We start from the raw sequence: 144,179 nt of genomic DNA on the forward strand, positions 1-144,179 counted from the left end.
GTGTATAATGTTGTGAATTTCTTGTCATCTCAGTAATTTGCTCTCAATTCCAAAGGAAAGAATTTGAGTTTAAATAATACAACATTTTATATGTAGGAGCACTGTGTTAACATTATGCTTATCACTGCAACTTGAAGTAGAAAAGGGAAGTTTGAGATTTCTTGGCTCTCAGGGAAGCTGTTTTTCCCTTTGCAAGACCCTAATCAATAATTCTGTAACTCAAGTAAGTTCATATTTAAACGTGCACTGGCCTCGATGTAGTTTAGGCACAGGGCTGGAACACTTCAGTACCTGAAAACAGTTTCTATTACACTCTAGTAATATTGGATCATACAGATTTGTCTGTTGGAATCTGGAGCATTGCAAGCTTTGAGTGCAGTAAATTTCTTCAGTACAATGGGTACAATTACAATTTGGTATCAACCTTTTGATAATTGTGCAAACTGTACTATTCAGTATGGAGAGCAAATGAGGCACCTTTATAAAACAAAGATGCTAAGTCTTAAGTACTTTCTCAGCTACCATTTAAAAAATGCCTTTGCTTTTGCCTTTTTTTTTTTTTTTTTTTTTGCAATTCAGCTTAAACAGTGAAACTAAATCAGCCAGTATCTCTTGGATATTTATGATTGAGACATTGAGGTCACAACACAGGACTCACTCCAAATGAAGTAAAAAAACCTCCTTAAGCAAAAGCAAATATGTAAGGAAGAGTATAAACACAGAGTTGTCAGAAATCAGCATTGTTGAAAGCAATTACAAAGTGCTAATTGCGGCTTGGGACCTGTGTTTTCAGATTGCATTGTTGTGTAGTTTCTATAAACAATGTTGTTTCACTAAGTTGCATGACGTGAAGGACTGCAGTAAAACAACATGGTATTTTTAAATGAATAAGATGCTCCCGAGTCGTTTCAGCAGCTGGACAAAGGAATCCAAATCCTAACTGATAGTGGTGGTTTTCTATGTAAGCTTTATTGTTGTACTAAGAGGTAAGAGTAGGATGGCAGTTGTGGTGTGAAAAGGAGACTTAACTGTTTGACTATTAATACAGTTTAAATGTTAAGGAATAATTATACTTTGTGTGAAATTGCTTGGGCGGTGAAACCTCTCAGTGCTATGACAAATTCTCAGCTGTAGCTGTATGGCACAAGCGCTTCTATTTCAGTTCAAAATCAAAGGTTATGGTAAACTGTCCATAGCAGAGCTTTCAGCTGACCAGTTGGGTTTTAGCAGAGGAGTAGAAGAATTGACAGGGTTAGGCAGAATCTCCTTCCTTCTCAGCAAATTGGCTTGCTTCTGATCTTGTGATGTATTTCTTCATTATTGATGAAATTCATATAATGTCTGAAATCCTCAGTTGTTTGAGTGGGTTCATGTAGTAGTTCAACAACTTTATTACTTTGTATTACAGCATGTATAGAACATTTATTGCCAGTAGATCATGAGATATGGGTAGAACACACAATGAATGAGTAATACTGGTTTCATATCTGGCTGAGGGCTCAGGATCACTGTGGCCAGTCTTCCACCCTGTCAAGATGATTAATGTATAAATTGATTCTTGAGTGCAAGCAGCACTTGTTTTGCCTGTTTGGCAGGAAGGATGAGATCTGGCTTTTGGCCTGAAGAATACAAAAATGCTTACTGGATCTCATTTAAAGGTAATACTGAGCCTGAAACAGGACAACTTCTAAAGGGAAAACCTCTGTCATTTCTATGTTCATCTGAAAGGAAACAAGTCACTCAAGTTCATTCTTCAGGCTTGACCAGGCTTATTTTCAAAGCCAATGCACCAAATTCTTACTTTCATTGCTAATTACTTCTGTGTTTAGACCTTGAGCAGTATCATCTTCAGGTTACTGAGCAACTGGTGCTCAGCTTCTCTGACTGCAAGTCCCTAGAGTGTCTTAGGATGCAGTTAGCAAACATTATTTGCAAGCAGTTACTGTTTTCCTGTAGATATTTCTGCCTGAGTTCTGCAAAATACCCTAGCCTCTTCTGAAGTAGTAGCTTTTATGTTTAACTATTTCTAAAAATACAATTTTTATTTTCTTAGTTTAAGAAAGGTAGCAATGGCTGAAAATACCCCACAGCAGGATGCCCCCTGTTTTTGTCCCTGAATTAGCTTTATGGTGGTGCTTGAATTACTGCCTTGCTTTTCTTTGATTTTGATTATGGGAAATCTGTATTTGGAGAAGTTTATCTTCCACTGCTTGTAAAAATAAGCTAAGGTTAGAATCAAGCTTAGTAGCTGGGTAGAGTAGAAATTTTTGTATTCCTGAAGTATTTCAAAGGCCATTCAATTCAAAACACAAGTTGTATAAAAGCATTAGGAGTAGATGTTTTCCTTAACCTTAGTTTTCTTTGTTGTAGATCCTTGCTGGATTTAGCTGTAGTTATCATGCTACCGGCTGCTGCATACAGGATCTTTGGTTTGATACTTTTGGGCCATTTTGATGTTATTACATAATTTAAAAGGAATAAATATTTTGAGAAGGGAGAAATGGTAACAAGATGATCAAAAGTAAGTTGTATTCCATGTATTCTTTATTCAGCACTTCAGTCTTACAGTTTACTACCCTCGATGCTTAATCAAATGTAATTCAGTAAGTGGTGCTGTCAGAACCTGTAACTAATTTTTTTAACTGATGAGGTCTTGGCTATTTGCTTGAATAGTTGCAGGTTTGTTTAATCCATTAGGTTTTTGCCTGAAATAAAAAGGGATTGTAAAGATGCCTTTGAATTAGGAGCCTGTGACATGTATTGCCTTCCTTCGAACCCTCGATGTGCAACTGAATTGGTAATTAAATTTAGAAAGAAACTTGTCAGCACTGATGTTTTGTGAGATTGTCCTTACACATAAGGAAGTAGCAAAGCAATAAAGTTCCAACTAAAATAAATTGAAAAGCATAAATATATGCAATGTCAAGGTGCAGTAGGACTGCCAAAAGGAAATATGGTTTCAATAAAGTCAGACTGTATTTGGAATATGTTTTTCTGGGTTTTTTTCTGTTCTGTTTAATCTTACTCTATTTCACTTTGATGCTGGGAAATTGGATAAAACCAAACAGAAAACTGGCAAAATTGCACAGCTGAAACTGAGAAGGTGTTGTGTCTCCCAAATGTGACCTGCTTTTTTTAAAACCTTGTCAGAATGCTTGGCTTATGCCAATGAACTAGGTGGTGGAAGTTGTTCTTGTTAGGTGGTGTTCCTGCACCAGGGTAGTCTGTTGTCATTCTCCATTGTTCTGCAAAAGCCTGGGCTTTTTACAGGGTTAAACCTGGAGTACACATCGTCATCAGGACCTCACAGAAAGGGTAGCAAGCACAGCCGGAGAAGAAAACCCCCATGTGTCATTGTCATTTCTCTTTGTTTATATGGTCTGAAAATAATTTTGTTGGCTACAAATTCCATATGTAGCAGATCTCAGCTCATTTCTGTGACACAGGTGCTCACCACTGTAAGCTACCAAGAGCATGCTATGCTGTGCTGTAATGGTGGGAACTGAAGTGGCTGTATTGCAGCTATGATCAGACCATGCTGTTTTCTCTGTGGTCTTGAACTAGTGATCTGGTAGGAGCTGGATTTATTTTTAGTGAGAACTAAGCATGTTGCTACTAATCAGCAAATCCAGAAGTGTGCTTTACTGAAGAATTAATTCAATCTACTATCAATCAGAATGACGCCTGTGTTAGGTCATAGTGGTCATTTGACTAAGTTTCCCATACTTTGACTGCAACTTAAGAGTGCTTTGGACAAATGTCATATATCGTATCATGGTGTAATCCTTCAAAAGGAATGCAATCTGATCTGTCTAATGTATGTAACAAAGTAGAAGAGCACAGAGGAGGCACTCTGGACATAAAAGAACTTCCTGCCATGGCTGCTGCTTTCAAAATACTCTTATTTATTACCAATTTTATAGAACACTATTTAGAATTAGGATGCTTCTCAAGGTTGCAGCAGAAAAATGAAGGATTATAGTGATTGTTGATCACTAGGATCATAATGAACAAACTTTAGCACAACAGAGGTGAAGGAATGGCTTTTCAAAAGTCGTGAATGATTTTATGTGCCTTTGTTCTAGGGTGTGCAGTCCTGGCCCAACTTCCAGAAAGAAATACTGATTGAGTCAGTAACTCAGAATTGGCTACTTCAAGCAAAACTTTAACCCCCCCATATCTTGTTTGAAAGAAAGGGAGAGAAACTGATATCCTCCTAGTAGCTTACTCCAGGCTCTCTGTATGACAGTAGTTACAGTAAATCTTGGAAGTGTTTCAAGAAAGAAATTCTTAGTTCAATAAAGATCATCTGATCCTCAGTGAGCACTTTTTCAAGTTGCTCTTCCACTTTGAATGTAGGACTAGAGCTTGCTAATTGTAAAGAATTACACAATCCTTTTGCTCTGAGGCTACTTTTTTTTTGTTTTCCTTTGTAAGGCTGATGTTAAAGCATATTGAGACAAGTCACTGAAGAAGAAACAGGAGGACATTTGGCTATGCTAAGTAGTTCAGCTGGAAAGCTTTTGTGAAGAGCTGTGTTTAATGAACATGTAACCTGTGCAAGCACCCCTCCTGCTCTCAGTTTTTGAAACCAGATGACCTGTCTAGGTTATTTGAAACCACAAAATTTGAGTTATTTGTGGTTGGTGATATTCCGTGGCATTGTTGTTTGCCAGCTTAACTGTTTCATTTATCTTTGCACTGGTGTGCTTTCTGAATAGTTTCAAATCATTTAGACCCTCCTAGGCAACACACGGGTGCTGTCATCTTTGCTGTCAGTCTGGTGAAGCATGAGACCTTAGTGTTCTCTATTACCTTACACTGTTTTCCCCCCCTTTTTCTCATTCCGTTATTACCATTGTGCTTCATCCAATGCTTTTATATTATAGGTAATACTTCACTCTATGTGACTAAAGAGGGATTTAAGTGCCCTCTGTACATAGCAACACACTGCCTCCACTCTGTAAATGTCTAGATTTCCTTCTGGAACTTGCTCCTGCAAATTTGTGACCAGAAAATATACATACATGTTTTACTGAAAACTTCACAAATCAAGGCAATTTCCTCTGATAAAGTGACCAAAAAGCCAGAAGATGTTTTCTGACAGTGTTGCAGAATCACGCTGATCTGTTTTTGATGGGTCAGATTGCACTCTGTGAGAACCAAGGATGAGGGAAGCACACAACTTGGAAATGCCACTGTGTGTGAATGCTATAGATACTCTTCATCAGTTTCTGGTGTCCTGACACCCTTTCATCTGTTCTTCCTTATGGCCCAGCACGACTGCAGGCTGCCCTTTGCTATTGCCATCTGAGCTGGTAGCAGAGAACAAGTGAGCAGAGAGACCATCTTAAGGTAAAAGGTGAAGGAGCCAAACTCTCTTATTGGCTCAGCTTATTGGGTTCTCTGTATCTATTATTTCTGCACAGTCAGTGGCAGATGACCGTTGCAGCAAATCTTTCTGAACATTACTTGTATTCTTGGAAGTAGACCCTGTAAATGAACTTCATTGGTTCCTGTGTGACTACCTGATTCACAACCGTGAGAAAAAGATGGTTGGAGCGAGTGACCAGTGAGATCCATTTGAAAGACACACTCAGAGCTGGGAAGGTCACATACTATGCTGTGGGCTGTCACCACGGAGCATGCTGACCTGCATAGCTGACATGCCGGTGTTCAACTGAACTTCATCTATAGCAGGTATTACTTCCAGGTAAGATGCCATTCAAGTGCCACTCCAGTGCTTTTAGTCCACTTTTCTGGCACCCAGGAGCCCATTTTCCTCAGGCTTTGTTTCATGAGCAGTTGGATTCAGTCTCATCACTTGGATGAACCTTCGTTGTCTGTTTACTAGCACATGTGTTTGATTTTGGAAGAATTTAGAGGAGCACAAACTAAACTTGCCATGAGGCAGAGATTTTCTACTTCCTCAGGATTACCAAAGCCTAAAACCCACAATTTGTACAAGCTGTAATACCACCACCTAGAACTATTCTCTGACTGAGAAAGATTGAAAGACTATGGGGAAACACAGCAATCACATTCACTTAGAGAGAAACATTAATAAATTATTCTTTCTCATTGACTGTGGAAAAAAAAAAAATTAAATGGTGAACATTTGAAGGGAAAAAAAAGTTAATTTAACTCTATGAGAATGGCTAATGCAAAATACAGGTATGAGAATGTTAAATACAATCTTCTTCTAAAGGCTTTCCCAGCTCAGTGATTTTAAAATGGTGGAAAGATTTAGTCTGGCTAAAGCTGTAATTCCATGCATGTGGCAGACCAGTGTCAGCTAGAGTGCCACTGAGGTAGTCGTTATCCCCTGGCCAGCTTGCATGCTAACATGAACTTTCATGCTGTCAGTGCAGTAAACCAGGCCAGGAATTGGTTCAGATGAAACTCACCTGGCAAAATAAATTGTTTTTTCACATCAGCTGAGTACGTACAGATACAGGAAACCTTGGAGCAACCAAGAAGAAAAAATATTGTGGAGGAAGACACACAGAGTCAACACTACTTTTTTTTCAGTGGCTGGGTCACCCTAGACTGGTTAAAAATGTCTGTGCTTCTGGACCTTCAGCAGGACTCCTCTCTGTCAGTCCCTTCCAAAAAAACTTTAAGCTCCTGCTTAAGTTCAATGAAAATTGATGGGGAGGCAGAGCTCTCACAGATAGGTTTTTACAGGCTGCGAAGAAACTGGCAGACAGGAAGAGGAAAGCAAGAGATATCAGTGTTACCTCCCCCAATGCAAAGCTGGTAGAACCTAGCTGCCTGAGTACCTCTGCCCCAGCCACAAAGCTATTGTTTCTCACCTGTGCAGATGTATTGAGGATATAGGGAAAAGGGGGTTATCGTGGCAAAGGGAAGAGGAACAGGCTTCACTGTTCATAGGACTACCAGTTTTTTCCTTTGGCAAGTGTTTTTATTTCAGAGCTTTTTCCCACAGCTCTGCACATAGGAGGAAGAGGGAGAGCTCTCATTACCTTGTAGGCATCAAGATACCTTCTAGCCATAAGGCATAATGGTTGCACCAGCCTAGATTTGAGATATTATTCCCCTCTGCCCCTCCAGAAAAAAAGCCCTTCTCCTGCCTTATTTCTGTGGGCTGTGCTGAAGGAGTAGATCACAGATTACAGAATGTTAGGGGTTGGAAGGGACAGCTAAAGATCATCTAGTCCAATCCCCCTGCCAAAGCAGGACCACCTAGAACAGGTTGCACAGACACGTGTCCAGGTGGGTTTTGAATGTCTCCAGAGAAGGAGACTCCACAACATCTCTGGGCAGCCTGTTCCAGTGCTCTATCACCCTCACAGTGAAAAAGTTGTTCCTTACATTAATGTGGAACCTCCTATGCTCCAGCTTGCACCCATTGCCCCTTCTCCTGTCATTGGACATCACCAAGAAGAGCCTGGCTCCATCCTCCTGACACTTGCCCTTCATGTGTTTATAAACAGTAATGAGGCCACCCCTCAGATGCATCTCTCCACCCCTTTCATGGCACCCACCTGCCTCAAGGGCTCGGAGGTGATTGCTGCAGCTGCAGTCCTTGCAGAGCACACCCATCCCTGGCTGAGCAGTGCTGAATCAGCACAGGTGGGATGAGCACCTGCTGCAGGGAGGTGTGAGACAGAGATATTTGAATGTTATTTGAAGAGCTGCGGAAGCTCTGGCAAGTCATTATCTGGCTTCTGGGGACTGCAGTCCTCCCTCCAAGGGCACAACAGAAAGCCAGAGGGGGTTCAGGTAGGTCCAGCCCCAGGTCCTGCTGTTGGTGGCTCTTTGTTGGGCTGGCTGAGGGGCGAGGCTGGGCAAGGGTGCAGGAGGCACTGAGAGGGCGCTGCCAGGGGGCTCTGGGGTTTGCAGCCATGTCAAGCCATAGACATTAGTGCAGGATTGAAAGGCAAGCTATGGAGTCAAAGGATTTCTGCAGGTCTTGTGTGGTGCACAGGTTCAAGGGGACTGGGTTGGGGACAGCGAGGATGTGGGGCTGTGTCTACATTTGTGTCTCTGTTTGACCTGGAGAGATCCACCATTCTGCGGGAGACAGTGATGTGTGCTTCTGTAATATAACAGATTATTTCCTGAGGCGTGGTCGAGCCATATCTTACACCCTTTATTATCTGCTGATTAACTAAATCAACTAAACTAAGGGGTGAACAAGGCTTCTCCAGCCTTGAGCCCCTTCACCAGTGCAAGCAGGCTCTGCTGTAGAGAGCTGAGCACATACAGCTGCTCACAAAGCCATTAAGAGGTTTGATTTGAAAATATAAATTTAGATGGGATGATGCAAAACTCCTCTTCTGTGTCTGTAGGGATGGAAGGATGGGCTTCCTCAGAAGGGCACCAGGGAGATAGTTTCATTGATGCATCTAATGCAAACTCATGGTGCAACAATGGATGTGAAATAAGGCAACGCTTCTGAAAAGTGTGGAACAAAGGTCTGTGGCCATACACAGACTGCTTGGGATAAGGTAAACTAATGGAAAAGAATTAATCAGGGTAGTCTATTCTGTGTACTATACAAAACAAATATATTTTGTGGTAGTAATTCTGTTCTATATCGTGTTATGTCCACATGCAGGAAGAAAAGAGTAAATTAACTGTCATATACAACTTTCATTTTGGCTTGTGCTAGGTTTTGAGGGATTACCTTTGACATATGTGTGTGTTTTCTGGTGTTTGGACATGCATACAACTGCATTCATGTGCTGTGCAGTCAGAGGGGGGGTGTGTATCCAAAAAGCAGGTCACTGCCAGTTGTAATGCTGACTCAGATTTTTCATCCACGGTACCCTCACATGGTTTGTCCTCAGAGTACATTTTATCAGGCAACTATTTCAGAAAGCTCTGAGAACTTGAAAGGCTGCCTGCTTTCTGGGTACAAATCCGGTGTCAGGGGTCCACAAGTAGCTCCACAAACTGCTGTTCTGTCAGAAAGCGTGGTCCGCTGGCTCTCACCCTCCACCATCTTCTCCTTTGATTAGCTGAGGTGTTCGTGCAGCCACATGGGGAACTGGATATAGGAACTGGTCAAGGCAATACTTACTGGTTTGCCGAAACTAAAGCTAACTTCATGTTCTTGTGCAACATGAGCGTAGGAGAGGACGTGTGCAGCCAGCAACCGAGAGCTGAAGGTGAGGGAAACGTGCACATTGGAAACCCTTCGCAAGCCTTCTAATAAACTTCCTGCACATTACAAAGTCACAGCCTAAAGCCTGAAGTGATAGATTTGTTTGTTGTGAAAAGTGAGGTCTGGCTTTGATGTCAAAGTTGAGCACCTGTGAGACTAAGCAGTGCGCAGTTCTGAATGTGTCCTGGGTAGACAACTGACCACAGCTGAATACCTCCCTGATGCCAGCACTTGAGGTCCCCTGTTGCAGAGAGAGAAATTCCAAAATAAAGCTGAGGAGTTTTTTTTCCACCATTTAAAAAATGATGAACATTTCATGACAACTGTTCAAGCTTATATTCAGAATTTTTTTTATTGAGAAGGGAAGTGAATGATAAATATGATAAATAAGGTACATGATAAATAAGTTACATGATAAATATAGGTCATCACCTGAGCAGCCACCAGCTTTGCAGGCACAGGGGGAGAAAAGTGTATGGTGTGAGCTTATATTGTAGGGTGAAGCTGTATCTGCGTCTCAGATACCCTACACAGGCTAAAGGTTTTGTTACTTTTATTTAGCCTCCCACACACACTCTTCCTCAGATAAGAAGAAAAAAAAATTATGTGATACGTGAAGGAAAACCTCAGACTGCAGAAATGGCTCAAAAGAGAGAAAGCAAAGCTATCCCGTCTCATGTGTGGCCAACAGTTAACACTGACATAGCTCTGAAAATCCAGGAACAAAATCAAAGTGGTTGAACTGTGCCAAATACAAGAGGAGCAAAGTTCTCTTCTTGAGCTTGCTTCAACTCAAGCAGTCAGAGATTTGGAGAGAGTTCAGGATAAAATTACCTCCACTTGTGCAGAGCTGCAGGCTTTTAGCAGTAGTTGTCCTAGGCATTGAAATGCTGAAAAAATAATGACTAACGCTTTGAACATGACACAGTACCCAGTAGCAGCCCGTATTGTGTGGGCCAGATCCAGTACCCTCCTGTTTCACTGGAGGGACACACAAGGCCCTGAAGGAGTTGCTGGAGTCTTGCACACTCAGCACACTTGGCACCTAGAAATCCTGAATTACAGTGATCTGGCTGAAAGAGCATCTAGATGTTAGCCAAGACCAGTTTGCTATCTGGCAGCAGCACAGTGTAGTACCTGCTAATTGATCAGGAGTGAAGCTCAGCGCAATGAGGAATTTGGAAACACTGAATTGACTGAATGCACATTGTCAGCTTCAATCAAATGGTAGTCATGGTCCAAAATGGCTGGGGTTTGCTTTCAATTCAATGTTTTATGTGCTGTTATATCTATAAATTGTGCGTGTTGGAGTTCTAGAAAATTAAGGTCAACTTTTCTTGCCTTTTCATATGATCTATGTGTTTTTTCCTCAGGTAACTACAGAAACTTAGTTCATTTCAGTGAAAATGTTCCTATGTCAAAATACTGTCCTTTGTGTGCTGTGTAACTAGATGAGGTGCTAATACATAAATCAGAAAAGAATTCTTACTTCAAATGGAAATGCAAAAGTAATGGAATTTTACTATTCTAGAAATAATCTCCTTTGTTTTACTTTGGGTTAGGCTGATTTTAAACCCCTCTTTTTTTCAAGTGCTGGCTTACAGCTAGGGCCAAGGGGGTGTTTCATGGGTGAGCCTGAAACCTGCAGCACTGTGATGGTCCTTGGCATGATGTTGCTGCTTGTGTACAAATGAGGATGGGGCAGTTAAAGGGTTGAGAGCATATCGACTCTGCAGTCAGGGATTTAAAGATTGTATCTGGCAAAAAAGCAGAGGCACAAAGCTTTTGTCTCAGTAGCTCACATGACAAAAGTGAAGTAGCTGCAGCAGTGCTAGTCCTGAATGTCTAGGCAGATATGCCTCTGAGTTGGGGAGGTCTTGGGGTCCTGCCTGGTCAGATGAAAAGCCACCTTTTGTGCAACTGCACAGCCATATTTGCATCCATACTATTGCACTCTCAGTGCACTGGAGAGCAGACGGATGCTCAGGCATGGCTAAGCTGTGCCGTGATCTCCTGCAGCCGAGAGAGTGGCTGGGGACACTGCTGGACCATGGGGATCTTTTTTGAACTGCGAGGGGGCTGGGAAGCACAGCCCTGACTCCTGCCTCCAGGCAAGTATATTTCAAAGAAGTTAAAGAAACAGTCTCAGAGCCACATAGCAAGCTCAATGTGGCGTGAAGTCTTGAAGTGATGCAATTAAAGAGGAATTCAAAAAGTAGTCAAAGGTTATGCCCTTCACTTTCGGTACTACAGTAAAACAGAATTTAAAAAGCCGTATAAATAAAAAATTTTCATGTGTGGATGAATATAATGGCATTTTGAAAAGGACAAAAGATTCAGCTAAATAATATTTAAAATTTAGTATTGTAAATTGCTTGAATGAATAAAATTACATTTTTAGAAGGTGCTTCAGAAATTTATCTAGTATTTAAAGTTGAGTAAAGGAATCCACTTCTTACAGCCACACTTCCATTCATGTTGCCTGGGACTCGCTTCCAGCTGAGGTTGGAGTGGTGGGACTGACCTGCTCGCTCTGCAGGTTAAGGTGCACCAACTGGGTGATGGCCCTTTCTGTATGCTTTTCATTAAGGCGAGTCACTGTGTGAGTTAGTCAGTGAGCTCAGCAAACCTCTGGGAAAATCCACCAATGCCCCAAGAAAAGGTGAGGGGGGAAATCTGAGCATCCTGTGTAAACTGCAGTCTACAGAGCAAAGCGAAAAAACCTGCTGTGGCTGGCAGAGATGTTTGACAGAATTTTCTGTAGGCTTCTGGTTGGCATCCTTTTCCTTCAGCCCAGAATGGAGCCTTTTAGTGAAGTGCCTGGAGTCTCCCTGTCCTTGGTTTTATGCTTGTGGTCTCAGATTAGGGTTTCCCTTGCTTTCTGGGTCTGTTTTGCCATGGGCGCAGGGCGTGCTGTGGCTGGGGGCTGGCAGGGTGCAGGAAAAGCAGAGGCTCCCCCGGCACAGGTGGCTCAGTGTCTTGTACCTGGAACTGATGGACTGAACTGGCATCTTGGTGCTCAGCCTGTCTCCGTTCAAACACTCACACACTTAAACATGGTTTTGGTACTGATGGTGTTAGAGACAGCTCAGTTAATCACATGCCACCATGTTAAGGTAGCTTCCCTGCATGCCTGCTCTTAAACCCTATCCTCCTGAAGGAAATGTCCCAGGGAATGCAGGAGGATAAGGTCTGAGAGATGGTAGCACAACCTTTTGCGGAAAGGGCAATTGGTGAGATAAAATTGTATTTTGAAGTACCCCTCTGAATTAGAGCTCTGCTGGTGGTGGAGATTGACCTGATGTATGGAGAGGCAATGTCTGGCTCGCTTTGAAAACTGCAGCCACTGAGAAGCAATGTTGTCCTCTTGGAAATTCATTTGTACTTCTTCCTTCTCTGCCTCCTTGCCTGGCAGCTGAGAGGAGTAGCTGAGCAGGGGTTAAACCACGTTGCCATCATTTGTACGGGGTTAAACAAGGGCCATGGGAGTTTTGAGTTGCCAAACTCAAACTCAGAGTGCCCCACCCGGGAGGGGAGTGGCTGAGCGTCTGCGGCACAGACCCACATCCTTTGGGGTCCAGCCTCCCCATGGCAAATTCTGTTTCTTTGTTGGCCCCTATTATTAGTCTTTTGCGCGGTAAGGGACTGTGACGTGAGGAAATTGCACATGTTGGCAATGACTCTTTATTTGGTGTTTTCATCAGTTTCGTGAAATTCTAAGACACGGTTACGGTGAGAGCCGAGTAATTACGTTGCTGCTTTAAATGCCTATTAAGTAATTATAGTTACAGAGACAGTATCAGACACTTTTCCTCTAAAGCTGTTATCCTGGTACGGCTGTTTTATCGCTATCATATTTTTGTTAATCTATTTGTTCTTCCTAGATTAGTGCCGACTTTAAAAAAAGGATTTTTCTGTGCTACCGCAAAAGCAGAGCAGGCATCATCTGAACACTTGTCCTTGGGTGCAGTCCCTGGGGAACACAGGCGGATGGCACAAGCTGCAGTGGTACGTGTGCTTAGCACTAGACCACGGAACTGAGAAAACAGGTTGGCTTTGTCTGAGCTCATCAGCAAATTAGATAAAATAGGCTTGCAGGCTGATTGAAACACCAGTTGTCACCATGTCAATGAACCCTCGTTCGTGAGCTGATTAGGAAATTGCGGTTTTCCTTCTAGTAAGTTTGAATGCCTTCCTTCGCTTCTTCCACCTCCTGCTATTGTTTCACTCCAATATTTCAGAGCTTGATCATTGTGGCTGATATTTCCAAATAAAACAAGGTCACGTTCGGCAACAAAAGAAATATTGTTTGGAAATTTGCTGTGGGAAGTGTTGTCAGAATCTAGTTTTTCCGGCAAATGTGTAAATAACAGAAGTTTGGAATTTGACTGGCTGTCCTCATCTGTTTTGAGCAAGCTGACTTGGGTACACCTTTGGATGGATGCCGAAAACGTGTTGGGAAGATGACTCCATTTCACTCTTCTCCCCACTCTGTGCTGACTCAGGAAGAAGCCAGCTCAAGGTCACTGTATAACCTGGTAAGGCTAACTTTTTTTCTTGTAATGGTGATGAGCTGCTGTTGTTCGACTACTGAAAGGTGTATAATGGCAAGTATGGTAACAGCTGAATTGTGAGGCACAGATTTCACGAATCTCTGGACCAAAGCTCTCCATGCTCAGTGAGGGTTCATCAGCAGTGAATTAATTCCTCAGGCTTTGCTGTGGCAAGTTCTAGTTAGGTCAGTGCAGTACACCCATCAGCTGATCTGATGTCTTGTGTCCTGGCCTGGTAACAGATGTATGCTGTGCAAAGTAAGGTGGCACACTTTGGGGAAATGTGCAGTGGCACTGAGGCCTGACTTTGTTTCCCTCTTGCAGGTTAGCCAGAGACAGGTCTTACCATGTCTCGGTTCATTTTGTTGGGTCTACAGGATTAAGACCTTGGCAGGATATCCCCTCTGTGTGAGGGAGGCAGGAATTTGGATAGCGTGAAGAGTTTGCTTCTGGTGCCTCCAGATTTGTGCAAGGCAGAGGTGTCTCATCAGGCTTGCCAGGGTGCAGGCAATTTTGCACATGGATATGTACACCTTTGCAGTGATCCTGGTACAGATTTGATCTGTCAGGGCTGGTGCAGTTTGGCCTCCAAACATCTTCCACAGCATGTCCCCACTACCTCCCTGCATGCTAATGCTAGTGGTTCTCAGAAATGATCTGGCTAGAAACAGCCATAACTAAAATAAATAGTTATCTTTCTGCCAGCCTGGTGGACATAGCACCTCAGATTCAACCAGCTTCAGTAGCTGTGAGAAAATCTATTGGCTTCAAACCCCGTGGAGAGTTGCCACCCAAAGGACCTAACAAGCTGTCAGCCTAAAAGCTATGTTACAGGATGCCCACCTCTTCTTTCTCAGCATCCTTGCCTGGTTAGTGCATGGAGGTGTAGGTGGAATTTGCTGCCCTGTTGTTATCTTCTGTGGAAATAATGAAGCTAAAGAAACCAAAGAAACCCAAGGAAGTGGATTTTATTCTAAAAGCTCCGCTATTGCTTTCAGATGCCTTACGTTTGTAGACATTATGGCCCAAAGAATTGTTAAGGAAGTACATTGCTAACAGTTGTGATGGAGGATGAGAAAGAAATTGGATAAACTTTATCGTTCAGAGTTTGGGTGACATTTGAGAAATGCTAAATTAACCTTCAAAATGTCTCCAAATGTCTTGTTTAGGAAAAAAAAGGGGAAGTCAGAGACATTCAGTCTGGTTAATGCTGACAGTGAATGAGTGCATGTAAACAAATTCCCTCAAGCATTCATGAATGCATTTTCTCAGCTGCCAGTATTTCATCAGGTAATGAATAATTTCCACATCTGTCTTATTGAACAAAAAATACCATCGTCTGAGCTTGAAGGTGAAGAGGGATCAGTATATTTAAATTAAACCTGGATGCAGTTGAACACAGAGAGGTTATTTAAAAAACCCCTGAACTCTCACAATATTACCTTCCTGTTCAGATTAGAAGAAATGAAAACAGGCTTAGTTCTGTATTTTTATCGATAGTACAGTTTTGCGTTAGTTTTTGGGATTCCAATTGCAGGCCTTAAAAAACTAAAATGAGAATTGAATGAAATATTAGTGTAGGTTAACTGTTGCGAAGACCCTTACCAGCCTGTCTTGTGCTTGTAGGTCCTGTGCTTGCACTCCCATGCACGAGATGCTGATGCACATATTTATCCTTTCAAAGAGAGGCTGCTTCTTGAGGATGGCTCAAGCATGTTGAAATCCCAGCATTGTTGGTGGTGCCATGGATGGAACAGGCTTTTCCTTGCTGCCCTGGATGCTGGGGTCCTACATGCTGAGGTTCTCCCAAGGGGCAGCCTGGCCCATTGCTGCTTGACTACGGGCATCCTGGCACATAGACAAGGGCAGCTGTCAAGTTTTTCTGAAGCAGAACATCTCAATAGTCACAGTGGACCATGCTCCCCATGGGAATCTGATGAATATACTGCCTTCAGGAAGGATTAATGCCCATTAATCCTCCATTCAGGAGAAAAAGACTCAGGTGTTTGCCAAGCACCAATAAGCCAGTTTAGTACTTCCAGCCTGCCACCCCCCCATCCCTCCCCCCTCCCGCTTCTTTTTTTCATAATAAATCCTTCACAAAATTACAAAAGCAGATCCAAGCAATCACAGTGACTCAGCTGTAGAGCTACAAGCAGTCCACATTGCAGATTAAATTTGCAATTGGTAATATTGTTGTGCTGTACTGTGAAAATGAAAAATTACTTTTTTCCTACTTGTAAAGTACCACGTGCAAAGATATTCATCAAGCCAGAACAGTTGCTAGAAGAGGAAAGGGGGTAACAAACATCCTCAAATGGGCTAGAGACCATCCCACAATGTCCTGTTTTACCAGTAGAGTGATCTTGGCTGGGTTTATCAGTAGAGTAAAAAGGAGACAGACCCAAAAGCAATAGCAACATATGATGGGGCATTCATTCATAGCTGTACGTTGCAAGGAATGGAATTTGTTTCTGATCCCACCTGTCATATCTTTTTTAACTGCAAATATAGCAATCATGATATTTTAAATCTGAAACACACCTAGGGGTACAGTAACTGCAAATGTGGCTCATTTCAGTCAAGCACTGAAGAGTTTACAAAGATTTAAACTGATTAAGTGTTAGCATGGAGTAATGAATTCCAAAAACTGGTATGCTAATTATAATACTGCATTTACAGTGACTGCTTACAAGTGTGATTGCCTCTCTAATTGAATCCAATGTGCTCTCTGGTTATAGGACAAAATAGGTAAAGTGTCCAGTCTATTCTATATCTCTGGGTTTTGTATCTTATTCCTGTCCTCATAAGGCAACTGTCCCTGCAGTGCATAAATGATATCACGATGTTGTCCAGATTCTGAATTTTTCCCAAGTAAACTGAGCAATGTTTGTGTGTTCCTTTTGAACTCAAAAGCAGAATTTAATTGACGGCAGTAGGACCAGGAGATCTCCCTCGTAGTCCTGTAAGTTTCTTCCTGCTTTCCAGCCATGGTCTTGCTCACACCTTCCTTTAACGCATTCTGTTTTACCTGTGTCCTGCTGGGATGAAGTTAGGAGTATGCCTTACCCAGACTGGATGTCTCGTCTGCTGGTTTCCCTCTGCTGCTTCAATGTGTCCTAGAAGATACCTGGGCATTTTACTCCTTTTGATTTGATTTAAACAATCAATGTTTTGAGTTTGTTTCCATCCAAAGCCAAGGATGCAAATATTAAGTTGGAACGTGGCCAGCCATTTTACTTTTGGTTCTTACATTACATTACCCAATACAGCTAACTATTCTTAGAAGAGATGATGCGAAGCCATGCAGAATATAACTTTGCTTTTCAAAGATATTAAACTGAGGAAGGACTGTTGAATTGTGTTTATAAAATAGAAACTCCTCAACTGTAATTAGATGATGTCAAAGATGAAGAATCCAGTATTTCTCATGGTAATTCCCTCCACTAGTTAAAAATTTTCACTGTTAAATTCTGATCCTAATATCTGACTTGATTTGTTTGCTTCAGCTTTATACCACTGATGTGTAATGCCTTGCTCCACTAAACTTAATTTTCTGGCACTGTGCTTTTTCTCCCTGTGAAAACTCTTAGGTGCTGTTATTGGCAATCTTGTTCTAAGCAAAAGTGATTGATCTTGATGTTTCTTATTCTAGATTTCCTTCCATCCTCAGATTCATTTATGGCTCTTTTCTGGCAGCCTAGCTAAGTTTTGTAAAGATGTAATTTTTGAAAAGATGTGATTTCCACGTCTGTCCTTCCCATTGTGTGTGGAAGTGTATTAAACCACCCATTGTTCTTTTCCCTGATCTCCTTTGATCCCATGATCACACTGGGAGCAGTGTTGTTTGTTCATTATTATTCTCTCTCTAGTTCCTTTCCAGTCTTGGGCTTCCTAGATACAGCACCACTTTCTGTAAATAGAGGGGACATTTTTTTTCCCTTGATGCATAACTTGGTGTTAGACTCTACTCATATACCTTTTGTATAAGACTGATTTACTGAATGTCCTTGTCCTGCTTTTGTGAACACTCAACCCTCATCTGTGTTTATCTGTTTGCCATCTGCATAGTTTAGCAGAAGTGATTTCCTTTGTTTCCAAAACAGTGATAAGCATACTGAATCAGATCAATACGACGTTTCTCCACATTCTTTTTGGTCTGCCTACAGGCTTCACACTGCATAATGCTTGGTAGCAAAGTGATTGCAAGAGCCCTGGTGAAAGGACCTTCAGTGGAAGGTGCTTACTCAAAGGCCTCTTTGCCTTCACTGTCCTGGCAGAGAGTGCCTGCTGTCAGCCCTACCAGTCCCCTGCTAATCACCACATGTCCTCCTGCCCCTTGTCTGCATAGCAAGTGGAGCTGGCGGATTAGATGGAAAGGGGTTCCCCGCCATCAGTAGGACATGGTGTGCTCTGGGTTTCCAACACACTGCAACATTGTGACGGGAGGGTTTTGTGCTGCTGCAGTGGGGTGGCAGGAGAAAGCTCTAAATGTGGGGGTATGATATGACAAAATGTCGTGCTGGGTTGCAGTAAATAAACTTTCTGAGAGTCGCTCTCTACTAGAAAAGTCTTTTATTTTTTTCCCTCTCTCCTTTTCATCAGTGATTTAAAGGACTTAAAAGCAACTTTAGAGCAGAAGTGCCACTTCTGTCTCTGCTTGCAGGTATGCCACCTGAAATAGTATGAACCATAAATCACTTTAATAGATAGCAGCAGAAGCTGCACAAATCCTTGCGATTCAAACTTCAGAGGAGGTTAATGTAGCAATTCAAAAGAGGAGGACTGGGAAACTGCAGTCAGGTGTTTTGTGCTGTTGACTGATTAAAAAGATCATGAACTGAATTCAGCTAATCATATAAAGATTGTCAGTCAACAGAGCAATGGTCATATGTTTAAAGGGTTTAATGACTCTACTGGTGAACATCCTGTAGCTTGATAATAATTTGTCCTTGAGCTAATTACCTGAGTCATATTAGCTTTGTGAAGCGGAGATGGAGTTGTGGGTGGCTTTGATACACCATAGAAATATTAAAATCAGATTGCTATATCATGCATCTTAAAAAAAAGGAGTGTCTTCGCAGGGGAAACACTTTTATTCTGCAACTCACCTTTTGCTTGTGTCTCTTGGACAAACAGCAAAGCAATTAGGCATGTTGAGTCTTTTATCCAAAAGACTTTACTTCATCAAAAGGATGGATGTCAGACTTGGTGTGACTGTGGCCTAGACCTAAGGGTGGCGCATACGCAGAGTCAGTGTCTAAGGATGCAGCTGGGTGCTGCAGCATGCAGAGGTATCCAAACCGCCTCTGAATACAAAGTACAATGGTCAAAGTGCTGTGACCTGTGGCTTCTTGTCTGTAATCCCACACATGCACAAGAGTGCCATATGGAGGGCTACTCAAATGACGGGCTTGGACAATACTTTTGACTTCAAACAAAATTTTCCTGGACTTTTCCCAGCCTGATTCCTTCTCTCTCAAGAGGGGTTCAGGCTGCAGCCACCAGCACCTGTTACCAGTTGCCTCACAGTAACCAGGGTTTCCCCTGGTGCAAAGAGAAGATGACAGTGACTCCCCAAACTCTTCATGAAGACCCTGACACCTGTGAAATATCCCAGACCCACTTGTCCTAGGTTACAGTGTAAAATGTGCCGAAAGGAAAAAAAAAAAAAAAAAGTATTCTATTACCATCTTCAGGAGCTGATGAGACCAGGTGGGGCGGTGCTCCCTGCCTCCCCCCTCTGGACTATCTCCTGTTAATGGGCACAACAATGCCTTATCGCCTGACCCATCGATAACTCGCTCCTGGGCTATCTCCTGTTAATGGCCCATCAAGGAACTGCCTCACGACTCCCCATCCCATTGTGAGACGCTCCGCCCGGGGAGGGGGGGGAAGGAGCCAAGCAGTCCATGCCAAATAAAAACGGAGATTTCAAACACCCTAGCAGCCTTCTTCCACTGGATTCCCAGAGGAGCTTTCCCCCCCACTGGAGTTCCAGAGGACAAGAGCTACCTACCTACCACTGGACCTTCGGAGGAAGACCAGACCCCTTTACAAGATCGCTGCTTCCACAGCACTACACCCATCACTTCAGGAGGACTGCAGCCAGCATCTTATCGGACTGCTACTGCCACCCTAACAGGGTGTCAGGTTGTATTTCTGACTCTGTCAGTGTAAACCAGTGGGTTGTTTGTTTTTCCCTGCCTTGTGTTATATATATATATATATTAGTAAAGAATTGTTATTCCTATTCCCCATATCTTTGCCTGAAGGCCCGTTAATTTCAAAATTATAATAATTTGGAGGGAAGGGGGTTGCACTTTCCATTTCAAGGGAGGCTTCTGCCTTCCTCCGCAGATACCTGTCTTTCAAACCAAGACACCACTTTTGGAAGTCTATGACTTTTGGTCACACTCTGAGGGCAGGATAGCAAATTTTATTTAATTTAAGACTTTTTGTCTATTAGGACCTTTGAAACAGGTCCAATGGATTTTGTGCTGCTTAATACCAGTTTGGGGCGGGAAGGAGTGAAATTCATCAGAGTTCTGATCTTGAGTAAGGAGAGGCTTATGTTACCCCTTAGAGCTGCTTTAGTTCCTATAGGTGTGACTCTAAGCACACTCAGTGATCCAGGCATTTTATTATACCACTGCTGAGCCCATAAACACACCAAGAAGATGTCTGAGGTTCGTGCAATGTCCTTGGAGAGATTTGTGCCCTATAGTGTCATCAAATACATGCTGTTTGAAGACTGTTGGGATTCTGTGATTTTTCTGTCTGTAGTGTAATTTGAATCCACTAAACTTCAGTTTGGTATCAGGACAGTCTTTCAAGAAATGAGGAGTGGGGATAGGGGATGAAGGAATTGAGAGCAGCCCTGCTGAGAAGGACTTGGGGGTACTGGTGGATGAGAAGCTGAACATAAGCTGGTAATGTGTGCTCACAGCCCAGAGAGCCAACTGTACCCTGGGCTGCATCAAAAGCAGCGTGGCCAGCATGTTGAGGGAGAGGATTCTGCCCCTCTACTCTGCCCTGGTGAGACCCCACCTGCAGTGCTGCATCCAGCCATGGGGCACCCAGCACAAGAAAGACGAGAAAGACGTGGACCTACTCGAGTGAGTCCAGAGAAGGTCACAAAGATGACCAGGGGGCTGGAGCACCTCCCCTGTAAGGACAAGCTGAGAGAGTTGGGATTGTTCAGCCTGGAGAAGAGAAGGCCCTGGGAAGACCTTATAGCCCCCTAAAGGGGGCCTACAGGAAAAGTGGGGAGGGACACTTCATCACAGAGTGTAGTGAACAGGACAAGCGGTAATGGTTTCAAACTGCAAGAGGGGAATTTAGACTAGATATAAGAAGAAATTTTTTACAAGGAGGGTGGTGAAACACTGGTGCAGGCTGCCCAGAGGGGTGGTAGAAACACACACCCCCCCCCCCCATCCCTGGAAACATCCAAGGTCAGGTTGGACAGGGCTCTGAGCAACCTGATGTAGCTAAAGATGTCCCTGCTCCCTGTAGGGGGGGTTGGACTAGATGACTTTGAAGGTCCCTTCCAGCCCAAACTATTCTATGATTCCATGAAATAAGAATGACCAGTGCTTCTAGGAAGCATGCATTATTTAGTTTTTCCCCTCTGTCACCATTTCGATTCCTCCCATCCTATTTCTCAGGTTTTTCTTAGCGCACATCGACATAGAATTATCTATTTTCTCTTAGCAGTTCGCTTGGCCAATCTGAAAAAGTCTCTGCAACCTGGTTTTTAAGTGTCAGTTCGGTTTGAGATGGCAGTTAAATTGTCTCAGTCCTGCCCGAAATAGTAAATGTAAACATGGTAAACAGGTCTTGTGTTCTTGAACGGAGTATGATCAACTCCTACTGAAAACAGCAAGAAGATTTTTCCTGACTTGTGAGAGGGCTGGGTTGATCTATCAGTAACATTCATCACCCAATAGGCCTCCTCTGACAATATGAACTGAAGTTCATGCTGCTTTATCTATGAAAAAAAACTAAATTGATTTGATACTTCCAAAATACCGCAGCTTAATTGCCTTCAGGCTTTTGCTAAGTCTCCAGCTGGGTAGACTACTAATCTTTTGCAATTATTGTCATAATCATAAAATTATAATTACCCCTGTTTTCTGATGATTGATCATAATTCAAAATGGCTCACATGTATTCCTTGATACGTGGATGTAGGCCTGATCTAATAAAAAACACCATTATCTTCAACAGAAGGTGATAAAGACATGCCAAAATACGTGAACAGAGAATCTGGCTAAGAATATTAAACGAGTTCAAATGTATAATGCTGGGTTCCCAGCAGGCCCCTTCCGATATCTTACCAAGTCCCTGTGTGAACCCTATCAACAGCGTGCCTCCATACGTTGTTAATCAGTTATCTCACTCACATCTTTGGGATTTGGAAGGAGTGTTTACTGTAGTCAGGTAGCATGAAATGTTGCAATGGTTCTTGCCTACCAAGTAATGTCCTTTAAGAAAACTGAGGCAGACACACATTACCCCTTTTGACTCAGGTTAAACTAATCTGAATGAAATTTCTTTCTTCACACCGCCCCCTCCCTGCCCCCCGCGCCTTTTCTTAAGAACTCAGACATTTTTCCAGACTCAATAGGAAGTCCCAAACCACATGAAAATCCTGGTGTGGGAGGGAAGATAAACTGAGAAAGAAGGGAGCAACTGCAGAGGGGCATGAAAGCAAAGGCAGCTCCAGGATGCTCCTCTGTGAGGGTCTTCCCCCTTGAATGGGGAGTTGTAAGATGAGCCCAAGGAGGCAGATGCTGTGCACCATGTGGGAGAAGTTGCCAGGAAGCATCTCCTAACCTGTCCTGTTGGAGCTGTTCTCATCTGAATGAGTGAATATTTGTTTAGTACCTGTCTGTACTTGGGGATTTTCAGATCTGGAAAGTTACATCAAGACCTTGCTTAAGCATGTTCCCGAACCCCATGGCCACGGCTGTGCTGAGGTGCCTCCTTCTTCTGTTTGACCCAGAAGATGGTCTCTGCATGCAAAAAAATTAAAAATAAAAGTTTCCTCAAAAATAATAATTTTTTGCAGGAGTTTGTTTAACAATAAGTTATTTCCAGATGACACTACACCCTGTCCCATGGAAATAACCACATTAACAGTACTTTCTTTGGGGGGTGTTCAGGGAATTGTCAAGTATTTCTGAAAGAGTGGCAGCATTTGACTTTCCGCTATGAATCATCCTACATCCATGGCATTTTATAAACACTACAATGCTAAGTCACTTTTAAATTGCTATTTTGGCGCCATATCAAAACTGGCATACTTCTTCCACCTTATGTCTATACAAATCAGTAAGTCCTTTGTCTAGATTTTTAAAAACTCTCTTGGAGTAATCCTTCTCTCCCAAATGAGGAGATTAAGCCATGGACTCCAAATGGGACTTAGTGATATTTTCCTACTTTAAAGTCTTTTCTTACTCTGTGATAGCTTCATAAAGTACCTTTTAGCTTTTAGCATGATCAAGGGAATCTGGCTTCTCTTTAATTTTCTGTATAATGCATTTAAGGGACCCAAATCCTTTAAGTCAAGGACATTTTATTAATGTACGGCTACAAGAATTTTTCCCTTTGGCATTAGTCTGTACCACCCAGGAGGTGCAGTTTTCCAGTCACGCCATACATAAATGTGTGCCTGATTACAGGCTCTTAGTCACTTCTTTGTAAAACCATGAGCACATGGCAACCCAGCTACTGGTGAGTGGGCCTAGGTTGTCTGCAAGCTGCCAGTGTGGCTGTAGGCTGCTGCTCCAACATGAAGTTGTCATGTGAGACCAAACACTGCAAGCCACGGTGTCTTCGGCAAAGAGGAGAGAGGATTATACTTCAGAGTAATGCTTGTGTAACTTTGCTGTCATCAATATTGGTCTCAACCTGAAAGCCTGAACACAAACAAAAAGGCCAGCTGCTACCCTGGAATTTTCTGAAACCTGTGATGTGAGTTGGTAGGGCAGGGATGGGGAGAGTGTGCTCATGCCTGAAAGTTAGTTCACTTTTCCAGCTCCGTCAGCTTGACTTAGAAAGTTATTATCTGTCCAAATGAATGTCCACCACTGACACTCCATATTAGATCTCCTTGCTGGACCATTGCAAAGGCATGGCCATTAGCATGACTCAAAATGAGAGGAACTGGCTCCTGGTCCCCTTGAGAAGCTTGCACAGAAAGTCTTGCCTAGCCTTGCATTTAGATCTTGATGAACTGCCATAGCACAAACTAGGAAGGCTCTCTTATAACCAAAAACCTTATTCCTAACCCATGCAATAGGGTCTGGGCAGGCTGATCATTGAGTCTGCTGAATTTACTCAAATTCATTCATGATGAGATTTTTCCAGGGGATGGGGTTTGTTGCAGATTTATCATGTATTTTAAGTAGTTGTCTCCTCTCCTTCCTTTGCCTATTGACATCTTTATATTAACAGGCAGCAGAAATACTCCTTTTCAGCTTTCCATTTTACTAATCCCAACAAGCTCAAATCTCATGTCTTTTCATTCTCTTGTTTTGCGTGGAGTGATGTCAACAGAAGGTGACGATGACACTAGCACAGCCCTAGGTCTTCTGACAAATGCTTCACCAGATACATGTTGGGACTATAGTTAGCCCACTGACCCCACCGTCTATGTTGCTGTCAGTAACCAGGCATTATCTGGCCTACAAATACACTTGAGGTTTTCTTCTCTTCAGATATTTCCAGCTGATGAGCTCCCAATTCATAACAGAATTTCTTGTAATTGATGTAATTGATTATTAGCACACAGCACAGTGCATTTCGCCACATTTCTGCTGCTCAGGTTCTGAAGATCATGCAGTTCTTTCTGTGTCATGCCTCCGACTTTGTTCCTCTTATTGAATTTATTAAAGCTTCTGAATTTTAGCCCATTTCATTTGCCTCGCTTGAGTCTAAATTAACAGTTAAGCTTCTAATTACGTACCACTATAACCAACTCAGTCTGAGGAATCAGCAATGTCTATTTGTAAATTCATGCCTAACCCTCTACCCCCATATTTTATGTGTATTCAGAATAAGATGCCATCAAACATAACAAAAGATTATCTAATGAACCATTCAGCTATAATGCTCATCTACATTGAACGCTGTGTAAAATAAATTACAGTTTGCTAAAGAAAACGAAACATATTTTACCTTACACTAAAAATTGCAATTATTCTCTAAATCAATCATGTTTCACAAGGTTGATGAATAAACTAAAATCTCTGCTCCTGTAAGCACCAGGCTCTGGGTTGGAAGGTAGAGATAGATAGCTTCTGACTCATTTATTTATCTGTGAAATGATTCCTCTTGAAAGAAGGCACTTGTGCCCGCAGTACATATATACTTTTTTGTTGTGCTTTCCACAATTTCTTTCTTTTGTAGTTGTTCTGTTTCCTTCAAGTATTTCTAAAGAGTACATGCAGTCCTTGTGAGGGGTAAGGAGAAGTGGCAGGTAGCATGGATGCCTTCTGGGCTCTTGTTTGAAACAAATCTGCACAAGCAGCGAGGTAGGGCTTTCTGAAGGGGTGTAGAACTTGAGTCATCTTGCCAGCAAGTGTATCCCTTGCAAAGAGAGGGCCAAGAGACTATTCTTAGTTATCTCAGATCAGAGTTACCCCAAAGTGCTCATATCTTGAGAAATCATCTGTCAAAGTCACTTTGAAAATGTTCTTTTGTAGTTGAGTTATTTGTTCGTATGTTTTGCACAAGGGCCTGTGGCTTGAGAGAGGCTTTTTCCCATTTCCTGCATCTTGTAGTATCAAGAAAATATGAAATCTGAATAGACATAAAGCTTTCTAGTACTCAAATGTTAGGACTTGAACTAAAATAAGTACTAGACTCGCTTTTACTTCTGCTGCTTGTGTGTCCTCCTTAGAGACTGCTATCAGTAGGGTTCTGATGCTTGCAATAGCCAGTACTCTAGAAACATATTGTGTAAGTCCACTTCTGTAATGACATTTATGTGCCTGATTCCCACTAAAACAATTCCTATTTAAATGTTTAGGTAACTTGTAGGACATGGATTGTCATTCATTGCAAGTCTTAGAGATGTGTAATATTTTTTTTGCTCTATGAAAGTCAAATCAATCTGTATCATATAATAAGGTCTAATTATTTTTCCATTAAAGGTATCTTTCAAAAAACACCCCAAACCCACAAACAACCAGATAGTGGCTGTCATTTTTTTTTTTTTTTTCTGATAATGTCTGCACCTCTAAGTGTTCTGTCATCAGTGTGCGGGAGGATGCAAAATGCTTCTAGGCAGGCTTTACCTTGCTATTCTTGCATGGTTCCAATGTGGAATACCAAACTCCGTTATTCGCGTATACCTACCCAGTAAGGTGGATGTTAAATTTTGTTCTCTTGCGTTAGTTTTTTCAAAGTAAAAATAAAAAAGGAGACAGAAATTCCAAAGACAAAACCAAGATGAAAAACAAAATACTGCTTTACACTCTTAGCAGCGTGGAAGCCTGGACTAAGAGAATTGAGCTATAAATTACATCAAAAATTGTCCAAAAGCAGGTTAAATAGCTTTCTTATTTGGACTTTATTTGAACCTGTCACAGAAATCACATATCTTCTATTCTCTTGAATTAATGTATTAATTTGAAAATTATCCAAGTCCTATGCTGCTTGATGTGACTTCTCTGAGGGATGAGCATCTGTAATCATACAAGAGTTTATCATGACGCAGGATTTTATGTCCTAATAGTCATGCATACAAATATTTCTGGTTACTGTGGGGATGTCAGAAGGATCTTGCAGATGCATCTTGAGGTGCTACAGCTGATGAAAAACACAGCTCCTCGTGGGCTGTCAGGGACAAACCGGCTGGGTGCCACTGTCTTATTGTATTCAGACTCTCTGGGCATTCGGACCTTGACAATGACTTTTGCTACCTCTCCTCATAGGTGTGGGGTCTTTCATAACAACTCTGTCACCATTAAGCAACTAGACACTCAGTGTTGTACAGCAAGTTGCAGACATGGAATAAGAGTAAGAAACCTCCTGGAGTCAGCTGAAATTCCTTACATTTCTCTCCCAAGAGACAAAGGAAGGCCATGCAAGTGTTTTCCAGACTAATGGAAAAATTCAGCTTTTTCTGTTTCTTTACATCAAAAGTTTTGGAGAATATAAAAAGGTAGTAAAATGCTGCTTCCTGCACAGTAAGAAAGCAGGATAGAAAATGAGGTAAATTATTTATTTCTGTATTTAAGTGCTTGGAAGGGATGCAGACAAAAGTAGTGTGAGGCCATCTAAACTGAAAGATCCTCACAAGAGGAAGGGCATCGCAATCACATCCAGAGGAACAAGGATATGAACAACATGTAAATGGTACATAATACAATAATGAATGAAACAAAAAGACTGTTTCTTTGAAAATAAATAGGTAATGGCTTAATTTAAAGCTGGAGTCTTACATTAACTCATGCATATGTTTAATTTAGATGAGATAGTTAATGCGGTGTCTCCAACGACTAAATTTTAGTGGGATTGAGTCATGTTAAATTCACAAATCAAAGAACTGCTCAGAAATTTTATCTGATTTCCAGGTGTTACATTTACAAACTCCATTAACTGCTCAAAAGTAAGGGGCCAGTGTATATGTATCACATGAAAAAGTAAAAAACCAAAATCTGTATCATTCTGAGGCTTAAAATGAGCAATCCACTTTTGGGAAAGCTGTAACATGCCCACAGGAAAAAATGTTGTCTAGTTATTATATTCAGTCTATCCAAGGTGGCTGCTGTAAAATTTGGTGTAGATTCATGGTTCTAATTAAGGTGTTGCCAAAATTTAGACATAACAGAACTTCATAATAAAAAGAGAAACCTTATGTATTTTCCTGAGGACATAAAGCCACACAATTTTATGTATCTTCTACTTAGGAAAAAAGATTCTTGTTTTGCAGGGAAAAAACTCATTGCAAAGGATCATCATAATAAAAAAAGCCCTGTTTAAACTGAATCCACCTAAGTAAGAATGCAATTTTTTTACTGAGAGGAAACAAACACACTTGCCGTACAGCTGGTTAGAGTGTATTATCATACAACCACTTTAAGCTGCCTTGAGGCAAAATTAACATTGAAGACAATGTCATCCACTCACCTGCTGAACCTGCTTGAGAACATTTCTCCTTAAACTTGAGAGCACTGTGGTGGAAGGATGCCCCGAGGGTTGGGAAAGGGGATGCCCAACTGCTTGGGGTGCTGTGCAGCAAAGCTCTGCCTCATGGCTGATGCTCTGTGGACCCCACAAGGCGTTTACAAGACTGGACCATCAACACATAATTTTTTTTCTAAATATTATTTCAGTTTTATGGTGTTACTTGGGTCTTTTTCCAGCTCTGAGGTTGTCTAAAGATGTGTATCATTCCCTGCATGACTTAAGCAACATGAGTGATTCACGTAGGGCACGAGCCAGGGAAATGCTGCTGTGTGGGCAGCAAGATTGATCTGAGCCAGTGAAGTGTCCCATATGGCAGCTCCCCATAGGGTCCCCAAAAGACTGCTCAGGGCCTTTGTCACAGAAGCACACGAGGATCTGTGCAGGTGATGCACTAGGGGGTCTGTGAGGGGCTGGCAAACGGTTAGTAAAGTAACCCAGAAACAAATGACTGTCTGGATGTGTTGTGTGGGAGCCCTGCAGGGACCCTAGGGTGCCACTGATATGCAAAAGTGGGACTGCAGGGAAATACCACATGTGAAGGGAAGGACAAGGTGCAGGGATGGTGCGGCTGGGAGGGCTGTCATGAGCTGGGAAGTGGGACCAGGAGAGGTGGGAGGCAGTAACCCAGCCCTTCAGTCCCCTCTTCTTTGACTATGACTTTGTAAGTGGTTGTGTATGAAACCCAGGTATAATTAGAGTGATGGTGGTGTGTTCTTGTTGGAAAAGTGCCTGTAATTTCATTTTAAGTAGTGTCCTTGCTCTGCAATTACTTGTAAATACTCTTTATCAGTTATATGAGCCAGACAGTACAGTATATGACTTTTAGTGAATCCTGAAAAATAGAGAAGACTGACTAAACACCATTTACATTGTTTTTTGCTGTTCAGAGTACACATTATATTACAACTTGCTTGAAAACAGAGGGCCAAGGTGAGCCCTCACAACAGTGGCATGCAAACCCCTTGTACTGAGTTTGGCACTGGCAGTGTGCAATTGCTGAAGCTGCAGTGCCGATTCAAAATACATGTGCTGCTCAGCAGCAGCAAGGTGAGGGCTCTCTCCACACAGGGCTTGCGGGGTACCTCCACTTTCCTTGGTGCAAGTCACAATGTAGCTTTGAGGAGCATTGCCTGTGCTAGATGTATTCTGGTTTGGACAGGACCTGCATCTCCTGCTTTACATCGCTTCTGTCCTGGAAAGTCCCTTCCAGCCTTCGAGTTCTTCTTTCCCTAAAGAAAATAAGGAACAGTCAGAATTAAAACAGAAGAAAATAGGTAGACAGTTTGGGGACTATGTTTATGTGTTCCCTCCCTTTTTAGGGGGTAGTCAGAGTGACAGTAAAGGAGTGATACTCGAAAGGGGGGCAGAGGCGGTTGCTGAAGAGGCAGTAGATGAGTGGGTTGATGGCACTGTTCAAGGCTGGCAGGTTCTGAATGATCACGGATGCGTAGAAGCGCTCTTTGGTCTCAGGGAGTATGTTGAAGTTGTCCAGGATATCAAAAAGAAAGTAAGGGCTCCAACAGAGAACAAATGCTGGAAGACAGCCAAAGAGAGGAAGAGCTTGACATTAGATGGTTTAGCTATTTAAGAAGGTAACCACACACATATAGAGAGGCTGTTGTAACACGTAAATATTTGTTCATGCAAAAAAAAATCTCTCCCTATTCAGTGTCTTATTTAAGAGAATAGTTATTAGATTGTGCTTTTATTTGTCTTTATTTTTATTTTAATGCCCATAAAATATATTATGTGTGCTTCTCTAAGTGTTTAGAGTGCTCCCTCTAGACATATCGAGGCACTTTTGAACGCTACACAACACATAAAGGGTAAATAGGTAGCCAGTTAAAGCATCATCAGTTATAGTGAAGCGCTCTTTTAATGGTCCCCTGAGTGAGCAGCCAATCTAAATGTACACACAGCCAAAGTGCCGCTCTGTGACAGCACTGTCTGTCACAGCCACCTATTAAAAGAGGGCTCTTAGATACCCAGGAGCAAGGAAAAGCACTCTTTCACACCACATTAGGGCAGACCAACGTGTGATTTGGCGTGGTGGTTGGCGGTAGCATGTGCATGGAGTGTGCAGGAAGATTCTCTAATTCCTATACTGCAACTTAAGAGATGAATTTGGGGAAGAGAAGAGAGGACTGCATTGTTCATAAACCCTGCTTTTGTTCAGAGGTGATACAAATAAAAAGGCCACAGATATACCTTTTTTGCAGGCATAGGGAATGAATCTGTCCCTCGCAAATTTCTATGGCATCTCCTTTCATAAAGGCTTTTGAGTCAAGATTTACACAGAAATGCTGGGACAGGCAGCTATAATTACCTAGGTTCAAATGTAGAGTGTCTCTGAAATCAGACACATGATCTCTCCCTGACCCAAATGAGACAGCAGAGTGACCTTGTGCTTGCTTTCTTGTCACATTAATCAGTATTTCTTCGTTGGCAGTTAGCTGAGTGCTCACTGAACGTGCAAGGAAGAGGGGAAACTCCCCTCCTGTTTTCTAGAGTAACCAAACTGGCAGTGTCTATGCACAGATACCAGCAAAACAGCAATACACAGTGTCAATGTATGGATCATAGCACTGACTATGCAGAACTTTAAGTGGCTTTAAAGAAATCCATGAATGTTAGGTGCTTTATTCTGTTTGCATAACCATAGTATTATCAAGGCCTTTTGAAATACTGAACATCCAGGTAAGCTCTTAACATCAGATGACGTTGCAATGTTAGTTGTTTCTGACAAAAGCTTTCTCTGATTGCCATGCAGAGAAGTTCAGACACAGAGAAGCTGTTCTCGGGCTTCTGAAAAGAGCAAATCACACTGGCCTCTCTCATGTCTGCAGACACTAGCGCTAAACAGTGAGCTAAGCACTCAGTAGTAGCTATTATCATAATATTATCCAGTCCAAATTTTGTATAGCATTGGAAAGAGGACCAATCTCTTTTTTCAGTGGTAGAGGATGGCTGTCAGCCCTTGGGATTAAATAGCTTCGGTTGCCTGCCTTTCTTTTTCTGGCAGCTAATCACAAGCTCTGTGTGACGCTGCCTTTATTTATCAAGATAGAATGTCAGCCTCCTAATTCCACCAGAATAATGTCATCTCCCTGGGAGACGGAGGACACCTGCACTGAGTCATCTGCTGCCCAATTGGGAAAGGAGAGCTCGTTCTTCCCACCTCGGCAGACAACATGCTTCTGACATCAAATTCAATTGCTCTGCATCCCTCGCTTCTCCTTTCTCTCCCCAGCACCTAACATGCCATACATAGTCTTTAAGCCTAAAAGACAACTCGGCTGCTAAGTCTTTTGGCAGCCTGGATGGGAAGGAGAGAACCCCTTCCTTTGTTCCTTTTAGGTAATGTTGCTCCTTTTCTTTATGTGCATGAGGGGCTGTGCATATAATCTCATTTGAGGCTTACGTCAGATGCCTAAAATAGGAGTTTATCAGCCAGAGGAGAGGGGAAGGACAAGGTCTGAAGGCAGGTCAGGGGGTCTAAGTAAAGCTTCTTCTCCGAGCAGTCTACTGCACTTTATTGTCTGCTGACGACAGAGGGAGCTAAGGAGGACGAGCTTCCTGACATCAGCATCCTCACTATCCAGCCGTGAGGCTTTTCACTTACCGAGGATAATTACGATGCTGTACTTGATCGCTTTCACTTTTGCCCTGGATATGAACCCACGACTGGTGTAGCCAACAGAGGTTTCGGCACCTGGGGAAAGAACCGTTCAGCTAGTGAAAGAGCAGGGCTGGTGGTGGATGTGTCAGTGAGTGCCTCCGCAGGCAGGACAGGGAGACATAGCCCATCCTTCCCTGGAGTCAGGAAGGGGCTCCGTAGTGCGTGAAATTCAGACGCTTGCAAACCTGCTCAAATTGCACACCCGAAATCAAAGGGGGAAATGTAAGCAGAAGAGATCTTCCTGAAGCATTTTGGCAGCTGGGTATTCCTGGTCCTCATCACTTAGTCAGGAAAACCACTGCCTATGTGCCCAGCTGTGTCAGTCTAATAAAAATGATGCACCATTACTGCTACAAAAACTCAACCAGAGTAGTGTTATAGGAGACATCTTCTGAAAGGAACTGGCAGCTATAATTAAGAAGAGAGAATAAAAAACCTGGCAAAACAGACTACCTGTTCACTTTCAACTGCATTTCAGTCAGAGGATTTTAAAAGCTACATACTCCATTCCCTTAACCTCTTACTCTTTTTTATGCTTTGGATAATCAGTCATGCATTTTACTCTCCATGTTGACTCAGTAATGAAATACAAAATGCTGTTAGACTAGCTTTTCAGAGATGAAGTGCGGCTTGAATTGAGTAGCAAATCCTATTCAGTCTCACACCAAGGATGGTTGATCTCATTTCCTCTGAAGTCACATGAATGTCTCCAAGAATCAAGTTCTGTATTTGAATAACAGTACCAGCATGATTGCAATAATATGCCTGATTTCATTATTAACGTCAATTTGCTGTTCATGTGGCTGGGTCAGAATAATTACGTTCACTATAGTGAATACACAAGAAGGTCATTTTTTATCAAAACATCTTTAAACTCTTGTAGTACAAATTTAGGGCTGGAATTTTGGTTAATGTAATTAGAAATAATTCTGTGTACACAACTTTTTGCACCTCTCATAAAAACAGCATTTCAAGACTGTGTAATATGTAAGGGAAAAAAATGTAAATAAAATTAATGTGGGCTTGTTATCAGTGAAATATCCCATCTAGAGCTTTGAAATCTGTCCATACTTAATATTAACAGAAATCTCTTGTTGACTTATAGAGCAGAATATTCCTCTTGGACAAGAAGAATTACTTTTTTTTCAAGACTAGTTGATACTAGTTATGTCATGAAAGCAGGATCGTTAGAAATCAGTCCTGTTCCAGTTTTTCAAAGGTGGAGTAAATCTTAGATTATAGTTGACAGATGTCAGATTATGACATAAGGATATCTGAATATGTGCAACATCACATTAGGACACTTCCTCCTGTATCAGACATGATCCATGATCCTGATTCAGGCAAGCATCAGCAACTTGGTCCCCATGATTTGGTGTGTTTCCACTCACCACTTGGCTACACTAACTGAGTGTGCTCTTACAGTTGTGTTGCAAAACAGATTAGCGTAAATGAACACACTTTTCTTCATAACTAATAGGAAAGGCAGCTGACAAGTGAGAATCTTGAAATGATTTGTGCTCTTTGCTGAAATAGTTCAGAACAGTCCAGAAATGTTTATAGTCTTGAAGTGGAAAGTTCAGCTCATTTTATGGCTTTCTGTAACCAGGAATTTCTGATCTTGACCAAAATCCAGGCTTGCAAGGGCACGTGAAAAAACAGCAAAAGTGTTATATAAGTATACGCTAGCAAAAAAATATTCCAGAAATACGTGAAGTTCTAGGAATAGGGATTCGAAGTTCTAGAATAAGGATTTTTTACTTTTAAAGTATTTTCTTGCAGATGTTTTCTATCATTGCTCTAAGGGAGATATTGTGTCAAAGGAAAGAAGGTAAATAATGTAGAGAAGACTTATAAATGAGCAATTACAGAAACCCCATTCCCACCACAGTGACGGGGGCCCAATGCGACACCGCGTGTCCAGGCATTCCCAGATTTTGGGGGACCAGCCAGATTCAAATCACAAGGCTGGAGACGTGTGTGCTGAGACTCACCAGGGCAGCTGGATATGATGACAGTCTGAGCTTTGCTCTTCATCCAGATGGTTCGAATCACAATTGAGTATATAATGCTACAGAAGGGAAAGAGTCATTGGTATTATGAGGCACAGTAAATTTAACTGACATCCCTGTCATTCGTGCTCTATGAATACATTTATCTATGTGTAAGGACCTCACAGAGATGACGGGACCACATAGGAATAATAATAATAATAATAACAACGACAACAACCATAATAAATAAAATACGATTCTTTCATAGTACTTTTCAGAAGCAGCTCTGAAGAGTTTTCTCCATGGAAGTTGTTAGCAATGTCCTGGCTTTGCAGGTGTCAAATCTGAGGCTCAGAGGAATGCAGTGATTTGGCCAAGGTCTCGCAGGCAAGAGCTCACTAGGGATTTTGAGCTAGCTGAGGCCAAATCTGCCTGGGTATCAGCCTCAGGACACCAGCCTTGAAATGGGGAAAGCAAGGGGAGGGACCTGGTTTTGCTGTGTATACACTCCTGTTTTGGTGTTATGTGGTGAGTATGAAGCTGGTGAATAAAATCGTACCCTGGAGAATTCGGCAGGGGCAAGATCCATGAGAAATGCAGCTAAATACCACAGTGCTCAATTTTGGGTCTTAAGGTCCTGGGACAAAAATCAGACAGGACAGGAGTATCAGGTATATGGGAGGAGTTAGATGATTCAAAACCAGATCCACCACAATTTGCATAATTAAAAGAGAATATACATAAAATTTAATGGGAAAGATGAAAGATGCTGTAGTCTGCAATGACTTTGAATAGTTATGATCTTTCCCTAGGAGATAATAAATCTGGAAATTTATTTATTTAATATAGAATAGGTAAAAATAATTCTTTCAAGCCAAAGAGCTGTCTGAACCCACATCCTGGATGAGAATGTTACCTTTTCAGCAGTCTACATAAAAAAAAATACGAGGCCTTGCTCTGTCTGCCTTTTCTCCTGCAAGCGTGCATAACTTGCAGCTAAAATCACTAAGCAACAGCATACTTTTGACTGGTGTTTTCCTTTTTACTCTGCTAAGGATGACAAAAATTATTTGAAAATATTTCAGCTAATGCATTCAGGTTGCCATGTTATCCTGATGTAAAAATCAAGCATCATAACAGAAGTTGTTGTGTGCTGTTTGCAACACACCACAGTGTATTGGGGAGCCTGGGGCAGCCTAACCGTTAATTGTCATAAACCTTAGTGGTGACTCTGTGCAAAGGGTGCAACTAGGGAGATTATTTCAGTATGTTTTACAGAGACAAAAATGTGTCTTACTACCATGTGGTTTATTTTTATTATCAGAAGAGACGTTGTTCTTATTCGAGCTTTTAGATTGATATACAGGCCTTTCCTACAGCTTGCAAAGGCGGTATTTGTGTGCCTTGAAGGTTTCCTTTCTGTGGAAGTTTGAGCCATCTGGTTTCCAGGCTCAATAGGTGAGAGCTGGAAATTCAACATGCAGTCTGGGCTGTGTAGTAGCGTACTCGCCCAGTGAGGGTTTTGCATGCATCTGCTGTGGACTCCAACTTGCCCTCCTTAATCCCTTCAAAGGTCCAGCATGGCTCGCAGCTGACTTGAACATTTTCCTTTTATCTCTTGGCTTTTCAAGAACCTGTTTATTTATCAGCTGGTGCACTTGAGAGTTCCTTTGTACTTTATACTGACAATGGTGGAAAATTCATGTATCATTTCTCCTTTGATTGTTCCAAGGAATAAGAATGTATTATAATGATAATAGTTGTCATCTCAAGAAAATTTCCAGCAAGCTCCTAAAAGTCCTGTTCCTATTTTCTCCCCAGCCTGCTATCTCTAGCCTGACCTTTTTATTTGCAGTTGAAACAATGCCGCCTCTGATGCAGACCTGCACGTGTCAAGCAGGACACATTCAAAGCTGCGTAAGCGTCAGCCTACTTCTGTGGACTAAGTACTCAGACTCCCTACTTCCAGCCAAGTGCCACAGGGATTAAATTGCCAAGACAGGCTCGTCATCTGCTTTACCTCTGACCCCAGAAATCCTGCACCCCTGGCTGCAGAGTCTAGTAGGAGCATCCCTTTCACCAGATGCAGTTATAGCAGCTGTCTTCTTCACTTGGCATTTCACATATAAGATTACATGTTGTTTCATTTGAATCCTTAATTTTTAGAAGTCCAGGGGAAAATTTAATTCCTGGTTTAATCCAATGGCTTCTAAAGTGCTGTCGATATAGTGGATTTGTACTGGTGTTTTTGCCTCTGTTCATCTTCCTTTTCTCTATAGCTAAATCCACTGGAGCCTTCCTTATCGAGAGGGGACCAGAGGTGGTGTAAAGCTGCTCAGGGTGGGTGTCAGGAAAGAGGAGTCATTTGTCATGCTAGGTACATTTCCCAGTGACCATTTTGTCAACTACAATTATGCCTTTCTGCTTTGATCTGTCTGGGATTCCAGATCTTATTAGTGACTAATCATTTTTCGTTCCCCCAGCTATGCTGGCATGGAGCTAACAAACTGGAGTTTCCAGAAATGTGTCATCCAAAGCTTCAGATCATAAAAGGCATCTGCGTGTGTGATTCAAAGCCACAACAATAAAAAGAGAGCACTTATGGAACAGAAGCTGTAATTTTCTTACAAGGGAAAAGCAGATTTTTTTCAGAATGCATTTGTACCTTCTTTCTTTCTGTAAGAGGTGGCTGGAGGAGGACATGGTGGTTGGTGGCATTTCAAAGGGTGGGAAGAAATTCCCACTTGATGGAAAACAAAGTGGCAGATAAACAAAGAGTAAAGGGGAACAGATGACAACTAGTATTCAGATGGACAGGAGGGTGTTCGGCAACAGCCTGCACCATTCTGACCATACCATAATCTGTTTCCTTCCTCTCGACATCAAGCTACTCAGCCTTCACTGTTAAGAAGTCAGACCACGCCATACACACATGCATGGCAAGCCTATCATTGCCACAAACCTCATTTTCCAGCACACACAACAAGCCTGCATGCTGCTTGTTCTTGTCTCCACTGAAATGATACATAGTTCATTACATCCAGATGTTGTCAGGTTTCTTTGTGTCTCTAAGTGTGTAGTGTACTGGTCTTCCAGCCCTCACTGGGGATTCTTGGGGGCTATATAAATACGTGCTGTAGTAGTTTTCATGCATACTATGATATTAAAATATCATGTGAGTTGCTGCGGCCTATTGTTTGCAGGTAAGAAACTAAAAAAAAAGGAAGAGTGTGCTTAGATGGTGTAGTCAAACCTGGATGGAAAAATAATCCAAGCCTTCAGAAGGATCTGCTCAGGCTGTGAAGATCACAGGACTGAAATAGCACACTGTTGATCTGAAAATGCAGTTATTTTTCTAGCCCTGATAAGGTGCACATCTGTAGAGGTGGCAGGAAAATACAAGAATATGGTTTAGACTACGGATGTAAGTCAGCAAATTAAATGCATTGCATCTCCAAAACCAGTTTAGCCTGATGCCAATTCTGAAGGACTAAGCTGTGTGTCCACTGTTAATGGTGCTGTTTAATTTGACCCCATTAGTAATTACAGCATTCTTTGTCCATGTAAATAACAGACTTACAGTTAGTTATGCTAATGCTACCATGAATAGTCCCACTCCATATTTATTTTTAATTCCTAGGTCACTTTTGTTTTGGAAAATAAAATGTCTTCTGGTAAAGCTATGTATTGACATACATTAACAATCATAAGAGTTATTGATCTACCCACATTTAAATACAGATTATTTTTTTTACATAAGCGATTGCAATATGATATCATCCCACCCAGCCTCAGTATTGATCAGTAAAACAAGCTTTTACAATGGGAAAAAGTACACATAAGCTCCCTGCTAATTGCTTGTATTTATCATCCAGCATTGTCTATTGTTCCTTGTACTTTGTTTGTGCAGAGTGATGCAGCTGCATTATGTTTTATGGTAGCAAATTTACAGCACTATTTATCCAAAGACAAAAGACCTGTGACTCCATCTGAACAAACCATTGTAGGCATGTGTAACAGGTAAGTGAATAGACAGGCAGATATTAGAACATATGTGCAAGTTTTAAGCTTTTTTATTTCGAAATGGAAACTTCAGGCAAAAATGATTGTTCTTGTTAAATCAAGCTCAAAAAATGACCTTTGATATTTCTATTAGTGGCACTTTTATTCCCTTTATTTGATTGAATTCAGAGAAATACCTTTTATTTAATCTATTTTTTATTTCATTGCAATGCCTTTGTTTTTAGTTCCATATTTTTCCTTTTTGCTGATTCTGGTTTTTCCCTTCTAATTATTTTTCTGCTGCTCCAAAGCAAATGTTCTCTTTGTAGTTTTAATTTTAAACAGCAGATGGGTATTTTTTCCTCTGTTTTTCTTTTGTGCTTCAAGAGGAACTTTTGCAAGATTTTTTTTACCTGAATTTGAATTATATTAGACAAATGTCTATGTATTACATTTATCAGGCTAAAATATAGAAAATATATTTGGCAATCATGAATAGCAGCTAAAAAGACTTTGTATTTCTGGATACTCAACAGCCAGAATTTAATTATGGTTTGGCACAGAGTAACAATACAGAACAGAAACCCAGTATCTTGCCTGTCTCCCCGTCACAGGACCTGAGGGGGCCAGGTGCAAATATGCGCGACAGAAGTCCGTAATCTTGATTTGACCCATATTTAACCTCTGTTCAGCAATGCCCCAGAGGTATTTAGCTGTCACAGGTACCATTTGAGCTTCTCTTGGCATATCTTGGCATAGGAGGAATGACTTTGGTCATAGCTTATGACACTTGTCCCAGAATAGGAAAGAACTAATTGCTGCAGATTGCCTAATTAAGTTTTCTGAATTTTCTGGGTTTAGGTAGGTTGACAATATCAGCTGCAGAAAAAGTTGTAGATTAGTCTAAAGAAGATGGAAGAACGGGCCAGATTTTTAAGTGCAACAAAGAAGAACCTGATGCAGGATCTGCTGCTCTCCCTGTCCAACACTAAGACAGTAGTGAGGAGGGGAGCTTTTGCATGACAAAAGCAAATATTCTTCCCTTTTCTCAGCTCTCAAAGATAAGCACACACCTGGGTTAAAAATATAATCACAGCTTTTCATTCTGTTTTCATTATTCAGGTCTTGTTCGTTGGTATTATAATCAGACAAAAAACTCGCCACAAAACCACAAGCTGTTTGATAACTGCTGATTCTCCAGTTGTGAAGAAGTGGTGGGAACAGACCTCCCAAGAATCTAAATTTTTCAGGGCTGTTGCAGGTTTGTTTGTAGATTGCCTTTTTATATGGACGGGGGAAAAAAAAGGGACAGATTGTTGTTTTATTCTGGTTCATATTTTGGCTTGGAAACTATAGGGTTTGCTCACACTACATCTGGGGGATTAGCTTGTCGGGGGAAGGGTTTTCCAAACTGAGCATAAGTTTATCAGCTAAATAATTCATTCCATGGGCTGCAGTGTTATGAATAACACAGCTCCTGTGAGTTAGTTGCAGGCTGTCAGGAACACATGAAATCAGCTCTGCCGAGTGAGCTGAGGGGTGGATGAGAGCAGCTTAAAAGATGATGGCACCTGGACTGTAGCAAGTGAAAACTGCTCAGCCAAAGCAGCATATCTAGTGTGGAATTAAGTCCTGCACCTGAAAAGCAAAATTTTATCCTTTGTATGCACTTTGGATGAAATGCACCAGAAAAAGTGCTGTCATCAGTGAACTGCTTTGCTCTAGAGGTTAGGTTTTCAGCAGATTCAGGTGGCAGAACTAATTAAGAATTAACTCCGCCAGCCAGTGTCCCACATTGCATCAGGCACCTGCCATGCAGCTATATCAGAGTGCTTCAGCAGAGAAAATAAAGTAGCTGCGCAAACAAAATAAATTATTGCAGAAAGGTCTTATTCTTTCTCTATGGCCACCCTGCCTCTCTTCCTCAGTAAGTGTGGCATGTACCTTGGCTTGAGATTTATTCATATTCCTGGCTTCTTTGATACTGATCCTTAACTTTTCAGTTGCACATTTACAGTTCGTCTCTGCATCATTATTTTGTGGCCCTTTCTTAATAACATCTTCAGCTAAAGGCCATTAAATTAAAAAGAAATCATAAAATGCCTGCCTTCATTTACTAAATACCACCTTTCATTTTATAATTAATATTTTGACAGAGTAACGCACAACAACGATGTACGTGATCTCTCTCACTTACCCTTATGAAAACAGCATCTCGTTTGTCATAAAACCTACTGTGCATCTGAAAGTATTCGGTGGAACAAAACTTTTGCAGAGGAATCGAGTCCCTGCAGATGTTAATAGCCATTCCTGCTGTTCTTCAGCTGCAAACTGCTTACCGGAGTATTTATATGCTGCAGGCACATCAGGTGGATTAGCTTTAAACTCCTGGACTGCCAAGAAATTTTAAAGAAATAGATGTCATGCCTTGAGGCTATGTTGACAGATGCTTTATAGATGCATCAGCTGGGAAGTTGCAACCTTCAGTTGTATGCTTAAAAGTTGAAAAAATATTCTGAAAAATACCCAGTTCTTTCCAAATTGCATGGCATTTGTTCATAATGTCTCTGCTGACCTTGCCTTGATGGTAATCCTCTTTTCATGTGGTTCTGGACAATCCTTTCTGTTCTGAAGAAAATAGTATCACTGACAACTAGAAATAAATGGACATAAAAAACCCCCTTCCCTGTGCCACCTGCCTTCTTTCCTCCCAGTGCGGAACACCACTTAGGACCTGTCAAAAATTTGACTTCTGCTGACACGGACATGGGAGCATTTGTGTCAGTGTGTGCTGAAACCAGGAACATATTTGGGCAGGCAACAAGTACCATGCTGCCCCATGGCTCCAAGGGCAGTGTTTTAAGTTCCTGTGCTGCCATAAACTTCATGTGTGAAAGTCACTAAGGTTAAAGCTGTAAAAATTTTAAGATGCTTTATTCCTGTCTCTGCTGTCAGGGCAATCTCATGAAATGACAGTTTCACTGCCTTTCCATTTCCCCTCATGTCTTCATTGCCTTCTTGCTTCTGGGGGTTTACTGTAAAGCAAGGCACAGAGCTGATCTGGTTTGAGTGTCTTGCTTTGACGGGGAGGAGGGGAGCATAATGTCAGCAGCTCTGAACAATTTGTTGCTATGTGGCTTGACTTTTCTTGCCAAACAAGTATATGTGCCATGTAAAAAGGAGTGGCTGATCTGTAATAGAAGCATGTGAATCTGTAAGTTTGAGTGTGAAAGAGATGTTTCATGTACCTGTGGAATGGCTGATAACTGGACAGGCTATGGGCCTTTTTCCTGAAACACTGAAGATGCTGGCTAGAATTTCCTGATTGCTTGAGAAAATTCATAACAAAACTCTTCTCATAATAACAGGCAGCCTCAATGTTTTCCAGTGCCATTTCTTTTCACAGTTAGATTACTTTTTGTCTCTTCTCTGTGTGTTTATTATTTTTGCTGCTTGTGCTGGGCTGCAGATCCATGCACATTTTTATCTAGATATTCCCAAGAATATTTTTTAGTTCATTTAAAATTAGGCTGGTTTTAAGAGACAGGAAAACATACAAAGAGAAATGATCTTGTCTAGGAAGGAAGAGAAATTGTACAATCTGGGAGTAGTTTTTCTCTATTGCTATCATGTCCTTTCTTTAAGTTTCTGTCATTATTTTGTTTGTTATATCTGAGCAATCTGGCACAAAAATGGAAAGCTTAGCAAACCAATGTGTTATGAACAAAGCATAAAAATTGCCCCTTCTCTCTAGGGAGCAACACTGGTCAATGTATCAAAAAGTCAGCTAGATGAGTTCAAGCACCACGTGGTTTTGATTCTATCAGAGATAAACTTGTTGCCTCTAGAAGCTGCAGAACTTAATCTCTGTAATTAAGCAGTAAGAAACTTCAAGGAACAACTCAACTGGAAAGGAACTAACACCATGATACAGTCTTTACTACTTAGCTTGTGTAGCCAGTCCTGTCATCATCTACAAAAGAACAGCTCCTCACCCCCTGCTCTCACATGGGGTGCTAATGAGCAGGAAGCTAATGGAGACTCGTGGCTTGTCACCTGCTGGAAAAGCAGATGGTCCAAGAGAGATGTCCAAGGGACATGCAAACATACCTCCTCTCTCACGGCCCAAGCAGTGTGTCACCAAACTATGGGGGGAAAAAGGAGTCCTTGCAAGTCATCTTTGCTACTAAGAAGAGATGGACGCCAAGAAATCCTATTGTAACCTTGCTACTGAAAGAGAATGAAAAGGGAAAGAAAGGAAAGGGCTCGGACAGCAAGTTACTGCCACCAGCAGCCTTCCAAGGCAGTTAGGAAGCTTCACTCTCCTACCACATCAGGTTTTGACTGCTCCTTTACATTGGTATCTCCTCATGGCTAGATAATTTTTGATTAACAGCAGCTAACGGCAGCACCCCAGAGGGAAGCAACAAAATTCACTTATCATTAAGCACAGTCTGGCATACTGGTTGACCCTGGTTTAAAACAGTTTCTGCTGCAGATTGTCTTTGTGATTTGGGACAAATCAGTCTCAAATATTTGCAGCTCAGGTTTCCCGTTACCAAACAGGAAGAATTTTATTTGCTTGTATTTTAGGAGTGGTTGTCAGCTTCAAATGCTTAGAGATTTCTTTCTGATCTTGGTGAAGAAACACTCTTCTAGTACTATGATGCTTGAGAGCACTTTAAGTTAATTTTATTTTAATTAGTGTTAAGTGTCGTTTCCTGTTCTTTTATTAAAAATATGTTTTGTTGTAATAGCTAGACATTTATACTGGATTTATAAGGATAAGTTTCAAGCCTGAAGCTGTGGAGATAAGCGGACACACTTAGAGATTCTGTCTTTTTTTCAGAGAAAGTATTTCTGGCTATTAAAACTGCATGAAGAACACCCAGGGCAAGAACAGCGACCCATACAATATGCGATAAAAACCAAAGCAGCTATAAGGCAGGTGTGGAAACGAAATCGTAATGAATGAGCAGATATTAAAGCATTAAGGTGATTGCACACTTGACAGCTTTCACCACACACTTGCTGACGGCGGTCCAGGCTTACCTGATAATGATCAGGGGAATGAAGTACACCAGGAAAGCCACCACTGTCATGTAGGGTATCCAGTAGGAGTCATCAGGCCAGAGCGCCCAGCACTGCACTTCCCCATTAGAGAGCTGCCGTTTCCCAAAAATAATCAGAGTCGGTATGGAAAACAGGAAAGAGAGACTCCAGGCCACTCCAATAAGAACTTTCGCCTGTCTTTCTGTGCAACAGAGTCAAACAGATGGTGTTAACGGGGGTGCTGGTGTGACTAGCCACTTGTAGCAGTACTTATAGAAAGGCAGGGAGGAGGAGGAAACTGGGTGAGGAATTTTGGGCTGCAGCTGGCTGATGCTGAAAAGACTGCAAAGGAGAATGAGGATTTCATCTCTTTCTCATGATAAAAAATTGTGTCCTTATGGGCTTGTATTTTACATGTTTTATTTAAAGGTGTTAAGGTCTCATTGAATCCGAAACGCTATGAGAAAGGCACTGGTCAGGGTCAGCAAAGCAGAAACATGAGATGTAAATGGTTCCTCTATGCCACCAAGTTAACGTCATGAATGAAGGCAAAGGACCGCATGCCTGCCCTACTGCACGCTCTTACTCCGGCACAGCAAAGTGGTGGTCAGCAGGAGGATACAGAGACAGAATTAAGGAAGGAGCCTTTTTGCTACAGATAACAGAGGAAGGCTGAGACTGAGAAGCGTTATTACTTAAAACATAAACTAGGTGGGAGCGTACTGGATGTACTGTCAGGAGAAATGTCCTCCTTGGAATGGAAATTAAACATTTTGATTCACCCTGAGGTAAGAAAACTTGCAAAACATTTCCTATGAACAAAGAGAAAATGCCTCAGTTAAGGATCAGAACAAAACTGCACAACCAGCTGCAACTCTACTGCCCCAAAGAAACATGGTCCTGGAGAGCCCAGAATCTCCTGCAGTTCTCTGCATCATGATGGGGACCAAACTCAGCCCCTGTTGATGGGCATATGCCCAAGACATGCCAAGGGTGGACTGTTAACCATGAGACAGTGCAGATGATAGTGCTCAAGTGCTCAGCTCTGTTTTATCTGCCACGACAGATATGAACTAGGAGAGCCTGCTAGACCTTGTGGTGAAGAACAGGAGCTGAAGTGATCCCAAAACACTTCACAGGTTTGGGCTGCTGCTTCCGCTTGACTTCTGGCCTCCTCCACTGCCAAATGGGGAAAACTGTTGGGAAACCAAACGATGCTTGGTGGAACCCATGGGATTTTGTAAAAATCAGTGGGTTGTTGCACACCGCCCCAAGGCTTTCATTTTCATGAATTGCATCTTCTGGCTAAAATCCAGGTAGCTTTAGCTGAAAAGTGTGGTGAAAAAGGGCAGATCTGTGGAGTACTAGTGATTCTCAGCAGCAGTTATTCCTCCTGAGTCAGATTGTGAAAGGAACAGATGAGGACAGATTTTTCTGATCTGTCAACCTTTGAAGTTGAAATAGTTTATCGTCCTACAAAATACCCGAGATTGTGTGTGAAATAGAAAATCACTTTAAATTATGCATATCAAGAAGAATGTCTTTCCTCCTTGAAGCTCAGAGAGCAATACGAAAGCGTGTGGAAGAAACATCCAAAAAGAAATTTTATGCTTTATAAAATATTAGTTGCAAATATTCACTTATTCTGCTCATTTTTAAATGCTACCCATGTTCAGCAAAACACAGTCTTGCTAATCTAGGACTTAAGGGAACTCTGATGACATCTACGTAAGTGAGAGGGTTAGATTAAGTCTATAAATATTGCAGAGGCAAAGGAGAACTGTAGTTTCCCAAAGCATAACAGAATAAACTTAACAAAAGGAATATTAAGGGTAAGTTTCACAAAATATTTCCTGACAAAAAAGGGCTTTTCAACTGTGAGCTAACTACTTAAACTACATACATACATTCCTCAGTGGGGCCTACCTGTCTATTTCTAAGGAGAAAAGATCATAATTGGATAATTATTTTTTTTCACTGTGTAGCAATGACCTTAATTTGAAGAGAAGCGGGCCATTTGTGTTGGACCAGTTGGTATTTTATCTTTGTGTTTCATAAAACGTTACTTGCAATGTTAATTTATTCTTGTTTTTAAATGTCCCTCATGTTTGGTAGAATATGGCCTTGCTAGTCTAAAGGGCTTTACAGAGCATTGATAGCATCTAGGTAAGTAGATTTTTGTTTTATCAGACTAATGTTAATCGGCTGCCTCACAAGCAGGGTTTCTCTATGTTGTTTTTTGTAAATGCCCTAATATGCTCTAAATGCCAGCAAAACATGTAACTAGAACTATGTCAATTTCAATTGGTATCAAATAAGTAACAGCTTTGAAAGATGATATTCTATTCAGCCAGTCTCAGTATTTTCCTTTAAAAACAATGCTGCTCTTTAAATGGAGAGTTTTTCATAATGGGGTGGTCAAGACTAACACCCAGGGTTGGAGCAGGAATCTCAGTCGTGAGCTCTGGCACTGACCCCCCTTAAGGACATTTTCATGTCACCATCCCCTTTGCTCTGCTTCCACCATCTGTGCGCAGTGGCAGTGGTTTTGTCCACACCTGCATGCTCCCAGCAACATGTGGTGGGGAGGAACCTCTTGGGAGGAGTTTTGCTCCCCACTATCATGAACAACAATGCTATCCAATCCTTCTATAAAGTGAGTGCCATATTAAAATTAGGTTTTAAATCCAGAGTGAGCGAGCTGTTCCAGAATCTTATTGATCTGATGGACTTCAGTGTCATTTGCAGCCTAAAATCATGCAAGAGACAGTTTACATCTACTCAGGTTTTGTCTTTTACTTAGGCAGTTGTGTTGTCACCTGCAGTTTAATTTGTATACTGCTTGTATTTCTCTTTTCAGTATAGTGAAATATTTATAAAATGTATTCTGCTATATCTTCTCAGTTTCTTTTCTATCTTTATTTTACAATTTTTTTTAATGACCCCTTTGGTAATTGAATAAGGTGTCTCATACAGTAAAAGCACTAGGATTAGAACGTATAATTCTTCCACGTTGTGTACCTTCTGTGGTCATTTATGTATTTGCAGAGTATAAAATATTTAACTGTTGAAGTTTGTTTTCTTAGAAGCCATGCAAATGCTTTTTAACATGACTTGAGGCTAGTAACTAAACCACAATTTAAAAAAAAAAAAAATAAATTGTTTGACATTTTCAAAGCAAAGTGTTTGATTTTTTTTCCAAGATGATATTTCAAGGCTACATGGAAACATAATTTTTAAAAGCGATAAGGAGAAACAACTCTTTCATTTCTTGATTGAAGGATTTGGGTGATGAGTGTTTCATTTTGGAAAGAAAAAAATAATATTATTTTCCACAGGTTGACTCAGAACTGGATTTAAAGTTTCTCTGTGTCATCACGAATGACAAATTTTTATAAATCTCTTCGTTCTCTGCCTGCGAAACAGCTAAGAGGGCATTTCAAAAGCCCCACAAATGACACCTGTGCTAGGAACAGCTGGGTGTAAAAGGTGAATATTTATGTATATTCCAGGAAGTTTTTATGGCGAATATACCACTCTAGATCCCTCTTTTAGATTTACAGCTGCCTCCTTTTTGCCTTTGAACATGGTCTTTGCCTGTCCATCAGTGCACAGCCAGCCATTGCCAGAAATAGGTGAGCTTTGCCAGCATTATATCTACTCCTGGCTTGTTCCACACCCGCCTGGAGCTGAACCCAGCTGATGGCTCTGCTGCCCCTCAGCTGGTTGCTATGTCCACTCTTCTCCATCTTAAAAAGGAAAGAAAAAAAATTTATGGCATAGATATCGGAAGTTGGACTGAGTTTAAAAAGGCTTTAATAAAGATTTGATGTGGTTTAGTGTGGTCTTTTTTTCAGAGTGGTTTCCAAAGATTAACTACCAAATATTTACTAAGCCCAGGCAGTAATTTAGCAAGCGCTGCTTTTCCTGTACCATGTATGAAGAAGAAATGTCAGTGGGCCTGTCTCACAGCTGGCCCTGCCCAGCCAACCATCGGTACTTCAGGTGCTTTATGAGCCCTCCCCAGCCTGGTGCAGCATCGGCAGGAGCTGCAGAGCGCACCGCACCTCCCAAAGCCCCCAGAGAAAATCTTGATATCAGCCCCCCCAGTCTGAAAAAGTCGGTCTGCACACTGGGGAACATGAGGCTAAATTTGACACAAGTATTAACAACTTAATGCAAGACCTTAACATCTGCCAAAGCTGCACCACTGCCTGGGGTGTGATTTATCCATAGGTTCTTAAGCCAGAAAGGACCATTAATCTGATTCCCTGAGTAGAGCAGTCTGTTAAAAGCCATCATTGTGCCAAAACAAGAATGATATCTGTGTCTGATTAAAGCATATCTTCCAGACCTCATGGTTCATGTAACTGTTCCTCTTCCTCCCCACCTGCTATTTCTGTTTATTCACTCAGTGCAACACACTTAATGTCCCACTTTAGGCTCTGTAGGAAAGAAATCTTGTTCTTTAAATTGTACTGCTAAGTAGCCGGGATATATCTGAATGCTGTAAAAATAACAGATAGAAGAAATTATAAGAAATAACAGATATCCAAAATTATAAGCTATAGCTGTTGAAGTTCTCTTATCAAACTATTGTATGAATTCTCAGTACTGCACTCTCTATCCAAGTTAATTTTTAGTGTGAATAAATAGACAATATAGCTCTTGCAGCTCCTAGAGTCAGCATAGTTTTACAAGGGATAGCTTTTGCCCACAATAACCTTCTCAAAATGCTGGAAGATAATGAAAACTTCTATACTTTTTAAAATGTCATTTCATTCTTTGCTAACACAATGCTTATAAAAACTGCTGAGGGCCAAGTACAGCTTAATAAATCTTGAAGCCACAGCTCCTTTGCCATTTGGAAAACTGTAACTGAGTCCAAATGTTGCTACAGCAGGAATGAATAATTCATGGCAACAAGGTTAAGAATTTTGAAACTAAAAAAACTATCCAATAATGTCCATAGCAATAGCAAGGTACAGAAATTCTCCTACCTCCTTGCAAGAACTTCATTGGGTAAACTATGGCATGGTATCGATCTATGCTTAGTGACACGAGGACGTAAGTCGAGGCATATAGAAGGACCACCTGGGGCGGAAGGTATACAAGACAGCAGCTGAGACACGTTTATTGCAGAAAATACTGTCAGGGAGAACACTAAACAAAGAATATTTGAAAAATTTTATTGAAAAAAAAAGACAAAACCCCTTGTATTTTCACCCAGATCTTTTTCCTTTATCTTGTCAAAAAAATTTAAGATTTAATATGCTTTAATTAAAAGTATTTCAACTTTAAATAAACACTCTCAACATTTGGCACTTCTGATGCTAGAAAAATGTCTATACAGCATTTTTGTTGGAGTTTATTGCTGTGGGGACACAGAGCCACACAAGCTTGGGCATACAGGGGAGCACGAGGTTTCTATACCTGGAAGTAGCGAACGACTCTGCAGACAATATCAGGAGCCATGAAATCTCCAGTGTAGCGCCAAATGATGTCAGTCATTATGTTTATGAGTCCCGTGAATGAATCTGCAAAGAAAATTAACTGAAGAAGCATTAAAAGAAGCAAACACATGACTGCAGGTGAGCCACAGAGGCAGATATGACCCTTGGGATGTACCAGCTCCCCCGGTCTTGAGGGCAGCCATGCCGTGACTGGTCAGCCCAAGATGCTAGAGGGGCTGGGAAAGCCTCAGAAAACACTTAAAGTTTGTGTATTTATTTTCTTGTTCTCTTAACACAAATCCATTCAGACAGGCAAGGCAAGATTCCTCTAAGCATTGGAGCCCACAGCTGGTTTCTCATGAGCACGACTTGCCACTGCCCTCTGGGCTTTGGTTCAGCCTGGCTGGTATTGCAAACAGGTCGGATGAGCCACACCCTTAAAGTGCCATTTTCTCTCTGTTGCTTATTGAGGGATGTGAGGTGACCAGCTGAGATGACCACGTCAGCCCTAGGCTGGATGCAGGTCTGGCTCTATACTCGCATCTGTACCAAAGATGCCTAAAATTACCTGAGATCAATTCTTCCTCAAATACCAATTTGGTTTTTGTTAGTAGACCTGCATAAAAAATCACCTACATCCACCTAAACATTTCAGGCTTGTCCATGAAAGACATGGAGGGGTCTGCCTGGCGGGCCTGATTCTGCCATGTGCCAGGCTCACTGCCGCCTGCTAAGGGCCCTGAGGTTTCCCATGAGGTGTGGATAAAATATAGCATTGGAGAAGCTTAGTTAGTGTCTGAGTGCATCGGCTTGATCCCAGCTGCGCCAAATATTGAACTATTTAATGTCCTTTTTATTTTGTGTTTTATTTCACTGTAAAAAAAAAAAAGTCTCCTGCAAAAGCACCTGGGGTGATATCCAAATGCTAATGGATATCACCAGTGGAAGTTTTGTCAGGATTTTATTTGCAAACTTAATAATTTAATGACTAAACCTGCCCTGTCAGCTTAAAGTTAACCTACTTACGCCTGTACTTTTGCATTCACCAAAATAAATACACCTCAGGCCATCTTTTCTTCTTCTTCTTTTTTTTTTTTCTTTTTAAATGGGAAAATCTAGGGAGATATTCCAGCCTTTTTTCTGCTTTATTGAACCAAATGAGTGCCCATAGCAATGCAAGTTTTACAAAGAATTTGTGAAAGCTGGTACTGCTGTTGTACATATGGGTGGTACTAAGTTTTCATCTTTAAAACCAAGATAATAGAAAAGTTCTCTCCCTGTAGGACAGGAAAAATGTTTTAAGTGATGTCCGTGTAAGAAAATACATGTTAATCCAGCATCCTGCCACTTGAAGTAACACAGCATGTTGTTCTTCTTGCACAGATTACTAGAAAGGCAGAGAGCAGGTTGGCAAAACTGTGCAATTTTTCAGGACAAAAAGAAGTAATACAAAGAAATAGCTTCAATCCATATTTAAAAAATTTAGAGAGGTAAGGTATAATGTTTCATTTTGATACCACCATTTTACCATTCAAAAACCATCTCTGAAGTTTACTGTGATAAAGGCATCCCAACCCCCAGAAGACCTTGGTTTGAAATGTATGCTTTTGGAAACAAGATATTTCAACAATTTCAAAACATATTTTTTGAGCGGTAAACAGTTTGAACCAGTATTTCCAAGCAAACGGGTATTGATTTGGCAAAATGTGTTTCTTCTAAGCCCTTTGAAACTACAGAAATCCCGGGTAATTCTATCTGGAAACTGAAATCTCAGCTTAATGCTTTAGAAGCCACGACCTGTTTTGCTTCACTGGAAAACTAGGATTATATTTTCTGTATGAGTAACCCTTTATCTCCTCTTTTTCTTCGATCCTTTATCTCCTCTTTTTCTTCAAAGCTCAGTTCAAAATGAAAGTAGAGCAGAAATATCATTGCTGTTCCATATAATTAGATTGCCTCCCTCCTTATCACTTTATCATTCAACTAATTCTGGCTTGCTCTTTCCTCTCCTGGTGTTTCCCAAGACCATTTTCTCTCTCTTCTTTCTTCACTTGCCTCTGGAGGGAGGCTGGATCAGAGATGATCTCCAGAAGGCCCCTCCAACCAGCACTTCAGCAGTCTCTGCTCTCACAGCCACCCAAGGCAGCAGAAAATCATGGTTTGAAAGCTTGTGTTAAATGTTGCTCATTGATTGGAGTGTTGGGGCAAGGAATGATTCTTCCTCTGATGAGTATAGTGCCTTCAAGAGTTCATTGAAAAGATTGTAGGTGTATATAATTAAGGTGATCTTTGAAGAAACCACAGAGTTTAAGTTTCAAAAAGTGAAACACATCCTCCAGCAGTGGTTCAAATTGATCCCTTCCCCTTTTCTTACTCCTGAATTATTGATTCATATTCTCTCTCTCTTCAGTAATGAAATATTCATTGGTTCAAAGTAATAGGCATCAATAGAGGTTCACTTCTCAGGATCCTCCAGCTTTTGATGGTCTGAGTATCCGTCAAGCAGGTGGTAAATGAGGGTTCATCTTCCCTCCAGAGGTGGAGGGCACAGAGGCTGCTCTCCCTCCTACCCATCTCAGTGTTCTCTAGAGTAAAGGCAGGGAGAAGGGAAGGCACCTCAGCTGTCTCCTCATTTCCCTCTTCTCACCACCATTTTGCCATCCCTTTCCAATGCATTAGGGGAGTGCTTTGGAGGTGCATCCTGCAGGTAAGGTGAGAGATGGGCCAGTGTCCTGGTGGTTCCAAGATATCTGGTGCAGAGCTGCCTGCTGGGTGTAAGCAATTTGGGCAGGCCCAGAAGCATGCTTTCAGCATATGCCCACAGCAGCTTTTTAGTTTGCATTGGGAGTGTGTTTTTTAACCTGCATATGGCCCTGATTTCCCTGGCTTGTGATAGAGAAGCCACAGGGGAATGAGCCATTGCTTCAGCTGATACTCAACTGTCCTGGTTTGGCTGGGACAGAATCACAGCCCACCCATGCTGGGCAGGCCATGAGCAATTTCAAGCCAGTCAGGGCAGCTGACCTGAGTTAGCTGCAGGTGTAGCCCATCCCATAATGTCATGGTCATTATAGAGGGGGAAAGGTTTGCTGAGGAGAGGGAGCTCTTGTGGGATTCCTGCTGGGGTTCCTCCTGCTCCTCCTTTGGCTTCTCCTGAGGCCTGCTTTCCAGTCAATTGTGGTGGCTGCATACTCATTTGGCTAAATATAACTTTGTGTATCTCTATTGGTATTGGTGTTATCTCACTAAAATCTGTTCTCACTTCCATTCAGGAAAGTTCTCCTCTCCTTTTTCCCCAATTCCCTTCCCTGGCTGGTGAGGGGTTGTCAGATGATAGAGTGACTGTTATAGTTTAACCTCAGGTACAGGCTAAGCATAGACATCAACCCAAAGGTGCCCTTCATGCACCTCATGCCATGTAGCTGCCATCCAGTGCTCAGGCTGAGAGACCATGGGAGGATTTACTTGGCTGAAGCAGACCCCTCCCACCAAATGCACGGTGTGGATATCAGCTCCATCTTTGTCATGCTACAGGTCTGTTCCCACTGCACAGCATTACCTACCAACATAGCTATAGCCTTAAGTACTTTAGGAGCTTTAAAAGCAACTCAAAACTGTCTTTCCCTTAAAAGCCTTTGAGCGAGGTTTTTTTAGGTGACTGCAGAGGTCTTTAAGCAAAGTTTAAACTTCACAGCTTCTTTGTGCTGGCAGCCTGAGCTCCTCTCCCCCAGTGGTACATTTTAAGAGTTCTTTGTGCTGAGTTTCTGAGTCACTGCAAAGGGCTCAGTATGCACTCCTATGAGCGTGTGCCCCTGAGCACAACACACGTGTGCTTGCCAAAGCAGAAGCAGCCAGCGGTGTGTGTGTATCAAATTAGCCAGATTTCTCAATATCCTTTAATTACAGAAACATTCTCCAACACAGTGCCCTCATGCCTTCTGCAGGTTTCAGAAATCTCTTCTTTTCGATCCTACCAAGTATTAGAACAATTTTTCTCACTCTCTTGCTCTTCTACTGCCTGTTCAAGGGCATGTTTCTTATCCTACCTCTTCAGAGGACCAGACTCTCTCAGTTGACCCAACTGCACACCTTTAGAGGATTTGTCATGCAGATGCAGGCTACTTTACACAGAGCCACCAAGTAAATAATATACCTTGTGCAGGTGATCAGACAGCATGCAGGAAAAATGCAGCAAACCTACAAATTATGACAAAGAATTTGTGCTACTGCTGCCTGCTGTATACACTCTAATCTGTTGCTTCTGTGCATCATTTTCTGTTATGCATCTATTATCCACTCTCTGGTCTCTAGCTTAACCTCTGTGTTAAGCATACATGTGAGCTCCACTGATTAGCAGTGCTTCTTGCCCTGAATGTCTCATCTGGGCTTTTCTTGTTTTGTGTCCTCTAGCCTCCAACACCACAAGTACCTGGTGCAAATCTTTATTAGTGATTTAGACAATGAATGTGCTGCTCATTATTCTGTTATCTTACTGCTCATCAGTTCTGCAATAATTAGACTAGGTTTTTCACACCTTCACAATATTGCTTTAGCCTACAAGCACCCTTTCACACAAAGCCCCAGTGTCCCAGTGCTATAAATCTGATACACAGATCACGAATTACGAGCAGAGCTTCAGTCACTGGTAAATGAATCCTCGTCACCCATGTATCATCTCACATGCAATTACAGCCATGATCACAGTGTCTTGAAATCCTCATTCATCATGTAATTTGAATTGTGGTAATAGAGGTTAGAATTTAGAAGTCAGCTGACTTCAGCAATGAGATCTCAGCAGACCACACATTCCCTGGTTGCTTTTGGCAAGCCTGCACCTCGATGTATGTCACTGTATTACACCAAGTCGGTAAGTGTCAGGTATAGGAAACCAGTATAGCTGACATATTGCTCTAAACCTCGGTGTCCTCATTACTGCTGGTATCCTCAGTGTTCCTTACCAATGTTGTGGCTTGCATGTTAGATAATTGTGTTCTTTCACTGATGAATGCTCCTGGGCCAAATGGCACCAAACTCATTCCTGAGAACACTGCTAATCCAACTTCACTCACAACTGTGTGTGAGCTTGTCATTGCTTTCTTAATACTCATAAATTTATTTTTTTTTTAACCAAGAAGTGGTGTGTACACTGTCATTCTGTGCCTGCATTGCTAGGCAACTGTGTGTTATAGACTCATTTAATTTCTCAGAAAAACAGGGAGAAAATCAATTAATGACATATATTATCTTTTGACAGAAACCAAAAATATCAGCAAGAGATAGTTTGTGACGTTTAACATAAGCTAAATGTATATTTACAAAATAATGCAGACAAAACAATTGCTTTTTGAAGAGAAGACACGGCACTGGTGTGATGGGATGGTAGCAGTTTGCCTTTGAGGGGAAGTGGAGTTTCTATAAAGTAATTTAAAAGAAAAATTCCATGAGACTTCAATAATAACAAAAAGTAGAGGGAGGTAGGGAGGAATCATGGCTTTGCTTGGGGTGCAGAGAGGGAAAAATGGCCTGTTGGGGTTTGCACAGCTTCGAGTCCCATGAACCAGGCAGGTCTGCAACCCTTCAACTGCCTCCTCCTTGTTACCACCACAGTATCAGCCAGTCCTCAAAGGGAGAACTAGTATCTGCCTTTACACACCTGTCAGTAATTCAAACTGCAGCATTTTTAAACAGCATTTATCAAAAAGACCAAGAAAGCAATTGAGAAAGAGAAGCAGCCTGTTGTTCCTAGAGGCTGAAACGTGCTGAATATAGTGCTACAGCAACCATGGCTCGGAAGTATGGCAGGCACTGAAACAACCTGTGAAAATTCTGGGCCCTAAAGACCAATTTTACCCGAGTCTCTGTTGTGCTCTGCAAAATCCTTTGTTTTTTTTTTATGGGCATGACTGAGTGCAGGCATTACCTCTACGCATCTGAGCACAGGAACCGCCTGGTTCAGGAGGTGACTGCAGCAGCTTGGGTGGCGGGCGTGGCCTCGTATGACTGCCGAGCACAGAAATGCAAAAAAGAAAACATTGCCCTTGGAGAGAGAAGTCCAACTGTGGGCTTGCTGTTGCTGTGAACAAGACAAATTTTTGTGGAAAAAAAACCCTTCACAGGGATAGAAATCCATTATAGAAAACAAATGGAGGTAATTAGTGATCTGGCATGGGAATAGAGACAGGTTACAACTGTCTCAGTTAATCTGTTCATAGATATTCATTGACTGGATGGCATTGCCAAAGGGATGTACCATGTGCAGGCTTCAGGATATTTCTTTTTTTACTACTAAGGAGGATAAGACAAAAATCTGTGTGAGCAAGTCTGCAAGAAAATATCTCTATCATCTGATTATTAGTACTGACACCCCTCTTCCCTTAAGACATTTACCCTAAAGATGCTGAAATTCTTTTCTGTCAGAAGTAGAAAGCTGCGGTGGGTTAAAAAGCTCCACATGTCATCTCAGCTGCAGTTTGATAATTTTTTCCCCTGATGAGAACAGTCCTATTAAGTTGGATGTCGTGAGCCATGACTTTTTGGTGAAGCTGTGCCTCTTACTGAAATTTCATCTCTCTTTTCATGTCGCTTACAGAGTGATTCTATTTTAACAAGGTATGTTTTGTTCTGCTTTGTTGATGGTGCTGAGCTGCACAAGGCACCGCAGCAGCAGAAACATTTTGTAAGGCAAAACAGGGGGTGCAAGTTCCTCTTCAGGGCTGAGCATTTCACATGGCTCATTTTTTTTGGTCCTCACCATGGTCATTCCCATCACCTACCGCTCTCCAAAGATCCTCTGGAAGCATCAGAAGCAGCAGTTTACTGACACCTGACTGCAGTGGACTAATAGTCACTCAAAACCAAAAATGGCATCACTGCCCTATTACAGCAATAAGATCCTGTCCATGATTTTTGAAGTGATGAGGCAGCCATCGCTGCTCTGCCATTACTGCTCTGTATCATGCTTGATGTGCTGTCAGCTAATAAGAGTCAGTGCCGTGAACTTGCCTTGCAAGTTAGTAAAACTCCTAGCGGATTTTGTTACAAACCTGAGGGTGCAAGCAATTTAAACTTAAGTATACTTAGGGCTTCTGAAGTGGCAGATTGGCTCAAGGACAGGCACAAGGGAGTGAGAGCAGGAGAAGCTGCCCTACCTCTTGCAAACACCCCTGCAGCTCATTTCATTATGTCCTTAGTCCCATTCTTCCCTTAGTCTGCATTTTCCACTGAAAACACCACATGTGGCTTTGCAAGTATTCACTGCACTAGAAATAATTTTGTGACCATGTTAGCTATAAAATATACCCAGCTCTCATTCAGCAGCTGATGGTGAAATAGGTTATGTACATGCACTGGGCACCTGTAGGACAAGATACTTGCAAGTTACCTAGAAGATGCCTTTTAAAATTATTACATTTTAGCTCTTAAAAAACAGCCCTCCAGGAGTCTGGTGCAGTACCTCTCCATGCAGCCGTGGTGCAGTGAGGGGGTGCACGTGGGGCATAGGTGGGTGCTAAGGGCCCAGGGGCAAGAGCTGCCCTCACACTCTTCCCCTTTGATAGCCTATTTGTCCTCTTTGCAATCTCTCCAGGCACCTTTGAATTCATGGTTGTTTGCAGCCCCTTGCTTCAGCATTGCAAAACATCTGGGAATGATGTTGGAGATGGGGCCAGTGCAGGAGTTGGCTGGCACCCCCAGGGGAAACCTGCCCACCGTGAGATTAACTCTTTTAGAATTCTTGATGTGAAGCAGTTGTGGTTGTGCTTAGATGGTGCAAGGATCCCAGCTCTCTGCTGGAGAGTTCCTGGCAAAGATGGGAGAAGTGAGAGCCAAACTTCGGGATGTGCTAAGCTTTCTTGGGGAGTCAGGAAGCACACTCACAAGCACTTTGTTCTGCTGCAATGCTTGTGCTGGAGCACACGTGAGGCAGCAGTTTGCCACATGTACCAACGATGTGTACTACGCCTTTCTTGTGTGTTTTCTCCTTCAGGCCTGGCAGCTTGGAGCAGAGCACTAAATGCAATGGATGAAACAAAACACACTTGAAAATTTTCAAGAGGAAACTTGCTCAGTTCCCCTGTTAAAACTGCGGATTTCTTTCAGCGGCAGAAGCAATGCTTTTTTTTCTCTTTCTGGCTCATAAGAAGTGACAGGAAATTTTGTTGCACTGGGTAAGGGTTTTATTTATTTATTGCATTTCTTACATTTCTTCTTTGAGGTTCCCCTCTTCCTGAGATGAGGCAGGCCCTGTTAGGCTAGATGTAAAGAGTAGATCCAGTGAGGCTTCAGTCTCATTCCAGAGCTCATCTAGGTTAAAAGATGAATGGCTGAGAAAAGCATGTACTTGCACAATGTTAACCTCTTGAGAAACAGCGCTTACAAGAGAGCCGGAGAGCAGGTCCCTAGGAATTAAAATTCAACATGTCCTGCCACTGTGAAGGGCATTAAGATTTTGTTCAATTTGCCTTTATTAATAAATGTCTTTCTGCCATTCCTTCCCACTCCACTCTTGCTCTGGGAATACAGCTGGAGGGGCACAGTGGGCTAGACAGAACCGGCAGTGGTGCAGGAGAGAGCACAGCACCCACTAAAACAGGGCAGGAACAGCAGCAGAATGTCAAATGCAGTGGAGGATGAGCAACAAGCAGGATTTGGCTTGTAATACCAGGTCACCCACATCAGCCATTGTTTTAATCATTCAGAAAAACTGGTTCCTCCCGCAAAGGTGAAGAACTGATTGGAGAAAGGTTTTCTTGTAAAATCAGAATGTCATGAACGGTCAGTTCCTTATACATCAGTACATACATGCAACAGTTAGGAAAGTAAAGGCAAATTATCCCCATTCAAATGACTTCTTCAGACCTCTGCCAATACTGCGGTTTGGGATTGGCAGTTCCTTTTAGGGGGGATGTGAGGGGACAGATGAAGTTGATGATTGTTCTGAATGTCAGGAAAAAGTTCCCACTTCCCATCTTGTGTTACTTACACATAGATGAGACCATGGTCTACTAGATCAAACATTATTTTTCTGTATGTCATTGCTCAGTGGGAAGTTCTGTGTAAAGAGAGAATTTTTTTTGAACAGACAGTATAGAATCAGCTGAATATAGTTTCACACTGGGGTTTGAATGTGAACAAAGAATTTCGGCAGCTGTTTACACAACAGGTAACAGCAAATGTGCAAAAAATATAGTTATGAATTCTGTTTTATTGAGTCCTGTGGCTGTAGGTTTTGAAATAGGAAGCAAGCTTCTCTATGTATATGAACATAGGACTTATGCATGCCTGAATATGTAAGTCAAAGTTAAGCAAGAGCAAGTGTTCAATCATTATTATTTAATTATTGGGAAAGTATATTTCAAATGCAACTCAGTAATTTAACTCCCCTTCTTTAACTCTCCCTTTCTAACAGGTAGAAAGAACAAAAGCACTGGGGGAAAAAACCTGTATGGGGAAGGCTGGCCTCAGTTAGTGTAAATGCAGAAGATAAGCTCCTGTGGATCAGCTTGTCTTACCTATGCACTGGAAAACAAGGACATGCCTCCTCAAAGGACATAGAAATCACACTGTGATTCATTGTCTCTTCATTTCTGCCAGGTGGTACTTGTACTTCTAGTATTTTCCAGAAGAAATATACCTTCTAAGATAACAAGTACCAAACAAGTCCATTTTAATTCTGTCCTTCCCCAACATCTTGTACATAGTTTCTTTCATTATTTCCTCTGAATCCCTCTTACTGATTCTTTTTGGCAACTCTTTACCTTAAGTATTTTAAGGATTGCATGTTTATATCTTTGTCACAACAGCAGCTGCAGATTATTCTCATCTATCCTGGGAATATTTTCTGTTGGTGTAGTTCAGGCATTCTGCTGATTCTGGTCATTATAGTCACCAAATACCTGCACTTCTTGCAATGCTGTCTTAGTAGGCTCAGATATTATTGATGTAGATACTTTAGTCTAAGTAGAAATGGTAAGAATAAAGGCTTATTTTCTCCCTGGTGGCAAACTGTAAATCAGATTCTCATGATGCTCAAGCAGTGATATTGCACACAGCGGCTCAATTTTCATCCAGCCCTAGGCTTGCAATTACAGAAGCATAGAACATGTTCATTCCCATTTTTGAACCTGCTTTGTCTCCCCTGGTGTTTGCTCATAGCATGAGCAAAAGCATACTGGTAAGAGTTGTTGGAGAATTGCCTTGTAAAGTCATCATGTGGAAAAGGTAGCACATGCAAATATATACTGAGCTGGTTTACATTAAATATACTGTAATGCCAGAACAGGCTGAAGATTCTGCTACATATGATCTGGATCTCAGTCCTATAATTGGGCTGAACTTGGCCAGAATGGACTTCTAAGCATTTGGTCTCATTAGAACAACTAAGTCTCTGTAGTGCCATATGAGGTATCTTTGATCTGAATTCCACAAATCCTGTTAAACCTTTGTAAGCATTTGGTAAGCAGCTAGGCAATGGAGTTAAAGGAAGTGACTCTCCTTACAGAAAATCTGTAAAACACGTGAATGTGAGTCGTACAGGTGAGGAAGTACTGCATGAAAATGCTGCATATTTTGTCCTACAGCCCTTTAGAAAGATAGGAAAAAGTGTTTTATTGTTGGTAGCACAAAGGCAATCTAACTCAGAATAATAAATAAATAACACTGCTTTAATATGCAAGAAGGGAATAGAAAAAATCCCTACCTTCTTAATGTAGCTTTTTGTTTCAGTGCTTTTCAATGCATGCAAAGGCTATTTCCAGCATAATTTCCATTCGACTGCAATTAGAAATGCTGCAGTACAGATCATGGACTAAAAGGTGTTAATGATGTATCTGTAGATCTAATGTAGAAAGTTTAAAGTCATGTCTTTTAACAGGAGGTAATGAGATCCTAAACGATGATTCTGAGTAAAGTGTAGTCATCATGGCCATATTGCTGGCAGCACCATCTCTGTGCAATCCTGTCTCTCAACGTTTACTGCCAGCGTACGAAGACGCCAGGTAGAAAACTCCACACGTTTACCTTCATTTATCAACAAAAGTTGAACTCTCACCTAGAGTACCTGTAAAATAAGTGTCCCCTTTGTCAGATGACAATCCTGCCTGTACTTTCAGCTGGGAATCAAACAGGAATCCATATAATCTAGAGGCAACAGGTTTTCCAAGCAATTCAGAATGAAATCCACTTCCCTCCTTAATGCTTATATGTTGGACTCAAGGGATAATACAGCTTGGCTGCCAAGCACCTTTTATAAAAAAAAAATACCCAAAACAAAACAAATGCATCACAACTGTCATTAGGATTTGAATGTCTGAAACAGGCTGAAGGTAGGAAAAACATAATCAGTCCTTCAGGACCACAGAACAATTCTGTGGCTGTCAAAACAAGAATTAAGCCTTCCTATAAACCAGCATAAATTGACGCAACAAAAACTGACTGCTGCTGATGTAAAAAATACATGGTTCAGCCTATTGGCTGCTAAGTGTATCTACAAAGCTTGTTCAGGGTTACCACTGGGACACAGGAAAGGTTACCAAGATATCAGCCATCCTAATGTCTGCTTTTGCTCTGGGGCCCCAAAGAAAACCCTGATTTCACCTCTGGCCCTTCATGTGTGTGTGCTTAGTGTGACAGGAGTATAAAACCAACTGTTCTTCTACTCTGACTTCTCCAAAAAATGGGTTGCTTTGAAGAAAGGCGTTTACAAAAAGATACATTAAACAGGACCCAATGTTTTGCCAGCCAGACTTAGAGATGCTGCTGCTCTGTTTTCCCAAAGCACCTCACTAATAAATATACTATAAATGAGGGGTGTGCCTATGCCACCCACAGCACTGTGTCTGTGGCCTTGGCACAGCACAGACCTAGTGCATCAGATGCTTGTTGGTGTGGCCAAGTCAGACCTCTCTGACAGCGCTGGATGTGCACACTCCTTCCCCAGGGTACCAAAGAATTCAACCTGAGACCAATATGAGGGCACACAGAGGCCCTGAGACCTGCATAGAGCTTTTCTAAAATGAAGTAAAAGTTTCCCACCAGTGTCAAGAGTCTATGGATGAGATGAGGCTTCTCTTCCTGACCAAAAAGGTCTGGGTATCTTTGATTTTCCCTGCAGGTAATTGAGCGAGATTGATGAGCGAAAATAGTGTTAAGCAACAAGTCTCATTTAAAAGATAAAAATCAATTTACTTGTGCGTTTTCCACATCTCAGTCAGCATCCTAGCAAAATTCTTCTCAGATTGGAATGTCTTCCAAAATAGTGACTGAATATGAGCTATCATTTTTATTTACAATTCATACCAAAAATGTAACTCTGTGGGAAAAGCTTCATGCAGATCAAAGTATCTTTCGCCACTTCTGGAGCAATGAATGGTCAACTAAGAAGGGATGTGAATATTTTTAGCAACGTTTTAGGAGAAATACACAATATAAGCCACAGACTGTATAAATCCAGCAATCTGATGAATTTATAACATCACTATATTTTCAAGAACATTTCCTGCAAAGCATAAAATACGCATTGTGGAAACATTGTTTGCTGAAAACAATGCTAACCTGCCAAAGCACTTATTTGAAAATGTGTTTGATATGCTAATGAGTGGATGTTTAAGGATTTGGAAATACAATTGAAAAGGCATAATGCTATCTTTAAAGAGTAGGTAGTTCATTCATTTGTGACATTTCAGGATGATCAAATTAGTCCTGAGAAAGAGCAGAATATTTTGTTTGTGACATGATCTGCACACAAAAAGGTCCAATAAAAGAACTCAAAACCATTTCCTTTTCCAGATGTCTTCAAATTTACATTGACATTATAAACCGTTTAAGTGAAGCAGAGAGTTATTTAAAAGCATACCTGTAAGGGGTATGGTTTTGGAAGCACTTGTTTTTCTGATGGATCTTGTTGAATCAATTTTTCCCAGTCTATTTGTATTAGCTGGGTAGAGCGTTCACAGAAATGCAATTGTGTATTGTAATTTCACTTTGATCACAGTCATTTTCTTTCTTGTGTTTCCCAAGCAGTCTTCCAGAAAATACAGCAGTAATGGTATGCAGCAGTGGATATTGAACTGCTTGCAAACCACTTAAGCAGCTCATAAAAACATTATTAAAAGGCAAACGCCCTTTGCACTCATAACTTCTAAACTACGCAAACTGAAGTGCTTTAATACTTCTAATGCATTGTAATACATTGAGATGTGCTCTGTTGGAGTTAGTGTTGTGGCTTTCCAGCTGACAGTTGTGCTCTTCTGTCAGTCGCCGGTTTGATTTGACTCTGACTGTCCCTCCAGTTCAAGAAGACGGGTGTCTAAGTGTGGTTTGCTGGGAAGCTCGACGACTGGCAGGTGGCACATATATTCTTCCTGGAGTCATCTCTCATCTCCTACAGAAGGAACCTTTTCAGAGCATGCTGAAACAGCTGGTACCAGTGAGTGTCCTCCTCCTAAACTATGGAGGCTCTGGAGATGCCCAGTCCTGTGAAGGTGCTCTGGCTCACCTGCTAACGTGAGTCTGTCCCAAAAACTGGGGCTCTGGGAGAGCTGTGAAGGCCACAGAGGGAAAGAGGGCTTTCTGTGCTCTCGTCCTGCAAGTGCTTCACTTGGGAAAATAATAATGAAGCTATTTTAAAGACATGCTTGATGTTCACTGAGGAAGTGGAGTATTGCTTCAGTTCCTGGATGCATTAAACAGCCATCTTCCCCTCTCCTGAGCTTGTCCCTTGCTCAACAATGTCCATGAATGGAATGTTCAGACATGTGAGTTTACTCCTCTACCTAAAGAATTGGTAGTTCATCTGAGGATGTTCTTTCTTTCAAAATCAGACCCTGTGCAGATGGCCTGCAGCTTTTCCCAGGTAGAGGAGAGTAATGATACTTGCTGTAGCATTTAGCAGCTGAATGAGTATTGCCAGTCCTCATAACACGCTGGGGCCTCTTTCCATCATGGCAGCTACCCTTTTCTTCATTGTAGATTTTGTTTGCCATAAAGTTTGCTGTAATTCTCTTCATTTTTTGTCTATCTTGCCTATTTCTTCTGTAAACTAAGTATTAACCTTATACTGTCTGCAGGGTCCAGGTTTTGCAGCCTAGGAATTCTTTCTGTAAATCACAGTTATGAAGGATGCAGAATATGTTGGAATACCTAAGACCTCCACACTGACAACAGGTTCCAATCTAGCCACCATCAAATTATCAACATACTACGTATTTTTTTCAGTTGGCTTCAAGATCTTTATCCCAAGTAACAATTTCTTTACTGGTATATGATTTCCTCAAAAAGGGAACCATAAAATCCACAGAACACCACCATTGTAAAATGTAGAGGTGTCTGCTTGTCTCCACAGTTAGGGTTGTACTAAAAACCCAGCAGATAAAAAGCTGTTCTGGCATATCCAGTGGATGGGATCTGATGTTTGGTGTTAACATTATTTCTTCAGTTCATAAATGACTATGTAAAACACACACACTCATAAAATACAAATTAAAATTTTATTATTATTTTTTTAGGAAACATTTAAATTTTTTCTTCAGGTTCCTACAGCTTCAAAGCAAATTGTTTCCTCATGCTGAAAGTCCCTTATGCCCCACTTCCAGTTTGCAGGCTTCTGTCATGTTCAAATAATATTTTGTCTATCATTCTCTTTTGCTAGTTTACAATCAAAGTACAAACATCTTGCAAGAAAAATTGCTTCTGTTCATTGTGAGTAACCTCTTGGGTTAAGAAATCAGCTAAGAAATCTGCGTGATCAACCAACCACTTCCACTTTTCAGTGCTGCTATCCCTGTTCTTTAAGAAGTACCAAAAAGTCTGACTTGGAAGTGAAATGTTTGGCGGTTTGTCCAAACATAATTTCCATCTTATTTTGACTATTCCTGTTCTTGTTAAGCAGATCTTCACCCTTCTCTCTTCCTAGTGCCTGCCTAACTTAATAGGAGTGGAGAAATATATGACTTATCTGAAAGTTTCTTTTGGATTTCAAAGTTTGGGCTATGGAGTTTAGCCATGTCAGTTTAACACTGAAAAAGCTTTTTTCTTTTTTCCCTGTGTGTGTGTGTGTGTGTGTGTGTGTATACTAAATTTGTGTAGAAACAGAATGAGCTGCTAAAATGCATCCGTATCCACATTGCATTCTTCAGTAATTTCAGGTTGTTCTTTATGTTAATGCAGAGGGGCATGGCAGTTATCTGCACTGCAAAGGTTCTTCTTTAAGGTTAATCATGCAGCTGTAGTGTTACTGCACGGGTTTGGAATAACATTTGTCACTTAAACTACACTTTTTTTGCCAGATCCCACGTGAACAAATCGTCTTTTAGGCAGATCCCAGAAAAGTTTGGACAAATTCCAGATGGTTATTCAGAGACAGAGCTGAGCACAAAAGAAATAATCATGTGTTTTTCATCAGCTAACATGTTGATATGCCTTACTGCACTTTAAAAAAAATAAATAAAAAAGTACTGAGAAATACCTTCTCTGTAAAACTGTATTTGTGGATGGGTTTTGTGTCGAAGCCTTCTGAGGCCTGATTGAAACAGTGGAAGATTAGGTTCTTAGTTGTCAAAGATGAAATGGTAATCCTGACATGTTTGGTGACGTACAAACACTGGCGAGGTTTATATAGTCAACTTTAGGAATCTAAATTAGGGATTGAATCCTTCTGTACAAGTCAGTGAAACTTAAAGGCAGCTCAGAGTGTTTTCCTCTATTGGCTATAAATGGAGCACAGGGAGAGTGACTTTGTATCTTACATACCTACAGTGAGGCACCTAAAATAGATGGCATGAATAATCCCTAAAATGAATACCAGTGTGCAAGAATGCAGTCATGAAACTTAATCCTATTATCTCGATGACAGTTACGTCCCATTCTGCTTCCTGGGACTGATGTCAAGCCATATGCTTTCTTTAGACCCACTTCTGTACACACGTCAAGAAGCTAACAGAGCATTTTCCTCCCCACCCTCCGTGCTAACAATGATGCTGTATAAAGCAAAAGGTGTAATGCCCCAAATAACAGTAACTTCCTCAGGTGAAGAAGGTCACAGATTAAAATCCCTTTGGCTCAAAGACCTGCAAATGTAGGTTGTCACCAAAGTACTCTGCCACCTAGCTATAAGAGAAAGGAGGTGTCAGAAGATATTTGCCTAATTCACATTTCACTGGGCTAACTAGAAAAGTTACTAAGATTAGAATTTTGTAGTTCTTTTTGCACTTTCTTTCAAATACTGCATGGTCACTCTAGCATATGTGCCCAGACCCCACTGCATTTTTGTCTTACAGCCTTCAAAAGCGCTGCAGTCAGCCAGACAAACCTTTATAATCTTCACACAGCCCTATTGGTATCAGCAGAACTGTGATGGCTCAGTAATTTAGCTGCACAGCGCAGCTCTCGGCACAGGGTTAGAGGAATTACATTGAAGGTGAAAGGGGGGGAAAAAAAACCTACTAGCAAAAAACAGCTGAAAGGAAATGCTTTCATTTTAGTCACACACGTGTCTAGTCAGGAGAAGCATTTGTATGCAAAGATCTGAAATAATGGCAGCTCCTTTTAAAATAACAGAAATGGTAAATGTGGATCTCCTATGTGGAAATCTGTAGGTGGGTAAGTGGAATCAAGTTTAGGCTGCGTGTGTGTATGTCTGTTGAAACAAGAAGATGGTGCCTTTGTATAAAGATAGGGCATCTAAGGTCTATTCATCATTTTTTAATCCTTTCAGAAATGACTTGCTACCCACGAAAAGCAAACAGAGTGACCAGTTCCATCCTAGTTTGAAAGTGTATGATCTGGGGTGAATTTTGGGATGTAGGATTTCCACAAGATGTTTCACTAGTATTTCCATTGTAGGAGTGTCCAGGGGCCCAAGCCTTAGGCATGGCATTCACAGGCACTCCTGGGTGACTTCGGAACAGAAGTCTGGTGCCTGCTTGTGATTCTAAACACACATATACACTGCAAAGGAATAATAATTGCATACTGTATTGAATATTTATAAGTGTGCTGTAGCTAGTTTTTCTCTGGTTTAGAAGCAGGGGCATTTGTGGACTAAAGCCTATTAAGTCCCTAATGGTTATATAAGGAAAGACTCAAATTCTTTGTACAGGATTCCACACCTCTACTGAAAATATATTATGACTCCACAAAATAAAGTCAAAAAAAGATTTCCCTGGCTTGAGGGTGTTATAGTGACTGAGATGCAGATGAAAGGAGGGCACCTTTTCTTTGCTACTAAATTCTCAGGGTCCCAGGTGGTCCTGTGCAACATGAAAAAAACACATCACCATATCCTACAGTGAAATTGGTACTGGAGGTATTGGCAAGCAGAAAGAGTGTGTCTGCTGTTGTGCAGCTGCAGAGGGGGTACAGTTTCTGTCACTAGGCACTTTGAAAATCCCACTCAGCACCTATGGATGATGAACACACAAACTGTCCCATTCCAGAACAGTATTTAGCTGCTGTAGATTGAGGAAAGAAAAGGTTTCTTTCATGAGTTCTCCTTGCCTGGGCGGACCACAACTCTATACTTGAAGCTATGCTGCAGAGTGGTTTTTTGCTACCTGTAAGGGATCTGAAGACTGCTGTTCAGAGAACACAGACTGAAAAATGCAGGTTTAAGAATGTCTTAGTGGGTTGTGATTGCATTAATTACAAACTACGAATCATGGACTTCTTGTTCCTGCATTTGTAAGATTAAATTAGGCTATATAAGTAACAGTCATTACAGGGTTTTTAAGAGGATGACCACTCTTGCTTCCAGTAGCAATCTTGGAGAGCTCATTATCTTTGTATTTCCACTAAAATGGGAGGGACACCGCATTCTGCTGTTATAGAAACAGCACTTCAGCGTTTTTTTGCTTTTGTGCCAGTGCTACTGTTACCTGTTGCAGTGAGCTACAATGGATAGAGTCACAGCAAACATGAATATTGTGTCCAGCCCTGGACTTTCCAGTGAGCCCTTAAGAAGGTATCTAAAAGTAGATGAGCATCAGGCAAAATACAAAGAACACAAGCTTGGGTCCAACCTGGTTAAAAACACTTTGAATTCAGTTTGGAATTGGAAACTAAAGCAGAAAAAGTAGTTCTCGGCATACGTACAGCTCATTTCTACACTCGCAGAGTGTCTCACCTCTACAAGAACTCCGTGGTGGGGCACTAACTAGCTTGCTTTTTGTGGTACCATAGTCTAGACTAAAAATCTCTGGCTACTGCATCAAGATCAGCTCCATTGCTGTTTCTTTGTCTTTCCCAGCATACTTCCTTGACTCCAGTTCTCTTGCCCTTGTCCATAGAAGGCAAAGGCAAGCCAACTGCCTTAGATCACAGAATTCCTGCCAGTCCCCCAAGATCACCTTTTTTTCTTACAGCCCCAGTCTTGTGAGAGCATAACTTTATTTTTTCAAGGACAGCTCATTTTGCACCAAAATCAGTTACAAGGAGGCTGTGTAACTAGACAGAATGTTTGTGTGCTAGTCCAAATTTCACTGTTCCTACACTGCTAGACTGGATTGGAGCCATGAATCTTCAGGCTGCCAAGTTCTCTATGTCAGACCTCTAGCCTCATGATTTCACCTCTGAAACATGAAATTGACTTTGTTTTCCATGACCATTTTCCTTTGGCTGTGTGACCAATCACTATGAAATAGAGGTTCTGATACCCCCCAGGAGACTACATGTCCTCATTTACATAAAGCTTCTTTCTGTCACTCAGTTTTGATGTTAATGCACACTGTTGGTTTCCTTGACCAGCTTCTGAGGATATCCCACTTTTTACCCCATCTACTTCAGGCTTGGTTTTGGAGAAAATGCATTTTAAGAGGTATGTATATATTGGATATTTTCTATTTTCCTCAGGAAAGATTGAGTCTTGTGTTGACTAACCATATATGCAGACAAGAATGATTATATATAGACATACAGAAATATTCCTGGCTGTTCACATAAGAAATCTAAGAGTATAGTAAAACATGATCCATAACATCAAACTGGAATTGTATAGTGTCAGTGTCCAAGTTATTTATTATGATCTAGGGTACTATGACTCATTTTGAAATCTGAGTTAAAGTTCAAAGGAGAATTTGAGTTTCTGCTAGGTGGTATTAAATTGTTGGAAATGGCAATGGATATCAAATCTGTTTTGCCATGTGCTACCATGGAGTATTGCAGGCAGCGACTGAATTTATCTTATCCTGCATCATGTCTCAGTTTTGGGCAGGTACGCAAATACATACCTAACTTAAAGTAAGTCCCATGTTGTTTTCTAGTTACTGAATTACTCTTCTTGGCAGAATCAGGATGGAAAATGATTGCTGCTTCTCCAGGCAATTAATGCAGCCATGCAATGAATTTTCTTATTCACTCCCAGCCCAGAGAACTCAACACAGTTTCATGGGATACACTGAATAAGTAATGTTAATATTTCTGCGTTTACACCCAGAGACCATTTTTGCTCTTGGTAAATTGATTCTCATTTATTCTATGAATGCAAAATGAACAGTTGTACTGAATGCTACAGTTTCTCTAGCCTGCAGAGGAAAGGTGGTTATAATCTATTTCCCTGTTTTTCAGCCATGTACACTCAGGTGATTTGCAGAGTTGTTGGACTTCCAACTAGGTGTTCCGGAATCAGGCTGGTTCCAAAATTGGATCATTTAGATGCCATTGGGTACCCTGGCAAATTTCAGTGTCTGTGCCTGGAGGAATATTAACAAATTACATTCTTCATTCCCAATTTTGACATATCCTTTTCAGTAGTGACAGGAATATGTAGTTCAGAACACAGACGATCCATTAGCAGAGACTCTTTCCTTATCATACATTAATTACACTTTCAAGAGGTTTTAGGACATAATGAACATAAGAAATTCAGATATCTTTCTTTCAATTTTATCAATGAACTCTGCAGTACAATTGTAACTTCCTCAAAGTCTTCTTTTCTGCAGGTAGGATACTGATGCTTCTCACCTTTCCTCAGCCTTCATTTTTTCCCCACAAATTAGCAGAAAATAGGGGTGTGGAAAGGGAAGAAAGTCATGGATTTTTGGAAACTGTTGAAATAAACTCTATTTCAGTTCAGCATTCTGCATTAGGTTTCTGTGTCTTGGGTGGGCAATCATGTAAATCAGATGGCAGGTTCCAGCCAAGACACAGCTGGCAAGGTATAAGTTTTCCAGTATAACTGGGAACTCTATGGGCTCTAGCTGCCAAGAGTCCACCTCCATTAAGGCCACTTGCTGAGTTAGCTGCTAATTGGCTCTATGTAATTAACTTCCAGTGCTCATAATCACTGTGATCTCTAAGGTACTTGTAAAATTGATGAATTCATATGTATGATTTCTCTGAAGTGCAGAAATATTACAAGTACCATTTTCCAGATGAAAAGCTAGAACAGGGACAATTATCTGTTAATATTGTTCCCCATGTTAATTTTGGTAATGGTGTTATTATATTAAGTTTTGCACAGATTAGGGAGTAACAAGTCATCTTCATTCCTTCAAGTCACACAGACAAGGAAGAAAAAATATTAAAGGACAGGCATAGTCCATTAAAGCAGTCAGTGCCATAGAGGTTTTGATGTAGATATAAAGAAGAAGAAAGCAAGGACAACTTCCAGTATGTTTGTTCATGTTTAGTTGTTGTAGTAGTAGGGTTAGATGCATCTATTTAATGCATTTAACTAGCAGATTAGTTGGCAGACTCTCCCTTCCATCATCTTAATCAAAGCCAACACAGAAGTCAGTGGCTGAGCCCAGTTGGTTTTAATCCCACAATCTCTGGGCAGAAGCAGCACAGAAAAAAAAAACCCTTTGCTTTAGCAGCATCCATTTCCACCTATTTGCTCCCATAACTCTCTCATAGCAAGTTTTCAGTGTACTGGCTTTTTACTAAACTCTGAACAAAATAAGTGCAGCTGCTTAAGGACCAAGGCCTCCTGTGGTCCAGCTTTCTGGGAGCAACTGTAGAAGATGGCAGCGATATAAAGAGACACTTTTAAAAATACCTCCTTGTCTTTTTAATGTCATTCTCAAGTCATATTTTAGGATTTGGTATTTATACCACAATATAGACTGTAGCTAACTACTTTTACAGTTCTCTTTTGGTTATCTGTTTATATGTAAGCTACCATAAAAGTTAGCTGACATGCTTTTTATTTTCTCTCTTCATTACAGCCACAGTAATACCTAAGTGAGCACATATTTCCAACCAAGTCTGTCAGCCTACAGCTTAAAATTGGGCATGCAGTCTACATTTATTTCTACCCCTAACAATGGACAAAATCTAACACTGTTCTTCAGGTACTGATTTCTGCTAAATGTTGGCATAGAGAAATTCACAGAGCTAATGGTCATGGCATTTACAGCTCCAACTTCCCAGATGTTAATATTGGAGGGAAAAAAAACAGTAAACAATGCACATTTGGTCATTAAAAGGAACTTAAATACGTTCCTCTGTCAGTAGTATTTGAAGCTGGATGAAGAAAATTAAAAGTAAAATACTTTTCAGCAGAGTTTTTTGATGTATTGCTTGATTTGTTTTAGAATTGGTCAAATAGTCACCATTTTTATTGAATGGACTCTTTAGCCAACAAATGACATTTCTTGTCCAATACTACTCAAATAATTGTGTTTTATATATGCATGTGTCCACTGCTTTTACATTTTGAGAGCTGAGCTAAGAAGGCCTTCATTTGGTAGAGCTGGGTAAAGTGATTTAAATGGATATAAATGTGTAGACAAACCATCTTTTCTGAAAACAACCATATTTTACTTGGAAATTTCCAGCATGATACAGTACCTGTGAACTCGCCCAGCTGTCAGATCCCGGTCTTTGATCTTGAACCACTCAGTGAATTCAGTCAGAGGCAAAGATCTTAAAGACACTAAGACTCTGAAGTTATGTGAAATGGCATCAGGTAGGGTAAGATGTGAGAGGTTTCCTGCCAGAAGAGATAGCTATGCCATGAGCATAACTTGTGCTCCACTCACTCAGAAGAAATCTACTGGAGAAAAAGTGTTTAGAAATGCCCTCCTCACAGGGTAATCTTCAGAGCTTACACTTTCTGAGAAACTTAATTGCCTCAGAGACAGAAATCTCTAGGAAACCTAGCTTTAGTTTCAGTCTTCACAGATGAGCTTTGTTCCAAGGGAAACATTTTTACAAAAAAAAAAAAAAAAAGGAATATGCTGGAAAGCAAACTGAATGCAAGGCAAACATGCCAATATTCCTTTTTGTTACATTAGCTGATGCTGAGTGATTAGTACTATTGTTCAACTCAGCTGTTAACTCTTAGCTGATTTCCTAGTGCTTAATTCCCAGATAATTTCAAAGACATTTATGCATGAGCTGAGAGTTAAACATAGACTTAAATGTTCTACTGACACAGGCATTGTATGGGCACATATTTAATATGAAATATTCTGAATCCAGGTTTCAGCAACATACTGAAGCTGAAGGGATTACTCACATTCCTACAGATCCCTGCAGCCTCGAGCACCACATTGAATTACAGTGTAGTAAGGGATTAGTACAAGTTTTATCTCTGAATTTGCTGAGTGGGTTGAACCACCGAATTCTGGCGGTGTTGAAAGAAGCCTCAATGGGTTAGTTACTTCTCTTCTGCATCTGGCTTGGCAGCCAGTCAAGGAGAACAACAGCGCTCATTTCCTATTCATGTATTATGCACAATTTGCTTTGAATACCTTGTTTATTCTAACATGAAGGTTATATTTTCATTTCATTTTAGTACTACATTAGGGGGGAGATGTGAGAATTGAAGACACTACTCAACGATCGAGCCACAGATCAATAGACAGAAAATATTTAGAAGGCTTTGAAATATTTGCATTGATAGAGCTATATCCATTATTCTTCTCTCTGCTACTGGGGCAGAAATAATAAATATTTTAAGAATCTCAAAATAGATGGAAGTAGTAATATTGACTAAGTAGAAACTGTTTGATAGGAGATTAGGCCTTAGTTAGTAGGATTTAAATATGCCTGGCATGTCAAAGCAGTGTGAGAAGCCAGTGTTTTCATAATGTTCTGTGTCTACCTCATAACTTGTTGTGAAAGGATGATGACTGTTGCCAGCTTGCTTTGTTCTTCTCAATATTTTTGAAGACATGAAAGTGAAATGGCTCCATTTCATGAATTAAGTCATTTCTTTGTGCCAAAATACTGACAGGAATTCTTGATGCGGGAAGATAAATTAGAGTTCTGATTCCTGCATCACAAAGAAGAAGTCAGCATTGCTTGAAAGGAGCCTTGCTGTTCAAGCTGGTGTTACTTCTTTTAACGTTGCAGATGTGAATGTCAAGTGAGTTTTCTACTGAATTTCTGTAGTATGAAAAATGGAACAGACAAACTCAGGCACTTTGAAGCTCTATTTCCAAAAGTCAAGGATAATTTTAGGGAAGGGGAGGTCAGAAGAATCAGCAAGTTGAACACGAGGACCTTGGTCAACGTTGTAACATCAGCTGTACAGCACTACCCACTGCCCACATCTAATGTGATATTTTCTGCCTTGTCTTTGCCACTGATTATTTCATCTCCCTCAAAACTGCACTTCCAACGCCTTTCCCTCCCTTCACGTAGATGGTGTTTGAACCCCTAGTGAACAGCTCTCTATTCACCTCCATTCTAATCCAAAAAGTCAGTCTTTCCTATGGTCCAAAATGTCAAAACTCCCACGCAGGCCCACACCCAGTGCAGGCAACAGCAGTAGCCTTCTCCTAGCACACCTCACGTAGACTAGCCTTCTCCTGAGCTATCCTGGTCTAGACACTTCTTTCTGCTTCTTGCTTTATTCCTTTCACCTGGACACCTGTGTCCTTACACTGGTTCTTTCTTTGCTGCAGTAAATATGTTTGTTTTCTTACTAGCACAAGACCATTTGCTGTTTAGTTGAGTTCTTCCTATTAGGACCCATCTTCTTTTACCAGTGTATGTACTACTTGTGCCTTTGCTCTGGCAGCTCAGCCCTGTGCCCTCTGTGCCAGACAGACATACAGGCCCATTTTCCACCCTTCTCATTTCCAAAGCCCTCCTCATGACGGTTGTCCTCAGTACTCTGCTCCCTGATGACAGTAGGTAGAAAATGGATGCTGTCCATCTGGGGCTTCAGTTACGCTCTTTTCCCGTATTATTACTTGGTTGCCTACCTTTTACCATCTCCCTTATATTCATCTGGGATTGACAGCTCTTCAAGCAGAGACTGGCTATTTTGCAACTCCTGTAAACACTATAACGCTTCATCTGTGATTGATGCTTCCAAACTGTGCTGTGAGGCTGTATCAACATGCCTTAGCTGATGGGAAATACTGCTGGCACACGAAGGAAGTGACGTGAAAGTCATGACCGAGGTAAGAAGTGAAAACATTTATTACAGATGACTCACAGGTGAATAGGAAAACCAGCCATCAGCAGTTCAGAAAAGAAGTCACTGGAAACCTTCACCTCCTCACCTTGCAATAATTCTTACATCACCCATAGCTATTGGACAGTCTCTTTGCATCACTTTGCACACCTTGGTCTAAAAGTTTCAGCTGAGAGTAGTTCTTCAAACAGGACAAGCTCCTGGGCAGACATGGCTGAGACCATGAGCAGGAGTTCATTTACTTGCAAAGAATGCATGTTGAAAATTGGGAAGTGTAGTCCTTTGCTTTTCCAGTTTAAACAGAGATACAACAGACACCAAAGGAGGATGCAATATTGCTGGGAAATTACATATTAAATAGTTCTTTAGTGGAGAAGTGCTGTAATTCCTACCATATCTCACAAAAAAAAAGACAACAGAAAACATACAAATATATCCTATATATACAAACAATGCAACACAGCTGTCTTGTAAGCAGGGATTAGTAGCAGGACACTGTTATAGAAACAGCATATATTTTCCCTTGGGAAACATAAACCCCCACAAATTCAGTCCATTCAAGGCCACAGAGAAACAAGGTGCTGCTTATGCTCGTTTCCATTCCTAGTTGCTGAGATATTGACATTTTTACAAACAAGATTTTTGTACATTTTCCATTTTGTTTAAAAACTACTAAGTTCTTGGATCAGCAACCTTTTTTCCATTCAGAAAAATTAACTAAGTGCATTCTTCCCCACATTTACATTTTTATATTTCCCTTACTTGATTTAACCAGATAACATGAAGTTATTTTCACTCTTCAGTGCAAGAGCATAGCTGATGGAGCAATACCATTATGAAGTACTTTAGAAAGGGTTTTAGTAGAAAAACACAAGAGATTCATTTTAGACTAGCTTAATCTAAATAGGTCCATGACAACAGCTGGGGATGTAACTTCTGGGAAATGTGGATGCAAATTCAGACTGGAAGATAAGATTCAGTGAAATCAATGAGTTGCAGCTACTGCATCTGACACATTACATCTAGTAACATCTTTTTAGATCAGAGGCAGACTGAGCCCTAAGATAAGCAGCCATCCATCTGTCTTATGGCAAGCTGCAGCTGGACATTAGGTGGCAACTGAATTCTTCACCACTCAACTTGCATGTTCTTATTTGTCATTTTAATAGTGATTCCTGTGCAGTTCTGATGCCCTTTCCCCTCCCATACGCTACCTGTGATTGCCAACTGTGTAACGAAGAATGTCATTCGAGATTTCCGTTTCCTTCTCCAGGTAGAGAAGAGCACGATGGCATTTCCAGCAATTGTGACAATAAAGAGAATCCAAAGAGTCACCAGCTGCTCTGTCTGCATTGGAGAGAAGGAAACAAAAATGTATCGGTAGGTGGGTAGGTAGTGACTTGGGTTACACCAGTCAGCTATCCTACGACAAATGAGATGAGAACGGAAAAAAGGAATGATATGTGAGTTTTGCCAATTGATTTCTAATTATTTAGTGTAAAAGATATCCTTGTTCTTTCAGAAAATCTTTAACATGCATCACTGCTGGTGATGTTCATTCCAGTTTGATTTGTAGTGGCTGTATATTACCTTTATCTTCACAAAACCACTAGCAGTGTCTGTGTTTGGCACTTAACACTAAAATGAGAGGCAGCCCTCAGTTTTCTTGTGTTGCTCCAGCAAGCTGTGAAATAACCAGCTGCCTCACTTTGTAAGGAATATTTATAGATGGGCTCCTTTGGAGAAATAGGGGAAATAAATACTTCTCTCCTTCCCAGCTCCAGTGAGTCTGGGTCATTCACAAGCCCTACGAAATTCAGACACCCACTCCATGATCTAGATGTGTACCAAGGTTGAAAAGAAAGCATGATCCACTGTAAGGAAAAGTAAAATTGTGTGGCGAGCGATACGTGATGACAAAACGTCCCCTAGTGGTAGCGTGTACAAAGAAAAGAAAATAAGAAAAAAAAAATCCCTTCGCATTCTCAAAGCATCAGGATCCTGTGGCTGCAAGAACAAGGGCATACATATCCACGTCTGCTTGTGAGCGCACGCCCAATCTTCTCCCTCCTTTTGGCCTACCAAACCCCATTTGGTCATCTCCAGATGCAGGATAGTTACTTTTCAGTGGCCACTCTGCAGTTTCCCCTTGCCACGTGAGAGTATGAAGTTTAAGTTTTCTCCATAGCAGCCATCCAGCTCTGCCTGAGAAGCACTGAGAAGCATAGGGTCAGCTTGGAGAAAATATTCTGCATTTCTGCAAAATTCTCACTTATTAAAAAAAACCCTGTCCTGTGTAAAGCTGTATGTAGTGGCCCGGAGGAAGATGGTTCTGCTGCTCTTCTGCAAAGACAAGTAGAAGAGAGGGGATTTTTCACAGTAGCAGTTAGGTTTGCAGGGCATAAAGTAGACAAGCTCAGCAGGAGGAAAAAAAATACTAATGTATCTAGCAGCAATAATATATACATTATTATTACAGTCAAGGAGAGAAAAAATACATACATGGCTCAGCAGAACTAGTAGTAATAAATGTAAACCAAATTTCTGTAAAGGACCCTTCTCCCAGAGCCTGCTGCTCCTAAGCAGACCCCTGCCTTCAATGTTTCAGGAGGAGACAGTCCATGTGAATGAAATACGGAAGAACCGTCAGCCCCCTGCTCTGCCTTCTTGTGGCTTTTCAATGCTGCAGAGGCATCGGTCACCCGGGTTCACATCCTAGAAACTGGGATGAGTTTTGGGTTATGTCAACGCAGTCATTTGGGACTTTCCAGTTTCTGACACCAGACCCCTAATGTGGGAGCTAGTGGGAAGTGGAGGAGACAGGTAAGGGCTGCACTTGAAGAGGGAACCCTGTTGCTGGCCCTACAGAAGTGACCCAAGGCACTGTCCTGAGCAGGTTGGGGGAAGGAGGCTGTCAGTGAGACCTGTGCCTGCCTGACTGGGCTGATGATGGAGCAGGAGAAAGCACTCATTAAGAGCATTTTGCAGTCACTAACCCACAACTTTGTTATGGGTGAGGAGAAACCAGAGCTTCTGCTGCCAGCGGGGAGAAAACAGCTCACCTGTGAGCCTGGGGAAGGAAGGTGAAATGGCAGGAAAGGAGCAGGGGCAAGAAACTTCTTGCTCTGCCATGAGCTTTAGTGCCTTCTTAGCTCTTAGCCCCCTCCTGGCCAGCAGCCATGGTCCCTCCTCTACTGGGGAGCTGCTTGTGGGAACCAGCCCCAGCTTTGCTCCAACCGTGTGAGTTATGCAGGCATGCAGGAAAGGCAAGACCCTGCGTATAAGCAATTTGAGGCTGCGCTCTGTTCCTGAACCCAGAGACTAGTTTAAGCATACAATGAAGGCTGTGTTTATAGGGTTCCACTTTTCCCAGCACAGTAACTTTTGCCAGCATAATCTACCATTTGGGTCACCTCACCTAACTTTAAAGTGCTAAAGAGAGAAAACTCCTCTAAACTGTCACAGTGTAGTCTAGAATTATAATAGCAGTATCTCAGAGATGAGTCACCATTCATCTCATCTACCTTGGGATGGCCTGTCTCCACTGATTATAGAGTGACCTAGATAAGACAACTTGTGTGGGCTGGATGCTTAGCTTTGGATGCAAAAACTCCACCTTTTTTGGGTGTCTGCAAATCTCTTTAATTTCTTCAAAATGTGTGGCAGAGACATGGTGGAACTATTTTTATGCAGACGCTTTTCTTTGTACAGGAATTGGAAGGAAGTATCTTTTTGGAAGGTAATTAAAATTTAAAAAGGTAAGATTTCATATAACTTTTGTCCTTGAAATCAGTGGGTTCTCCTTAGGGTTTGGTTTATCTTTTCCATTTCAGAAAAGATCTTTCACACATGAAGAAAACTGAAGGGCAAGACCTGTTCCCATTTTAACTGAAAAAAATCAGTAGAGCATTTTCTTGAAAGAAATTCTGTATTCCTATATCATCCTGATATAGGTACGAACAGAACAAGCTGCTGACACTCAAACATTCTTATGATTCCTGCAGAAGCAATAGTTATGGAGCAACAGAGACTGTGTTAGAGGGATGTTTCCCCACCATAGGGGTGCAACAGATACGGTCAGTTTAAATCCCCTCCTGCCAAGTCAAAAAGCAGTGTCCTTAACAGTTAAGCAATTTTAGGCTAAGCCTCTACGGAGCTATACAATTAAACAAGACTACAAAGACAACCTAAGAGGTGCAAAAGCTGAATACAGGAGAAGTTTGAAAGGCCATAGACAAATGAATAAAGCCAAAGTTTCTATTAATCTATTTGTGTTAGCTGCCCTTCAGAGAGATGAGAAAAAGATCTCATTCTTGGGGATTAAGGAGCTATAATAACAGGCAACTTAAATCACTGCAGTCTCTCTCAGTCTGTGTTAGCTTGCAGAATGAAAACTTCTGTGCTTATTAATGGGATGCACACCGTGATAAAGGCCTTCATGGAGGCTAGGATTAGAATTTAAAATTATCTTGATGAATTGGAAACATGCACTGGAAAAAACCCAAGATGTTCTTCAACAAAGGAGAAGTGCAGGACTCTACAGTGCACTGGGTGTAATCACATCAGGTTGGGTGAGCCTTTAAAATCTCCCTCCCCCCGTGCATGCAGCATGTAAAGTGCCCCACAAGTGGAACATGATTTGACAATGTTATCCTACCATGAGAGCAACAACCACCATTGTGTGATCAGCAGTAGTCTCGTCTGCCTCTGCTCTAATCCTTCCACTGTACCCAGCAGCTGAACTATGCTCACTCCTGGATGCAGTGCTTCAAGAGAGATACTGAGCAATGAGTTGATAGTAGTCTAGGGGATATAGCCAGGTGAAAAGACTGAATGAATTCACTTGCTTAATCTAGCAAAAAGCAGGCTGCAGGAAAATACAAATATAGCCTTGAATACACAAAGAGACTGATGTAAAAAAGGAAAGGAATAAACTCTACTTCAGATCCACTGCAGACTGACCAAAAATCAGTGAACCAAAACTACAGCACAGAATTCAGGTTGATCATTTTAAAAAGTTAACGTAAAAATATACCATAGATTGTAGATTGATTGAGTCAGTGAAACCTCCATCTGTGAAGGTCTTAAAAATAGCGACTAGATTAGAGAGATAGCTGTTTGATCCTCGAACTTCACTTCAGCTGCATTTTCTGTAATTTTGTTTTATTTGTTACCTTAAGGTTCCTTAGACATAGAGGTGTTGCATTTCATGTCTTGTTTGTTCATCAAACAAAAATCTTCTTTTTGTAACAATCCTCAGCAAGGTCATTTACAAAAAAAAACATTAAAGACGTGTTGCATAGACATTAGAGGCATTCTGGATAAAATGAAAGATAATAACATCTCCCAAAACCCTGCGTAGAAGCTTTCAGGCAAGGGCTTTTTTCCAACAGGCATTGCTAACTACATTACATGAGAATGCCGTGAGAGAGACTAGTGTCATACACCAGTTCTTTTAGATTAGAAAAACTAAAGATGCTGGTGACTTAATTAAGGTCACAGAACAAATCAAAGTCAAGAGGATTTCCTTGGCTTGACTACGACTATTGCATGCCCTGCTATTCCACAAGACCACTATGTTTGGAGCATGGAAGCACTTGACATCTGGAGTATGTATTCACGTTTTGCTAATTTGCTTTAAGATTAAAACCAGCTTTAGTCAATGAAGCAATCTCATAATGGGTGAAATGTAAGCCAGAAAACCTGTCTGAAGATTGCATGCATTTTCTTTTGCTTGTAGAAAAGGGTTGTTGTTTTGCCTCTCTGACAAAATTTCTAAATCCACAGGCTGCAATAAGTCTAATGAGAAGTGTATTCAGCTTTGTATTTGAGACAAAGATCATCCCTGCAAGCAGCTTTAATCTAGACCATAATCTTTTCAGAGTCATTGGGAGACATTTGGATGCCATGATACCATCCCTCCTTCCAGTTCTTCCCAACCAACTTCCTTGATCACTCATTCCTCAGGATTTGTATCCCCTCTGTTGGGGGGCACCAGCTGTGGCTGTGGAACAGGGATATACCTGATAGCCCATCCCAATGGAGGTGCTGTTTCTCATGTCTTGAGGTGCAGAAGCCTGATATCAGAGCAGATGCCTAACATAAGGAGAACTGTCAATGGACAAATCACGTTTGTACTTGAATGGGAACCCAATGTGAAACAGTTTTGTTCTAGCTGCTGAGGCTGGTTGGGAAACAGCCTGGGAAAAAAAAGGTTGCCAGATAAGAAATGAGTAAATAAACAGAAAAAAAGATGAAGACATACTCTGTTCCTGATGTGACTGGCTGATCTGTTAATATGAGAAGAGGAGGCCTATAGTGAATTCATGTCCTCATTGACCTGGTGCCTTCCTGCTCCATGTCCTTGGTCACCTGGGTGAAGAAGGGGCACTGATCCCTCATATCACGGGTCAGTAGTAGCTTAACTCTCTGAACAGCTTCTTCTTGCTGGTTGTTTAAATTCTGGGAATATGCAAATGGTCTTACTGCTTGCCTTTGGTATACTTTAAAAATTATGTTTCTAGTGGAGCCTATTGCAGCAATTGAGATTGTAAGAGAGACATAATCATGGAGCAAGCCAAACAATTTTGTAAGGAAGTTCTTAACACATAAGAAGATCACATGAATCTCCTTGCTAAACTGAAGAACTGTCATGCTCACAGTCAGGTTCACAACTAGTAGACTGTATTGCACTTTCTTAAAGGAGAAAAAAAAAAGAGAAAAACCTTTTCTCACCCTCTGAAATAATCACTTTAATTGAAAGCCATGCAAGAAAATGAAGGAGTCTAGATCTACATTTTTTAACCCTGTTGCAGAAGACCTAGAGTCTTGAACATTCAGTACTGAAAATGTTCAGGACAGATTTGCTATTTTAACAGACTCATTTAGGATGGAACAAAAAAAAATCCACCCCAAAACAACACCAATAGCAAAACAACTCCAAACACCCCAAACCAAAAAAACCCAACCAACCAACCCAAACCAGGAGGATTAGTTTTCCTGAGGCAGACAGGTGCCATGCAGCTTGACCGATTCCAGTCAGGGATTTATAGTCAGTTTACCTCTAAGGCAAATTGCACTTTGGACAGCAACACCGAAAGAAATCAAAGACAGACACTCACCTGCACAATTTAATTAAGGAATCTTAAAGGTACTGGCACAATGTCTGACATAATTAGTGATTTTTTTTTAAATAAACAAACACAGCAAAACCAAAAAAGCCTCTGTCTCCTACTGCCAGATTGCTCTACTGCGGAAATCCTAGAGTAGCCTTGTGGGGTCTAACTGTTGCCTACAATTATCTAACAGGAGGGTGCATGACTATTGTTATTTTTACCAGCTACAAAAGAAAGGTTCTTTAATACATAAAAAGCCCCAAACTTCGTTAAAATGCCAGCTGGAAACATCTATATTCCTTCTTGTGCTGAAACTGCAAAACAAGGTGGGTTGTGAGAAAAAAAAACCAACAACCTAACAGAAATCTGCTTGAAGATAAGCTGTAGGTGCATTACACATATTCTAGCGGTTCTGACTGTCAAGCGGGAACAAAGCAAGTGGCACCAAATATCTTAGAAAAAGAGGTACAGTGGAGGGAATACTTAGGCTAGAAGTAAGCTTCATACAGTAAATGTTAGTCACCTGAATGTGGAAGTTCAGATGACTAATTCAAGCCACTTCCTAATGCTCAAGAAAAGCTGCAAAAAGGGCTGGATCACTCAATTCATTTGCTGATAGGCTTTGTCTCAGTAATAATGAAACATGCTAACAACTGGGAAGATCACTGAAATCTTATGCCCTGGTTGTCACAAGCAGCAGAAATTGTACTGGCCATCCGTATAATACAAGTGTGTTTTGAAAGAACATTCTCCATCTAGCAAGGCAAAACTGAGAAGACATTTTTATACAGCATTCACACAAATGTTCCTGAAAATTTTGGAAAGCAATTTGATTGACACCAAAAAACCCTGGGGAAACTCATGTGAAGATAAGAAAGACTGAGAAAACAGAAATCTCAAAGCTAAATTATATACTTTGTCTTTGAAAGTGCTTCCACTATGATTGAATTTGAGAGGAACACATTTGGGCAGGCAACAAGTCCTCTAGGAGTTGGCTTTTTTTGGTGAAATGGAACCTGATTCAAACTGCACAAATACTAGTGCAGCTGCAGGTTTGCCTCTGGGACTGCTTCTTTCCCATTTCAACAGTAATGGTCATGCCTGATATTTTTCATATTTCCTTCTGCGCAGCAGCTGCTTTACTGAGATGATTTCTAAAAGGCTGGCCATGTCATCCTCCCAGTGTGTGGCTACAGGTCACTCTGGTGACCCTGGGATGCATTGCCACATGAGACCTTCACAACATATCAGAGATGCTGTCAACAGTCACTTCTCCGTGGGTCCTCATGGTTGGAAGAAAGGCAGAATTGGAAGGAACTGATGTTTTCTATTCTGCCAAACTTGAGAAGCAGTTTTGCATGAGCTTGTGTCTACATGGTATTGCATTCGTAGTCTGAATGTTAATGTGTTAGAGGAAAAAATCTGTATTTTCTCCCATTTAGACTTAGTGAAACATACAAGCTGAGGAAGCCTATTCACTAAATCAGGACACTTTCTCATGGAAAGGGGTAATTATGTTATTAAGATTACTTTCACTCTTTTTGAAATGTAGCAAAACTGTATCTATACTTTTTTGTGAATCCCCAGGTTTTTTAAAAAAATTATTTCTTAGCTCTGACTTCACCATCACAGGTGAGGCAGGGTCCTTTCAGTGCACAACATTTAATGTATGTGAATTACTGTGATCTTTCCAACCTCAAATAACAGCTAAACAATCCATCTCCAACCCTGCCCCAAAATCCTCCATAGGTGTGAATGAGTTAGAGGAAAAGATTTTCGGTCAATAAAAAATTATAATAATTCATTTTTACTAGTTAAAATTTGCCATTTTTCTGTGTTTTGGTACAAGATGGATAACAAATGGGGAGAGTACTGTCCAGTTATTGCAGGACTTTTTTATCTGTTGCACCCTAGGAAACTTCCACAGAATTAGACAAACTGATAGCCCTGATTATAATGTCATCAGGAAAGATACTTTTTTCAGGGTATATCTATCTATTTTTTCCTAGAACATTTTTCCATATGAAGAGATAATATTAGGTCACTCAATGGCCCATCTATAATTGCATGCATTTGATAGCCCTATTTAAAACTGTGAAATGCTGGTTTTTTCCTTAATCACAAAAAAGGATAAAATGATTAAGTATGCCTAATCTGTACAATTAAAATATCTCAAAAACCAGGAAAAATTAATACCTTCTAGGCATATTTATAAAGGAGAGGCAGACAGATGCAACCCCTGTGGCTGTGTGGACCATGGAGTCAGAACTATGAGGGTTGCTATTATAAGACTGCCCAAATCAGTTGGCTCAGAGCTACCCTCCCCAGTGGGACTGTCATACAGTCAGATCACTTGTGTGTTGCATTTAAGCTACTAGATGAAGCCAGCCTGGCCAACAGCACTGCAGCAGCAGTTTCACAAGGAGATCAGCTATCACATTCTCAGCGCAGCATCTCAGGAATCGCAACAGTCATTACGGCATATTGCAGAGGCTGCATTCAGGAGTTCCTGACACCTTATTTGTGTAGACTTCATTCTCCTCCTCTCTCCTCACAAAAAGATTGCAAAGTTACTTATGAATTATTTGATATGTCTATTTTTCTAAAATGTATGATTGCATTTGCAGAGATTATTCCAGAAATTTGACAGCACCCTTTATTGTTTTTCTATTAAGTATTCAGTGATGGGATTCTCTGTGAGGTTTGCTTGAAAATCAAAATGAGCAATAGCATAGGCAAATGCTTTCCAGGAGAGAGAGAGAGAGGGAGAGAGAGAGAGAGAGGGAGAGAGAGACAGAGACAGAGACAGAGACAGAGACAGAGACAGAGACAGAGACAGAGACAGAGACAGAGAGAGACAGAGAGAGAGAGAGAGGGAGACCCCTGCGTTTGGATGAAATGACAGGGACAACAGATTCTGACTTAAACAGGCTCTGACCTGGAGCCAACCTGGACCCAAATCCTTGTTTCCTGTTAGTCCTACAGAACAAGTCTATGAAAACCTTCTCTCCACGCATTGGTCTCCTCAGCCCTTTGCTAAAGATTGTAAGCCCTGATCTTCATAAAGAGTATTAAGCTCCATGGACAAGCAGTGCATATGCTCTTAGGTTTGTGCTTACTCTGGCATGGCTATGCAGTCCTGTTCAATATCTGAGCTACGCAGGCTAAAACATGCAGGTACAGGGAATGCTGAAGTGTGGGGGGAGGACAGTCACAGGCAGAGGGTCAAACAGGAATTTAGATTGTATGTGTAAGGTCATTTGTGGTTTGATACTCACATTGTTCCTCCTGAGAGCGCTAAAACTTCAGCATCACTGCTGTGGAGAAGTTACATGGCACGGGGACCAGGGCTCGTGGGGCCAGAGGGAGAGGGATGCCAATATGTGGACCAGTGGCTGGTGTTCCCACCTAGCAGAGGAGAGATTGGGGTTCTCAAACAACCTTGGGTGTAAAAGACAAAACCTTTGTGCTCTGCTGCACAAGTAGGGGGCTCAACTCTACATATCAGAAAAAAAATAAGAAAATGAACTAGATGGTGGAAGTCAGACCACTCTCCTGGGAGGCAGGAGGTGATGGTAGGAACACAGCCCCACCAAGAAAGGAACAGTGGCTCCAACTTTTCTCCTTTTGAGCACTCCAACTTTTATTTTGTTTCATGAAAGTAGGGCATCCTGTTTCTCAGCAAACCTCTAAAAAAAGAGATGAGCCCTACTTAATTCTCTCTGAGGATGAGTACATGCTACCATTGGGGAAGCTTCAGAGCTGTTGGGGACCTGGCAAGGGGAGGCGCTTCCTCCAGCCCTGATGAAGCCTCCCAACCCTGTGGACAACCAGGGCAAAACTATTCCGAGATTTCAGCTTCTCTCCAGGCAGGTTTTTGGTTTGCACCTTGTCAGGTTCATAGACTCAAGAAGGTCCTAAAGCAGAGGAAGGCCATAGGTGTTCAGATTATCTCCATTCTTTTCAGATTACTGTATTTGGCAGAGGGCAGTTGACACTTGCTTAGAGCCCTTTTACACATATATTAAATGCATATGGGGGAGATTGTAAAGGAATGTAATGAACTCTCCTTTGGCCTGGGAGGCTGGAGCTGTAATTAATACCAATTTGCCCATCTGTTCTGAATACGGTGCTGACACAGCCAACAGGACTTGTAGTTTAAGACAGTAACCTACCCGCATGGCTCATGTAAAGGCACCCGGGAAGAAATAAGATCTAGGTTTTCAGGGACTGTTTGACATAACACAGCAGCAAGACCCGAGCGTAGGTGGCGATAAGCCAATGCCTGTGCTGCGGGAAGCACCAGCTCATCTTGCATGCTGAGTGGTGTCTGGGTGCACCCAGTCCTGCCCCAAAGGCTGCAAGTCTGCATGCTGAGAGCCAGCCTAGTTAGCACACATGGCCATGGCCCCTAAGCAGACTTCATGGGCAAAGCCTTGGTGAGCAGCTGGCCAAGGAGCTATGGTAATGACTATCAGAAGGGAAATGTGCATTCCTCCAAGTGGATGAAATGCTCCATTTCCCAGCCAAAAAAAAAAAAAAAAAAAAAAGGAATCAAATTGAACTGGGAAACTACTCTCTAATCTGAAACAGTGCAGTATTTAGTTGTTAAGCTCTGAAGAGGAATAGCCAGAAACTCAAATGCTTCTGAAAGGTAGAGCAGGGAAGTACCCACAGCTCAGCCTGTAGCAGAACTTTTTGGCACTGAAATGCTCTAAGCCGCATATCACATTGTCACCACGGTATAATACAGACACTACCTTAGGTGGGTACGGGCTGTCCTTTTGAAGCATGGGAGGAAAAGAAGAAATCAGTGCATGCTCATAGTTTGAGCAGCGTGTGAGTTACCCTATGCAGCTGTCATTGGGTAAAATCGTTCAAAAGTCATTAACACAGGAACTGCTTCAGGTACTGGGTGAGTGTCACTCCTTTGTCTCCATTTATTGGGTTAGATCATGTTTTCCTATGACCGCTTTGGTAAGATAGATTGCACCTGCATTTCCCAAGCAGAAATAGCTCGTGTGCCCTGTCTGCATCCTGGCATGCAGGCTCTGGAGTCGACCTGTGCAGTGGCCGTTCATCCAGATTGCCTTTACTATCAAACATGGGCTACAACGTGTTTGAAAATCCCAACAAAAGACCAAAACACCACTTGTAGCTACATTTTGAGTACTAAGCTCTGGTTTTTAATCCACTGAGCCTATTCCAAGCTGAAACTTTTATTGCTTTAGCTGCTTAACCAGACCCTTGTGAAGAGGAAGGAGATGCTGCTTGGCTTGTTGGAAGTGGCAAGGACAAAGCTACAATGTGGGCAGCGCTGGTGGAGGACAGCCAACCAAGTCAGCAGGCATCAGCAGCACCTTCCACATGCAAGCTTTTACAAAGAGTTGAAATTGCTGGCAGGGAGCCCTGTCTTCCCTGCACCGTAGTCATCAGAGCAGGGGCTTTATCCCTCCCCTCCTGCAGCAGCACCAGCTGTCACTTGTCTCCAGAGTCAAAATATTTCCATGCTTATCAACAACTAGTAATTGATGTGAAATCAGTGAACCTCTTTGCAAAGTTCATGCTATATATGCCAGAGCTAGATATCTGACAGTGCAAGTTTAATAAGAAGCTCTCAGTTAAAAGAATCAAGTTTCCTTTAGCAATGGAGGAGCACGCATGACTATCCATGGTTTCCTAATTATTGTAATTTACTCAATCTCCCCTATTAAGGAGCATTTTTCTGCCTGGGGACTTTCTAACCATGGAATTAATTGTCACTTTTACCATTATAAAGTACTGCTCCCATGACATTGTTCAGATTTACAGCCCTAACTGTGGAAAGAACAAAGGAGATAAGGTTGTTAAAAATATTCTCCTCATTGCTTCTGATTTTTTCCAAGAGCATTTTAGGAGTCTAACATGGAGAGAAAAAAAAAAAAACAAAAAAAAAACACAAAAAAAAAAAAAAAACCCAAAGAATTTTCATCCTTGAAATCCTAGATAAGAAAGTACTGTCTTATTGAGAAAAAAAAAAATTATCAGCAGCATGTTAAAAGAGACCCTCATCAATTAGTTGCAGAACTACAGATCAACTTTTTCCTTAACAGGGGTGGAAACCTGTTGTAATTCTACTGATTCCACTGGCATTGTGTTAGAGCACTAACAATATGGCAGAAATCAAAATTGCCTCTGAACTTATCCCCTTTTCCCTAATATATTGTGAAATGACATAAGTGCCTATATTTTTCGAGTGGAAAGTGATGTCTTTGGTCCTGAGCTCCAGAAGGAATGGTGGGGTACTCCTTGTCAGACTTTTTAATAACTTGAACTTGTACAATGTGCCACAACAGTAAAGTGACACATGGCATGCAGTATGAAACTAAGCAATGACAACAGGCACAGAAATCTGAAGGAAAGATGAGTTTCAGCTCCTCTTTCATCTTTTTCATACAGTCACATATTGCAAGGGTGATGTTTGTTTTTGGAGATGAATGAATACACTTCCCATGTCATTCAACAGCATTCACTACTGAATGATTCATCTGGTGCATTCTTAACAGCAACCTTCAAGAGACACTGCATCCCCCGCTCAAGTTAAAAACAAACAAAGAAACCAACTAATTAGAACCTGTCCCTCATGGTTAAAACCAAAAACCAAAACCAACAAAAAGCCCTCTTGCTCATGTACAGTGTTTGTTGCAGCTGGAAAATTGAAAAGATATCCCTTATGACAAGATGATGGTTATAAGAAATTTCGTAAAAGATGTGTTAAACTAACACAAGCTTTTGATTAAAGACGCATGGATAATTACAATAGCTCTATATAAAACCAGTACCTTCCCCTCTCGGTAGGGGATACAATTGGCTGAGACCTGTAAGTCTGAACTCCAGTTCCTACAACTATTTTGTTTTTCATTAAATGTCTCACACATGCTGTCCGCTTCCTTTTCAGGGAAAAAAAAACACCCCTATCTGGGCAAAAACATTCAATAATCCTCCCTGCAAAGGTGCTGAAAATACACCAAAGCTGCAAGCATGTGAGAAAAGTAATGCACGCCTTAAAAGAATACCTTAAAAGAATAGTAAAAGGATCCCCAATCCTCTTCTGTCACCACTTCAGTGAAAGTCACCGTTTCAGTGCAGGTGACAAGGGTAAGATCCAGCCAGTTGGTGCCTCCCTGGGAGCTGCTGCTGGCTTCTGTGGAGCCGACCTCCATCACTGGATTTCGTTCGAGTTGTCTAGGTGCTTGTTTTTGTAAGAGTTAACGCAGGCAGGCTTCTCCTGTAAAAGCGCAGCAACAAAACCAGCTTCTCACTGCTCCACCACCGGCTACCAGAGGCATCGGACTTCAGTGCAGCTGAGCGATACAGAAAAAAAAAAAAAAAAGCCAAATTGGCATCGGCCCTTTGAGCTTTACTTCAGTACAACTCTGACAACAGCCGTCCACATGCTTTTTCCAGCAGCAGGAGCAGCAGCCAGTAAGAAAGTCATCACGCGTGGACCCAGCCATGTGCCTTGTGGACTCTGGATTGCCTTGCACCCCGAGATGTCAGCTCTGGAGTCAGGCACACCTGTAAAAGCATGGACCTCCTCCCTGCATTAAGCTCAGGAACCTGGCTATTCCACTCAGCAGCTTTGCTTACTAACCCTAGCTCAGCGCACTTGGATTTTAATTACCCGCAGAATGACAGTATATCCAAATACAAGCACCAACATGCTCTCCTGTATTAGCAAAACAGTATTAAGTTTCTCAGCTTAAGCTATCATGGTTTCCCTGTCAGCATCTATCCGACTTCTGAAGTTGTCTTTACCAAGAAATAAAAAAAAAAAAAAATCATAAACAAGCCTTCACACTTACCTTTGCAAAGAGCTCAAACATGCTGCATACTCAGTACAGGCAGTGCTTTCCTCACCTTGTGGAGAGCCTGTCTGGAAAGGCACGGCTTCTAGAGACTGCTAGTGTCACTTAGAGCCTCAAGGTCTCTTCAGAACAAGATAGTCAATTATTCTTCTACTTGCTGATTTTTCTGGGCACCAATCTCATCTACCTTCTCTTGATTCAGATGTTTTTCCCCATCTCCACCAGCATTACCCCAAGTTTACACCAAGACCACAGATGAGCGTGAACACACCTTCCCCAACCAGAGTGCAAAATCACACGTTAACCCAGAACTTGTTCAGCTTTGTGGAGGTGCTCTGCCTGGATACCAATGGAATCCTAAGCAGAACATGATGCATTTCACAGCCATGCCCCACCAACTCAATTTCTCATTACCTGCTCATGGCAGAACCCATCTATGTGTGGGGTGCATGGATGGCTGTGGGGGAGCTCAGGAGGCATTAAACTCTTCGCTCTTGCCAGCACAGCACACCCTCTCCCCAGCTGCTGGAGTAGGGATCTCCACAACATACTCACAGCATCTGTGCCTGGGGGCCAGGTGGGGCTGTGTCCACCCCCACCTATGTGAGCAGCAAGAGAGAGCTGGCTGCAGGTCCTCCAGCTCCTGGTCCCAGTAACATCAGGGGATGGGGACACACGCAGTAGAATTCAGGTCTAGATTTTGATTCTGAACCCTCCCAACTTGGAACATGTCTGGATCCGGGGCTTTGGACCAGGGCTGTTCTAGGGAATGGAGAAACCTCTGAGTATCTGAGCAATATTCAGGCCTCTCCAGGAGATGCTGGAGTCATTCAGAGGAGGGAATTGGTCCAGGCCCATACAGATAATTAGTACTAGTCACGATGAGAAAGGATCAGCACTGATCCATATGCACCAGTGATCAACATTGAACAGCAGTGAATGATGCATAGTGATTGGAATATGATCAGATAAAACCAAATGTCCCAGAACCACTATGTTTTGTTGAAAACCATTGGGGAAATGCTCATTAATATATTATCCGAAAGAGAGGAGGAAATCTTTTTGAAGTTTTTTTCTGACTGATCATACAGGTTGATTCTGAACCTTTGCTATGAAGTACTTAGGCAGCATCCAAGTTTCTTGAAAGCATCCTACCAGGTTTTTTACTCTTCTTCCTTCTTCTTACGCTACTTACTTATATTTACAGAATTCTTTCTTAGAGTTAAAACTTATTACACTGATTTTTTTCTTTTTTGGCACTCTCATTCCTACAGAGCTGTTATGCTCAAGTATATTACAGTCACTAAGAGGTTTTTTAGTAGTTGCACATCAGATCATGCACAGCTCTCAGAACTAACCAAGAGTGACTTATTTTGTGGATTTGCCAGCTACTTGCTCTAAGTAGTGCTTATAAAAGGCTATACTGTGCCCTGCTCCAGCACTTTCCACTCTACACAGGGGTAATTCATGTCTCCCATTACCATACTTCCATACTTTGAATATTTCTCAGTCACTGTCACTGCCCTGGTTTGTTGATGGCTGGTTTTGCTGAAATGCTCTTTTCTTTCCATTTAGCCACAGAACTTGAAGCCATGGGCTTCTATGGTACTGCATCTAGAATTAACCTAATTCTGCAGGGTACATCACTTTGTTTTTAAACCTCTACAGAGTCATGCCAGCTCTCTGAAATTTGGGATTTGGTGTTTGTTTCCTGCTCTCCCCACCCCCCACCAGCTCCCCATCTTGAGATTAAGCAAACTGTTTGAATACCTCTGATATGAATGGCAAAATAAAATATTTTAATGATTGAATCTCAAAAGCCTGTAAAAGACAAGATCAAATCCTAGTAATTCTGTGGAGAAGGAATAGCTGATGGATTCCTACAACTGACTTTGTTGTTTTCCTCAGCCAGGATGTTAAAAAGTCTCTGAGAACTTCCAGTGTTTGAAGAGATTAAGACAGTTTTACAGAGAGAGAAATTGAGTCTTCCCTCTGCTTTAATACAAAATTATCTCAAATTATTATTCTAAACCATTTTTTTTCTAGTGTCTAATAAAATGTGATGCTGTTTTCTTAACCTTTTTGAATGGCTTTTTTGTAAGTCACACTTTAGTATTACAGCACAGCGTCAGTATGCTTCGTAAGTAGGAAAGATTAAGTGATTTTGAAAATAATTTTTAAGCAAAAAGAAAGGATTACTTGGAAGAAGAATAGAGAGGACTTGTTTTGGAGACCACTTCATTGGGCATTCCCTTTATCTAGGTCTTAAAAGTTACACAAATTTAGTTTTCTTAAATAAAACCTTGAACCAAAGGATCAGAAAACCTAAGAGCGTAAATAGCTCCAGTGAGAGCTGAAGAGAATACTCTGTGGTTGCAGTGTGTAGCAAAACTGATATCCTCTATGTGCAGACACATGGGGAGAGACCGGCAACATGTATCTTGTATCTCCCCATAGTGGCATGATTTTCCTGACTGGCAAGAAGAGGAAACGTGTAACTGCAGAAAGTGAAACGAGGAGATATATACCAAGGTACCTCTGGGGAAAAAAAAAAAAAAAAAAAAAAAGCAGCAGCAATGAGTCAAAGATTTTAAAGCCCAGGTACAAAACAGTGATTTTGATTATTTAAGCCACAAATTTCATGCAGAGGCTCTAGTCTTTCCTGCACAGCAGCTGTGAAGCTCAATAGATGCAAATAGGTCATTTTGTACACCAGTGTGGACACTCCACAGCAGACACAGCAAGTCATGATGGATGTTGCTCTCCAAAACACAGCAGCAGTAGGAAGAGGGACTATGCAGGAATATGTAGTTCCTCTTATGCTATGCATTCCCCTATTATGTTTTCCCTGATAGAAACTATTGTGTGCCAGTATTTGTTGTGCACAATGTTGATAATCTGCCAAAAGTCAGCCAAGCTAAATGTTCCAATGCGTCTAATTATTTAAAAGATTAGACACACCTGAAATGGAGAGAAAAAAGATCTGCTCAAGTCTGCATTATTTTTTACAGAGAATTTATAGTAGATTTCTCTTTGCTGCATTTAGGCAGTAAAATGAAAAAAATATTTGGAAGTTTGCTGTTTGGAGTTTCCTGCACCCCGGAGTAGTGAGGCATAATCATATTAAATGCAAAGAAGAAATAATGCTATCAGACTCCAGGAAGAAAGAGAATGAGATCTCTCTTGCTTCTAAAAGAAAGGCAAGGTAATTCCTTTCTGTTAAAAAAATGTTTATCCAAATCTGTAAATGCTGGCTCTGGAAGGGGAAGGTCAGTCTGCTCTTCCCAATGCACAGCCCTTCTCCCCAGAAACTGAACATCTAGGGCAGCACAGAGGGGCTCAGCTGCCTACTCTGGCAGCATAGGACCACTGGAGAGCTGTGTTCCCACATCCCCACTGCACAAGAGAGGAGCAGAAATTACACATTAGTGACACAAAATCCCATTGTCTCCCGTAAGCTCATTTTCCTTTAACTTACCAGCTGCTTAGCACCCATGCTGTTTTCCTTTGGCGCTGTGCCTCTGGAGGGGCGCAGGTCTGTTCAGCATGGGTAGGCAGTACCCAAACAGGCTGCAGCGCTGCCTGGAGAGCTGGAACCAACCAAGGCTGCAAGTGGCCCCAGAGCCTGGGCTGTAGCTGGGAAGTGATGCCCATGTTTCTGGGCTCTTGGGGGTCACTGCTGTATGTGAAGCTGGTGGCTCTGTATGTGGCTTAGCTAGGATGTAACTATTCCCCCACCACATTTGCACTCACACTTTTACATTTTTTTTTTGCCCCTGCAGGTGGAGATGACATCAAGTTTCTAAATCTTCAAAGATTTGAAATAGCACTGATATTTTATGAACTAAACACACAGTTTCTGTGAAAACTCTAACCCCCATTCTCCATCTTTCTGAATGAAGTGGCTGTGATTTGAAGATTCAGGGGACACACAAAGATTTCAGAAGCTGGTTTCAACCCCACTCCCAAGCATTTTATTTCAGGATCTCTATCTCAAAGCAGGACTGAGAGGTGCTGCTTGGGAGCCTGGCAGTAGCACACTGACACTTCCAATCTCAGCTGTTCCCAGACTGCTCTTTGCAAGTGCGTGACTCTCAGCTACACACTGAAGAGACTGCCAAGTTGTGACTCTGTCCCAGCTGCGCCACATGGGTCACCTCAGGCCACGGGGCCAACAGCCTGCTGCGTTCGGCGGTTCCACGAATTTCTGGGTTCTGGAGTTAGAGGCTGGCAGCTGGAGCTGAAGAGCCTTTTTCCCTTTTATGGAGAAATCTGTGTTTGATTTTCATCCAGAATCTCAAAAAACTCAATTCTGAAACATTAAAAGCATCACAGAATGAAATGACTGCTCTCTGCTGAGCTCCAGCCTGATCTCTGACCTGTCAGTGCCTCTCCAGCTGCCCAAAGGCAGGTCCCCAAACTGCCAGCAAGAGAATTCTTCCTATTAATTTAAGTTTTGCATCAGACCTTTTGCAAAAATCTAGATTTTACCCATAGCAAAGCACTGCAGTTGTAGAAATCACAGAATATTTTTATAAAAGTAATGATAAAATATGAGCACATTGTTTCTCTTCCATAGATAACAAACAAATTTTAAAAGGAGGAGATATTTTTCACATCTTCATTACTGTTTGTAGTCTTAATTCAGATTGGTCCATTTTACAAAAAGGATACACAGCCATTTATCTGTTTTTGCTAAGAAACTCTTGCAGAAGAATAAGAAATCCTTAAGGAATTATCTTTGAAAAGAAGAAAGTAGATGAAGAAAAACCAGAGGAATGACATTAAATATGAATATCATGTTAGCAAAACTGTCAGACACCCTGAAATTTCAAATTTCTTCTCTATGTTCCCCTCAATAAAACGATCAGGAAAATCATGTATTTTGCAAGGGACTGATTCTCCATTCATTCAGTCTGTGGCAGAGCAGGATTCCTTCCTGTTCAGTGACTGGAATTGCAAGTAGCTTTAGTGAAAAAAGAGCAAAGCCCCATGAACTGAAACAGATGCCTGATAAATGTGTGTTCCTATAAAACAGTGAGGCAGTCCATGTAGTCACTTGGAGTATTCATACTTCTAAGGAGCTGAGCAGGTAGCCAACTTGTATGGCATCCATCAAGACTTGGCAAGTAGTTATGCGTAGGGATGGTGGTAGGTAAGTTGAATAAATTCACAAATCGCATCATCACCAGAAAGATTTTTCCTTCAAAACCTTCTGCTTTCAATTGCCAAGGCACCGTCTGCCTTTCTTGAAGCACTGCAGCTGGAAAGGGAAAACAGCTCACAAATAAAGCTGCACTGCCAAATGGGAAAGGTGGCTTCAGGTGAGCCCTGACTGGCTCCTAGCACGCCCGTCAGGCACGCAGCCAGCCTGCCTGACTGCATCGCCCAGCAGACCATATGCTCATTAACAGGGCAACCGCAGAGAACAAAACACCGGCCATATGGATGTCCTGTCCTCCTCCCTCCGCTTAAGGTCCCAGTTAACTACAATGAGCACTAATGCACATTGAGGAGAGGGCATAGAGGCTGCGCAGATGCAGGTACTGGTTTCCATTTTGTCTACAACTGGCATCAGCAGCTCGTTGTGCATTTACACAGTCTTCTGAGCTACAAGCCAGAGCCTTAGCAAGGCCACAGCTCTGTTTCGCACAGTTTAGGAAGGCCACTGGAGGAAAATTGCATTCAAGGTTTCCACAAGCCAAATTCTTGCAGTGTTTTAAACAGCCACCACCAACACATACTGCCTTTAACACATATAAACAGGAATCCTTTTCAATGCAGTTTTCATATTGGTTCTTAAAAGAATTTTTCTTCGCTTTGCCCATGTTTAATTGAACTAAAATAATTTAACAGGCAGTCGGATTAGGTGATCATTGTAGGTCCCTTCCAACTGAAAATATTCTGTCCCATTCCATTCTATTCTAACCAATTCTTTATCCATCTTAGATTACAGTGTATGGATATCACATCATACCGCTTTAGGAGAGAAACGCTTCTCTCCTCCCACTCCTTACCTCCCTGTTTGCTACCTCTGCTGGTTGCACACAAGATGCCATTTCCATAATTTCCATTCAAGCATGCACTGATTTAGGAGTTGCTCCCCCTTTAAGAGTGCAGAGGATTCCTGGAGCTGATAAACCTCTCTCTTCCTCTGCAGGGGATGAAGAAAAATCCAACAGCTAAAACACAGGCTTGCAGTTCAGGGAAGATATTAAGTTCCTTGCTCCTCTGCACATTCCCATTCTGAACTTGGCCAAGTGACCTCCTTTCCTGTAGGGAAGAGCTTTGTAAAGTGAAGGTGTGACACAAACTCACAACCATCTGCCTGTCATTCCTAATCCACCTGGACTCTTCTGTCTGTATAGTTATCCTTGACTCTGGGCACACAGAGCACTTGGAGTATCCAGCTGAGCGTTCAACTGTAATTTTTGACAGAGCCTCTATATACAAGGACCTAATCCTCTGTGTAAAGAAGGGTGCGCCCTTGCAGCACCATGGTCCTTGAGTGCTGAATCTGAACTGATGAAATCAGCAGTGAGCTAAAACTGTGCTGAGTCTCCTTTGCAAAGCAGGGTTGGCAAACCCACACAATAAGTGAACTGTTTGTTTCACAGCAAACCAAACATGTGCTATGAACTTCTGTTGGGCAGAAGAGTTTAAAAAAATACAATTCTAGTTAAAGTTTAAAATTAAAGTTCCAAACATGGCAAAACTCAATAATTAATACATTAGAACATGTTTTAAGACTAAATCACCATCATTAGTCTCTGATCAAATGGTACTACAGATACTACAGAGAGAGGAGGGTGATGTAGTGAAATAAATCTAATCCATCAACACTAAAATCTTGGGGAAAGACCAGTACAAACCACAACGTAGGTAAAAAAAATGGAGGAACTCTATGCCCACAGGGAGTACAAAAGAAAGTGTGGGAAGAAAGAATTTAAAATGCCTGCATCCCAGTTCTCCTTTCTATGGAAGAAGTTGTATCTGAAGTAATGAATACACTCTGTCTTTTGGCGATGAGCAGCAGAGTGGAAGTACAGATTTACAACGGAGGTGGAAAGCCGCTAGATGAATTGCAGGACTTTTTATTGCCAATTACAATTTCATGGCAGGGTTATTATTTATTAAATATAGAAGCAGCCAGTTGAATTCTAACTGCTCTTAGGCTTAATTCCACTTATAAAAAGGCTGAAGACACTATACACAGCTAGAGGAAAAATCCTTTGCAGTAGCAGGCATGCTTCTGACTGCCTGCACATGGACACACACAGACAGAGAAATTAAAAAAGCCACAGTATGGAAGGGGAACAAGTTACATGCAATTTCCCAATAAAGCCTAAGGTAGAGTAAAATAAACGCACTGCACTGCTACCACTAACGGGCACCCAAAGAACAGTTTGAACAGTGTAACTGCCTCAATTGTTGAAGCTCAGGTTTTTTAGGATCTCCAGAAAAAGATACACTTCACCCACTGCTCTCCCCTCCAAAAGCAGTGCTCAGACAGAAAAAAGAACCTGATAGCAGGTGAAATGTGCCCCAGGGCAGAACTGGTATGTGAGGGATCAGAAGATAACGCTGGCCATAATACGCAATTCCAGGTCATTTCCCTAAAGGAGGATGATGTATATTTTCAGGCAGCAAGAGGGATGAGTTATTCAAATCCCAACAGCTTTGTGCCAGCACTTTGAATTCACTGCATTGCAGAGCAGGGGAAAGAGAGAGGGACTAGAGAGAAGCAAAGAAATACTCACCAAAGAAACTGTCTCAGCTTCATCAGAAAGCTCACGTGGATAAAGTCTTTTTTCTTTCGTTCATGCTTATACATGTCACTGCATATTGCCATGAGCAGTATGTTTAATAACGTACATTGGCCAGAACAGCAATGTGAATCTGGTATACTATACAACAACTGGGTTTTTTTAGTGTTAGACAAATAATACAGAAAAACAGTCTTCTGCAAGCCAGCTCTTCCTAGACTAGAATATAAGTGTAAATTACTCAGTCTGGTGTGATTCAAAACTTCATTTCCAAAATACCATAGTATTTTGCTAATATATTTTTCAGGCATGCTTCTTTGGATATTATCTGGAATTCTTTAGCATATGAAAAGCAGTACATTAATGTTCCTGATCACATTTATTCTCATTTAAAAACGTTGAAATTGACTGCTATAATTTCCATTTCTGCAGAAATAAAACTATTTGATCACAGTTCTGATCCAATGAAGAAGGGTAAACCATTGCTCCACATGCTGACTTGGAAGCAGAAAGGACAGTTCAAAGAAACAATGTTGTGTAAAGAAAAACACAAAATTTAGCAACTGACATAAGGTTTTAGATATACTTGATATAAATATTCACAACCTCTAGTGAACAACCGTGCAGCAAATTGCAACTAGGCAAATCAGCTCAGTCCAGTATTTTTACGTCCCTACATTTTAATAGGCTTTTGTGGCTCTTAGACCACTGGCATTTCAGTAGGATGCACACAATGCTTTGCATATCTTATGCTAATGATTCTTTGCTCACCATTGCAAATGTGAGTATTCTGATACAAATGCTCAGACAAATGTGAAATCGTTTGTTTTTTTCAGAACGGGTACAATTACTCAATTGATCACACTACACCTAGGCAGCCTTTCCTAGCTAGCCAGGGATAACTGCTCTATTTGCAGTAAGTTATGGACAGGCAGTGCCAGATCTTCATGGAAATAAATGGGCTCAACTCTGTTCAGCTCAGTGGTTGTGCCCAAGCTTGCTGACTCCCCTTGGGAGTAGGTTATTGATTTCTTCACATTAGTGATTATATGCTTATATGTATAAGCAGAGCTGATTTACTGTTTATACAGACAAAGCAACATCTCCATTAGTTAGGCAAGAAATTTCCAATCCTTGTCCAAACATACCCCTGAAACAGGTCATATTGTTCTTGTAATAAAGCTATGCAGGTTAAAATAAGTATCATCTAGGAAACAGGAGTGCAAAAAGTTTCCAGCGTATAACAGTGGTGTAGGTGGGATCCATAAAACAGCAAATACAATACCTATTTTGTTAAAGTCATTAGAAACAAACCTGAAATCAGTGTGGAAGGTACTTGTTGCTCCTGCTGCCCAGACCCAAGTTTTCAGAGTTTTTAAAAAGAGCAATATTGTTGAAGAGTTCCTTAGTTTTTCTCTTTGGATCAGAATGGAATTTTGAAGAAAAAAAAAAACCAACAACGTTATGCATCCAGAAGTGTATCAAATCAGGGAGAAATTAAATGAAGGAGAAGCAAAAACATCTCTGCACTTGAAGCATTCATAGGTTTTGTAGCACAATTTGCTTTAGGATAAGATAATGTTTTCTGTGGTTATGAACATACAAAATGATTCTAGACTTTATATGAACTGCTGCTTGGGGATTAGATGAGGATTTAATATCTTCCTCAGAGAAAGGATTAATTAAAGTCTCTCTTCCTTGTGAAGGTGATCAGCAAAACAATTTTGTATGTATATAGAGCTTTTGATTTATTTCTCTACAGAAATAAAATGTGTATGAAGATTTCTCATTTCATATCTTTTTCTTTAAAAGAAGGAATAATTTTAGAATTTTTTCATAGGAGTTGCTGAAGGCATTTTAACATGCTTTCAAAATGTCAAAAGAAATTGAATCATGCAAGTCTCCTTTAGAAAACTTTGAAAATCTGTTGTTAGGAGCTAAGCAAATAGTGCTTAAACATCATTAAGAACCTGTTCTTTTGTTTCTTTTTTTTCCCATTTTAACAGTGAAATTGTTTAGGAAGTCTACTGGCTAGCTGATAGGCCTAACTACATTTCCATGATCGTTTCATGAAATATTTTACTACTCTTTCCATGAAAGTCCTCGACTGTCATCAAAAAGCTGAAGAGTGCACAAGCATTCTGGGTGGGTTTTTTTTGTAAAAATTTTCAAGTTTTGACTTTTCTGATGTAATTTTTTTTCTAATGCAATCAGATATTTACCATGAAAAATACATGTTTTCAAAAAAATTCCAACGCTACACCAAAAATATTTACAGTAGGTTTTTTCTTTGGTCTGTCTTTACTTGCTAATTCTAGGAATCCCCTGCTGGATTCTTTCAGACTCAAGTGCAATTTAGATTGTTTCATCGTTAATGCACAGCTGCTATTACCAAATCAGATTATTTCCTGAATCTAATCAGAATGATGACATAAGAACAGTGTGACGGTTTTGGATATGGCAGTGATTTCATTTCACCTGTAATAATGTGTGGAATTAACAATGTCCTATATTTAATAAACCCTGGAACAGGATTAGTGCCTAAAATTATTTAACTCATTTATGTGCCCTGCACCTTCATTGTCTTTTCAGCAAACAGAAATTCCTGATAGTTGGACTGTAACATTTGAAAAAAATATAATGAAACTTCTATCCAAATGCAAGTACATTATTACTTTAAAGCATGGCTCACAGGTGAATTGAGATCTCCCTTGTTTGACAGTTCAAGTTTTTGTGCTTGTTTTTTAAGTAAACACCCTGGAAGGATCATCCAAAGTCAGATATTCTAGGTACCTGAAGCTCACTTTCTGATGCTCAGATTTGGTCCACGTATTCATATTCAACTGCAATGACAACATATTTACCATCAGTCAAAGCCCTGAGCAACTACAAGAAGCATATCCACCTCTCATTTTCACAGTAGGATTTGTCTTAGCAAAGTACTGTTTACACACTCTTTCTAGCTGAATTATATCCCCATTTGCACATTAACAGGAACACTTTTATATGAATTGCTGTGGCTGCTCTGAATGCACAGCTGCAACATGCAAGTGTCCAGTGTCTTTCAGTTCACTGAAGGCAAATGATGCTTATCCTGAAATACAGTTTAAGGGAACACAAAAAGTAGGGATAGACACTGATAGGCTGCTGAGAGGAGGTGATCACTAATTTTCACTGTTTTCTAGCATTTAATTGTTCTTGTGGCACTCATGGAAGAAAAAAGCAAGCATTTATTTCTGTGTTTACTCGTTGCCCCTCTGTGCAGAGTTTCAGCTGTCCACACTGCTGCTGTTTAAATGACTGAATGAAAGAAAGAATGAAAGAAAATCGGTCTTTTAAGTAATAATAGGAAAATAATATGGAAAAACTTCTTTCCTTAATCTGCATTTTCCATTCCAAAGATGTTAATACATGAGTTTCTGAGATGCATTTCCTGTTATCAGTCATCTTGCTACCAACCATCTGTCACCACAGCTAGCAGCAGGCAGTGCAAATAGCATCCGAACTTCAGCAAAATCTGTTCAGGTAAAATGCCTTTCACCAACTTCTGTTTAATTTACAAAGATTTACAAAGATACAAATCATAGAATCTATTCTAAGTCACAGAACAGTATGAAATTATATTTACAGACCTTAGCAGCTGGTGTTTTAGAGAACTCGGATGAAAATCCAACTAATCTGGCCCTGCCTCAGGGTCTGAAAGTCTGGAAATGGCTTTCACCACCTTGTGTCAGGAATGACACAAATTAAAGCACCTCACGGGAAACCTGCTGGTGTTTGGCCCCCTCCATTCTCTCTCTCCACAAAGCAGCAATCAATGACAGTTGCTGGGGGGGGGGGGGAGCGGGGGGGCGAATTAAAAACAATCCATTATTTGTTTCATGATAAAAATGCCAGCAGACATGTCTGAATTCCCTTCAGCACAGATATGAAATTCTAAAAGAAACAGATATTTTACTGAACCAATGGCATTTTAAAAACCCTAAAAATACCCATTTTAAACTATCAAGACAAAAAATTCCGATTCTTAACTTTTTTGTCAAAAGTATTTGACCTCAAACTAATTAATTTTACTCAAACCAAACAGGCATTTACTCAAACCTATTTTACAAGAATACTTTCTTATTATGCTTGTAAATATTATTCCTTTTTATTACTCTTGTAACTCCTTCCCTTTTATCAGGAGTTGAACACCAGCAATCAAACTGTACTAATTTTTTTGGTTGAAATATCTGGCAAATATTTTACTTAAATTTATATATATATATATATATATATATATATATTTTTATATAGTACACACAGTGAGGAGATACTTAAATGGCTCAGGCCAAATTTCAGAGCTTCCTGCATATTCATTTGACACCCAAGAAATGGATATGGGAAAGCAGAGTTAGTTTGCAGAAAAGAAAAAAAAAAGAAGTCTGTGCAATCGATGCATATCCCATACCAGAAGGGTAAGAAGTGATGAATGGCAAACTGAGAGAAAGATTAAAGAAGCAATTGAGAACAAAGGCTCTAACGAAGAACTTTACAAACTTTCCTGTACAGCTTCTCCCTGTAAAAGCCTGGAAGCTCAACTGGATTTTCCTGCTTTGCATCTGGCTCATTTCTTCATTCCCAAAATGCAAGATATCTAAGGCAAAGGCTTGTCAACTTCTGCTACCCTTTTTGATGAGCACCTCTGTCCCTTGCTTAGGTGGCCGAGATCTCTGTCCTGCAGCACAGCACAGGTTAAGAACAAAAAAAGCAGGCAATATTCCTGCTGATGAGCACATCCGAGGAATTACCAAATAGTTAGCATACCAGGGACCAACATCTCTTGGACAGAGTGCAGCACGGTAGTGGATAATCTGGTCTACTGATTTAAACACTGCTCAACTTCAAGGAGTATTTGTCTGAACTTTATAAGGCAATCTTAGCCCATAATTTTATTATAGATCTTTTCCAAGGAGTTCAAGAAAGGATCGATGGCTTGCAATTTTAGTCACTGCCACGGTCCTGTAAGATAAATATGGATTAACTGTCCTGGATTAAATATTTAATGTAATAAAATGCTTTTTTAAAGGTATGGAAGTGTGACTTGGTCATGCATTTTAATTATACTTAAAAGAAAGTCATGTCAGCATCTAATTTGTTCTGTTCAAATCCTAACACGCTCCAAAGATAAATCTCTTATGTTTGAAGGGAGCAGATCAAATAATTAGGAATACTGAATTTAAAATCACTGTTCCAGGCTGTCAAATAGATTAGAGTTCAAAGACTGAACAGTAAATTATACGTACTTATAATATATATGTACAATTTCTCATTCCATTTTTGTAATTGGAAAAAAAAGAAGAATGTATGTTTTATTAATTCATCCCATACTCTCCGGATGTCTTAGGTCAGCAATTACATTAAATAAGTTATAGAGAAATCTTTGGGGTACCTGTTCAAAATTAACATGAGACTGTATCACACCATAGCGTGCTCATAGCTGAGTCTAGCTGAGACTGGGTACATGTATCACCTTTTATACCTCTTCTCCTATGCTATTTTTTAGAACTATGCTAATAAACCATGAGGAGAGGAGGTGTGAGCTCACCAATGAAGTAAAATGAAAATTGAAAATTTCAGCTTTGTTCCTTCAGGTGAGATCACTGGATTTTTTTAGTTTAATTAAGTGTAGATGAAGCTATAATGTGTCAAGATTTCTAAACTTCAGAAAATTAAATATACCATGGATAAAATGCTGAAGTCTTAATTTCTCTGACCTTTTATTTTAGCTAAAACACTTTGCTAAGTTGAACACTACTTGTGAAGCCAAAAAGCAATAAAGCTTTACTGCACTGGCCTCTTACTGGTTCTTAGTGGTTTGCCTGCAGTCGAACACAGATCTTAGCTGTGTGGCATCATTTAGGAGCTTCAGCTCAGGACAGAGGCAGACTAGCTGTCCTCCCCTCTGTTCCTGGCATCAGCCGAGCTGGTGGGTAAGAAGAGCTGGACAACGCAGAGGGGAGCATACTCCTGCCTTCCGCACCTGGGCTCAGCTCCTTTGCTCGCAGTGTAAGAGGGCTTATCTCCAGTCCTGGGCATCCCCTAACAGGTTCAAGTTTTCCAGCTTAGGGAACACAGTCATGTAGGGTTAGGAACGTAGTTTGAGTGGCAGGTAGGTTAAGGCTTTTGACCACCAACTGCAGCATAAACACAGTGCCTGGGTTTTTAAATGCTTTTTTACAGCGTAGACCATTAAACCACGTTGGAATGTCCCTCCTGCATGCTATGAAGTGGATAAACAATGTGTTTGGCTATCTGTGGTTTCTGTAGCTTTACTGCTGTCTTTCAAATGGAAGCATTAATCTGACAATTTAACACCAACAATTAAAATGAGAGGTGAGCAACTGTTAATTTCACAGCATGAAGCACCCTGAAGGCCACCCAAGGTAATACGTATTAGAGCAGCCAGTTTACGAAGTGACCGCACTGCCTGCCCGAGTGGCCATGTCCTGATGATGTACTTACTTCCATAACGACACCTCATTAATGAATGTGTTTGCATTTGATTGCTGCTGACAGGGTTTCAGTTGCAGCAGGGCAGACTCTCTGGGGACGGGGATCTGGCTTGTGGGTCTGAGCAAACTAAATCCACTCATGGAGGTAAATTGCCAAGGGTGCCCTCATGTATCCTGTTTATCTTTGCAGTGGGGAAAAGGCAGCACTGTTTGACTTTAAAATGAAGCATTGCACACCTAACTTTCTTCTGGAGACCAAAGCAAAGAATAATTTTTTCCCCAGCTCAGTGAAACCTCAGTTTGGTCTTCAGCCTTAAGAGACAAGGTTAAATTTCATTTGCACACAACCATTGTCCCATAATTAGATTTAAAAAATCAAGAGCACAGCTATTCCTTTCATAAGGTCCATCAATGCTACCAAACCCAGTCACTTTCCCAGAAGCACACTGCCACAATCAGGTATAAGAAACCTTGAATGTAGCAGCTTGCAAGCAGCTGATGAGATTTGAGCATTTTGCAGTATCGTGATACATTTTTTTCCTCAAATAGCTTTTCAAAGACCACTTTAAATCCATGCATTCTCTGAAAATAAAGCACACAGTACAGGTCCTAGCTTTAAAAGGCAGGAATCAGCTGCTGCCTATGTGTAAGGCATCACACTTGTTTCCAAACTCAAGTGGAAGTTTGAGGACCAAGGCAGAGTCTAAAACCAAGCTAAACTTTTATGGGTTGCCTTGTAAAGTTAATAGAGACTTGACAGAGCATCAGTGAGAGCAGGGAGGATCTTGAGGAAGAGCTGGTACTCCACGACTCTTACCACAGGAACCTGTGAAAAAGAGAAGTGAAAACTAACTATGCTGATGTTCAAAACTCAGCAACATCACTCATCTAGCCAGACCCCAGCATCCCCAGCAGGAACCCCACATACCACTCATTGGAACTAGCAGAGAATTCCTTACAGACGCAGGAGACAGCAGGATGGGTTTCTCAAGGTGTTTACAGGTGACTGACACCAGTCCTGCCCACACAGTTCCAGCAAAAAGTTGGAGGAAGGACACAACTGACAAATTACATAAAGATCACCACAGTATTAGTCACACTACTGCACAGTTCTCCCATATCATTGAATTTTCTGCTCTCATATCCATAAGCATACCTAAACCTTCAAGCATTCCCAGCTGCTGCACAGACACATTTCATTATCCTGCCTTGAAATGGAGGAAGTTAAAAATCAGAATTTGTAGCTGTTGTGTTAAGAGTAAGGATGTGACGTTTGCCTGTTGAAGCCCTTCAGGTACTTTCACTGAAACAGTTTTGCAAAGTTGTGAATACAGGTAAGTTATTAAGGCAACAGATATAACAGGAGTGGAATTGCTGTTAATAAATGAACTTACTGCAATAGCGCTAATGTACTATGATAACGCTGGCGAAGTTTTCCCGGGTATTCTTCGCCAGGGGCGAAGGTGCAATTCTTACCAAGAAGGCGTCCCTACCTTGGGTGGAGAAAGAGGAGCACAGCCCGTCAACCATCTCTTCTAGATCTTCAGTCCCTTTCTCCCAATTTTTACTCCTTATTCTCCTCTTTTTATTTTCTAATTCTTTGTTTCCCCTCCCACAGGTTACGAATAGCATGATTTAGGCAGAATTGAGTGACGTAGTCATATATGTATAGAATTAAGCAGGGGTGTTAACTAATATTAATTTCCTAGATAATTAAACACAAGTTTCACTCCAGGGCAGCGTAGCCTTCAGAGTTTTGGGCTGAAACAGTTTTTGTGCACTCTTTAGCCAAAACAGAGCCGTCTCGCTGCTGCAACTCTCCCTCTTTCAGCTGTTACCTCCCCTCGCAAGGTTTGTAGAAGGGAGAAGCAGATACCAGCAATCTTAACCTTTTCCTGTTTTTTTGCCAGATTAACAAGCTACTCAGCTCTTGTCCTTACTCTGTCCAGGGCATAATGACCTTACAAGCCCAGCATTTCCCCACATTAGCTCACAGAAACTTCCTTCACTTCCACAACTCCTATTCTTCCACTTTGCCTTTCCAAACATTTGTACAAATTGAGAAGCCAAAGGTCTGAAAGGGCTCTTCTTTCAGCAGCTGTCTGTTGAAAGCCAAAAATTCATGAGCTTTTGGTTTCCTAAACTCAAACAGAGATGCTGCAAGCTCTGGTATGGTTCTGCAGGATCTGCCTGGGATTCAGAAAAAACACACTAAACCTGCCGTATGTGAGATCCAGTACTCAAATAAATCACTGCCTTTTGATAAAAGAGAATCCTGCCTCCTACTTCACCAGCAGCTGTTTTTTCAAGTTCTGCCTTTCAGTCAGTAATGATCCTTTTTATGGTCCATAACATGTCAATGCCACAAAAGGCAGCAGGTTCTAAATCAAGGATTTACTAGTAACATCTGCTCACCTACAGATCCTACTCAGTGCAGTGATAAACCAACTTTGTTGGTACAACTATGAATTCACAAGAGGACTTAGGCTTTGCAGTACTATTGTCCATCACCCTATATGATACCCAGATAGTACAGCAGATAGCGCTGATTTAGGCAGATAGGCTCCATATATAATGTGCCAGAAGAGTTAGGTGCAAAGATCTTAATAGACGACAAGTAGAATGAGGGAACACTTGAACTAAGAGGAAACACAGTGTTGCTTAAACCCCAGCTACATTTATCAGTATTCTCAGCTGCAAGAAACTTAAAATTCACAGCCCCTCCTTTAGCTGTAGGTAGGCATCACACAGCAAGATGAGCTCTCCATCACAGAACCTATGTAATAGACAGGAGCAAAGCAAGACAAGTCCATCATCTCTTAATAGAAGGTCCAAACTTAAAAATCTGAAGCATTTGCAGCTATAAAGCAATTGGCCTCTTCAGTGTTTTCAGATAACTATTTCAGCCATTCTTACTCAATAAGACCTCTTCCCTTAGCAAAAGAGGAAAAAATGCCAGTGAATAGAAGATGTATGATATATAATGTGAACACTATTAAGTACCTTATTTAAGTATTAATCTCTAACCTTCACAAACATAGTGACAACATACAATGATATTTGCTGGAGGCAACTGTTCTTTCATACTCACACAACAGCATTATTTATAGCAGCAGTGCACATCTCAACAACAAAGGAGCATGAAAGGAAGCAATGAAAGATGCATTGTAACAAGCAATAAATCAGACAGCACTGAATTGTTGAATGCTAAAGAAAAGGAAACCACCTGAAAATAATGTGATTTAGCAAAAGCCCTTTAAAATGTGCTTAATGCTAAACACGTTTGTTTCCCACTGAAGTAGTGAAACTGAAGCTTTTATTCAGAATTAAGTATGTTCTTAACTGCTCTGCTGAGTCAGGATCTAAAGGAGGGTGACATTTATGGTGATTTCCATCCAAGTCTACAGGATAAACAATGTTTTCAGGGAAACGGATAAAGCAGTCGAACAAATAGGTGCATCTCAGTCGATAACAAATATCACCGACAGAACGAACTCTATTAGCATCCATTCTGGATTGAATCAGTGGCATTCCTGTAAGTGTTCATTTTTCACCTTCCACTAAAGTGCTTTTGCTCATGAAAAACTGCTTTAGGAGGCTTAAATACATCTAGGAGCTGTTACAGGTAAACTTTTCTTCTTTACCCATCATTTTCATGCAGCACTAGGGCAACAACTCAAGAAACTTAGGAATGAAATATTGAATTCATATCTTTGGTCTCTGTCTTTGCAGACTGCCTGTGATTTTCATATGTGTGGGATTCTTTAACATGTGTATGCACGTGTGTGTGCGTGCATACGTATTACCTTAAATAACAACTTAAACATATATCTAAAGAAATATCCATATTCAGCACTTCCATTTAAAAAATGCCGTTCATCAAGACGTTAGGATTTGGTCTTCCCAATATTCAGCACAACCATTTTATTAAAACAATTACTTTTTTATTGATTTAAAATTAAAACCTGATACAGTAAAAATGATCAAAAGTTTAGGTTATGTGGCCTATGCAAATACATTAAAAAGCTGTTTAATCAGGAGAAGAAATGAGTGAAGACAGACATAGAACCAGTCTTCAAATCCATCAACATGGGATGGGACAAGACATGATGGACGTAAATTGCAGCAAGGATTTTAAGGTGGACATTAAGAACAAAACAAATTCCCTAATTGTAAGGCAAGGGAAATCTCTGAGAGATTGCGTGGGGATGTAACAGAAGCCCATACCAGGACCTTTCTAGTTTGGTTAATGAAACACCCTTCAAGAAGGGTTCAGGAGCAAATTTGTCTTGCCACAAGGATAGGAGACACACCTCTTGACATGCCGTTCATCTCTATTTTCTCTAATGCTGGGGTAAAAGCTAAGTAGAAAGTCTTAGAGAAAAGGAGAACAGAGAAGAAATCACTCTAGCCTCTCTATGCCAGACTAAAGTCAGATGCTACACTGTTCTTCTGCAGTTGTGGCTCCCCACAGTACCATTCTACGATGCCCACATTTTTATCATCTCAACAGTAGGAATCATCTATCTAGATGCCCTACAGTCTACAGGGCTGGCACAGGCTGAGACATTTCCCACAGATGACTTAACAGACATCTACAGTCACAAGGTAATTTCCATTTATTAAGATAGATGCAAATGCACCTGCTCTCTCTTAGTGGAAGTTTGCTCTCTGCTCAAGAGAGACTATAGACATTTTCATATATATACATGCTTTGGCTTAACCAAAATAGCTCCTGCTATTGGTATTTGGTGATGTAAGGTAATATATCTGACTGTGGGAAACGATCTTTGATACAGAGTGCATCCTTCATTAAATTAGTTTCAGCCTGAGTCTATAATAATGTGACAGTGTCTTCACAACGGAAGCCATTTGACTCATACTCTCTCATTAAATACTGAGAATCCAAGCAGCTGCAGAGGTCAGTATCAAAGTGTGAGTCATAAAATGAGTTTCAAACTCAGTTGTATAATGAATCTGAGCTTATAGACTCCTTTGCACAGAAATAAAGCAGAAATTTATTAATCAGAAGAGAAATGGCCAGAAGGAGAAAAATGTTTTCTAGTCTTTGATGCAAGTTGATGGTCTTTTTCAGTTTGAAGATCCCATAAAAGTTTTCCAGTGAAGCTGCATATTATCTTCAGTGAATTTAAGTCTCTGCTGATAGCTGTGCTTTGCGTTGTACTCCCACTGATCCCTTAGAGGTTAAAAAACAGAGGCATATGTGAATTCCCTGAACCCAGTGAAGTTTAAAAGGAAATAAAAGTGATGTTCTTCACAAGCCTGCCTAAAAACGTTTGTAATTACCTAGCTGTTCTGGTTGCAATTAAGGAAAGTGGATCCCACTTTGTGTAAATAATCTAAAATGAATAACCTTTTCCCCTCAAAGACAAGGCAACAAAGCATGTAAGAGCATGAGTATTTCAGAGCAGAAATAGGCTCCAAGTAAGGTTTCTGTTGACAGCTTTTCCAATGTCTTCATACTAAATTGATTTCAGAAAGTTTTTAGGCTACCGTTCCAGTATCAACTGAAGTCAATGATATTATATCAATGAGGAATAAAGACCAACTAGTTGCAGTTTTAGCATGTTTTCAGTTTTCTATGAACAAACAGCTAAAGACCAATAAATACCGGACAATTTTGCTACAAACTACTCTAGTTAACTCATTCCAGCTGCAATTACAACTAGCCCAATTTTAAAAGTATTTCAGCAAAGTTTGCTTAATTCAGTGTGCGAATCTGTAGTATTTTGGCCACCGATGCCTGGAACCTTGTCTACAACTCTGGAAACAATCCAACACAGCGTTCAGAAGGGCTTTTGCAATGAACAGAAAAATCCACAGTTCAACCATCAGACGTTATCTCTCCACCAGTTGGTGCTTTGATCAGTCCATTACACTGATGCTACAGAAGTGATGTAAAACACAGCCAGGACTGCATGGTAGCTATTTTTACATGCTCTGAACAGCTGCACAAAACAACACATTGCAAAGAGAAGACAGTGAGGTTTGCTGTCTCCTCATATGGGGCTTTTAACCACCCATTTATTATTTACGCCAAGCTGTAAAAATATTCTGCACTTGGCAGTTGTAACAGGATTGAAATTATCTAGGTGAAGTGACACTGTTCTCAGTAGTTCACCTTCCTGCAAGTAAGGCATACCTGATGCATCCTGATTTTAATTTAATAAATAGTGTTTTATTTTCCAGTAGGAAAAATGCTACAATAATTCTCTCCAGTTATATCTCAGGATACATTTCATATGTGGTGCCATTTTATTTAAATGTCACAACCTATGTACATATTTGACTTTTTTCACCAAGAAGCAGCACAGAAATATTAGAGATCATTACAGAAGTATTTCATTTTTAGAGGGAATGTTGTTGATAGCAAAAATATGATGGGCTACTAATCCTTATTTATTGGATTTCTCTGTCTTGCACTAAAGGGGACGTGCTTTCCTAACCCCTCTTCCCTCTTTAGGGATTCACTTCAAATCTACTCAATTTAGAGCTTTTCCATTCACATATTGGGTCAGAATCTAAATGGAACAAATGTCCAGGTTCACCTCCAAGCCATAAATTCTACTCTTAAATCCTCCATCTTCCAATCTGTGTTTTATGCTACAGCAAATCACTTTCATAACCACTTCCTTTCCTCCTTTAACCCATGGCACCATCTAGGGCTTTTCTGTTTAAGTAAACTGCCCCATCCTTCTTCTGGGTCTTTTCATAGGTAGGGTTTGGGGGACTTTTTTTTTTGCTGTTCCTTACTTACATCTCATGGGAGATTTAGAATACAAACATGAATTATCTTCTAACAATGAAAAAATGTAAAGGGCCTTCTGAAATCAATGGAAAATATTCCACCAAATTCAGTAGGGTGACAATTTAATCCTCCAAAGAACAGCAGTTTTTCTAGTACTGGCTTTTATCCACAAACGCCCAGGTTTTAGACATACATATCCTTCTTCATGTCACCATGTACATATTATTTTTAACTTAAAACAGTAACAGGCACTGGTCAGAGAAATATTATTTTCCCATGCCAGAAACCAAACAAAATCCATCATTAAAACATTTGTAAGCACCATTTAATAATAGTTACTGTACTGTTTACAGCAACAACCGCACATGTCACAGCTCCCCTCTTCTACCTCCACCTGGTACAGTTACTGCACAGTAACAACATAATATCTTCTCTGATGATACAGGGAATCTCTTCTTTCTGTACTAGGACAGCTGCAAAAGGCATCCTGCTGCTGCTGACTGACCGACCTGCTACCTCACTCTCTTTTTGTAGGCGTGATTACATACTCTGGAGCCCCTTAAAGACCATATACTGCTGCACTGGCATCCACTATCCTTTGTGTGGGCGCATCCCACATAGAAACACTTTGGCCTGAACATCAGAAAGTCCTAACTTCTAACCCTTGCCCTGCCACAATCTCATTATTATACAAAGACAGTTTTCCGCTGAGCAGTACAAATAGGCAGGTACAGGTTTTTGACTGGGAAAAGACAACTTTGGTAGCATTTTGCTTTCCCCAGAACCCATGTCAATTGTATAACCTGCAGAGTGCTTCATCAAAGACCTTTCATTTGCCATAAAACACAATAACAATTCTGTTAATCACCAGTACATTGCGTAGTCTTCTGTTGGTGTGCAATTGCCACCCTAATAAGCAATCCAATTAGAAAGTATCATGTACCAGCAACTAAAAAAAAAAAAAAAGAAAACAGTGAGTATTTTCTTAGCATTTCTTAAATTGTTTTTATTTGGCAATAGATTTTTGCCCATTCCTGACAATTCTTCTCTGCCTATTTTTGTAGCCAGTGTAGAACTTTTCACACTTACCTTTCCCAAAGGACAAGAGGTACTGTTATTCAGCTTCCATTTTCCTATTTTGTTCTCCCTTCCTTTCTGAAAACTCAGAGAAAGCACGAAAGAGTACCATAAAAACAGTATTGACAGAAAAAGGCACCATATTTTTAAAACAGAACTGCAATTCTGCCATTAATTTAAAAGTAACCTACTCATAATTTTAAAATTTCATCTAATTCTAACATCATGAAGCACCACCTTTCCAGTAGCGTCCCTGAACAATTCCTTTTAATGAGTTTCTGAAGAAGCTTGGAACTGGAAAGCAATTTTAAGGTAAACCTATATAGCAACACCCTCCTGCAGAAAAAAAAAACCAAACCAACCAAAACCAAAAAATATCCACACAGATTCTATCTAAACACATTATATTTTCAGTATTTTTTCTAAGAAAGGCTTGTTCCACCAGCTGTGTAGGGTTAAGAACATATTCAAGAAGCACCTTTTACTTTCAAGTTTTTACTGTTACTTCAGTTTTGGAGGCACTTTATTTTCCACATTCTTTTATCTTTCTCACTGTATTCCTGATTCACCTAGGGAGAGAAAAACCACACTTTTTTAAACTAATGTTTCACAGTAATTGTCCTGTTCCTATTGCTTTATTTACTGAACATCTTCGTAAAGTCAAGCATTCAGAAGTTAATTGCAAATATGTATTCTTTGTAAAAAAAAAAAAAAAGTCAATTTTCTAAGTTAAACTGACATACCCACCTTACTTTGGGGTAAACCAAGCAAAACTCAGGATATTCTGAGTCTTCTGTCTCTCAGATTGAATCATGAGGTTTCCGGTTTCCTAAGTGCTTTGCTCAGTCCTCCTTCTAGTGAAAGGCAATGCTTTTTAATGAATAAAGTAATAGGAATGACATTTGGAAAACTTCAACTGAGTAGTAACTTTGGCTCAGTGTAACTGTAGAGCTTTAGATTTTACCTGATTAAAAGTTGATCTCGTGAAATGTTGAAGGTATACGCAGAGTATTAAAGTTACACTGTATTGTCATGCAAATTTAGCCTAATTATAACTGAAACAGTGTTCTATTAAGCTGTTAAATAGTTTTCCCATTTTTGTAAACCAAACAAAATAAATGTTTTGTCATTATTTGTCTCTTTTCCCATTTCCTCTAAATTCACTGATATAAGCCTATCAGTCAGTAGGTAGTTTATTGATATATTCATGCAATGGCACAAGAGAGAGACATGCTAATGCTCTGCAGTCCTTGCTACATTTCAGCTTCAGTTCTCTTCTTTTAGCTTGCAACTCTACTAAATAGGTTTCAAACATTTTCAAGTGAGGATTGCTTGAGAGGCAAGTACCCCTTTTCTTCCTCCCACGGAAGTTTTTGGGTATTTCTTTCCTCTGACCATTCATTTAAACTTCTGACATGGACACCCTCAACTGCTGAAACTATCACTGCTTAAAGCTCCTGAATTTTATCTGCCCTTTTGTTCAAGAGGACATGTTTTTAATACAGCCATAAATGCCATACTGAACCAATCTGAAGTGACAAATGTAACTCATTTATCCTTTCAAGCAGCACATTCCCACCAATGGCAGAAAGACAGAAGGGCACATCGTTTCAACAGCTTTCCCAGGGCTGTTTCTAAATAATCTGCTCAGAGAGAATTCTGACAGACCTTCTGGCACATGGGGGACCCACCACACTGGAGCAGTCCATTCCTGAAGGACTGGACCCTGTGGAAAGGATCCATGCTGGAGTAGTTCTTGAAGAACTGCAGCCTGTGGGAAGGATCTACATTAGAGCAGTTCATGAAGGACTGCCTCCTGTAGCTGGGACCCGACACTGGAGCAGGGGAAGCGTGTGAGAATGAAGGAGGAGCAGAGAGAAGGGTTATCAACTGACCACAACCCTTGCTCCCCATCCCCATGCGCCAGCTGGGGAGTTGGAGGAAGGTGGAAGAGTCATGAGTGAAGCTGACTCTGGGAAGAATGGGGTGTGGAATGGGGGATGGTTGTAGTTTATTTCTCACTATCCTCCTCTGTTATTAATTGGCAATAAATTAAATTACTATTTCCCAAGTTGAGTCTGTTTTACCCGTGACAGTGATTGGTAAGTGATCTCCTTGTCCTTATCTTGACCCATGAGCTTTTTCATTGTATTTTCTCCTCCTGTTCTGCTGAAGACTGGGAATAAGCGAGCAGCCTGGTGTGCAACTGTCAGCCAGCCAAGATCAATGCACTACAAGTAGAAATAGGAGTGGAGTGGTGGTGGAGGGATCCTGCTTTACCTGGAGAGTCCTCTAGAGACAAGTGGTGATCCTTTTCTCTTTTTGCTCTGAGCAGTCCCTGGTAAAGCTGCAAATGTGCTGGTGGGTCTTTTAAAACTTAGCTTGCTTGTTGTTCGTTTCTTTAGACAGAAAATTTCAAAAGATATTATCTAAGAAAATTGGTCTGAAAAATGGGCAAGTTCCTTTAATAAACCTTTCGAAAAAAATGGTAAAGATCAGGTATTCCAGTTACCATTATTTTTCTTTTTTGTGACTTTCTTTATACGTATACCAGTGTTCCTTAATGCCAAGGGAAACATTTGGCTTCCTACCTGTCATGGAAAGGACAAATTCCTGGAAGGCAACAAAAGCGCATCAAACGCCAGCTCTATCCTGGCAGTGTTTATGTAACACAGTGCCTTGTGCCCTATGGAGAGGCATAATAAAAGCAGATGTGCTAAGCATTTCATGGCCTTGAAAAGAAGCAAGGGTCCTCCCTGTGTTAAGACAAGTATTTTCGGAAAAGAAATACAGTTAAAATAACATCTAATTTTGTGAGAAGCAGCTGCACTTAAATTTTACAAGGAATTTGATAGAGGCCACAGATACCATCTCTGACTCACACATTGGTCTGCATGACTGAAGGGATGCATGCTGGACCAGCTGGGAGGTGTGCTGCACTCTTAGTTACTGTGTGTTACCATGGCCAAGTAACATAAATTCAGTGCAATAGTCAAAAACTGCCATAAGTCAACAGCTCCCCTCCAGCTAGTCATCAATCTTGAAATAAGTTGCTGAGATGCAAACACAACCTTTTCATCATTTCTTTATTCCTCCTATATTGCTTTATTTCTGCTATTTCGTCCATATTGCTTTATTCCTCCTATTTTGCCCCCTCTATTTCTTTCTCCTCCCACTCTACTATGGGCAAAAGAGCATGAAAAAGGGATGCAGCCCTGTGTAACCTGCTCTAGGTGAACCTGCTTTAGCACGCGGGTTGGACTAGGTGATCTCCAGAGGTCACTTCCAACCTTGACCATTCTGTGCATCACCATTTCTTCAACAGTAAGTCAACAACTACTTCTCGTGGTCCAATGTTTTGGAATGTTGCAACCTAATCATCTGGAAGAACCCAGAGTCAGGCCTTCCAAGGTTTTCCTTCCTTCTCCTGCCACAGTCTACCTAACCAGTTGCGCTTGCATGATTCAGGAGCTATGCAAGTTTTGAGTCACCTCAGGTGCTCAAAGAGAAAAACATCTCTACGCTCCCCAATGTACAATGAAGTTGGAGGGAAGAGGACAGGATGTCCTCCTGGACTGCAGAGCTCTGCAGCTTTCCAACCTAAGGGCCATAAGCAAGACCATGTTTAAAAAAAGTAAAAAAATGGAAAAGTAAAACTCTTTCATACGCAGCAGTTTCGGATATGATTGAGCAAAGAACTTAGGTGTATGGAATCTCAAAATACACGAAGTCTCACTGGCTTCAATGAAAATGAAAAGACATGTTTATGCACGCTGACAGGGCAAGGCCTTTGTGAAAGTTATGCAAGGTTTGTTGAGTGCTCCAAGAGCTTTATATGGTGGCACTACATAAGTGCATGCCACAGGAGACACCTTACCTCTACTGAAGTCAAAGATGCAAACAGTTTCCACTGGAAAGTGGTAGATGTCAGGATGTCTTGAGCCAGGATATCCAGAGGCTGGGCTTATAAAGTATGGCTTAGCCTCTCAGAAGGGAGGAAGGGAGGAAAGGTTCAACTCACGCTTTATTTCATTCCTATTTAATGGATTCAGGTTCAGTCCCCATTCAACCACCAACAGAGAGATGGAACTTAAAATGGAAATATTAGAGATCTTTTGACTATTTTTAAATTTCATGAATTATAAGACTTTTGCAAGTAAAAATGTATTTGAGAAATTCAAAGATGAACTAAGTAGCCTGATACAACATATTTTTGTATTTGCAGTTGTTTGAGACCTCAGAAACACTGATAACACTAGACATCAGCAACATGTAGTTACATAGCTGCACTAGTGTCTACATTTAGCCTGTCCCTGGGGCTAAACTATCACAGCCACTCTATCACCCAACAACCCCTCACCAGCCAGGGAGAAGAATCAGGAAAAAGGAGAGCAAACCCATGGGTAGAAGTGAAACAGATTTAATGGACCACCACCTATACCAACAGAGGGACCTCAGCAGGAACCCCTCCATGAGCTCTCTCTCCTTAGTAAACCTTCCTCCTTTATAATGACCATGACATTACGGGATGGGCTACACCTGTAGCTAACTCAGGTCAGCTGCCCTGGCTGGCTTGAAATTGCTCATGGCCTGCCCAGTATAGCTGGGCTGTGATTCTGTCCCAGCCAAACCAGGACAACTAGACAGAACAATTTTTTCTAGTTGATACAACCAAGTCACGTCATTTCAGTGATGGCCCCACTGAATTCGTGTGCTTTTTTGTTTACTGAGACTTGGTCCATCTGTAATGCATTGGTTGGATTCTTCTTCAAAGCATTCCTCCACCCAGATCTCTGGACGTTCATGAAATTTTAAAATGCAAAGAAAGAAATGCCCATTCTTCATCTGTACTTCCAGGGTCAGGTATGTTTAACATTGATTCTCTGATGTCACTGTTTTCGTTTTCTGAGCAAAGGATGTCTGTCTTCATTTATGCGTGCTAGACAAAACTTCATGCTATCGTTGCCCAAATTTGATAGTAGGACTACTATCTGTGACCACTATACACATCTGATGAAATGCATATGTTTATAGAGTATTTGCTCTTCATCTTTTATTCAATGACATTTATAAAGCTTCAGGAGAAGAAACAACCCAATGGTAACAGCTGATCTTTTAATATACTACTATAAGGTTGCCCATGGCACTGGTCATATTGGAGAGTCTGTGTTGTTGTTTTAGCAGGTTTCAGCACTATTGTTTTTCCTTCAGTGATATTCCATGCTTATTTCTGTTTCAGGATAAGTACTTCAGGTCATTTTATGTGGCAGTCAGGTGTTTTATGTGGTGGCAGAAATTCACAGGCTCCAAGAGCCGCTTAAGCATACTTTAATTTGAATGTTGTTTGGTAGGACGAACTAAGACAGCTTTTAGCCTGCTTTTTCAAAATAACAAAACCTGTGCGATCACACTGTCTTTCAGATTCCCCTTTACTTTTGAGCCCACTGGCCACTTGCAGTAAAATGTGGCAGAACACAAGACAATGTTCAAGACATTAAGCTCCTACAACTTCATGAATATCAGCTGTAGAAAGCACTAGTGTCACTACAGAGGTCCACAAAAGAGAATTATTTTTTTTCTGCTGGAACGATTTTCCATTTGCCTGGGCAACAACAGGCCACCCGATATATACATGCAGGCATGCACACAGAGAAGCCAACAAAATGCATGGTGCAGCTACCAAAATGCATGAACAATCTATTGCACATGGTTGCCTCTGTCCAGCCAAAGGTGCACAAAGACAGAAAGGAACATAGGAGACCACTGTAGCAAATACAGTATGTTATTTTGCAACTTTTTTTTAAGAAGACATACATATCACGCCTTAAGAATTATAGGAGAGATTGCACTAATTTTGAGTTTGAAAAATAAAGGAAAAACAGCTCCCTCTTTTGTTAAACGCACAATTTTGAATGCCCAGAGAACATTCTGTCCTGAAACAACACATTTATGGCATCTTATTCCTTCTGGTCTTGAGGCAAAATGTACAATCCCTTAATTTTTATTGACGGTAATGATCATTGTCACTATACATCTCAAGTCTTAGCAATTTTCAGTGTTTAGTCTAAGTTTGAAGTCCTAACAGTATAGAGTCAACTATTTTGTAGGATATTGATTTGTAAACACTTAGAGTGACCAAATCTAGGAGAGGACACAGGAGGTCATTTGCTGCACTTTTTGTAGTAGTGACTATGAAATCCAAGAAGTGACCATGAAATACAAAGCTGGTGTTGCAGAAGCCTTCTTGGATATGGATTTAACTGAGAATGTGTTACTGAAGGAAGAAGTTACATAGGATTTGAAAGAATGGCAAGCACAGCAGATTTCTCAGGTTGATGTATTTGAGCGAGTCTTCACACTGGCAGACTGCTGCTCTGGTTCCCTCACTTAACTACAGAATTTGTTTCTTTACTTCAGCACTGCCATATCTCAAAGAACATTCCCAGGGAATGTTCTTTTCCATTCTCTCCCTGACTGCAGCTCAACTGTTGCTGTACACACACTGCAAGTACCCTTTTATTAATTAACCAGAGGCAGGAGAGATGTCTGCTTACACTTTCACAGAAATGAATTAAGGACAGCTTTTTTTTTTAAAAAAAAAAAATAACAGTAAGAGGTCTCAGATGCTGCACAGTGGTCTTGATCTGTGCATAGTCCTTCCACTTCAAAACCCATTGCTGTACACAATATTTCTCCTACCCCTGCACAGTCAAAGAATTGGACTGAGTGAAAAATACCCTCCCTGATGCCCTCCAAAAGGCAAAGGGTGGCCATGTGCTTTTCTATATCACCCCCATTCCACTTGTCACTCCTAGCATAGCTGTATAAAGCACTCTTTACAAGATGTTAATAAAGGAAAAAAAGCAACCACCCTCCCAAAAAAAAAAAAACAACAAAAAACCCCTAAAACACTAAAACCCACTTTCAAGCCTAAGACAGTTTTGAGGGTTGTTTTTTTTTTTAATGTATCTATGAGGTTCTTCCCTACACACACCCAGTTTCTTTCTGGTTTCAATTTGGTAGGTCCGCTGTGGCTCAAATGAAAGCATGCTTCCCACTGATTTTCTGCTTTAACCCATTGCTGGATAGTAAAATGGGAGCATTTGATAATGACTTCTAATGCCATGACTCACTGAGCCCTGGTACCTCAGGTGAGCAACCACCTCCTCCCCAGGCATGTGGAAGCCCTGCAGGCAGCTTGCTTAGTGCCACATTAAACTGCAGCACTCCAAACCCACCACTTACTAAGCCATGGAGCATCCTACCTGCTATGGTGGTAGTATATATCCAGGTTTGCTGCCTAAACAGCCACCGTTTTCACCTTCCTCAGAGGACAGCCTAGACTCACACTACAGCCTGCTCGCAGAGGTGTCTACAGCTCTACAGCAGTCCCTGAAAGGGTTCTGGGGTCCAACAGACACACAGGATGGCAAGAGAGGGACCACTCCACTTTCGCCCTGCTAAGGATCCACAAACACTCAGCCTCATCTGTCTCCCTGTCCTTGGCAAGCCTGCACACCCTTTGTGGCTGGGGCAGCTCACAGAAGCCTCCCCAGCCAATGCACTTGACAGTTCTGCTGTAATGTTTCTCCTCACCCAGAGGCTCTTGGCACAGCCTGACCTCTTCCCAGCTGCATTTTTCTCCTCTCTCTGGCTCCTCCTGCAGCCTCCTGCCCCCCTGCCTCAAGGAATGTCCCCCAGACACAAGACCACCACAATATAATGCTAATATTGTCAAAGTCTAACAGCTGCATTGGTCCTACTGGGACAATGCCACCACATTCAAACTTGTACCTGTTGAGGTCCTGCACTATACTCATCTGAAACCAATATCAGACAAAAGCTTTGCATATTTTTTTTTGCTTTTTACAAGCCATACTGTCCTTTAAAACTTCCACATTACTGAGCAATTTTAATCAAAGTAGTGCTTTCATTAACAAGTTTACTGAGTTGGTTTGTGTTGTGCTTAAATCATTCAAATCTTATCTCCGAGCAACATAACATGCTAGACTGCATTTCCTCTAGTAGCAGAGGTAAAGGTTTCAAATAGTTATTTTTTAACTCTTTCCACAGTATTGATCATGGAAAGACCTCTCCAATATAGATTAATATTGTACAGCCTTCTCTGCACTGTGCATGTGTTTTGAGTTACTCTTCTCTTAAGACACTAAGAGTGCAAGGCACTGCAGATATCTTGAGGGGCACGGAAACCCATTTTTTACAGCAATCTAATCTTATTAAACTAAATGTGTATTAAGTTCTCCTTTTTAATGTATATGTCTGTTCCACAGTGTCTCTTTGTGCTTTGAGTCCTTGGAGCCATAGAAACTGCACAACAGGGGCTGTTCCACGTGCTTACCCACTATCCACAATTAGCAAACTAACTAGAGTGTCTCTCTCTCACTGTCAAGGGATCCAACATCCTCAGTCCTCTTTAATCACAGTCTTCCCTCAAGACCATCTTCACTGGCAAGACTTTGTCTGGACAACATCTAGTATGTTTGGTTGATCAAACAGCATCTAGGAGGGTCCAGCTGTAGCTATCCAAGAGAGAAGAGAGATCATAGCTCCTGTCTGCATATATTTAATCAAATCTTCAAACACTGCATCCTGTACTTTCCCATTAGTTAAAATGCTTCATTTCATTAAGCACACAGTCAGCCCTTGCTCATTAACAGTGGCATGTGTTTAACTTAAATCATGTGGTTTTGATTGCCCTGTTTGGCCATTTCCAGCCTTCACACCCCCAGCACACCATACTGCAGGCATCTCACGTAGAACTCTTGGTTTTCTGACAGGCTACAAAATCTTGGTCGTTAGTCTGTTATCTGCCTGTTTACCAGTTGCACTCCTGACAATCACGCTCCATTACCTCATCCATATTGCTGTAATAATTAGCCTTCCTGTTTACAGGCATGCATAGCATTGCTACAGCATGTACACATCTAAAGCAAAATTCCAGGCAAGTAAAAACAGATGCAATATACCCAAACCTAATGCACAGGCAAGAACACAATCATCATTTGACCTCTGTATTGGATGATGCACTTCTATCAGTAAAGAATACAATACTGCCTTTACTTTGATGATATTTGACATTTACAACATGATCTTAAGGAAGAAACCAAACTTATTTACTTATTTATAAAACTATCTGCTTTTACATGAGTTGAATTTTCCCTTTGTTTTCTTTAGCATGTTCCAACAACTCTGTACCAGAACTTGAAGGGATATCCTGAAGGGTCATTGTATCCTGTCCCCTCCTCTTGTAGGCACATCATCATACTATTCCTTTCATGAAATATTATCCAGCTCTGTCTTAGACATGTATATTTGCCCCCACTACTGTCAGAAAGCTGGTCTGGAACCTCACGCTTCTGATGGCTGGGAATCCAATTTGTATGTTAAGTTTATTCACAGCTTTTTAACATCCATTTGTTCATGTGCCACTGTTGTTACTTCACTTGGATGTGTCCTTCTGACTGGGAAGTTAGCGCTGTTGAGTACTTATAGTCATTACGTTACACCAAGTTTTTATTTCATTTGGCTAACCAAACCATGCTGTTTTAATGTCCTCTACGTGGACATTAGGCTCCCTGTCCCCCTCATCACCCCTCTGTGCCTATCCCAGTCTGACTTTGTCTTTCAAGAGGAAAGACCGGAAGTTTACAGTTGTCCAGATAAGGTCTTACAGTGTCTCGTCCCACGTCTCAAGCTGCTTCCCTGTCTTTGTTGAAAAGCCATCCCTGAAACTAGATTAGTTACCTCAGTTGCTTTTTTTCCTAGCTAACTTCACCTTTTTCAAGTCACTGAACCATCTACATTTTCCACATGAGACCCCGTCTTCATGGATATCATTAGCAAAACCCTGTTGATCTTCCAGTAGGGAAATGATTTCCTATTTTGAATACTGATCAGTGGCCTCAACTTCCTCCCATCACCCAGACCATGACACACAAGGAACACAACTTCTGTAATCATGCATAAAACTCCAGCAAGCTCAGCAAAAAGCATTCATTCACCCTTGCATCCCATTCACCTCCCTCAGCTCTTACATGTTTGAAAGACTCTTCTTCTATTCACCTTCAGCTGGGGAAAAACCCCACAGTATAAAACAGATGAAGGCTTCCGTCAAGAAACACTGGTAGGTGTTTTAGCTTACGCTTCTGCTCCAGGAAAACACAATTAAAGCTGATCCATTTGCTTCTAGATCACAATTCTATAAGACCCCTTGGCAATTTCATTGCAAAAACAGCACCACAGAAAACATAAGCAATAATTTTCTTCCTCTGACAAATTTCATTAAATGCAGATTCTCTTCCCCCCATGTCTTGAGAAATTCCTTCAGTTTTCACATGCCCTTAATGACACTTGAATAAAAACCAGTAAGTTTGCTTTCAAGTAACCCATTTGTGTGGACTGCTAGATGGCAACAAATTGGCCTTTTTAAAAACCCCAACACACACAATGGGTTTTATTACCAGTTAAACAAACTCCTTGAGCCATAACTGGACATTTAGCTTGGGAAAAATATTTATTTTGCCATCACTGTGATAAGAAATAAATGTTAGCCCTCTGTAGAGCGTTCAGATTTGCAGAGCAGCTTCCTAAACTGCTTACTAGAAATCTAGGACAGACCAGGAAAGATTACAGGTGTGTCTATGTTAGCCTTTTAGTTCAGATCAAGAGTACCCTTTTGAAGTGAACCTCCCGACTGTCCCCACTTACCACGATTTAGTTCACATGGCTGAGCAGTCCTGGAGACACAAACTGGATGTCTTTCAAATGAAAGAATCTGGAAGAAGCTTTCCACAACTGCCCCTGTGGTACTCTAGATGCTGACGGACACATACTCCACAGGACCAGACTAGACTAATTCAAAGTAAATCCCCATGAAATGTGTGTGTCTTGGATGCTGGGTCTTCAGTGCCAGCTGTTTTGCTCTACAGATCCACCCTACTGGTCCAGTGTACTTAGTGATGCAGGTAGCTAGCCCAGATGTCGTGCTTCTCAGCCACCTCCTTCTACTGCTTAGTTTCATTGCTGTGAACTTTGAGAAGTTTCAGGGCTGGAATTCAGCTATGCCTCAAAACATTTGAATATTTCTTCAAACACATCTGTGCCTCTTAAGGCACAGGGCTAAAAATATTGTATGTATTTACTTACTTGCCAGAAATGTGGTGTTTCTGGTGGAGATGACATAATGCAGACTCTTCTGCAGTTGGAGCAATTCTTCTTCCACGTCTGGATGGAAACCAGTGAGAAAAAGGAATAAACACAAAGCAATAAACCAGAAATAACTAACATCCCTCAATCAACTAAAACATGACTCTGGCTAAAACGAATCATAATACACACTGAAGTTAGAGATGCATAAGCCTGCTCATGTTCTGGCCCCAGCTGAAAAATACATGGCCATGAACTGCTAAAGATCAGCCTGAAGTCTTCAAACACTGAGAAGCCTGTGTCTAAGTCAGCCAATTCACTTATGGACAACTCTGAGCATCCTTTTGGGTTGTGCTGTATCACTTATTGGACCGTAAGGTCTGATGAGTGTAACACCATGGCAGGGACACTTTACCCGATATTGATGAGGAGCAGTTTCTGTGCTGAAGCAGTACAGCAGCTTAGTAGAGTACAGCAAAAAGCAACAGCTGGGAGCAAGCACTACAGCCTGATAATCCTTAGAAGAAAGACTCAGAAAGGCAGCATTATAAGGCATTTTAATGCCACCAATGTGCCAAATTCGAAGCAGAAGGGCTTATTCATTTAAGCAAGGGAATACAAATATAACCACATATAAGCAGCTTGCCACTATTATTTTATCCTGTCCTGTCACACACACACTGACTACAGCTACAGGCATCTATCCCCTGCCAAGAACGGTCTCCAAGGAGAGATTACCATGTGCTATCATCCTGAAATACATTAATTTGATCAAGGGAAGTTATTAATAGCGGCCAACTTATTTAGCAAATTTCAACCTCGTTTACTGCCAGTATGTTACCCACAAACATCCATAAATCCCAACTATTGATGGCTCTGTGAGTCTCGCTAACATTAGAGCTGCTGCCAGGGCCTTGAGGGTATGAACAGCTCTTTGTGTCCCTGCCTGACCTCTCCTGGGGACACCCCTACCCCTGCCTATGGCCCAGGACCCCATTTTACCCCATGACCCACTGTGCAGCAGTGCCAGTCTCCAGCTCCCCACAGCCCTGCCCTGCCCTGCCCTGCCTGACCAGAGGACCCACTGATTCTGTCCCTCACCCACGGACTGATGTCCCAGGCTAGCCTCAGCCCATCCCCACGGAGGTGCCCAATGCCCCAGCCTGGAGCTCCCATGGTGCCCCAGCCCCAGTGAGCAGCTGCCCTGGCAGCACATCAGGACCACTGCATCCAGCACTCATCACTCAGTCAGGGACTCATTCCAGATGGTTCATACGGATGACTTCTGCTCCCTCTCAGGGTCCTACATGAATATCGCTGCTATAAATGCATTTGCTAGCACATCTTTGCAAGATTACTTGCACAGCAGGGCCATGTGTCCCTTTGTGCAGCATGTGATAAACTTTCTTAAAATAGCTGGGATAAAAATAAATGCATGGATTTATTTACAAAACATTGAAAATGGAAATAAAAATGTAATAAGTGAAATTCAAGGCACTGGGTCCAACCAAATATGATCCAGCTGAAAATAAGTATCCAAAAGACTGGAAAAATAAAAGTCTCTCTCACATCTCAGAAGCCACTGTATAAGGACAAGCTTTTCACAAACAAAATTTGGACGTCAGCCTGAGAAACCTGTAGGAAACTGGATACTTCTGTTTTCCCTGTTCAGCCTGAGCTACCTGCCAAATGTTGAGAATTAGGTCCTTTTAAAATGTCAACCTAAATTCAACCCAAGTCATTCAGAAAGCACTTAGCAGTTCTGAAAATCCTGCTTTGTATCTGTGAACTTAACAACAGTAACATATGCAAAGTTATCCTCTGGATGGCAGAACCATTAATTTAGTGAATTAACCTTTTTTCAACTAATAACATAAGAGTGGCCACGCATAGTTCCAGGACTTGGTGAGACACAGGTAGGCTCACCAAGTAACGCTACTAAAATAGTGGCCCTGTAAAGGCTGGCAATTAGTATTTATTTTGAATGAAAGGAAGGATGTCCGCCAGAATGCTGCACATGAGTTTTGCCACAAAGCAAAGCTTTCTACAAGGTCTGCAGTAGGATGCACTCCAAGAAAACATATAGCTTAGGATCAAATTATCAGGTTTGGGAAGCGGTGAAACAGATGAACACATGAAAAGACTTTTTGGGAATCAAAGCCCAGCTAGCCTGTATTTAATTTCCTCTCAAAATTTATATTTAGCCAATGCTCGTCACAATTCTGCTGTATATAATTAGCGTATGTCATCAGGGAAAAAAAATATAGGTAGGTCTTCACAAGAAGACATTTCTAAACTGCTGAGTATCAAAGCAATGGTGGGTGGGTGAAAGAAACAAGGGAACTTTTCCCATGCCAAGCCTGCAGCCTCAGCACAGAGGTAGCTGAATGGTCATGGACTGCTAGGATCTGTTGGAGATACCACCTTTGACGTGTCACTTGGCTTTTTCCCCCCCCCTCCCCCCTGCTTTTCTCATGGACTTCCTAGCAGTATCGCCAAAGGATATACCCACCAACATGTTCTGAAGGCAAGAAAATAAGCTGTCCTTTGAATTGCCAGTACCTGGAATGATTATAATAGCTGAAAAAGAGTCCTTAAACAGAAAGAGGAGAAACATTTCATGAAAGAATTGTCTCCAAATTAATAATGTCTGCACTAAAAAGCATAAAAGAAAGAAAGTTAGCTTACACCAGAACCGTATCCTGGGGAAAGCATGCCAGCCTCTGCTTTAACAACCCCATGTAGCTCCCATGAAGCCATCCCATTGGATAAGGCCCAGGCACAGAAAACTGGAGAAAAATTTCTTTTCCCACATCCCTCCTCATCTCTGTCCAACCTCCAAGGCAACCCACAGGAGTGCAGAGAGATCTGCACAGTGCCCACCAGCCTGGCACCCTCCTGTCCCAGGGATGAGGAAGTAATAGGGTTTCACCAGTGCCCTCTCCCCCAGGCTTCCCTTTGGCAGTGAGTACCGATGCTCTTGTGCTTGAGAGCCATAGGAGGTGAGAGGTTCCCAAAGCACAGTGCCAGCCAGCACTGCCCTTCCTATGGGGCCTGTCCTATGGGCTCTGGATGTCAGCAGGGTGAGCACACTGGTGCTTGGGGAGGAGTACATTAGTCAAGCAAGCAGAATACTGTCCCTATGGCATTCAGTGCATCCACATTCACATTCACATGAAATTTTACAAATAATTCAGGGTTTACAGAAGGCAAAACCACTCACCCAAGACAGGATGCCACAGACTCCATTCCTAAGTTTTGGATAAAGCAGTGAAAAGAAACAGTTTCTCAGGCATTACCAATCAGACTCTCTGTGTTTGATTCATTACTTTTTAAACTCTCTTTGAGGATGGCTCTTAAAAATACATATCTCAGTCTTTCTCACAAGCCCCCACAATGAACATGACAAGAGAGTACTTCCTCTTCCTATACAAAGTGTCATTAACAATGAAGTAAAATCTGCAAAGATTTAGTATGCCAAACACAATATACTCTGTCCAAGAACAGAGCTGTGTAAGTCTTAAACTTGACTACGGTTTTACATTGGGCAATAATCGTAACTAAGATACTTTACAGAGAGGCACACAATCATCCAGCACATGTTCTCTGCATGCAAGGATGAATTACACTTGCAAAAGCTACATGAACAGGGTATACATGGAGGTATACTACTTCCTTGTTCATATTCTCCATAATCACTCATTCCTCTTTCATCACCAAGTCCATAAACTTAATAAACTAAAAGAAAGAAGGACTGATGTAGCATAATATAATTTTGCAGTCAAACCAACAATGTACTGCACTTGGGATTCATTTTCATTGGAAGTGGCAGTCATTCCACAATGAAGGTAGCTTAAGCAAAATATAAAATGTTATTGCTTCAGGCTTGTCTTCACTGTTGCATTAACACCAGGGACAACCCTGCCATTACTGCTACAGGAACTCCAACTCCTGCCCACGCACTGAGCTCTCAAATCTCCATTTAAACTCTGCCTCACAAATCCTTCAGAGAGGTAGAGGAAAAGCAACCTGATACACTTGCAGGACTACAGGCACAGGCCATGGCTTGTGTTAGACTAATTAATCAGCTGCTAATACAAGTATTCGGTCTTTCAAATAGTCCTTCAAAATGTAGCCCTTCTTTCTCAACTCAGAGCACCTCAAGTACAGTAATTGCAGGATCAGGTCCTGAGCACAGAAGTCAGTCAAGCCCTGTTGTGCACCTCTCCAAATGTGGGGACTGAAACCAAAGCTCACCTTGAACAAGAAGAATAGCCATCAAAAAGGTTACCTGTTCGTACTTCAAGCTGTGGTAAATCTACCTGACTAGAAGGCAGATAATCAGTTTGTATGTTATTCTTCCTGTCAAAAGACAGCATTTTTAAGTTGATAAGCAAGATTTAAAGACAAATCTTTAGGCTTACAGCATCAAGGAAAGAAAAGTCAATATATGCAAACACAGGGTTTAAATCTGCCATATTAGCACAAGCTAATCTACCTATCTCAGTGTATGTTTTACTAGTACAATAGTCTTCTTTATCCCAAATTTATGAGTCAGTAGGTAACCAAGGGATACCATCCAAAGGAATCTGTTTCAAGGAGGTGAATGCATTGTTGGGTCCTAATCTTGACTACCAGGGATGCGCTTCTGCGAGACTGCATTCACACATAGGAGGAATAGCCGGTTTGCTTTCCTCTGGGTAGTTTCGTCTGTTTGCCTACAGGTAAGATAAACACTCTGTAGAAGATTAAAGTGATACAGATGAATGCAAAGATATGATAAGGGCAAAGGAAAGCTTCATGCAGGTATGATCTACCTATACCATCCCCTCAGACAGGCAGGAAACAGGGGCAGAAGGCTAAGCCTACATCCACAATAGCAAGCAGGCTACCCTGGGACAGATCTGTAGAGTGAAACACTTGGTGGTGAGGACCTAATTTCCAGACTGTACTGTGCTTGCTTTCATTTTCAGACTATTTCTAGTCTGACCTCCTGGTCTGGATGCCCATTTGCAGCCGAAGTGCTGCACTTCCAGCACACCTTCCATCTTAATTTCCTCTTAAAACAACGCACCTCATAAGTTCTGAGACCACTTCATGGTACAAAACGAAGCACACTAAATGTGGGCAACCAGGAGATCCACTTGAAACCTGCACTCTGATCCGAACAAAAACATTAATCTAAGTGCACTCTCAGTGTTTAATTGATGCTACCAAAATGCAGCTTTAGTCCATGATACACAGTGTGACAGGAGAGAAATGGTAGAGGAGAGAAAAGATGGAAAAGAGGAATCCACTTAGAAGTATGGCCAACTTGAAAATCTTTCTGCCAAGAACTGAAGAACTATCAAACAGGCCATAACAGTACCATTTATCTTTTCCTCCACTGAGCTGTCCAACATATTTTTCTTGTCATTTATTACATTGACTATTGGTTGTGCTTTATATAGAAAAATCACACGTCATTTCAAGCATGTGAAGACTGGGAGGGAATAAGATTACTTTCAGTATTCACACTGGAGGAAAGGGGCATCTAATTCTCCACCAGCAAGATGAGCTTTTAAAGTAAAAGCTTACATTGGAATGACAGCAAAAGGACACAAAGTGGAAGTGAGTAAACAGAGCCTGGAAAAACAAGAGATTTATACATCAGGGAACTGGAAAGGTAGAACCAGTTTCCAGCAGAACTCAGGAGACAGATTTTCAGGTGAAATTCAAACATTTTCTAGAGGAAACTGCTAGACATGGCTGCCTACAATGCTGGACTACCACCAGAAAGTCCCTCCCACTTCCATAAGGACCGGATCAAATCCCAAGGTTGGTAACAGCCATGAGGGACCATTCACCCCGCTGCAGAAGGAAAGCGAACTTTCTGCTCTCACAGCGGAAGGGTGGTGGGTTTGCATCCTCTCCAAATAAGCATTAAGGACACTCAAAGCAGCAGCATTAGACAGAAGTAAGGCTCCGCATCTCAAAAGTCATTGTCTGCACCCTTCCTTGGCATACAGATAGATGACCATGGGCTCAACTCTAATTTTGGATATACATCACTTACTACACAGTGTATTGCTCTGGCTTGCCAAGCAGCAGAGATTACTGTCTTTTGGAATGATGCTATTGTCCTGTAAACATGCAAATGCCTTTCCTTAAGTTTTAGACCAGTCTCCCAGTGATCTGCACTAACTCACAATGTGTTTAAGTAATGCTGCCTGAAGATTAACTCACATCCAGTGTCCCACTTGTTTTCAAATGCCCAGATTCTTGGGTTTTAACTATATGGAAAGCTACTAACTACTGCATATGTATATATAAAACGACAGCCTTTTGTTAATCATTTGTTGCAGTGTTGCTTTGGAAATGGAAAGAGATGTGCCCTTGTGCTTAGCATTAAGGGGATGCACCAGACTGTTGTTATGGAAATGTTTTGCACTTCTTGTAATTGCCAATTATATGAAAACAAAAAGCAAGCCAAAAAACTAGAAAATTATTTTCTGCATTTTAGTATTTCAAAGGGAGATATTGACATGAGATAATGGACAAAAAGAGCGAACCAGGAATAGCTAATTGCTAGGTTTGTTCTGTAGTAAATGTCAAAAAGGAATCAAAACGCAAAAGGCATCAGCTAAACCATCACAAGCTTCTACTCTTGCTATCTTCCTTTTCAACACTGCTCCTCTTTATTATCTTAGTTTAATTCGGCTATTGTATACACACACACACTGGCACACAGAGTCCAGATTTCTATGCTTCAGTCAAGACAAAAATCTGTTAAAAATATATTAATATTACTCATGATTTTGTTATACAAAACCATTTTTTTTCCCTAATGATGAGGAGGTCTTGTACTATTTTTCCAGTGCACACTAGGACAGGCTTCGAAGAAGAATGTCATTTTGAAACAAAGTATTGTAATGCTTTGATTTAAAAAGATCCACAGCACTTCTGCTTTCGTTTTCCTTTTTTGCTTATGGCTAAAACTATTTATTGACTTCTGCATAAATTCTTTCAGCCAGCCTGAAAGTACACTTTTGAAATGAAACGGCTATTTGTCCCAAAATTTTCAGCACACTCCATACAGATACACCTAGTGCTAATACACTAATACAACAGACCTTGCCACCCCTTTGGGAGTACATCTTGCACCTGTGGCAACCTCGCAACTAAGTAATTAGCCACAGTGATAACAGTATTTCAGTCCCTCTCTTCTCTGTTTTAGGGGAAGAGATTTTTGAGATCAAAACCTTGCAGGTGGCGTCAGAGTCACATCAGAACAATGTAAGTAATCAAAGAAATCATTACTATTGTAGTCACAATTCATTAATTACCATTATCAATATGCTGTTTGTAACCATTTGCATTGCTATTCATCTGCACGTCGGTGTTTCTCTCAGTTTCAGATTTCAGTATTCTTTTTGTGCGCCTCCTTCTTACAAAAGAATTAAAACTGAACTAATGCACATCATTTTCCATGTATGCTCATGCTTTAATCTTCTTTCAATTCAGTTTGCTTTTAACTACCTTTCCTCCCCACTTCCATAACTGCTTATCATTTATCACTTGAAAAAAACACTTACGCTTTTAAGAAGCCATAGCATTTACTGGCATGATTATCAGCACAGCTTTTTGTCCAGCACTAAAATTCATATTTACAGCCCAACATTTGTTTTATTCCCTGCAGTAGTGGAAGTACCATATGCAAGGGAGCTCCCTGGGGAGAGAAAAGGCGGGGGGGAAGGGCATAAGCATAAAATGAACCGTGAGCACAGGCAAACTTCTCACAGCCTCTGGTTACAGGGATATCCAGACCTTTCTGACCCTTTGTCTGACAATGTGGCTCTTTCCATTGACCACCTATTCTTGCTCCTGACCTGTATGCAGCTGAGCTCACATACTCATGGCACACAGCTCGCTACGTGAAGGTGACTCTTTGCTAGTAGCATCATGCTCTGGGAGATCTCAAAATACCTTCCAAGGAGATGTCGGACCGGCAAAGAGGGCTAAGCTACCTGCAGTCTTGTGCCAGCTCAGGCGCTAAGGCAGAACTCTGGTTCTCCTGGTGCCAAGTCCCATGCCCCATGTGCTGGGCCATGTTACCCAGCGTTACCTTCAGGCTACTAAGAGGAGACTCTTCAAGCCTGAGGTCCACTTCTCCTGTGATAGTAGCATGAAAGCACAGGTGCTCCCTGCAGCAGGCCTCAGAACGAACACTGGTATTTGTTGTTAAACACTATGATACACATCTCCCTTCCTCCTCCCTCACATTTACGCCGCTGCATAATTCCAGCCCACATCTGTCACATAATTACTCTTCTGATGAACTGGAAACCGTATTTTTTCCAGATTGGCTACGCAATGTGAATGCCATAAGCCCACTAAAAGGTCAAAGGCATCAATACAATCAACAGATAATTTTAATGTCAAATCAGCCTTGTAATGCTTAAATAATGAAGTCTCATTTTCAATAGTGACATTGTAGCAGATTTATAAAGGCCCTCTTGTGATTTAGGCCTCACATATGTTTCTATCAGGTGTCTTTGAGGTAAGGAGGCACAAAAGTCTCATTAAAAATAATTGGAGTTGAGCATATAGCTACTTTGGAAAAAACTGGAAAAACACCTACCTGTATCTTTAAGCACCTAAATACCTTTAAAATGTGGGCTGAAGGGAACACAAGTAATTTGCATTTCCTGCCAAGCACCATTTTTATTTTTAATTAAAGTGATGCTATTTCTGTTGATCCCATCGGTCCTTTCAGGGACGAAATGCCAGGAACAGCAAGTTCTAAATTAGTGCTGTGAAGGTGGGATGGAGCAGCACCAAAAACTTGCCTAATGAAAGCCTGCCCGGCCTAATGCCCTCGGGGCATGCTGCAATCTGCAAAGAAGGCAGAGAGATCAGACCTTTCCCCCTGCCTCATTATCCTGCCTGCAGCATCCCTGCAATATTCTGGGGTGTCATCTGAACCCAAACCCACAGCCCACTGTCTTATAACCTGCTGGTGGTTTACTTTTAATGTCTGAATTGGGGTAGATTGCCTGGACTGCACTGATATTCTTATTAATTGTGCCTATGTATTTAATTATCAGCACTGACACATAACTTCAGGTTTTTGGATCAAACTACAGACGGACGACTTGAGAAAGGTAGTTTACTTCTAATTTGCCTATGCTCAATTACACTGCTATATAGCCTTGACAAAGCAAGAGGGAAATCTTTCAGTGGGCAGAATCACATTTATTCCTAATGAACAACAAACACCTTGCTGCAAGAAAGTTTCAGTGGGGTTGCTTGTAACACCTAAGTGTTGGTAACACACCTTATCCCCAGGACTATACCTATTTCTAGAGCCTACCTTTCTAGGTTGACCCAGAAAGCATGCAAATAGTACACAATTCTTATATTACCTCATTTAAAAAGACCCTGAGTACAAATTGATTAAGAGAAAGAAATATTAATCCGTTGGTTGATGTTAATAAGCTAATCACACTGTTTAGAAAGGAAAGAGAAGTTTTAATCTTTCTTTAAGAAGGAGCCAAGAGCTCAGTTTGCAGATGTTTGCTGCCCATGGCAGCTACTGCTCTGGTAGCACGCTGTACTGCCTCTGCACAGCACCTCCAGCTATGCCATAATGACCTACAGGCACTGTAATTTTTCAGGCAGTTGGCCTTGGAAAAATACCCACTTACCTTCCTGAGCTATTGTCAAAAAGGTGTTCCTCTCCTCCCCACCCCTGACATCAAGAGAACACCACCATTTTTCATAAGCAAAGAGGTCAGCACTACACACTTCCATGTGCCTCAAAAACTCAGCAAATGCAAGAACAGCTCACACAAACTGCCACAGTATTCTTATTTCAGAACAGTTACAAACAAGGTACTGCTGTGGTGGTTAGATGCAGATATCCAGGTTAAAGCTTTCTTACTGCGGAGCTGTTGAGGATAGTCTGGCTGGTAAAGGATCAGCCCACCGAGTCCTGCCTAAAAGCGTTAAGCATCTCCAATATTTGCACAGCTCTACTACCTAACAAAGAGCTTTGAGATTGGACTCTTAAAAAATTCATTCATCTCAGCCTCTGCAAGTGGATTTGTTAACAAGTAGGTTCAGATTTGTTCTGTGAACTACTCAAACAACTTAATCTTGCAGTGAGACAAATTTAAAACTAACCCGGTATCTATCCCTTTGTCCCAGTTTTCTTACCTTTGCTGTAAATATCCTCCCCCTGTTAGGCAATGAATTTTGCAGGCTCAACTTCCTGTAATCGGTAAAGCATATGCCACAGTGTAAGCTGCAATGCAAAACAAAGCATGAATTCACCATATTCAGAAAAACAAATACATAAAACGAACATATGTTTCATTTCAGAGACAGCAGCTTACTCGACTGCCTCTGCATTTACCTTGGCTTTTAAACTCCATCCGAGACATTCCAGTGCACATAGCTCACAGCCTTTAGCAAGTCCAAATTTGCACCTCATGGAGGGATGTATAAACTTATCCCACTTACAAGTGGGAGACCAATATACAGACAGGTTAAGTATTCTTGTGCTGCACACTAGAAATCTATCAGGTCAGGGAACGGTGAGTGCTGTGCAACTACTTGTTACACACCTGCACCTCTGCTTGTACAGATCCCCTGCTGATCCACACTTAAAAACCCTGTCTCCTTTTACCCTATTGACCTCAAGACTTTCCCTCTTCCACTGCTAACACTCCTGCTTTACCAGTGCCAGGTATGTCTGCAGCTTTCCCACCGTAAATAAATTATTCCAACTCTCCCATAATAGTTTACTTGAAATTTGTGCCTTTGAGAGTGAAAGAGGGGCTTGTGCGCCAAAAAGTCCTTTCCACTTTTTTTTTCTCTTCACCTGTTCATACAAACCTTTCTTAGGACCTTCATGACTGCAATGCAACCACTAATTGCTACAGTGTCTTCTACTGGGAGAAAAAGTTTGCACTGAAACCAAATGTTGAGATGCAAAAAGTGAACTGCAGAAAGAAAAATATGTCTAGAATTGAACTTGGCATTTGTCCCTTTACCTCTGAGGCAGCTGGGACCCAAACCTCCACTGTGAAAGGACATGGAGAGAGCACCATTTAGCTGCCAGAGGAGGCGAGGGCTGAATAAGCACTCTTTCCATGTTGTTTCTGTATTTTAAATCCATCCTTGTTCTCCTGTTTCATAGTGCTGCCTCATCATGGGGAAGTCTGTTCATCTGACTGAACTACTTATTTGTGTGTCATCACAGCCAAGGCCTTCATGTGTCAGGATGAAGTTATCTCCAGAGTTTTGTAAAGCAACCTATCAGATTTACTATTTTCATCTCTTATCAGATTTACTATTTTCATCTCTTATGTATTGTTGTTTAATATTTTCTCAGCTTCAGACAATCTGTCTCCTTTCTTGCATGTATCTCACTCAGGGAATCCTATCCTTGCACTGTATTAAAGTAGCACTTCAGTGTATCACTATCACCTGAAATCGTTTTTATTGTACAGAAAGAAAACTTCTGGAAAAAAATAAAATCTTGATCAGTGGATTTTTCATCTCTAATAGTCTGTGTTTGAAAGTACAAGCGTTGTTGAAATGTATCAATGCAAAAAAATACTAGTAATAATTGAATACTAATATCTCCATTTAGATAAGGAGAGAGCAAGGCTAAGAGCATTGAGCTGCAGGGATTTTTGTGATGTTGTTGCTGCTGAGTTTATACAAACTCCTATTTTGATTGCACAGATGAAGGTAGTGGTGCAAGTTCAAGAGAAACCTGAACTGAAAATCATAAACATTCCTTTGTCTGTCACTCTTTGATGTAAAGTTTATTTTTCAACTAATGTGGTAAATGAAGTAGTCTCACTTATTTCTCTTTTGCTTTCAGCTATGACAGATCTAGCCTAACAAGGCTTCACTTGAGGACTGAAGGAACCGAATGTTTCCATTTTCAGGAGATGCTGGCTCCTGAGCAGAACAAACATTCATCCTGCTTAACTCTAGCCTAGTAGAAATGAAACCTCTAGATTAAGAAAAGCAGTCATTCAGCTGGTTTTCAGTAAAGAGAAACGAAGTTTTATAGAAAATTTCCCCCTCTCTTCTAGGATGTATTGGATCACCCTTGAAATTGCCTTTCACTGCCTAGCCAAGGGAGAGTCTAGGTGACAACTCAAACTGGACACCTAGCTTTTAAATGGTAAGCTGAAGAAGATTAGTCTGTTCCTTGGATTCACAGCAACTCATTCCTGCCAGGACAGCTAAAGAAAGGAATAGCTACTGGGCATATCTCTCATCTCTCAGCTGCAGTGCTGGAAAAAACAGGAGTGAAACTACCTACTAGAAGGAAGGCCACTTGACAGCTTGGCTACTTTCTTGTTTCCTGTTTATTCCGTGACAGTATTGATAGAGAGAGAGAAAAGAAAAATATGGTGGTCTGCTAAGCCAAGAAAAGGGCAGATTTGTCACTGTTGTCAAAAGGAGAGTATGAAATAAAGAGCGAGAGTGCTGAAATAGAGGAATCTGATGACAGATAACACGTGGTAGCATTCAGAAAAAATGCACATTTAAAAAAATTAAAAATTAAATAAAAACATTAAATACGTGCACATTTCTGTTAATCTTTTCTTTCACCCGCAATGATGCAGCTGTTCTATGGAAGCAAATTATCTGCCAAAGGAAACAGGTTGTGGAAACCCTCTCCCAAAAGGCAGGTATAAAATCAGAAAAAAAAGAGCTGATGTCTACTTGAAGGCTCTGATTAGGGTCTGCTTCCCTAGTCTGAAGTGGCCATGGAGATCCAAGTGCTAAGCCCAGACACTGCAGGTGCCCATGAAGGCTGTCAGCATCCCTTAACTGCTCTGACAGCAGGAGTCCTTTCCTGCATGCATACAGCAAGAACAACTGCCATCAGAGAAGAGCTCCACCAAAAAAATAGTGTTGACTGGCTCACTTATCTCCTCCCGTGATTTTAATCTCACATTTTTGCAAATTATGCAGAATCCTCTTGATTTCAGCAGGAACCAGACAAACCCAATTCAAGAGAACAGTATCTGAGTGTTAAACATCTGCCTTTCCCAAGTCAGCTTGATAAAATATAAAAGAGCATACAGCCCACTTATTCAAGTAAAGAGTATTTCTTTGGTTACAGATGTTGCAGCTGCCTCGAGACTACCTAGAAATTAACTGTTCAGAATTTGGACGACACTAATTAGCCCTCCAGAAAGGAAATGTGTAATCTACCACCATGACCATCAATGGGAGACTTCAAGAAACAGCAATTTACACAGGGCTGCAGCTGCAAACATAAAAGCTTGAGCGTATGTACAACACATGCGCTTTCCTACAACAAACAAACATTTGGGTTTTATATTTTAAGACTTTGAACCTCATGAAGAGACACAAGAAGCAGAGAGAGACAGTAAAACAGCTTATCTCAAATTGTTGCAGCTACTTAAAATTGATTTCAAGCACCTGTTAAATTTGTTCTGAAATTACCTAATAATACATTGCATACTTAAAAATCACAGCTGAAGATGGGTCATCTCCTCCTGATCTACATGGAACCACTCAGGTGCATTGAGCATTTTTAAAACCCCTGTGGACTTTCAGAAGAGCCTTGTGGCAGACAGGGACAGGGAAGAGCAGGACAAGAATTCCCAGGGACCATTGTACAGGTGGGCCACGGACAGGTTTGTTCCACAGTTTTGTTTTGTTTTGGACCTTCAGTGTTTCTAAGATTTTTGTCAGGTGGACATTTCAGAGAAATTATCTTTGTGCCATAAGAAACAAGGCACGACCCTACATATGTTTGAGAGCCAGAACTCTGCCCAGTGTGATTGGGGCGAGGTAAAATCAGTGGTGTTGCTAAACTCTCATTATTTTTCAAGACTCATCATGATTTTTTTTTGACATAAACTTCATTTTGGAAAGTGAGAACATTTGGAAATGGTAAAATCTAGGAAAGGAGTGCAGTTTTTAGACTCTGCTTCAGGTAATGATTTTAGGTCCTGGTCTCATTTTCAGACTTCAAATTTTATCATATTTTTTTTAATTGGCATTTTACTTCATCTGTAATTGTGATTTTCATGTAACAACGTGAACCCAGCTGCTAGAGCTTTAAAAAAAAATCAAGATATACTACAGCAAATACCACAAGACTAAAGATTTTAAAAAAGAGACCCAAGTCAGTTTGCCATAGGCTGCAGTGGTTGGGTTCCTGACACAGCACTGCTACTACATTGGGAGACCCCTCTGCCCTTCAGTCCCTAATCCTGACCGAGAGGAGAAGTTTCTTGGTAAGAACATGCTGGATTAAATATCCTCTTCAAAAGAGATGTGTCTGCTGGATATTAGCAAGATTTTCCTGACTGATCAATTTGGAAAAATCTGTTTAAGTTCATGAGACAAATTCCAAACTGTTATCTAGTCCAGGAAGGACATTAAGATCGCATTATAATGAACTGTCACAAAATCTTTTTTCCTGAACTCAGAAACTCCTGGTAGTTCTAGATCTTAAATCTAGTTTTACAAAAGAGTTTCAGAACATCTATATTTGAGTTATACTGTCCAACACACAAAATCCACTCCACTGGCATTTCAAATAAATTTAATGTAAAAATTAATGAAATGTGGCACCTTTACCTTGCTCATACAGAAGCCAAGTCAAGGAAGGTATTTAAATCAGCATGAATACAAGTCAGTTTAGGGCTGATCCTTCCCATTATGTTATTATTGCACCTATGCAAACTGCTTGGCTTCAGCAGAGTTAAATTATGCTGTGACTGATAATGCAAATTCCTTTCCAGAAGCTCCTAATATAAACAGTCTGGTGTCTGCCTTCCTATTCTCTACATACAGGTCCAGGTCATTCCTTATCAGGGATTGCTACCCTGAATTGCTTTACTGCAAGGATTCAAGGTCCAAAGTGACAACATTGAGCACAGCCAGATATTCAAAGCAGGTAAAATCCACGTGGGAGCTCAGCATTCAACTCCTGTTAGTTCCTTTGCTTCCTCAAACATTTCCTTCTTTTCGGAGTTCAAGGCAGAAGCTAGTTTAGTAAGAAATCAAGGCATCACATTACCTACCCGCTGCAAGCTCGAGTGGTCCCAGGCTGATCTGACTTGCAGCAAGGAGCTTGCCAAAGGTGTCAAGAGCCACTTTTGCAACACTGCCCATCACGTGCAACCTGTGTGCGCTGGCGTCGCTCTGTCAAGCTCCCCATGCAATCCTGTGGTGTTTACTGCTTGCTAAGATGCTAAAGTTTCTCATACCATGTTTTCAGTCACAGGTGATTCAAGGGGAGGGGGCCTCACTCCTGTGATATATATTTCCCTGCAATGTAGCAAAGGCTTTTCGCACTTCCACGCCATCTGGAAAAGGCTTCTGCAGACTGAGCATGACCTTGTACATTAATGATGGTTTGTAGGAACACTGAGCTGTGAAGAGTAAAAAGCAAACACACACATGCATGCAAAACCACGCCTGCACTTTGGGCTTCAAAAAGATCGAGAGCATTTAACGATAAATAGAAGAATCATCTAAGATTAAACTGCATTTCCTTAAAGAATTATGAAAAGAAGGAAATAACAAATAGTAAGTAGTGAAATGTTTCCAACTGTCCAAATCATCTCCAGCATCCTCTCTTTGTACAACCTGTTATTTGCAAGCACTTCTAAAAACCTACAGAGAGTTTTGGGGCAGCAAACCTGGAAATATTAAAAAACATTGTTTACCTCCTGCCTTCCCCCTAGTTCATTCTGCTGATTACCAAAACCGTATTTGGGGTTTGACGCATTTTGCATGCACAGAAAGTCTTGCTAGAGCTGGAAGCACGTTCACTTAATTAAATCTGCCTGACAGATGTGATGCACTGAGATAATGAATACGCAGTTGACAGATGTCTATGCTTTGTACATACACATATTAGAAACCAGGGACATAGATTTCCTGCTATGGAAAACAGAGAGAGCGCTGCTCACTAGAGTTGAGCTCAGAGTTGATGCAGATCTGTTTTATTTAAGATAATGACACAGTCTGAGCCTAGGGAGAATTTGGGGGAAGCTCCAGATCACCGGCTGAAGGAATTAACACAGTTAGATACCCTCTGCTGCTGGAAAGGGCCTTTGCTTCCCACTTTGGCCATGCAGCCCTCCTATTTCTATCTCCCTTGCAGTGGCTCAGGGGCATTCTGCACCGCTCCAGGCCAGGGCTCGGCAGGCAGCAGAGCCAGGGCAGGGGCTCCCTGCTGCCAAAGCAAAACGATGCTGCATCCCCTTTGTCGTGCTCCAGCTCATCGCCTCCTGTGTCTGCCCATACGATCCTGCTTCCTCCCCAGCCTCACCTCTGCTACTCCTCAGGCCCTTCCAGGAGTAAATTTGTCTCTCTACAATGCTGTGCTTTACAACGGTGTGGCACATGGAACATGCCAGTCTGGCCCCAAACAGCAGCCATCATTTTATCACTCTTATTCTGTGCCAGTGAGCACTGACAGGGTGTTCTGCAATTAACACTAAAGACAGCAGAACAGCACAAAGAGGGACTGACAGGGATATCATTACAGGTGACGGTGGCAATGGGATTTTGACTGGCAAGCGTTGCAAACCCAGCATTCCAATCCAGCTATCATTGTGGAAACTCGATTGCCATAGGAACCAGGCTCAGGCAAGGACTGCAGATGAAGGGAATATTTTAAACATCACCAACAATGTGGTAGAGCCCTCACTAATTTCATACAAATTTAAAAGCCTAAATGAAAACCACCAAAGGGAATATGATTATCACAGTACCTGGTAGTGACTTCCCCACCCTATTTCTAAACAGTTGTGTTTTGATTCTTGCTGTGCAAAAATTATGTCCAGAGACTAGCAGTCCATTTGGCTGTGTGCAAGTCCAGAATTTCCTCTGGGACTCTTCACAGGATTCAGAGCCTATGCCAGTTTATTGTGCAATGCCAAAGGTATGAGAAACATGGAAGCACTGATTTTCAATTGAAATCAGAAATGAATAAGAAATTCAAAGTGAAAAAAAGAATAATTTAGGTCTGCATCTAATCAAAGCTGAAGATTATGTGACCTGGCTGTGATGGGCTGGTCTCTTTCTCATATGATTCATGAATTGAATCTGACTTGACACCACCCATGTCTCAGTACTCCCAAGTGCTCACAGCATGCACCAGCCTCATGAGGATCAGAAGGTGCTTGGCACCTTGCAGGATTGCACAGCCCCTGTTTGAGAAGATGCTGGAGCAAATGGGTGGCACGTTTCCTTTCGTCCCAGATCAGATGCTTGCCATGTGACTTGCAGAAGCCACGTAGAAAGCACGGGAGTTTCTAGGGCTATTTGCCATGTGGTTGGAAGTCCCCCTGTGGTGAAAGCAGTGAGCTGTAATACAGCCATGGAACAGCAAAACTGGGACTTCAAGGACTTCTTGTCAGTCATAACCAACTCTACCACATGCAGGGAGGTGGCTGTGTGTTTCTCAAATAGTAAAAACCAGGCACATAATTCTGTAAGTATATATAAATCCCCCCAAACCAAGCAAATAAACAAAAGAGCAAACACAACGGAAGAACACAATCTCCTTTTTTAGATGGGAAACTGCAGCATAAAGGCATTAGACCTGTACCAAGCCTTTTTGTGCTCCAAACTAAATCTGCATCTCAGCCTCCTGTGCAGTGCAATCCTTCCCCACACCTGCTGTTTTGGAAGCCATGAATCCCAAGGAAAACCAACACTAACCAAAGGAGAAAGCTGTCAGTGGGTAAGCAAGAGGTAAAGCAGGAGTCCATGGATTTTACTGTTTTCCCCATCTGGAGTGCAAATGGAGGTTGCTATTACACGGTCCCATGAGAGGTAGGTGAGAAAAGCAGCCTGTCCTTGATAATCTTGCTTCCACCTGGTGACTGTGTCTTTTTGTCCTTTTGCATCTGTGGGAGATGAGGGATACATTTGCTTTGTGGGTTTATGGTCTTAGAAGATCCCTCTCTGTGGGACATGATGTTATCTGAAGGATCCACACTAACTAGGCATGGAGAAGTGTACACTTACTTCACGGTACCATAGTAGGAACACAACAGTTACCATCAGGACAAGGTACTGAGATACTTATACCTGTATCTGTATCCTCACTCATACACAAGCATATATGTATACCTACACAGACAGACATGTTTCTACTACAAAATTGGCCTCGAACATTAATGTTTGTAAATTAATTCCGAATCTCAGTCATAATCTGAATCATGGATTATCAGTAATTTGGTCATTAACACCTTCAGCTGCCAACTTTTTTCTACGGCTTTCTACTTGAAGCGTATTGGCTTACCTAATACAAAAGGCTGATCAAAATTTGATCATGTTTGATAAAAATCGTTTCTGTGTCAAGCTTTGCCAAACTTATGCAAGACATTTGCTTGTTTCTGTCCAGAATGTTGTACTAGAGCATTAAGGCAATTAAAATGGTACAGCTACATAAAATGAAATAGAAACTCAAGCAACTTGGCACACTCAGTTCAAATTAAAGAAATGCTGAATTACACAAGCCCAGATCTACTTATTGAAAGGCTGCGTCACATCACTTTGTGTTGTTTAATGATAGCACAACAAAGCGATTTCATGAAGGTCAAGGAACATTGTCATCCATCCCCAAAAATCTCAGTTCGGCGTGTCAGGCACTTTAACACTGTAAATATGAGTAAGGCAACAACGACAGCAAAAAGTACAGACCGTGACTGTAGTAGTTAATCAACATTTGCATACATAACTGTCATCTAAAATGGTTTTGGATGTGTTCTGAGATTAGTAGAATGGAAAGATCAAAACTTGCACTTCATGTAACTGTCTCAAAGCTTGGTAGCATCAGGAATTCTGCAAAAACTGCATGTTATTAACAGTTTCTCAAGTTAAAATTTGATGGTAAAACAATACTATATGTTTAAATGTAGATACCATAATAAACCATACATGGGCCTTCCCTGTTGCATTCCTAGAAGGGACTTCAGTCATGTTGCCATATTTGCAATATGTAGTAGGGTTTTTTTAACTGGTCAAGGATCATTAGAATAATTGTTATGAACAAAGGATTTTCACAAAACAGTTCTAATTAAATGTTTGGTGAATGTGTGCACTGTTAGAGTTAGTCACTGAGTATTAAAAGCCCTATAATTATGATTTTGTAGGTGATAAGCAGACATGCCTTAAGGCTTTCTGGGAAAGTCAAATGATAGCAAAGTACAGATAGATGACATTTTCTCTCTTAGAACTGTCCTATTCTGACAAGAACCTCAGTCTTAAAAAGGGTTAGCCTAACTCATCGCCTGTTCAATTTGACAGGCAATAGGCAATCAAGACACCACCACAGAGAAGAAAAAAGTGAAATTGGCAGTAGCCAGACTTGCAAACAGCGAGATGCCACCCAGAAGTTGCCTGTAGTGGCTAGTAGTAAATAATGAGTGGGTTCGGAGACACTAATTTCCAAAAGCGCAAGTCCCCATCTGTTTTTGCACATGCAGCACTGTAACAGCAGGTACCTTCCAGCTGTATTTCTTGGCAAATGTTCAACTTGTCTACTGGAGGCTGTGCACCTGGTGCTAGAAGATCAATTAGAAACACCAGCATGCTGTCAACTGCCAATTTTCTGTTGTCGGTCGTGAAAAATCCATCCAACACAATTGTTTCTTCTATTTCAAATTATTTTTTTTATTATTTTTCAAAACTACAGTAGCAGTGAATGGAAGGGAAGGAAATGTAGTTCAACAGCTACAGCATCCTTCCTCCTCTCCCAATGCCTGCCTCTCCAATAGGCACAGACTTTCTATAGTTTAGGGTTTCTTATATTTCAGATGAAATATCCAATTACAGAAATCACAGATCTATGAAAGCAATAATTATCGTTACAGTTTTGCTACTCATAGTACACGTTTATACACGCTGATCACCCACTTCATAGATAATAATATAAAACACTCAAGTAGCTGATTGAAGGATACTACTTCTATATGAGCCAGATGCTGCTGGGCTTGCTGCTCCCACAGCCTGGAAGATGCTTTGAGGCAGCTGCCTATTTTGTCTGCACCGAATGGCCTCATGTATTCGTGGACACACAGTGAAACGACCTTTGGTATGGTACCCTTTGAGTATCCTGTGTTAGACCCTTGGCATGTAACACCACAGGTATGACAGAGATCTCATTTCTAAGTCCCAGAACCAACAGAGGAAGGAATATACATTTTCAGTGATGGCATGACAGTTCAGCTGAGATTATGGGTGAGAGGAAAAGTCAGAAAAAGGAATTTTATACAAATTTCTCACAATAAGGAGAGCAGAAGGTACAAATGTTCTTGCTCTACAAATGCTACAGCTCTGAGAAGCAATATTTTTCTCGCCTAAAAAGATGCATTCAATGCAAATGTCCTTTATGCCTGGATATTATTGTTTCTTTCTGTCTGTCAGATAACTTTTCTGTTTCGTGAAAAGACATAGAAACTATATAGACAAACATTCACATCATACATTGCTTTCACATCATACATTGCTGTAAAGAATATCAGTCAGGCATGCCAGTCTAGTCAGGCAGACTAGAAGTTATCACCACCTTAACCACCAATTAATAATCATCCGCATGCTACTTTCACCATGACATCCTACAACCTATTTAATCCTCTCAAATACCAGAAAAGATACAGCACACACAAAAAAGTTTGCTTCAAGAGTAAGGAAATTGCAGGAAGAATAAAGAATTCACTCAAAAGTCAGAAGGAAATCCACTCAGAGTTTCTTATAAGTGCCCTCTATTAAACTGATGTCTGGGTATGAAAAGTTGGTACATTACAGACAGTTGGGCTATTGAAAGTTTAGCAAAACACACAGAATCTTTTAACAGCTAGAGAACTGAGAGATGCTTAAACTGGTCAGTATTTCAGAACATTTAGATTTCCTCTTTCAACAAATCTGTTTCAGCTGCTGAATGAAAACCAGAAAAAAGTATATGCTACAATGATTCACAAGGGTACAAGAAGGGCACCCGATTTACATCTCTTGTCTTCAGAAGCACCGAATGAAGCCTTGGCACCAAAGTCAAGAACAAAAATAGTGAAAAAGTTTGAGGGTAAAAGCAGCCAAAGTCTTCACTTTTCTTCAGAATTTTTATGTGTCAAATCACATGCTCAATATTAACAAAAAAAAAAAAAATCAACATCTGTTCATGCACAGAAATACTAATGCTTAACCCTGTGAAACCAGCTGTCAGTGAACAGAACAACAAATCCCTGCGACTCACTGCTAGCAAAACTATTTCCTGATAAAATATATTTTTTTACCAAAATACTGCAATATTTTGGAAGCCACAACACAGCATTTCAATAAGCTGCTTGCGGGGAGGAAGCAATTCCCTAAAGACTGGAGTGCAGGTGTAACGCCAGAAGAAAGAAAGAAGCAAATGAACATGGTCTGGTTTGTGGTTAGAAATAGCATTTCTTGAAGTATTTCTTACGTGTAAGAGAAAAAAAACTTAAGGAATTATAATGTCATGAAAATTTACATTATGGTTTATTCATATTACTTAATAATAATAACAATAACAATAGGTGTGGTAGTAGTAGTAGTACCCAAGATAAAAATAAACTTACATTTGGCTCCAACATCTTGTCAGAAGAGAAGCTGTCTCTTCCCAGAAGGTCTGCAAAATCCAATGAAGCCTGTGGTGTTGTACAAGGAAAACTGGCAGAAGGTCAGCTCTTTTCAAGTATTATTAGATCAAATGTGCACAGGAGCACCCTCTGGCAATAAGGTCAATTAACGCAGAGCAGTCTGCATTTATACTCTTGATCTCTCCTACCCTCCAAAGCAAGGTAGGCCCATCAAAACTGCCTCCTGAGAGTGGCTCCTGGCCCAAGCTGGCCTCTGCCTGTTGCTCAGGAATTGTTTGGGAGAGATCTACCTGCCACCAATAGCCGTCAAGGACCTTCCTAAGAATTTAACAGTACCACAGTCAATCTACAGTGTCCAGGACTAATCCCTGGCACTATGCACTGTTAACCGTTCTCCTTCCTGCGTAATCAGTGTCCAATTATGAAATAAATCTGCAACTTCTGGGTTAAATGGTATTTGTCTTAGAAGAGATGACCAGCAGTTTTAGAAATACTAGCATAGACTCTAGCAGTAAAGGTCTCTTTCAGATAATTTATGTCTCCAAAAATCACAGAATCATTCAGGTTGGAAAAGACCTTTGAAATCGAGTCCAACCATCAACTCTACTCTGCCAAGTGCACCCCTAAAGCCCATCTCCAAGCACCACATCTAAACAACCTTTAAACACGTTAAGGGATGGTGACTCAACCACCACCCTGGGCAGTCTGTTCCAATGCCTGACAGCCCTTTCAGTGAATAAACTTTTCCTAGTGTCAAGCCTAAACCTACCCTGGTGTAGCTTGAGTCCATTTCCTCTTGTTCTATCATGTTCATGATGCCTTTGAATACAGGGTAAAAAAGTCTTCTGTAGGCATTTTACCAATGTTTTATAAAATAGGCTTTACCTTATTTTTTCAATAAGATTTGATAACATAGATCAGGTGTTAGCCCCCTTAGAGCAAGTTTTCCAGTTCTCTTTGTTAATAAGGAATCAGCTAAGTCAACAGGAAATTCATACCTTGCTCTGGAGACGGATTCTCCCATGGTTTGATGGCTAAGTTGAGCTTGGTTCAAGTGGTGAAGGGAGCTATCCAATCTGTTCACAACTTTAAAAGTCCCCATCACAATACCATTTACTCCTTCCTGATACAAATCTCAGATGTTAGCAGCTACAAAGCCCTTAGATAATAGATGGCGCTCACACTGAAAAGTCTCCTTCCATGTCCAACAGGTCTCATCTTCTCTGATCCCCACCCAATTTCCTTCATAGGGAACAAAGAGCTGTGTTCCCAAACAGCAAGACACAGTGCCTCTTCCATATGACATTTAACAGCTGTGTAATGGGAACCCCAACTTCAGCTCACAGGGGAGAGGAGAGTAAGTCTGGGGTATGTGTTCACCTCCTATGAAAGGAGGTATGCCACTCCTTTAATTGCCAGAAGTCCATATTAAAATAAATCCTCCTCTGATCTACCTAACTGTTAACATCTTTCCCTCCTCAAACGTGTCTAACAGAAAATAGGAGATGTAGTACTGTAAGGTTTTTTTTTTCCTCCTTTAATAGTGATTTCTTTTATTCAAGACACTATTAGGGGAAGATGACAATAACGGATGACTTTAGTGAACATCAGCAAGATTTTTATGTTTCCAATCAGTACATGGCAATATCCCAGTTTACCTGTAGATAGCCTATTAAGTCTCTGGTAAGACATTTATTCTTCTGGACAGACTACAGAATTCCTCTGCACTTAACATCTAAAACTAGACAAATAAAACCCCTTCATTTTCCATCCCCTCTTAGTCTGAGCTCATTAACAACCTTGTAGAATCAATCTATCTCTGCTCCTGTGATGAGACAGTGCAGTCCTAACAGAACGATAAACTATGCACCCTCCACA

At 41.1% G+C, this 144,179-nt stretch overlaps 1 protein-coding gene across 1 annotated transcript; it reads right to left on the reverse strand.

Moving 5' to 3' along the window:
- Positions 1–29,026: 29,026 nt before the first annotated feature.
- On the reverse strand, positions 29,027–86,749 carry NPSR1 (neuropeptide S receptor 1). Its single transcript, XM_086468162.1, has 9 exons — positions 86,603–86,749; positions 73,647–73,779; positions 48,052–48,155; positions 47,619–47,712; positions 42,619–42,820; positions 33,565–33,641; positions 31,514–31,603; positions 29,244–29,424; positions 29,027–29,120 (listed from the first exon to the last, which is right to left on the reverse strand). The coding sequence occupies exons 1-9, from the start codon at positions 86,747–86,749 to the stop codon at positions 29,027–29,029; spliced, it is 1,122 nt and encodes a 373-aa protein (XP_086324288.1).
- Between the last annotated feature and the right edge of the window lie 57,430 nt (positions 86,750–144,179).

The sequence above is a fragment of the Leptosomus discolor genome, chromosome 7, assembly GCF_034619465.1.
Source record: "Leptosomus discolor isolate bLepDis1 chromosome 7, bLepDis1.hap2, whole genome shotgun sequence".
Lineage (NCBI taxonomy): Eukaryota > Metazoa > Chordata > Aves > Leptosomiformes > Leptosomidae > Leptosomus > Leptosomus discolor.

What these genes read in the sequence shown, in the direction of transcription:
- NPSR1 (XM_086468162.1), bottom strand. Translation starts at nt 86,749, where the DNA reads ATGGAGGTCGGCTCCACAGAAGCCAGCAGCAGCTCCCAGGGAGGCACC. An exon ending in GAGTCGTTCGCTACTTCCAG is followed by an intron (nt 47,713 to 48,051) that starts GTATAGAAACCT and finishes CTTCCGCCCCAG; the next exon opens with GTGGTCCTTCTATATGCCTC. An exon ending in CAGCATCGTAATTATCCTCG is followed by an intron (nt 29,425 to 31,513) that starts GTAAGTGAAAAG and finishes GCTGTCTTCCAG; the next exon opens with CATTTGTTCTCTGTTGGAGC.